General features: G+C 33.8%; 1 protein-coding gene and 1 non-coding gene across 3 annotated transcripts; both read right to left on the bottom strand.

Annotated features, from left to right (window-relative positions):
• Nucleotides 1-24735: 24735 nt before the first annotated feature.
• On the bottom strand, nt 24736-140954 carry Jak2 (Janus kinase 2). Of its 2 annotated transcripts, none has more exons than XM_077797025.1 (25): nt 138998-140954; nt 138559-138685; nt 127639-127889; nt 109635-109758; nt 76286-76403; nt 67692-67837; nt 63472-63793; nt 62399-62518; nt 56055-56212; nt 53975-54086; nt 51682-51868; nt 50879-51006; nt 48574-48708; nt 47714-47801; nt 46824-46951; nt 45935-46073; nt 44123-44274; nt 43833-43983; nt 42855-42991; nt 36115-36304; nt 35390-35514; nt 35054-35226; nt 29355-29472; nt 26368-26481; nt 24736-26128 (listed from the first exon to the last, which is right to left on the bottom strand). In XM_077797025.1, the coding sequence occupies exons 3-25, from the start codon at nt 127862-127864 to the stop codon at nt 26021-26023; spliced, it is 3399 nt and encodes a 1132-aa protein (XP_077653151.1). In that variant the 5' UTR covers nt 127865-127889; nt 138559-138685; nt 138998-140954; the 3' UTR covers nt 24736-26020. The 2 variants fall into 2 exon arrangements, with proteins under 2 accessions (XP_077653151.1, XP_077653152.1); XM_077797026.1 differs by having other exon boundaries at nt 139467-140954.
• Nucleotides 50746-50819, bottom strand: Trnav-cac (transfer RNA valine (anticodon CAC)). Its single transcript has one exon. It is a non-coding gene; the product is annotated as a tRNA-Val (tRNA).
• Nucleotides 140955-144179: the final 3225 nt, after the last annotated feature.

Below are 144179 nucleotides of genomic sequence, written 5' to 3'. Positions count from 1 at the left end.
TATTGCCACTTCATCCATCATTTAACGAAGTTTTACATTAAGTCACTATCCATCATGTAGCCATAGAATATCTTACACTAATTTACATGAGGTTTTAATATTAGACTCTTGCTTTTTGAATCACTATTTTCTGACTGTTTTCATTAAGTCCTTATATTTCACAAATTTATAAATACGCCCACTGTGGTACAAACATTTCTCAGGTTTTGCTAGGGTTTAGATGAGTATCCCCCAAAGGTCCATATTTATTTATTTATTTATTTATTTATTTATTTATTTATTTATTTATTTTTTAAAGAGAGAGAGAGAGAGAGAGAGAGAATTTTTTTTTTAATATTTACTTTTTAGTTTTTCGGCGGGCACAATATCTTTGTTTGTATGTGGTGCTGAGGATCAAACCCCGGCTGCACACATGCCAGGCAAGCGCACTACCGCTTGAGCCACATCCCCAACCCCCAAAGGTCCATATTAAAAGGCTTGAAGCTTAACATAGTATTGGGAGGCATTGTGGATCTTTAAGAGGTGAGGCCTGATGGGAAGTCCTTAGATCATAGGAGAATGTCCTTAAAGGGGATTATGGGATACTGGTTTCTCTGTCTCTATCTTGCTCCCTCTCTCTGTTTTTCTGTTGGAGATGTGACCATTTACTCCTACATATGCTCCCACCATGATATTCCACCATCTGTCACCCTCACTAGAAGCCAAACCTATAGGACAACCCTATTTTAGACTTTAAACTTCCAAACATGTGAGCTAAATAAATCTATTCTCTTTATTTAGTTGCTTCAAGTATATCTTTGTAACACAAAGCCAATAGTCTGTTTCATTAAAGTCATCTGAGCCTCATACTTGCTTCTAATAATTTATTTCATCATGCCTTGTAAAGGTATCTATGGATTTTAATACATGTTATCTTGTTTGTTCATCTGATTATTCAATAATTTCTATTTGCTTGGAGGAAGCAAAATAGGATCCACTCTACTTGGCTGTTTGCCATCACAATCATTTTAGCTCTGTGCAGAGTATTATATACATTTTATTAACACTATTCAAGTTTTCTGAATCTATCAGCTGAAGTACTTTCAGAAAACCAATGTCCATCAATGGCATCTATTTTTTTTCTGTAAAAATGATGCATAGCATGACTTGTAGCATAAACATTTCTCTGAGCAAATGAGCACTTTCACCCATGAATTTATCTACAATAGAAATTATTCTACATTAAAGAATTTATTCTACATTAAAGAAATCGAGGAATTTCAAGATGGCAGAATAGAGAAAGTTGCTTCCCTGGCTGCTCTGCAGCATGAAACAAAGAGAGATTGCAGCTTCGCAGAAAGATGAGTGAACAAAAAAAGAGGGGTGGGGGGACTTTACTGGAATTTAATATTGGAAGTTCAAAGCAGATTAAGAACTCAGGAATTTGGATATACTAAAATAAAGAAGACATCTCCAGTGTCATGGTTGCTGCCATGGATAGAGGCACCAATCAGAGCAGTCCATCTATGAGGAAAGGGGAGGAATAAGGAAATTAAAGGAACCCACATTTGAGGAGGCCTGATGTGTGTCTGCTTATGAAGAGTTTAGAAATCAAAGACACTGCCCAAATAAACTGAAAGTCATGGTATACAATATCCATGTGCAGGAAAGAAGCCCCATCATGCTGGATTTGTCTGGAAGATAGAGGAAGGAACCATTTTACAGTCATGTTGGAGGCCAGTAGCTGAGGGAGCCAATTCCTGGCAAACCCAAAATACAGGCCTAGCAAACACATATAAGTGAGTCTAAGTGACCAGGAGAAAAATCAAATGTGGAGAGAGGTTTACACAGGAGAATACTTGTCAGGGAAACCCACTCAGCTCTCCCTCTCCCCCTCCAAACTGGCTGCTTGCAGGAACAGCTGGGAGAAATTCCCCGGGCCAGGAATTCCAAAGGTGAGGGAGGAAAAGTTTGAGTTTGGAGACTGAACCCAAGACCAAGAAATATGGGGCCCACAGGTGATGTAGTGGACTCAGAATTGGCTCCTCTACCACATGAGAGGAACTCAGGGTAGATCCCTGGGGTGCAGTCTTCCAAAATAAAATTGGTAATTGCTGACCTAGGGAGTACACTGATTTAAAAAACTCCAGATAAATTGGTATTAAGTGAAGAACCTGGATCCTACCTAAACCCAAACGTTGCCTCCAGGAGTTCCACCTACAAGATTAACTATCTCACTCTAGCAACCCCACCTGAAGGTGGAGCTTCACATGCCAGACAACCTACCTAACACTGTAGAAAAGGGGGAACTGAGAAGCTTTTGAAATTCAAGGGAAATAATTCTTTAACTTTTCATCAATAACTTCTTTTCCCTTTTCCCCCCTCTAATTGTGACCTTAATGATTCATGGACATTAACACCTGCTTTGAACTTATTTATTTATTTTTTTCATTTCTAGCATTTTTGAAGCCAGTAATTTTTCATGTATCAGTTCTTTCTTTCTCTTTCTTTCTTTCTTTCTTTCTTTCTGGTCTCTCTCTCTCTTTCTTTTTATTGATTTTTTAAAAATGTCAGCAGAATGCATTGCAATTCTTACTACACATATATACCACAATTTTTCATTTCTGTTTGTATATAAAGTATGTTGACACCCAATTCAAGTCTTCATACATGTACTTTGGATAATGATGTCCATCACATTCCACCATCCTTGCTAATCCCCTGCCCCCTTCCTTTTCCCTCTCACCCCTCTTCTCCATCTAGAATTCATCTATTCCTCCCATGTTCCCCCTCCCTACCCCATTATGAGTCAGTCTCCTTATATCAGAAAAAACATTCGGCATTTGTTTTTTTTAGGATTGGCTAACTTCACTTAGCATTATCTTCTCCAATGCCATCCATTTACCTGCAAATGCCATAATTTTATTCTCTTTTATTGCTGAATAAAATTCCATTGTGTATATATGCCACATTTTTAATCCATTCATCCACTGAAAGGCATCTAGGTTGGCCCCACAGTTTAGCTATTGTGAATTGTGCTGCTATAAACATTGATGTGGCTGTGTCCCTGCTTTTAAGTCCTTTGGATAAAGAGCAAGGAGAGGGATAGCTGGGTCAAATGGTGGTTCTATTCCCAGATCTAAAAACTGGAACAAGACAGGAATGCCCTCTTTCACCATTTTTATTCAACATGGTTCTTGAAACACTGGCCAGAGCAATTAGATAGACAAAAGAAATTAAAGGGATATGTATTGGAAAAGAAGAACTTAAATTAGCACTATTTGCTAACAATATGACTCAATACCTAGAAGACCCAAAAAACTCCACCAGAAAACTTCTAGAGCTAGTAAATGAATTCAGCAAAGTAGCAGGATATAAAATTAACACCCATAAATCAAAGGCATTTTTGTATATCAGTAACAAATACTCTGAGAAGGAAATGAGGAAAACTACCCCATTCACAATAACCTAAAAAAAAAAAAAAAAAAGATACTTGGGAATCCACTTAACGAAAGAGGTAAAAGATCTATACAATGAAAACTACAGAACCCTAAAGGGAGAAATCAAAGAAGACATTAGAAGATGGAAAGATCTACCTTGCTCTTGGATAGGCATACTACCAAAAACAATATACAGATTTAATGCAATTCTGATCAATATCCCAGTGGCATTCCTCATAGAAATAGAAAAGCAATCATGAAATTCATCCTCCTCAGTTTCAACTGTTTATCAGAATAGTTCACAGTACTCAGAAAAACATGTATTAATGTTTAATAATTTATTATAAAGGTATTTCAAAGGACATAGATGAACACTCTGAAAAAGAGGTAAATAGAATGTTGTCAAGAGGGTCCCACGTGCAGGACCTTTTGTCTTTAAGAAGTTGAAGTTGGCACCCTCCTGGCATGTGGATGTGTTCAGCAACTAGGATACTCTCTGACACTATAGTTTAGGAATTTTTATGGAGGCTTCATCGTATAGGCTTGATTGTTTATTAACTAAATATCCATTACCTCTTTCCTTTTTGAAGAATGGGGGATAAGGCTAACCATTCCAAGTTTTTGGTTGTGGAATGGTCTTTCGGTCTCACCTCCCCATTTAGGAACTCACCAAGAATTTTTTCATTAGAACAAAAGACATTCCAGCACCCAGAAACTCCTAGGGGATTTAAGAGCTCTGTATCAGGAATCAAGTTCAAAGATCACATATTAGAACAAAAGATATTCCTAGCACCAGTGTTTCTTAGGAAAGTATGAGGTTTTAGGGTTTCCATGTCAGGAAACAGAGGCAGAGACCAAATATACATTTCTTATTATGACACATTATCACAATTTGAAATTATCTTAATTGTTTGAGTACTTATTCATTGTCTTTCTCCCCTAACTACAATGTAAATCTCTGTGGCTGTAGGGACCTTATTAGATTGTTTCTTGTCTCCCCAGCACCCAATAATCATACCTAGTATTGGTTTAGTATTAGGAATTCAGTACATATTAGTTTCTCTTCTCATGAAAATCCAAGAATTTATATTTTCTTTCTTACTATTATAACAATTGAAGTTTATATATGGGGAAGATAGGGGACCACTGTGATCTGTAAATGGCAGAAAAATAGAGGAACCTGTTTAGTTTGGCACAGGACTGCTCAGCTGAAGATTGTATTTTCCTGCTTCTTGTGGGCTAGGTTAGTAGGGCTATGGGATTGAGTGGAGAGGTGTGTGCAATTTGGGGGGAGTGACTTTAGAAAAAGAGTATAGGTGCTGTTTATTTTCCATTCTGTCTTCCCACAGGGCAGTGTGTGATGCTATTGGGAGAAGTTGTTTCATACCACAAGTTGGAAGCTGCATTATTATAATTAAAGAGAAAGAAGATAGAAAGATGGAGCCACCCAACTGGGCAGTTTGCTGCAGTAACAACCAATTACAAATTTCTAGAGGATTATAGAAAGAATTTTTTTTTCATTTATAGAACATGTAAGGTGACTGCTGCTGTGGGTTGGGCATGGATGTTTTCTATGTATCTCCATTTTAGAATGCTGGAGAAGCATTTCCCAATCTGGACATAGTCTCACTGTAGTAGGAAAAAGAAAAGGAAGTTGGTGGAAGCACACAAAACTCTTAAGAGTTCTGTGTTATCAATCAAACAAGTCACATGCTATCAAACAAGTCACATGGCAAAGCCCAGTACTAATAAGGGAGGGAGATATATATATATAACATGGTGAGAATATATGTTTTAGCTTTGGAATACTAATTGGGAACAATAATATAATATACTACATCTGCATAGCAACTCTAGATTGCTTATGCTTGAACCACTGTTATTTTGACTTTAATATGGCAGTCAAAACTATTAAAATTTATGTTGCAATGGAATTCTCCACAAATAAATTTAGACAAAGGAGGAATAGTTTTTAAAATATAGAATATAGATGGTATCAAAGTGTTTTGTAACTTTTTTAAAACATAAGGCCTTCTGAGGACAGAGGTGCATGCCTATAATCTCAGGGACTCGGAAAGTTCAAGGAACCCAGGTTCAAAGCCAACCTCAGCAATTTAGCACAATCCTGTCTCAAAATAAAATAAAATAAAACGGACAGGGGAAATATCTCCGTGTTAAAGCACTTTCCTGGCATATACAAGGCCCTGAATTTCCTCCCTAGTACTATAGACAAGAACAACAACAGCAGCAGCAATATCCCTAAGGACAATAAGTAAATAGAAGAAGGGATTGCTAAAGGAAAGGAGTTATCCACTTCCTTAGTTTAATTCTTTTGTCATTTTTAAACTAAAAAAAAAAATCAGTTGTAGATGGACATAATACCTTTATTTTATTTATTTATTTTTATGTGGTGCTTAGGATTAAACCCAGTACTTTGCTTGTACAAGGCAAATGCTCTACCACTGAGCTACAACCCCAGCCCCTTTATTTATTTTACTACATATTTTTTACATTTTCTTAGTGGTTGCCCTTGGGATTGACATCTTAATTTATAATAATGCAGTTCAAATTAATCCCATCTTAGGGCTGGGGTTGTGGCTCAGTGGCAGAGCACTTGTCTGGCACGTGTGAGGCACTGGGTTCGATCCTCAGCACCACATAAAAACAAATAAAATAAAGATATTGTGTCTATCTACAACTAATAAATATTCAAAAAATTAATCCCATTTTAGTTTCAGTAGTACATAAAAGTTTTACTCCTATATAGCTCCTTCTCTCTCCCCTGTGCTGTTGTTAGAAACTACACCTTTATTTATTATATGTCAATCAACATAGATTCATAAGTGCTGTTTTATGCAGCTGTCTTTGAAAGAAGATAGGAAAATAGGTTGTGTACAAAAATGCATTGAAATGGTCATATATATTTACCTACATCCTTACCTTTGCAGGTGTTCTTTTTTCATGTAGTTTGAATAACTGGTGTCATTTTATTTTAGCCTGAAGGACCCTCTTTGGCTTTTTTTTTTCTTGTAGCTTAAGTCTACTAGAAACAAATTCTCCTGTTATTGTGCTCTTAGTTCTGGTAATTTTGTTAGATATAGAATTTTGGTGACAGCTTTTTTTTTTTTTTTAATCTCTTAGTACTTTGACTATCTCTTCCCACTTCCTTTTGTCCTCCATGCTTCCCAATGAGAAATCAGCTGTTGATCTATTTTTTAGTCTCTCTTATATGCAATAAATGGCTTCTCTCTTGCTGCTTTCAGTATTCTTTTTCTTTCAACAGTTTGCTTATGTCATATCTTGGTGTGGATCTTTTTATCTTCCTTGAAATTTCTTGAGCTTCTTAGATGTGTAAACTCATGAATTTAATCAAAATTAGAGATATTTTGCTCTCAGTATTTTTTCAGATATTTCTTCCTCCTCTTATCTCTCTCCTTTCTCAGGACTCCCATTATTTTTATGTTGGTACACTTAAAGGTATATCATAGGTCCTTTTTTTCTAAACTTTTAAAAAACTTCTCAAAATGTGGTCCTTAGGCCAGAAGCATCAATATCTCCCAGGAAACCATTAGAAATGTAAATTCTCAAAGCTCTACCACATATTCAAAAACTTTCTGGATAGGAGACCCAGCAATCTGTGTTTTAACAAGCCACCTAGGAATTTTGATGCATGCTAAAGTTTGAGAATCTAGAATGTTGACACATTGACTTTACTGATTTAGCCTAGCTATTCTTTTCACATTTTTAAAAATTCCTACTTGGTGCTAAGCACTAGGGATATAATGATAAGATACTACTTCTTCTCTAAACAACAGGACACAGGTTTGTCCTCACTGGATTACAGAATGTTGTTCAAGAGGCTACTACATATATTATACAAGATTATGTGTGCAGTTGTGAATAGTTATTATGGGATCTCAAAGGAGGAGCATTGGACATAAACATTTATCCTGAAACTAGAGAAGTGTTAGTATTAGTTCCAGGCTGATGTGGAAAAAAGCTCACAGATTCATGATGATTAAAACAAAGGACATAATGAAATAGCAGAGTGGGTATAAGTGTGGTCTTGAGCAAGTTCTCTGTGAACGGGGAGGAGCTAACTTCTACCCTGGCCCTTACATCTGAGGGCCTGTGGTTGAGCCAAGTAGACTTTTATCCTTATGAACATGGAAGTGTGGAAGCAAGTACAAAGCAAGGAATATGTCATTTATCATTTAGTATGAAAGAAGAATATATGAACAGATGTAAAAAATTGTAATAGATAATTTCAAATATAAGCAAAGATCAACAGAGTTGTATCATTAACCTGTATTTATCTTTTAAAAAATTATTTATTTGTTCTAGTCAGTTATACATGATAGCAGAATGCTCTTTGACTCATTGTACACAATGGAGTTGTGCTAGCACAACTTTTGACTTCTCTTGTTGTACCCAAAGTAGGATCACACCATTCATGCAATCATACATGTACCTAGGGTAATGATGTCTGTCTCATTTCATCATCTTTCCTACCCCCAAAACCTCTATTTATCTTTAATATAACATTTGAACTAATTGGTATGAGGATAAATAAGATTACCTTGGTGAAACCTTTAGCATAGAGCTTCACTCCCAGTGGGCCTTCAATAATCTTATCCAAGATATTTCTTGTGGCTTGCTGAGATAGAACTATGTTATGGTTTGGATGTGAGGTGTTTGTTCCTCAAAACTCATATGTAAGACAATGCAAGAATGTTCAGAAGTAAAATGAGTATCAGAGTTGTAACCTAATCAGTGGATTAATCCACTGATATAGATTAATTGGGCAGCAACTATAGGCAACTGGGGTGTGGCTGGAGTAAGTAGGTCACTGGGGGTACTCCTTTGTGATTTATATTTTATCTCTGGTGAGCAGAGTCCTGTTTCCTAGTTGCCATGTCCTAAGCTGCTTTCCTGTACTGCACTCTTGGCCATTGACCTGTCTCACCTTGGACCTAGAGCTATGGAGTCAGCTGACCATAGACCTTACTTCTGAAACTGTGAGCTAAAATAAACTTCTCCTCCTCTGTATTGTTCAGGTCAGGTGTTTAGGTCACAGCCACAAAAAAAAAAAAAAAAAAAAAAAAAAAAAAAAAAAAAACCCTAACTAAATCAAGAGTATATAGTTATACTGAATCAAAACTGAAACAATACAAATGTGCCACAGTGAATCTTTTTCAATTATTTATTACTGTATAAAAAACCACTCCTAAACCATATTTTAATATGGTAACAATAATCGGTTTAGTTTATGGATATGCAATTTGGATGGGGCCCATAAGGAATAGCTCATCTGTGCTCCAGATGGCCTCAGCTAGGATGGCTGCAAAGGCTGGTCAGAAGCTGGCTGGGGAATGGCATCATCTGAGGGCTTGCTTATTACCCTGTCTGGCAGTTGATGCTGGGTGTCTACAGGAGCAGTGTGCTCTCTCTCCCTCTCTCTTTCTGTCTGGTTCCTCTAACATTACAACTTCATCACCATCAGACTTACGCCAGGCTTTTTATTAAGTATTCAGAACTTAGATGGTATTTTATTCTGATTTTACCATTTACTGGTACCACTTTAAATAAATCATGTTTTTTTTTTCTGAATCTCAGTTCACAAATTTAAAGCCAGGATTTATTTTGGGGTTGCCCAGAAGAAGACCCCACGGAAAGAATTTGAGTGAAATTAATTTATTGGTGATTTAATTCTAGGAAATATCATAAGGGTGTTGGTAAGTGATACAGGGAAGGAAAGATTCTCAACCAAGCAAATTACCACTGTGGGCATGTGAAGCTTAAATTCATTGGGGAATCCTGGGGAAACACTGCAGAATCTATTATCTCAGAGCTGTCTCACCTAAGGGTTAAGGAGCTGAGGTATTTATGTATCAATTCCAGTTAGTCATAGGTTGAAGACTCTGGAGGGCATTAACTCTCTTTTACTATTGACCAGGTAAGTTGCTTGCAGGTGGAAAAACCCCTCAAGCAGAGATGAAGCTGATGGTGGAAGAAAACTGAGTAGGTTTGTGCTGAAAATAGTAAGGATATGAACAGGGCAGCTATAGAGGATAATAGTTTTTCCTTGAGGTTGTTGTGTAATTAAATGAGATGACATATATTAAAAAAAAAAAACCCACACCTGGTGTGAGTTCCGTCCCTCCTTTTAGCATTCTCTACTGAATAGCAGTCAGGACACTCAGGGGTCCTGGAGCTTTTCCATGGCTCCCTTCCTAACCACTGTCAGCTCCATAAAAGGCAATCTAAAGGAGGGAGGATGGGAGGCAACGGGAAAGTACTGGGGAATATGATTGATCAAATTACATTCGTGTACAAATGACATAATGAATTACACTATTATGCAAAATTATAATGCACCAATAAAAAAGGCAATCTCCAGAATCTGTATTAATGGGTTACCCACTTTTCTCAGTGAACATCTGGGCTGATTCTATTAAATTCTATCTACACCTCTACTATCCTGTCGCAGTTTAGAAATTCATACCTTTCAGGTGGTTCGTCATAACCGACCTACCCACTTAAGTCTGGTTATATCTCTTATTCTTACTCCAGCTCCCATCCCTTTCAGACACTCCCTTCCCCCACTCCCATACCCCAATGTGTGTTCTGAAACTCAAGTTCTGTCCAAGGAATGGCTGCCTAATTCTAGGACATATATAAGGGTATTGGTAAGAGTTACAAGGAAAGGAAAGGTACCTAACCAAGTAAGTTACCTCTGTGGGCATGTAAAGCTTAAACTCATTGGGAAATTCTGGGGAAACACTGCAGAATCTATTATCTCAGAGCTGTCTCCTAAGTTTGAAGTTATTTGATAGTCGACTTCGCATCTTTGAAGGTTTTTAGGAAAGAGAGTGAAAAACTCCAAGATTCAGTAAGATTTTGGTGTGCAGGATTGGAGGACAAAAAAGCAGCATTGAAGTTATTACAACTATCCATTATGAAGTATGTGAGGTGAAGGGCTAATTTTGACATAAAACGCACGGTGAATATAAAGAACAAATAATTAAGGGCCACAACGAGCTATCTCAAAATAATAACTTGGTGTCGAAGGGCATATCCTAATACAGGCTACCAAGTCTAGCTTCGTAGTTTTCCTGTAGTAAGTCGGAAGGCACTACCTTCCAGGGTGACAGTGGAACAAAAGAACTTCGCGGATAGCAGGAGAGGCCCACCAATCTTGGTTTTCTCTTCTATTAGGAAAAAAGCAATAACTGATCATATCATTTATGTTTAATACTACAATTAACATTTTGGACTTCATAACAGGAACTATTTGGTTCAATGCTGTAAATTATTTGCATTTTTTGTTCTTATTTGTCTCCCCCTAACCAGTGAGGTACTGTAAACCTTCAGGGACAGTGTAAGTCCACAGGGTAGAAGCTCAACTGCTTCTAATCCATAGTGTTAGATGGGTAGACAAACAAACAACGTCAAAAAGCAAGGGAACAAATTTCCCCAAACAAGCCAAAGCCAAGATACTCTGGTGATAGAATTCATTGACACCAGTGGAAGAAATGTCAGAGAAGGAGTTTAGATTGTATCTAGATAAACTAATCTGTGGAGGAAGGGGTAGGGTGGATCAGGCCCTCATGCTGGACTCTGAGGGCAGGCAGTAAGGCTCTTTGCTAGGTGAGGTAGTTCTGGTGGTAAAACTGTGTACGGGGGCCCAGTCATGTCACATGGCCCAGCCAGCCTGCTCCAGGTGTGTCAGGCTAAGGCACCAGATGGGTCAGGGTCAGGGTCAGGTACCACAGGCCAGCCACAAAGCTGTGTGCTGGGGGGGGCTGGTCTGGCAATGTACAGCAACCTAGCATGCAGGGCTGTAGGCTGGCAGCTATGGTGCAGGCCTAATTGGCAGAGAGGTGAGTCAGGTCATGGGGTTGGGAGACTGGGAATTAGGAAGCCAGAGGGTTCTGGTGGGTGCCAGACTGATGATGGACCAGGGAACAGTGGATGCTGGACTGGGGAGGAAGCTGGGGCCTGGAGAGTGCCAACCCAGGGGAGGCCCAGGAAATCGGTGGGTGCCAGATTGAACCAGCTAAGAGCTAAAAGCCCTCACACCCTCTTTTCCAACCTTCCAACCTGCTAGAGCCAGCCCCGTCAGTCCCCACTAATCGCAGGTCTCATGAAGCTAAGTAGAGCCTCTCTGGAGCCTCTTTAACCTGTGTGTCCCATACCCTGCCCCCTACTGCCCTGGGTGAAATATACTGACTTTTCTCATATTTTCTAGGCTCAGACAGGTCCACAGAGAGCTAACTGCAAACTCATGGATCTGGGTTTTCAGTATCTGTGGGCTCCACCATACTGGAATCCCAAGATGGCTCCTGGTTGGACTCTCCATGGATAATTGATAAGCTCAGGTAAACAGTTTTTTCCTTCAGATCTGTTTAATGAGTCAAACAGTCTCTGATTCAGCTACGACAGACTGCTTACTCCTCCAGTCTCAGGATTTTTCACTCTAAACCTGCTAAATACTTGCTAAGAATTGTTTTGTGGCCCAAGATATGGTCTATTTTAGAGAAGGATCCATGTGCTGCTGAGAAGAAAGTGTATTCAGTCCTTGATGGATGAAATATTCTATATGTCTGTTAAGTCTAATTTATTAATTGCTTCATTAGTTCCATTGCTTCTTTATTTAGTTTTTGTTTGGAGTGTCTAACCAGTGGTGAGAAAGTTTATGCTAAAGTTACCCAGTATTATTGTGTTGTGGTCTATTAGATTTTTGAAATTGAGAAGGGTTTACTGGATATACATAAATGTTCCATTGTTTGGGGCATAAATATTTATGATTATTATATCATCTTGATATATATAACTCCATTAAGCAGTATGAAATGACCTTCATAGTCCCTTATAATTAACTTTTTGGCTTGAAGTCATTTTATCTGAGAATAGAAACCCCTGCTTGTTTATTATGTCCATGTTAATGTTATGTTTTTTCCCATTCTTTTATCTTCAGTCTGTGGATGTCTTTGCTTATGAGGTGAGTCTCTTGGAGACAGCATATTTTTGGGTCTTGCTTTTTTATCCAATCTGCCAGTCTGTATCTTTTGATTGATGAGTTTAGGTCATTTACATCTAATGTTATTATTGATAAATGATTTTTTATTCCCTATCATTTTGATTTATTTCTGATTTTTAATTTGAATTAGTTTCCCCTATGATTGTCTATTCTTCTAGCATAGTTCCTTCCTTTACTTGTTTTCATTTTGATTTTTCATTTCTTCTTCATGAAATATTTTAATGGGAATATTTTATAGTGCAAGGTTTCTAGTTGTGAATTCTTTTAACTTTTGTTTATCATGGAAGGTTTTTATTTCATCATAAATTCTGAGGCTTAATTTTGTTGGCTATAGTATTCTTAGCTGTCATCCATTTTCTTTCAGAGATTGATATATATTATTCTACGACCTCCCAGCTTTGAGGGTCTGGGTTGAGAAATCAGCTGAGATCCAGATTATCTAAATGTGATATTTCGTTTTTCTCTGGCAGCCTTTAAAATTCTGTCATTGCTGTGTACGTTAGTCATTTTCATAATAATGTGCCTTGGTGTGGGTCTGTTGTAATTTTGTATATTTGGGGTCCTGCAAGCCTCCTGTATTTGGTATTCCATTTTATTCTTAAGATTTGGGAAATTTTCTGATATTATTTCATTTAAAATGTTGTGCATTCTTTTGGTTTGAATCTCTGAGCCTTCATCTATTCTGATAAATCTTAAGTTTGGTCTTTTCATGTTATCCCATATTTCTTGAAATTTCTGTTCATGGACTCTTTACATTTTTCCCATGGTCAACCTTATTTCTAGATTATATATTTTGTCTTCATTGCCTGAAACAAGGTCTTCCAAGTGTTCTAGTATATTGGTGATGCTTTCCATCATGAAATTCATTTGGAGGCACAGAATAGCCAAAAAAAAAATCCTTAGTGAGAAAAGTGAAGCAGGAGGCATCACAATATCAGACCTTAAATTATATTGCAGAGCTGTAGTCACAACAACAACAAGGTATTGGCACAAAGACAGACATGAAGACCAATGGTTCAAAATAGAAGACACAGAGATAAACCCACATATAGTTATCTCACACTAGACAAAAACCATAAACATATATTGGACAAAAGATAGCCTCTTTAACAAATGATGCTAGGAAAACTGAAAATCCATATGTAGTAGGTTGAAATTGAACTCCTGTATCTTTCCCTGCACAAAACTCAACTCAAAGTGAATCAAGGACCTTGGCATTAGAACAGGGACCCTGTACCTACTAGAAGAAAATGTAGGCCCAAATCTCCATCATGTTGACTTGGAAACTAATTTCCTCAATAAGACTCCTAAGGCACAACAAATAAAATCAAGAATCAATAAATGAGATGGCATCAAACTAAAAAGCTTCTTCATAGCAAAGAAAACAATCAAGAGAGTGAACATACAGCCTACAGAATGGGAAAAAATCTTTGCCACCTGCACCTCAGTTAGAGCATTAATCTCCAGAATATAAAAATAACTCAAAAAACTTAACACCAAAAAACCCAATAACCCAATAAATAAATGAGCAAAGAAACTGCGCCAGCACTTCATAAAAGAAGAAATATGAATAGTTGGCAAATATATCAAAAACTGTTCAATATCTCTAGCAATTAGAGAAATACAAACTAAAAGAAGAAGATTCCTCAGAAAACTTGAAATGGAAGATTCCTCAGAAAACTTGAAATGGAACCACCATTTGACCCAGTTATCCCACTCCTCAGCTTATACCCAAAGGACTTAAAATCAGCATACTAGAGTGAAACAGCCACATCAATGTTTAGCAGCTCAATTCATAATAGCCAATCTATAGAACCAACCTCAGTGCCCTTCAACAGATAATGGATAATGAAAATATAGTGTGTATATATATATATATATATATATATATATATATATATATATATACACACACACACACACACACAACGGAATATTACTCAGACATAAAAAAGAATGAAATGGTTCATCCTTTGTGTTCCCAAACCATTTTTTGATAGCCTTGAAACTTGCTGTCTTTAGAGTATGCTTTGATGAAATACCATATTTATGGGGGATGCTGAGAATGACTATGGTTACTGGGGTGGGTAAAGAGGTAAAAATGAGAGGAGAGCAGTACTGGAACAAAGAGTATGAATGGTCCTGCCCATCCCAATATCTCTTAAGGAAATCAAAAAGAAAACATTTTTTGTTAGGGCTGAGATTGTGGCTCAGCAGTAGAGTACTCACCTAGCATGTGCAAGGTGCTGGTTTTGATTCTCAGCACCACATAGAAGTAAATAAATAGAATGAAAGTATTATGTGCAACTACAACTAAAAAATAAATTAAAAAAAAACATTTTATGTTTACCTTTATATTCACCATTTCTTGATCTTTTCATTTCTTTATTGTGGAATCAAGCTTCTAGGTAATATAATTTTCTTATTGTCTGAAGATCTTCCTTATTTATTTATTGTAGTAAGTAAGGTAATAATGAATCTCTCAGCTTTTGATTTTCTGAGAAGTCTTTGTTTTTGATAATAAACTTTATGTAAGTCTTTATTTTGGAAAATATTCTTGTTTTGGAGGATATTGTATAAATTTTAAGTTAATAGTTGATTTTGTCCCTTCACATAGCTTTATTTTTTATTTTTATTCTGCTGAGGATTCATGATCTTCTTGAACCCCTAGTTTTATTGTTTGAAATTTAAAACATTTTCAGTCATTAACTCTTTGAATAATTTCTACTTCTTTAAAATTTAATTATTTGTTTATTTATTTATTGTGTGTGTGTGTGTGTGGTGCTGAGGATTGAACCCAGGGCCTTGTGCATTTGATGCAAGCCCTCTATCAAGTAAGCTATACCCCCAGCCCCACTTCTACTTTTTTATTCCATGTCTTCAATATGAACACAAGTTATAATTCTTGAGGGTATTCCACAGGTCAGTGAAGTTCTGTTTGAGTTTTTGACTTGTTTAAATCTTTTCTTCTTTGTGCTTCAATTTAAGATAGTTTCTATTCCCACTCACATCCTGCATGGGCGAGAGAAAGGATTCTGTCAGAGGGATAGGCTGGCTGAGAAATAAAAGCTAAGAAAATAGTACTACAAAATAAACACAAAGCACCACAAATATGTTTTCAGAATGGAGGCAGCAACAGGCCAAGCCGACCAGAGGGATGCAGCTTCTAACTAAGAGCCTGCACACACTTTATTTATGCCAGAACAGATCAAAAGGATTCGATAGCAACTTCTTCACAAAAACAGGATAGGGGTGGGGACAGGTAGACTATTCGGTTCTTAATGGGTCATGCTCATCTCCGGTGTTTTGTGAAAACTTTGGCAGAGCTGAAGAGGAGTCACATGTATCACAGGCAGTCTCAAACCAGCAGGGTTGCCACTGGGAGTTCCCAGATACCAGATACTTTCCTACCCAATGGCTTCTATCCCAATTTGGTTCACACACATTTCATGGATGGCTTCCCACATTCTATATTGGAATTATCATACAGTACACCTCACTTGTTTCTCTTCTCTAATGGAGCACAATCTTGCCTACCATCCAGTGTCTGAATTGAGGTGTTTTTTATGTTTTATCCAGTTCTCTATTTGTTTTAATTATAATTTCCTTTAATCCTTCTATAGTTATAACAAATGTCTCTGAATTTTCTGTAAATGGTCAAATTCCTTCTTAATCCTGAGTAACCTGACCTAATGTAAGCTGAGTCAAAAATTCCAAAAACACCCTTTGAGAGATAGCTGTAATTTACACAATGTATTATTTGGCTTTTGTGAGCCATTCTACCAAAGGGCAGTGAAATATCATTCTGAGAATATCTCAAATATCAAAGAAGGGAAAGGGAGGCCTAGGTGACTTTTTATCCTCTTAAGTAGGTAAAGGCAAGAAGAACTATTAGGATTGCTCCACACACACTGTAGAGCCCTGTTAAAGGGAGGAGCATCTGCCCAGTTGATGCACAGGGCCTAAATTCCTAGACACCATGTAGGTTTAAGTTCCGTGAGGCCCTGAAGTATGTATCCTTCCAGGTGTACTTCTGATAATATCTTGTTGTCCTTTGCTCTAGAAAGTTTCAGTAAATTTTTGTCCTTGCTTCTTGCCCATGGTTGTACAACCAGCAAGTGGTAGAGTAGCTTTCAGACCTAAGTCTGGCTGTCTCCAAAATCCTCATTCTTTGTTATACTCCTCATCATCAGGGGGTCAGAATACTCCTCTATCCATCAAAACCTTCCTTACAGTTTCAGGAGTCTCAGTTCACAGACAGCTGGCTCTATTTCTCAGGGCACAAAGTGAGGCAGAACATCATGGCAGAGAGTGTGGCAGAGGGAAGCAGCTCACATGATGATTGGCAAGCAGAGAGCAGTTCTCTATTTGTATATGGGGGGAATCAAGTCTGGTTACAATGACTCCATCATGGCCCAAAGCAAAAGACTCTGCTTCATGTTTTAGGAAATAGTAACGACACTAGATATGGGTGAACCATCAAATTGACAGTGTCAGCTGGTAATTTCACTTCAAGCTTCAATGAGATAAGTTTATTAAAAGAAAATATTCTCATGTTTCTATTATCAAATTTATAAATCTACCCATATTACCCTCCATTTTACTGTCTTTCCTCTAAATACAACTATAGAAGTATCCACATCTATTCAAGACTGATTTCTTTTCTTGTGCTCTGGATTCCATTCAGGAAATCACTCCTTTTGTAATTTTCTTCCTCATATCATTCCCTCACTCTATTGTTCACCCCATCAGTATATAAATTTGGTATAATATCTCACAACTAAAAAACAAGAGTTCTCTTCACCCCATTAAACTGTCATGTTATTGTTTTGTTTCCCTTCATGGCAAAATTCTCAAGAGGATCTGCTTTCACAATTACCACTTCCTTGCCAACCTCATCACCTCTTCAACCTGATCCAGTCTGGAAGTTTTCCTTCCACTATAATGAGTTTACTCATCTGTTCAATGTGGCTAGTTTTGGTGGTCAATTCATGGTACCCCTATTACTTGATTCTTCCTATAACTCAATTGCTCTCTACAATTAAAACAATTGTTTTCTATAATTTTTGTCTCTTGCCATAAGACCGCATTATCTTTTTTTTTCCCTTTTAGTTCAAATGACCATTCATTGCCTTTCCTTGCTGACTGTTCTTCATCAGTCTAACTTGCAAATGTCAGACTGTCTGGGTCTTGCCTCTAGTTGCTTCATTTCTCTAACACTTCTTTAAGTTACCATTACATGTGTTATTTTAAATGCCAATCATCACCACTTGAAATCTATTAGCCATCTCAAATTTAATATATCCAAAAGAGAATTCTGTCTAAACTCACTTCTCCCCTACTAGTAAACAGCTCATACCAACCAAAACTTGAGACATCCCATGATCCTGCTCTCTCATCCTTTTAATCCAATATACCAATAATATGGTTTTCTACTCTTCATTTCTATCACCACCTCCCTAGTCCAAGGTACAAGAAGCATTCAAGAAATACACGGTGAATAAACCAGTTGAGATGAGTTGAAAAATTACTGTTTGAGAGTAGTGGGAGATAAATATAAGAAAGTTTAAGGTGTGTTTTGAAGGTCTTGGAATGACAGAAGCCTAGTTTAAAAGGGTAGCAGCACCAGGTGTAGTGGCACACACCTGTAATACCAGGACACTAAGGAAGGAGGACTGTTTAAGCTCAAGAGTTTAAGACCAGCCTGTGCAACATACCTCAAAATCAAACTAAACAAATATAATAACATGGGGTGGGGAACAGAGGGAAGTATTCTTTTTGTGCATGAGTCTCCTGGAAAATAATACTTTTTCATAATTTAAAATGTTGCCATAACAGTTGTTAAAATTATGATGAAAAACAGCTAATGGAAGTAATACTAAGACACAGTTAGAAAGGTAGTCAAATTAAAAGAAAGAAAGAGAGAGAAAGAGAGAGAGAGAGAGAGAAGAAAGAAAGAAAGAAAGAAAGAAAGAAAGAAAGAAAGAAAGAAAGAAAGAAAGAAAGAAAGAAAGAAAGAAAGAAAGAAAGAGAAAGCAAGCCACCAAGATAGACCTTACCCCAGGGGTCCCTTTTTTTTTAATTTGTTTTAGTTATACATGACAGTAGAGTCTATTTTGACATATTTATAGAAACATGGAGTGTATCTTATTCTAGGATCCCAGTCTTGTGGATATACATTATAATGAGATTCACTGTGGTATATTCATATATCTATGTTGGAATAATTCCACTGCCTTTCCTACTCTTATCTCTCCTCCTGTCCCTTTATTCCCCTTTGTTTAATCCAATGAACTTCTATTCTTCCCCACCCTACCTCCTTATTGTGTGTTAGTATCCACATATCAGAGAGAAACATTCAACTTTTGTGTTTTAGGGGATTGGCTTATTTTACTTATCACAATTGTCTCCAGATCCATCCATTTACCAGCAAATGTCATAAAATCATTCTTTTTGAAGTTAAATTTTGGTTCTGTCTCTGGTGAGTCTGGGATCATGGATTTTTTCCTCTAGGAAATGGGAAGAAACAGAAAACTTTTGAGAAGAGTGACACGTTTAAAATTGTGTTACAGGAAGAATGGCCTGTGATATGAAAGACATTATAATGAGAAAAGGTAGGAAGATTAATTAGGAGTTTATTACAATAGTCCATACAAAAAAAATTATAAGGGAGTATAAGAGAAGAGGTGACAGAAACACTAAGAAATAGGAGAAAGTGCATATGGTTAAAAATAAAAGTCAAAGGGGTGGAGGTGTATCTCAGTGGCAGAGCACTTGCTTAGCATGTGCAAGGCCCTAGGTTCAATCCTCTAACAACAAAAAATAAAAACAAAAATAAAATACATGAAAACAAAAGTCAAAGGCTTTTACTCATATTTTGAGTTGTGATGACTAATAGAGTTGTGATGCCATTATTATGACCAAGCATATTAAGAATGGAAGCTGTTTTGCAGTGAAAATATGAGTTCTGCCTAAGTTCTGACATCTGTGAATGAGAGTTCTCAAGTGTGATTTTACTTGGTAGAATTGGTGTAGTTCTCTGGATCATTCACCATCATACAAATAGTTTTCCAATCTTGGTTCTAGGTTAACATTCCCAAGGTAATTGATTTAATTTAAATACAATGTCTATTTGCTATATACATAACTGAAACTGCTCAAATTCTCTTTATCACTCATTTTCTTCTACAGCAAATTCATCAGAAGTTACTTCATTTTAGTAACATGTTATCGAATGTTCTGTTGTTTTCTTAGGTATTTGCAAGCTGTTTTTATGATGCTTTCTAAAGATACAACTTGGCCACATCTCACTAAAACAACCCCTTGACAAACGTGAACATCTTTTTTCACCAACATTTAGCACAGTGTCTTTTTCAGTGAAGTCTCTCAAAATAAATTGTGATAAATAATTATGATTTGCTTACAACCTAAGCTTACTAAAAATAATTTAGCATGCTGTAGTAGAAAGAGCATTTATCAGTGCCAGAAGACAGCCTGGCTTTGCTCTTGACCAGATCTGTGATATGGGCACATTAAGGAAACTGTTTTGGACTTAGTTTGCTCAGCTGTAACACGAATGGTTTCAAATAAATTTGATTCTTTTCTAGTACTTCAGTACTCTTTAATGTAGCAAATATTTTGGTGACTTTTGGAAAGTAGGGTTCAGTTCCTCAAGCAACTAGACAGATGTCTAGACTTGAATCCAATTTAAATCCTTATATTTTGACCTTGTATTCTGAGGAGCAAAGATCATCCAGTCCAAATTTTTTAAAATTTCAACTTTCTCTTGTCATCTTACAAAATATGGTATTATTCCCTAGATACAAAGACTTCCTTTAAAATTGTTTAACAACTAAATTCTTTTGTTTGGAAAATAGGATGTAGTGATTCAACTAGAAATACATTCAAAAAATTTCCACTAGGAACTGAAATGCTTTGGTCACCTTGCTTCCAGGGCAATATAACCACAGATCACTGCAGGCTATCTAGTTGATTTCTGCTTAGTATGTATTGCTGCCAAAGTTATGAAAGGCAGCCCAGACAAATGGGGGTTACAAATTCTGACATTGGAGTCAGACTGCCTGAGTTCAAATTCTAGTATTCTTTCTTTCTACATGTAGGTCTTGAGAATTTACTATGTCTTGCTAAACTCCAGTTTCTACATACTTAAATATGAGAAAATGGTTCCTATTCATATAGTTATAAAATGAGATAATCCACATAGGAGGATATTATCCTATCCCAAAGTAATCTCTACATTCAGTGTAACCTCTATCAAAATCTGAATGACTTTTTATTTTTTTTTGTAAAAGTAGAAAACACATTCTAAAATTCATGTGAAATCTCAGGGGACCCTAAAAGTAGCCAAACCAATCTTTAAAAAAACTTTCTACAAAGTTACAGTGAGGCAATGACATAAGTATAGTCATTTAAGACTATATTTAAGTCCTTTAGTGCAATAGAGAAATGAACTGTTGAGTGTTTGGTCAAAAAATTCTCAAGAAGGGTGCCAAGATCAATTAGTCAGGAAAGGAGTTTTATCAATAAGTGGTGCTAAGACAACTCAATATGTATATGTAAAGGAATGAAACTGAAACATTATTTTATGTCACCTAGAAAAATTAACTCCAAATGGATTATAGACCCCTGAAAAAAAAATCAAATACTTAGAAGAAAATTTAAGAGCAAAAGCTTCATGAAATTGAATTCGGATTGATATTTTGGTTATGACATCAAAAGCAAATGCAACAAATGTTTAATCCCTTGGTTTTATTGGAATATTTATTTAACAAGGAATTCTTAATTGATACCATCAGGATTTACCCTCAAAGAAAATAATCCAGGATTTCTTTGCTATGTCAATAAATGGTTTATCTATCTATTCTTTATTTTCAATATGTGAACAAGATTTAGGACATTATGAAAATACTTAAGAGGTCATGATTTCACTATTACACCATTAACATGAGTTACCTGATGCAACTTGAAAGTTGTAGATACTTAGCATTGTGGTATTTTAATGACTGGGTGCATATGCTAAAAGATCTGCAGCAAATATAACGTGGATACAGTCCTCAGAAAACTCGGAATGAAACCATTAATTGACCCACATATCTCACTCCTCGGTCTATACCCAAAGGTCTTAAAATCAGCATATTACAGTGACACAGCCCACAACAATCTTTATAGCAGCACAATTCACAATAGCTAAACTATGGAACCAACCTAGATGCCCTTCAATAGATGAATGGATAAAGAAACTGTGGTATATGTACACAATGGAATATTATTCAGCATTAAAAGAAAAAAATTATGGCATCTGCAGGTAAATGGATGGAACTGGAGAATATCATGCCAAGCAAAATAAGCAAATCCCCCCAAATCAAAGGCTGAATGTTTTCTTCTCTGGTAAGCAGATACTAATTCACAATAAGTGGGGGGGGGCACTAGGGAAGAATAGTTACCATAGATTAGGTAGAGGGAAGTGAAAGAAGGGAAGGAAAAGGAGAGGATATGGTGATAGGAAGGATAGTAGAATGAAACAGACATTATTACCTTATATATATGACGGCAAAACTGATGTGATTCTACAACATGTACATTCAGAAAAATGAAAAATTATACCCCATCTATGTATGACACATCAAAGTACATAAGTGAATTATACTGTTATATATAACTAATTAAAACAAATTTTAAAAATTAACAAAAAAGAAAGAATGGGGAAGGACTCTACCAAGAATTTAAGCATTAAAATGTAGCTGAACTATTTGAGCAAGTATAATAATGACCTACACAATGATTAGAGCCAAAATTTTGGCATTTGATTGAGTTTTCCCTACACTAAGCTTCCACATTAAGTACAATAATCATAAAATAGTAAAAGTTCAAGATATTGGGGAAAAAATTTCTGTTAAGACACAAATAATCTCAGATTTGTCCTTTTCCCACCTCTTACTCATTTCTCTTTAGGTCACAATTTCCAATCTCTTTTTAGGAAAAAGGTTGTCTTCTCCAATAAAGTCTCAATTTTTAGAATCATCTTCCTCTGAAATAATAGTTTTGAAATTAATGATGGCTCCTTAGGAACTGTAATGGTATGCTCAATGTCCTAGTGTTCAACTTCAACATTTTTTCAAAGTCTTTCAACAAAAAAGTTAAAACTTGGTTCCAATTTTCTTTGTAAACAATATCTCACTCCTATTGTCAAGAATTTCCATTCAACAAACTGCAATGCACTATTATATGACTACTAAAGGAAAACGTGGTTATTAGGAGATTTGTGCTACCTTCAAAATTACTGATAGAAATAAATAAGTATTCAAAAAAGCTCCTAAAAATGAAAGAAAAGAAAGTCCTGGGAGAATGGGGGGGGGGAATAGTGTGTGACCATTATTTTGTAAATGATTTCTGAACATCAGTCAAAGAATGCTGTCAATCAACACAAAGCAATTCTTACTTGTCCTTTAGCTCTGGGCCACCTGCAGTTTATATTTATATCTCAGGGCCTTTTCTAAGAAGATTGAAAGTATTTTCATTGGTGCTTTTCTAATGAAGTATCTGACAAATTTCAAACAAATTCTCAAATTTCAAACAAATTTCAAACAAAGTCTCAAACAAATTTCCTTTTTGCTTTTTCTCCAATTAAAAATTGAGGAATCTTAAATGTTACTCGGGACATAAAAATAATAATGTCTAATGTAAGACACTACACATTTAGGATACACATAAAGGTTCATTGTTACAGAAACCTTCAACTATCTGCAGAAAAAGAAAGTATCATGTATATATTTGAGTAGTCTTCCACTGTGTTCACATTTGAATACCATGAATGTCAGGTTTATCTTTCTCATTTGTTTCTATTTACTTTAGTATCTTTGACTTCTTTAGTTAACTTCAGTAGGTAAGCTCCAACAAATCATGTAGTAACATGCTACCAGAAAATTCAGTCTCTGAGATTTGTATCTGCTCAAAGCATTTGAAGGATTCTAAACCTTTTCAGTAAAAATACCATCTACTTACATCTACTTATCTTTTTTGGTGAAAAAATAACTAAACATTTTCATCTATGTACATAATTGTGATTTGTTAGGTGACATTACAAAAGAAAAACAAAATCTGAACATCTATTACTTTGGTCTTTCAATTTTGTTGGAACATGCTAAAAGTAAAAAGACATTAACATCATCTCAATAAATTGAGCATATAAGCCACCCCATGGAGAATGGCTCCCTAGATAGAGAAATGTAGACATTTTCTAATGTTTATTGCACAATAAAGCTGTTTAAATAAAATTCAAGTATCAGAATTTACACCTGTGATAAAAATTTCACTTAACTTTAAAGCAGAACTATTGTATTATAAGAAAGTGCTGTTCCACAACAAATGGTAGTACCCCAGCTGCACACACAAATAGCATAAAAAAGTGATCATTTTCTAAAGCAAGTGCCCAGGGAAGTAGAGAATTACTTATATTAATATTACATAATATACTGAAATACGTACAGAACTCTAAGTAAACATTTTTCCCTCATTTCTGAAGAATGTGAAGAAACATTTGGCATTAACTGATAGATACTATAATTACTTACCTGTTTCTTTTATAGAACCAAATTAACATGGATACAGGGTTAACTTCTTATGTAGAGCCAAAATAAAAATTTAAAATATTCCAAACTCTCATTGTAAAAGAAATCTACTGAAAACTTGAAATTTTACAATAAAGTAGTCATTTCTCTTTAGAAACTTAAGGATATTATGATTTGTTAGGTGACATTAAGAATATATATGTGGGATACTTTAAAACTAAAAAAAAATGAAACATTAAAACAAAGATACTTTTTTAAAGAAAACAAACAAAATGCTACAGAAATTTGAGAAGAAACTTTAAGTACTTAAGTTTTAGTACAAAGTTTGAAATTAAGCATATTATATTTGCTGCTTTCATATGAAAAGTAATAGAATCTCTATCTTACTTGAAAGTCTACATAAATACCTATTATACTCAATTTTAATCAAAATATCTATCAGAAATCTTTTTTAAAAAATTGAATACACTCTCTTTTTAGATGACATCTGTATCTGGTATCTACTAAAATATCTTATAGACAAAGAATGCAAGAAGCATTTCTTTACTTTCCTTCCCTTCAACCCAAAATCAGAAATCTTAAGTATATGTTTTACAAAATGGCATACACTACTGAAAATAAAGAAGTCATTTCCTTCTTAACTATTATTAAACTTTGTATAATTAATACACATACACACACGTGCACACACACAAACCCACCATATTTTATTTTAGGTATGGGATCTAAATGGAGTCACAGTAAAATGAATGAAGACAACAAATTCTTTACACTTGTATGAAAATATGTATGTTCTCTCTCCTTTTCCTTAAAGCTATACATCATGAATTTTCTACTAGAATTTTTGAATCAAATTATTATAAGCATATTTTTTCACCAATTTACCTCTTTTGTGTAGGAGACACTCTAAAAAAATCTATGACTGCAATAGAAAGTTTGGAAACCACTCAAATACATACTCTTTAGAAAAATAATTCTTAATCCAATATGCATCTTAATGAGCTTGTACATTTTAGAAATTATTTTATGGCTTATGTTTAAATGTAATGCATTACCACAGGTCCCAGGGATTGAAGAATCTTATTGGCAGTCAACAGCTCAAGGGATGACAATATTTCCAGCATTCTTAATCTCAAAAATTTTAAAGAATACTATTCATTATAGTCTTAGAAAAGTCTGAAGATACTTCTATTTAAAAAAAAAAAAAACATACTTACCACAAACAGATACAAGGGAAACAAATAAGAAAATAGATTGTGTTATGTCTTTGTAAGCTTGTTCCATTTCAAAATGTGTTCCTTAGAAGGTCAGGGAAATTCCCTATACAAATAAAACTAGACTTTTGTTCCCTCTGCTTTGAAAAATATTTACAGTACATGAAACTACAAGTCAAAAGTATAAGCCTGCTTAATATTGCCAGACAGTGACACAGATGAACAAGAACACAAAGTTGCTTATTCAATTTCTTAAGCATCTTAATTTGTTTGCATAATGAAGTTATTTAAATCAATTATGGAAAAATTAGAAAACATTACTAATAAACATCAGCCCTTGTGTATCTCACACAAGATGCCAAAGTATAATACATTCACTGTGGTAAAAACTGTACATATATATTCTATGTATCTTTAACATTGAAAAATTTACATTATAATATTTCATCTCTCAAAAAGCTGAGTTGAAAAAAAGTCTATTTTTTCTTTTGCTAGAGGAGGAGATGTAACTGACAAAATTCATGATACTTTTCACAAACTTTCTTGCTCAAGACTCTTCATTAGTATCCTCTACAGATGGCTGAATGAAGAAAAATTCACAAAAGTTTGAAGTTTTGAGCAGGTATTTTCACATCTTTGCCAGCGGGCATCATGGTTTATATAAGAATGATATGTGTAAATATAGTCCACAGCACTGTGAAATATAAAACTTTCTTTTCTAAGTGTACTTTGGTCTCAGTTTAAACACGATTTCTTTCAGCCAGACATGCTGTCCCTTATTTGATCCACTCGAAGTGCTAGGTCCCTGAAGGTGGGGCGTTGATTTACATTATTGTTCCAGCACTCTGTCATGATCATATAAATCTGTAAAAGAAAAAAAAATATATAATAAATCCAAAATATCATCTTTTTAATTGATGGAAAATGAATTTGGAATTTCTATTTAATTTTCCTATAGATTACATATTTCATAGCTATGCCTCGATTCACAGTCATCTATTTCTGCTATTTGTGTAAAAGCTCAGCAATTTCAGTGACCTAAAATCGTAGAGTAAAAACAAAAAGAAAACACATGATTACTGTGAATTAAAAAAAGATGCTACCTCATCTGGGCATCCATCTGGCCTTGGTAATCTTCCATTACTCTTCAGGAGTTCTATCAAATGGAACACAATCATCTGTCCTTGCTTGTCATTGCCAATCATACGCATAAATTCCTGAAATACAAATTCATATTTTAATGATGCTTTTGTAGTTTTAATTTGAAGAATTCTTTCTCAACTTATAGTAAATGGGGAAAATTCAGTTTATGTATTATTTTAAACTTTTTCAAAAAACAGACTATATTAAGAATCAAAAACTTCCTTTTCAGTCATATTTTAGAAAAGACTTAAATGGTATGGAACCTCTTTAATTCCATTTCCACAACTTTTCTTGAGAAAGGCCAGAAACACATAAACTAAAAATGTATTACTTAAAGTTTTTTTTCATTGTTGTTTTTAACACATCTTATTATATTTTAGCTGAAATGAAAAGTTGAATGTAAAAGAGGACATGAAAAAAGAAAATGCAGGATGAATATTTAAGCATAAATGAAATGCAGAGGAAGTTTTCATATGCTAAAAATCCATAAAATTCTGAATTAAAAGTTGGAAAATATTTACAATAAACATATCATGTTTATTTTAAATACAGAGAGCTATTATAAATTGGTAAGAAACATTACCAATGCAAAAATAGGCAAAGCATAGAAAAGACAATTTATACACACACATACTTTAAATATTCAATAAATACATACTGAACACACTAATAAGAAAAATGCAAAAACAAATGCCAAATGTCTTCTTTGATATAATGAGAGCAACTAAGAACAGGGCAGGGAGGAATAGCAGGAGGAAAAGATTAACATTAAACAGAGACATGAGGTGGGAGGGAAAGGGAGAGAAAAGGGAAATTGCATGGAAATGGAAGGAGACCCTCAATGTTATATAAAATTACATATAAGAGGTTGTGAGGGGAATGGGGAAAAAAACAAAGAGAGAAATGAATTACAGTAGATGGGGTAGAGAGAGAAGATGGGAGGGGAGGGGAGGGGGGATAGTAGAGGATAGGAAAGGTAGCAGAATACAACAGTTACTAATATGGCATTATGTAAAAATGTGGGTGTGCAACCAATGTGATTCTACAATCTTTGTAATGTTTTGAACAACCAATAAAATAAAAAAAAAGATGGACATCATTATCCAAAGTATATGTATGAAGACACGAATTGGTGTGAATATATTTTGTATACAACCAGAGATATGAAAAATTGTGCTCTGTCTGTGTAATATGAATTGAAATGCATTCTGCTGCTGTCATATATAACAAATTAGAATTAAAAAGTTAAAAAAATTAAAGAAGATTTAAAAAATGCAAGTAAAATAAAAAGATAACTCCTCTCATATCGATTTCACAAAATTACATAAAAACAATTACCAGTATTGGCAAATAATAAAATGTATGCCCCTGAGCATTGCTGTTAAAATATAATCTTGTACAATTTTTCTTAATTATTTTGAAATAATTTAGAACCTTTACAAAAAGAAAGCTTTTACTAGCTCATGACCTTTCACCTATAATTATACTTTTATTCTAATAAACATAGATAAACAAATATTTATATAGGACTGTTCATTATGTTCACTTAAGTATTATATTGAAATGTTACATAAATAAGTGAAGATTGGAAAGCATCCAGAAATATATACCCTTATGATAGAATTCTACTTAGAAATTAGTAATGATATTTTTAGTAAATATTTCTTAATATAGTAAAATACCAAAAATGTAATAATGAAATAGCAGAATAGCAAACTGTACATTATAACCTTAGTTTTATAAACCAATACATACTTCTTCATAAAATTTAACATTTATATATAAAATAAAAGGAGGCAAAGAAGAAAATATGTCACAATATTAAAGTGGTTGTTTCTGAGTAATTGCATTAGAGATAACTTTTATTTTTCATATTTTCCTATATTGAAAACAAATCTGAAATGAACAGAAAAAAATTACTTTGAAAGATTTAACTGGAATGATTGAGATTATTGAGTTTACTTAATATTAAGAGATGTTTTGGTCTGGATGTAATTTGTCCTCTAAAGGGTCCTAGGTTAAGAAAATCGGTCCCCAGTGTGGAAGCATTAAGATGGTAGAATCTTTAAAAAGTGGGGCCTAGTGGAAAGTAATTAAGTCATGGAGGTCATAGCCTTCTGAATGGGATTAACCCTACAAAGGGGTTAAGGCTGGTTTTATAGAGTGTTACTTTTCCTGAAAGCAAGTCATTTTATAAAAAGAGCAAGACTGTCCCCTCCTGACTCTCTGGCTTCAAGTCCTGCCATATGATCCTTCAGCTCATAGCTAGTTCCCTTTCTACCAACCTGTCATGTTGTGACACAGCCAAGGACTCTCTCACTAGAGGCTGAAGATATGGGGCATCTTGATATTAAATGGGACTTTTGTCCTCCAAAACTATGAGCTAAATAAACTAACTTATTTTATTTTCTCCTTTCTTTCTTCTTTTCTCTTTCTCTATTTTTCTTTCTTTCTTTCTTTCTTTTTTTTATTTTGATACTACAGAATTAAAATCCCAGGTACTTTAACACTAAGCTACATTCCAGTCTTTATGTTTTTAAATTTTGAGACAGGGTCTCACTAATTTTCTTAGGGCCTTGCTAAACTGCCATCACTGGCCTAGAAATTGTAATTTTCCTGCCTCAGTTTCCCAAGTTGCTGGGATTATAGGATTGTACCAGTGATCCCAGCAAAACCTTTTTCTTTATAAAGTACTCAGGTATTTTGCTACAGTAACAGAAAACAGACTAAGAAAGAGATTATACTAAAAAGTGTTCTAAAACATCCTTTGACAAATTTTAAGTTAATTTAATGAATAAATTTAGGGTTATTTTGTTGACAGCACCTTACAAGTTAGCAATTAAAGGCTCTAAAATGAGCCCTAGGCTTATTATTATTCTTTAGGTAATACCTTTCTCATGTTAGAGGAAAAAGAAAGAAAGAAAAATACATTAAAAAGCAAACTGACCGCTGGCGGACTTTTACTCTTTTCAATGTATGTGAAAAGTTCATACAAAACCACTCCAAAGCTCCAAACATCTGAGGCCACAGAAAACTTGCTCTCCGTTAGAGATTCTGGAGCATACCTGTTCATGGAAAACATTTAAAAAGACAGTTATTTATGTGTCAATTCTAGATTTTACCAACAAAATATTACTTGTTTGTTTGTTTTAAATTTTATAGAAAATCGTCAACATAGCAGGCCTGAGACTGACATCTTTAGAAGGACCTCCTTGCAATGTTGATCCTTGACTGGCACCTGGGAACTTAAGATTTCAGGAAGGTTTCTACAATTCCCTAAATGATGAGCACCTTACTTGTGTTTGAAGTATTTAAGCAAAAAATGTGGTTTATGTTCACATCTGCTTTTCTTATGGGACTCTGGAATTTTGGTATGTGCCAGGCATAGAGTGCCATGTAACCATTCCTAATAAAAAAAATCTTGCATTCTAATGAGCTTCTCTGATAGACAATATCTCACATGTGTTGTGGTCATTTATTGGTGGAAGAATTAAGTTATGTTCTATATAACTTTACTGGGACAGAAGATGGAAATTTGTGCCTGCTTTCCTCCAAGCTTTGTGCCACGCACCTTTTCCCCCTTTGTTGATTTTGCTGTGTTATTCTTCCTGTAATGAATCTTGCTGTGAACAGGACTACATGCTGAGTACTGTGAACGTTCCCATCAAACCATAGAGCCTGAGAGTGGTCTTGAGAACCTCTGACATACACAGACAAGGAAAATCTAAAGAAATTTATTTCTGTCTCTATGATCAGCTCCAAGGTCAAATGCAAAGTACCTTTTAAAAACTTAAAAATAAGTGTTTATGCAAAATTTGGGATGAGAGGGGAAAAGAAATATAAATTTAAGAATAAAAGAATGATATAAAGTTTCCATCAAAAAGAAAAAGTGTTTCTGTACCTTTTTAAATGTTGTGACACTGGTATTAAATTTGAGTGCATTTAAAAGATTACTATAGTTGTTATTTAGATGTCAATATTTACCATAGTCAAGAAAATAATTACTCATAACTATCTAAAATTTACAAAGAAAAATTTAGCTATTCATTTAAAAATATCCTTGAGAGGGCTGGGAAATATAGCTCAGTTGGTAAAGTGCTTGCCTCACATGTACAAGGCCCTGGGGTTCAATCCCTAGCACCACACACACACACACACACACACACACACACAAATTTATATATATATATATATATATATATATATATATAATATACATATATATGTATATATATATCGGTTTAAGATTTCTTTTAATAAGTATATACACACAAAACGTTTAAAAACCAATTATTTAGGTTTCTGAAAAAAATCTACCTATGTAGCTGCTTCTCTGCTTTTTGCCTCTTCTTAATGTATGTCCTCTCTATAGTATCAGTCTTTTGGTCTCAGGATCCCCCATATGCTCTTAAAAATTATTGAGATTACCCCCCAAAAAATTTTGTTAATGTGGATTATATCTACTGATATTAACTAATATTAAATATTGATATTAAGTATTAAAACTAAGAAAATACAAAACTATTAATTCATCTAGAGTAAAAAAGAAACCCATTACATCTTAAATAAATATGTGAGAAAAATAGGATTTTTAAGCATTTTTTCAAATCTCTTTCATGTTTGGGAAATAGAAACATGTCCTGTAGCCTCTGGAAAGTTCTACTACATATTCATGAAAAAAATGAGTGTGAAAAATTCCAATTAAATTTTCATATTATTATGACTTGGAGTTCTACAGCACAAGTAGAGCTTTATACCTAAAATATGAATTTCACCATGTTGTTCATCTGTATAAATTTCACACCTTACACACTTGTCTACTATGTAAGGTCTGAACTCTACATGATATATGAGGCTTCTCTTAGGCCATTTATGCTGCTCTAACACAATACCTGACACTATAATTTATAAAAAACAGAAATTTATTGGGAAGTCAAAGATCACAGTATAGACAGGCCCAGTTGTTGCAATTGATACATCCTTCAGAGGAAAGAATCATCTTGTCCTTAGATGGAAGAAGCCGGAAGTTCCACAAGAGGAACCAAATGCTGGGCAAAACCTCCTTCCTAAGAGCCTTAATCCCATTCCCAAAAGAGCCTCGTGTCTTAATCATCTCTTAAAGGTTTCCCTCAATCTTAATACTATTCACATTGGCAACACCTAAATTTTGGAGAGCACATACAAGCCATACCAATGCTCAATCTCTTTCTAGCCCCAATTACATCCTGTTTGTTCTGTGATTATGCCTGTCACCTGCAAGCCCTTGATTCTTTTGCTCTTATCAACTTCCTCATTGTCTAAGTGGTAAATTCCTCCTAATCAATATTTGAAATATCATTTCTTAGTTGTCATCTTTTTTACGCTTTACTTAAACTCTCAGCAGAATTATTTGCACCCTTGTGTTTTACCATTATCTTCATTGTTGCACTTCCATACTGCAAGAGAGTGATTTGATTATATATTTGTGTTATGGTTTGGATGTGAGGTGTCCCCCAAAAGCTCATGTGTGAGACAATGCAAGAAGGTTCAGAGGAGAAATGATTGGATATAAGAGTCTTAACCCAATCAGTGATTTAATCCCCTGATAGGGATTAACTGAGTGGTAACTGATGTGGTGGAGTGTGGCTGGAGGTGGCGGGAATTGGGGTATAGCTTTTAATTGCCAATTAATTCCATTTAACTTCTTAATCTACCACCCTAGAAAATGAAAAATGAAGAAAAAAAAAGAATGAAGTAAAAAATAAATTAAATTCTGATATCACTTGGACATGACCAAAAGAAATGATCATGTATATGAGTCTTCTAGTTTCATACATACTCTAAAAATTAGATGAAAGTATTGCTAAAAATTATCATGAAGATACTCCTTAAAAATTGTTTAAAATTATGAAACAATTTAACTATATATAAATTAGAACATTAAACTACCATGTACTTCTCACTCTGCTAAACTCATCATCTCTTATTTCATGTATTACTCTCCATGTTCCCTGCTACTGAATTTATAAGAAGTGAATCCCAATATGACAATATTTCAATTTCAAGATACATTTCCACATCTCTAAAAGATAAGAATTCTTCTTTAAAAAAATTCATAATACCATTATAAATTACACTTCTGTGGAAATAATCAATTTGTTCTAAATCATTGGTGTCTTTTTACCTGACTTTTCCAGAATAACAATTTGTAATAGATGGTATCAACTGTAAAATTTACAATTACAAACAAAATGAACATAAGTAGCACATATGGATAATCTATGAACTTAGCAGTAACAAACCAAACCATTAATATCTTTCTACTTATAAACACTATTGTTTGCATTAGCACTTCTAATTTTTTTATTTCTTACATACATGAGAATAGTGGAATGCATTACAATCATAATTATCCATTCACAACACAATTTTTGTAACTCTGTATATAAAGTATGTTCATGCCAAATTATGCCATTATACATGAGCTCTCTTATTATTATTTTTGCATTACAATTCTTAATACACCTTTATACCACAATTTATCATATCTCTGATTGTACATAAGGTATGTTGACACCAAATTCACATCTTCATACATGTATTTTGTATAATGATGAGGGTCTCCTTCCACCATCCATGCTATTCCCCTTCTCCCTCCTTTTCCCTCCCACCCCTATTCCCTATCTAGAGGTAATCTTCCTCCCTTGCTCTCCCTTCCAACCCCATTTTGAATCACCCCCCTTATATCAGAGAAGACATTTGGCATTTGTTATTTTTTTGAGGGGGGGATTGGCTAACTTCACTTAGCATAATCTTCTCTAATGCCATCCATATCCCTGCAAATGCCATGATCTTATTCTTTTAAGTCATATATAAAAGACTAAATAAAGCATACTTAACTAAAATAAATAAAACCCCTCCTTTAACATTGATATCTGACTCAAATGACACTATCTTAATAGTATTATTTTAGCAGATAAATAAAACAGAATTAAAGTCTACTTTTGGAATGCATACAAAACCAAAACAAATGATTTCAAAGTTATCCCTAGAAAAATGAAACATACCATAAAAGAATGAAGGCATAAAGTAAAAATGTTTCATCAAAGCATCTATCAACAGAACATTTTTTAATGTGTACATAGCACATTAAAAAATGAGGGTTTAATGTTCCTCAAAATAATTCACAATTTTCAGACCAATAATTATCTTCAGCTTCAAACTGTTATAACCTATAAAAATAATCAGTTAATGCCAGACTGTACACTACCCTAGTTAGGAAAGCTTAAGAGCTCAAACTCTAGAATCAGACTATCTGGTTTAAATCCTAGTTCTACTCTGTACCAGTCACATACTAGTGGGCAAACTACTTAACTTATCTACACTTCAGTTCTTTCATGATTAAAAGGGAGATGCAGGCTGGGCACAATGGCACATGCCTGTAATCCCACCGGTTCAGGAGGCTGAAACAGGAAAATTGCGAGTTCAAATCCAGCCTCAGCAACAGTGAGGCACTCAGTGAGACTCTATCTCTAATAAAATACAAAATAGGGCTAGGTATGTGGATCAGTGATCAAGTACCCTTGAGTTCAATCCCCAATACAAAAAAAAAAAAAAAAAAAGGAGTTGCAGATGGAGGAACCCTTATCTAAAATGCTTGGGAACAGAAGTGTTTCAGATTTCAGAATTTTTCAGATTTTGGAATGCTTATATAAAGTATACCAGTTAAGCATCCTTATTCTAAAAATCCATATTTTAAAGTGCTCCAAAATTTGAAACTTTTCAAGTGTCTTGTGAGGGCTAAAAGATTTTGGATTTCAGAATTTTGTAGTAGGACTCATTTTTTTTTTCTCTTTTGGCAGTGCTGGGGTGTCAGTAGCCATCTGTGAGCTGTGTGTGGACAGTTGTGCAACACAGCAAATAGGGAAATCTGATGTCTGGGAACTTCCAGTGGACATTTCCTCTGGTTGACTGCTCAGATACATTGTGAGCCTTATTCAAGCTCTGCCAGGTCCCACACAGCACCGGAGATGGGGTGACTTGCTACAGTCACACATCCCCTCTGAGATGGATGTGACTTATTAAGATGTCAATCAACCTGCTGACTACAAGATATCATAAAGCCAGACTCCCCTCCTAAAACCTTCCGCCTGCCTTTTATGTACCCCCTTAAATAAACCACAGGAGCCATTTTCTATTTGTCTATCTCCAGCTCATGTGTGGACTGCATCTATCAGGGCTCCATCTTTAAAACTGTCTTTTCTGACACTATCTTTTGTTCTTTACTAATTATTCTAGACTTTAATTTCTCAGGAGGCTTATCCCTCCAAGCAGGCAAGAATTCCCTGGTGAGATGCAAGACACCCCACCTGGTGCATGCTGGATGAGTGTTCTATCATTGTACTACACCCTCAATTCTTTTTCATAGCATTTTAGATTTTCAAGTTTGGGATACTCAGTCTGTATTCTCCAAGGGCTGTTATGAGGATTAAGTGAGATGATCCATGAAATGCATTTAACCCAATGTAACACATATGATAAATGATTGCTACTATAATAAGCAATATGAAACATTATTATATGTTATATAATAATAATAGTAACAAGAATGTTTGAAGTTTGTGCTTTAAAAATTCATTTTATAATACTGAAATAGACTGTACTCACCAGAATATGGGACTTTCACCAGGTTCTTTCACTTTATAGTATTCTTTGTCTTGTGGCAAGACTTTAGTTAATCCAAAATCTCCAATTTTAACTCTGTTCTCATTCTCCACTAATATATTTCTTGTTGCTAGATCTCTATGAATATACCTTTTTGTACCAAGATACTCCATGCCCTATGAATAAAATAACATTTTCCTTTCAGCCGATTGAATAGACCTAATTTAAATGACTTCATCCTTATAAATTCCCTTTGTTAGCTAATAAAAAGTCTAGAAGATTTCTTAATTACTTCAATATGCTCTTCATCTACAAAAAAATAACAAGGATATTAGGTACCTTGCATATCTGAGATGTGTACTGCAGAAGTTTCTTGTGATCTATCCGTTCTTTATGTTTTTGGAGGTAGTCTCGTAAACTTCCATATGGTAAATATTCCATAATTAATCTTAGATTACGCCGTCCTTTTAATGTACAAACAGAACATAATATTTTACTTTGCTTTATTTTACTTACTACTAGAAAAAATATATAAATAACTTAAATAAATGTAAAATTATGTCTATGATGATAACACTTCATTATAACTTAAAGGTAATGTAGTAGTTAAGAATTACTTAGTTAAAAACTACACAGGGTTTTTTTTTAAATCCAAAAGTTTTGGGAACAATAATTAAAAATATGTTTTAGTCTTCTATGTTTATGTTTTAGTTTTCTTCTAAAATAAGTTGATAAGACAACTTTGATTTTCCTCATTTGTATTGAACAAAATCATATAATTTAATAATCTTTTGATAGAAAATATAAGGAAAGATTTTTTTTAAAAAAGAAATTCTTGTTAAATTTAAGCAAGTGGTGAGGAGAATGATTAATCAAGCCAAAGACTTCCTGTACTTATAGCCCATGACTACCATGCACAATCTCTAGTCATAGAGTATGCATCTGTCTATGGGCATTGTCATTGTCATATGCTAAGTCCAGATCTTAAAACATTAAGTGTTTTGATTACCTAGGATGTCAAAGACAAATCTTCAGTTTAAAATAGGTTTCAATGTGCAACATACCAGCACTGTAGCATACTCCTTTGTACTTTACAATGTTGTCATGCTGCAGAGATTTCAGGATTTCAATTTCCCTTTCAAAATCTCTGAGATGCTCCTCAGTACTGTGTTGGAGTTTTTTTACAGCCACCACTTCCCCAGTGTTGTCCTGTAGAGGATCATATCGGCACATCTCCACACTCCCAAAATTACCCTAAACAACACACTCCATTAAGATAGAAATCTCAAGCTTTTCAGACAAATTACTAATGAATTCTAATTATACAGGGAAAATCCTAGTAGCTGGAATTAGTAGACATATCTCTAAGCTAACATTAAGCAGATTGCAGAGCAAGAAAAGGAAATACTATCTCAACAAGTGGGTAGGAAACCTATATATTTAATTTTTTCAAAAGAAATTATATAGGCTAAAATGCAAACTATTTCAAAAAGGCATTTTTAAAAAGGATAAACATTAATTACTAATTAATTAATAAATTTAAGCCAAAGGACATGCCAGAGAGTTCTTATATTTCTGTAACTTTCAGAAAGAACTTCTTGAGAATGTATCCGTGATATCATTCTAAGTGATCTGGATGAAATAAGGGTCTGTTACAAACTGAATGCCTTTACTGTCTCAAAGTTTATACCAGGAACCCTAATCCACAATGTGACTGTATTTGGAGATAAGGCCTTGTGAGGAAGTAATGAAATTTAAATGAAGTCATTAGAGTGGGTCCTAATGTAAATAGGTTAGTGCCCTAAAAAGAGCTGAAAGAAACACTAGAGCTTTCTATCCCATGGGAGGACACACTAAGCAGGTGCCTTTGAAAGCTAGCAAAAGACACTTCACCAGAAAACAAACTCTGCTGGAAGTTTTATCTTGGACTTTCTACCCTTCAGAAATGTGAGAAATAAACTGTTGTTTAAACTACCCAATCCATATTATTCTGCTATAGCAACCCAAGCACTAAATACAGAATCTTATCTATTTAAGAAAATAAATTTTTAACTTATGGGGATGTTCTTACATTTTTTTTAAAAGAGATCACCTTTAAGAAATTCATTCTCCTTTTACTTAGACTCAAGTTATTTATGTAGAATCTGTATGTCAACATATAAAATATAAAGTATATAATTTGTATATTAATCAAATCCGTGTATTTTAAATATTACTGTATTCTTAAAGAATGTAGTTAGTTCTTGAGCTACAAGACTATATGAGTGACTAAATTTTCAGTTATATACTTGATGTCAATTTTTAAAAACCAAGACTATATGTAGGCTCAAAGTTAGATCTCTATTTTAGAGAAGGAGCCATGTGCTGCTGAGGAGAAAGTATATTCACTTGTTGATGGATGGAATATTCTATATATATATGTCTGTTATGTCTAAATTATTTAGTTCTATAGTTTCTTTATATAGGTTTTGTTTGGAAGATCTGTCTAGTAGTGAGAGAGGTGTGTTAAAGTTGTCCAGTATTATTGTATTGTGGTCTATTTGATTCTTGAGAAGGGTTTGTTAGATGTACACTGATGCTCCATTGGTTGGAACATAAATATTTATAATTGTTATGTCTTGCTGATATATACTTTCCTTAAGTAGAATGAAATGTCCTTCTTTGTCCCTTCTGATTAACTTTGGCTTGAAGTCCACTTTATCTGAAATGAGGATGAAAAACCCTGCTTGTTTTCACAATCCATATGAGTGATATGTTTTTTCCCATCCTTTCCCCTTCAGTCTGTGGATGTCTTTGCTCATGAAGTGAGTCTCTTGGAGACAGCATATTGTTGGGTCTTGCTTTTTAATCCAATCTGCCAGTCTCTGTCTTTTGATTAATGAATTTAGGCCGTTTACATTCAAGGTTATTATTGAGATATGATTTGTATTCCCAGTCATTTTGATTTATTTCTAGTTTTTAATTTGACTTAGTTTCTCCTTTGGTTAAATATTCCTTTAGTGTAGTCCCTCCCTTTGCTGGTTTTCATTTTTTTTCACTTCATCCTTATGGAATACTGTATTGAGAATTTTCTATAAGTAGAGATTTTTTAGTTGTAAATTCTTTTAATTTTTGTTTATTATGGAAGGTTTTAATTTCATCTTCAAATCTGAAGCTTAACTTGCTAGATATAAAATTTTTGGATGACATTCATTTTCTTTCAGAACTTGAAATATATTATTCCAGAACCTCCTATATCTGAGGGTCTGGGTTGAGGAATCAGTTGAGATCTGAATTGTTTTCCTCTTAAACATAATTTGATTTTTTTCTCTCACGGCCTTTAAGATTTTATACTTATTCTTTGGGTTAGTTATTCTCATTATAATGTGTCTTGGTGTAGGTCTGTTATAATTTTGTACATATAGACCATATTTTATGCCACAAAGCAACTCTTAGTAAATACAAAAAAATGGAGATAATACCCTGCATTCTAACAGATTACAATGGGATGAAATTAGAAGTCAACAATAAAATAAAAAATAGAAGCTACTCCAACAAATGAAACTAAATAATACACTATTGAATAACAAATGGATAGTAGAAGAAATCATGGATGAAATTTTAAAAAATTCTTAGAGGTAAATGACAACACCAGAACAACATATCAAAATCTCTGGGATACTATGAAGGCAGTACTAAGAGGCAAGTTTACTGCATTGAGCTCATTCACTAAAAGAATAAAAAGTCAACAAATAAATGATCTAACACTACATCTCAAAGCCCTGGAAAAAGAGGAACAAATCAATACCCAAAGCAGAAGGAGATAGAAAATAATTATGATCAGAGATAAAATTCAATGAAATTGAAACAAAAGAAATAATAATTGGGAAAAAATGACAAAACAAAAAGTTGGCTCTTTGAAAAAATAAATAAAAAGATAAACCCCTAACAATGGTAACAAAGAGAAAAAGAGAGAAAACTCAAATTACTAAAATACAAGAGGAAGAAGGAAATATCACAACATACACATCTGAAATTCAGAAGATAATTAGAAACTATTTTGAAAAATTATACTCCAATAAAATAGAAAATATCAAAGACATCAACAAATTTTTAGAGACATATGACCTACCCAAACTGAATGAGGAGGTCATACACAATTTAAGCAGATCAATTTCAAGTAATGAAACAGAAAACGCCATCAAAACCCTACCAACCAAAAAAAGCTCAGGATCAGAAAAACCTTCCAAACTCATTCTATGAGGCGAATATACCCTCATACCAAAACCAGAAAAAGATACATCAAGGAAAGATCAATATCCTTGATGAACATAGATGCAAAAATTCTCAATGAAATTCTGTCAAATCACATATAAAAACATTTTAAAAAGATAGTGCACCATGATCAAGTGATGCAGGGTTGGTTCAACATATGGAAGTCAATGTTATACATCATATTAATAGACTTAAAAACAAAAATTATATGATCATCTCAACAGATGCAGAAGAAGTATTTGACAAAATACAGTATCCATTCACCTTCAAAACACTAGAAAAAAAAAAAAAACGAGGGCTAATAGGAACATACCTCAACATTGTAAAAGCTATATATGCTAAACCCAAGGGCAGCATCATTTTAAATGGAGGAAAATTGAAAGCATTCCCTCTAAAAACTGGAAAAAGACAAAGATGTTCTCTTTCTCCATTTCTATTCAACATCATGCTTGAAACTCTAGCCAGAGCAATTAGAAGAAAGAAATTAAAGGGATACAAATAGGTAAAGAAGAACTCAAACTATGACTATTTGCTGATGACATGATTCGATATCTAGAAGATCCAAAAAGTTCCACCTGGAAACTTTTATTTATTTATTTATTTTAAGAGAGAGAGAATTTTTTAATATTTATTTTTCAGTTTTTGGCGGACACAACATCTTTGTTTGTATGTGGTGCTGAGGATTGAACCCGGGCAGCACGCATGCCAGGCGAGCACGCTACCGCTTGAGCCACATCCCCAGCCCCACCTGGAAACTTTTAAAACTAACAAATGAATTCAGCAAAGTAGAAGAATATAAAATTAATATCCATAAATCAAACATATCCCTGTATATCAACGATGAATCCACTGAAAGAGAAATAAGGAAAACTACCCCATTCACAATAGTTGAGATTGTTAATTACAAATATGAGATTGTAAGGAACATTTACAAAATGGAAATTTTCTAAAAACAGAAACATACCCTAATAATACCAGAAAATATTCCTAAAAATAATTTTATAATATTTTGATACAAACAGGTATATCACAATTTACTACAGGCCTGTTTCACTTAGGAATATTTTCTGGGTAATTCTAAACCAATTCTCACTAAGTACTAAATAATAACACAGTGTTGCATTCTTTTCCATAAATTTTTATTTTTTATTTTTGGGGCCTCATGCATCCTAGGCAAATACTCTACCACTGAACTACATCACTAGTCTTGCATCCTATTTTTTAAAAATATCATTCAAATTATGACCAAAAGTATGTAAGAGCCATCTATGTATGACCAAAAGTATGTAAGGGCCATGTTAATGGAATTTTATGTGAAAAGCAACTTGCATTAAGGAAGCTATGAACTATCTCAAAATTAAACAACAATCAAGCATATCACAAATATGTATAAAATAAGTAATGTTGACATTTTTTCCAATCACATCTTAAGAAAATCTTAGAAACTGTGATCAGCATGGAATTTAAAACGAATACATTCTTATCATACTTTCTTCCAAGGCTGTCTAGTTCCTAGAGTGCTCTTTAGATTGAAAAAGTTCTGATTCTAATAGCAACCATGATTTTTCACTTTAGATTATGGAATTTGAAATACTGAATTTTTTCCTAGAAAGTCAAAAAAGGTCTTTTGTTGTTGTTGCTATTGTTTTGTCTTCAGTTTTATTAAGGTAAAACTGGCAAATAAAAATTGTGTATATTTAAGTTATATAACATGATGATTAAATATATATGTATACATTGTGAAATGATTACTTTAATCAAGCTAATTGATATAGAAAGGGTCTTAATCATACAAATGTTCACATATTCATGTTCATATTAAGAAGAGGTATAAGAAGAAAATTAAAAAGCTAATTGAAAATATCACTTTCAACTGAGTACAATGAAATTTCACTAGATTTCTTCCCTTTACTTCAAATAAATTAAACTTTTATTTCTAAAACTTTCTTTGTACTCTACCAAAACAAAAATTTCTAAGAGAGATAATAATACCCATTAAAGGCTATATCTAGGGACTAGAGAAATTAAATTGTTCAGAATCATAGGTAAAATAATTTTAAGGCTCTTAGGATTTTGACACCAAAAATTATGATCAAATGTTCCAATGACTAGTGTTTATGGACATGAAAATATCTGAATACAACTAACAACAAATTGAGATGTATTCAACAATAAATCCATGAATAAGTCATACTGTATTAATTTCTGCCTTTTACATTAATCATTTATACTTTTGCCATGTGATCAAAATAAAACCTTTGAGTGGAAAAAATAATAATTTTATGTCTTAATGGCACAATATATGATTTGCCACAGAAAGACACTAGAAGATGCCAATATAACTGAAGCATATTTACACCCAAAAAAATAAAAATCAAAGAAGAAATGGACAGAAGAAATAGCATGGAATTAGAAGTAGGGAAACAAAGGCTCTCATCACATCTGCTACTATCTTGCTGTATAACCACTGGCCAATTATTTAACTTCTCTATACCTCAATTTTTCTTGTCAAAAAATAAAGAGATTTATTATTGTATCTAAGGAATCATTCCCCAAATTGTCCTAGAAAACACTTTCAATAAAATGACAATAAATAATTGAGAGGGACATTGAAAAGTCTTCCATGGTCTAATTAAGTTTAGATACACTACATACTACCAAGAAATTGATTCTAGTGACATATAATGAGGCTAAAGTCAGCTAGTTTGTTGGAGGACTCTAAGATATTTCTCAATGATCCTCACCTTCCAGTATTCATGTTCTTACATAAATCTCTTCCTTTAGCATGTGAACTAGATTTCTTGACTCACTTGTGAAGAAGAAAATATTGCAAGAGTGTGATGATGTGCTTTCTGATACTATGTTGTAAAAAGACCATGGCTCCCACCTTGGGTTCTGCTCTCAGCTGCTCTATTATGAAGCATCCCTGTGGAGAGGTCCTTGTAAGGAACCAAGAAATAAGATCTGAGGCTTTCAATGGCCATGTGACTGAGTTTGGAAGTAGTTCTTCCCCTAGTAGAGCCTTCAGATGAGACTGTGAGGCCTGATACCTTGAATAGCTAAATTGTTGCCAGGTTCCTGACTCACAGAAACTGGAGATAATAAATATTTGTCTGCAGCTGCTCTGCTTCAGGGTAATTTGTTATACAGCAATAGATAACCAATATAACCCAATACCTAGACTTGTATGTGTTTTTTTATTGCTATATCCCTTCAAATGTTCTCAAGAGTATTTTACAAATAAGGAACAAACAGAAAAGTATTAATGTAGTTAAGTCAAGCAAGAGTCCCACAATCAAATAAATTTGGGAATTACTGCTCAATTTAATATCCTCTTGAAGATGTTCATTGCATATTACACAATAAAGGCTCTGAGAAGTTCTTCATTTCTTTCCTTCAGTTCTTTATTTCACAGAACATGTCAGACCACTAAGCCTTTATTCTAAAAACACCCCTTAAAATATTTATGTAAAGTGAACTTTAGAGACTCTTAAAAGCCTTTTTTATTCTCACATAAAATGCTATACTCTATTTGAAAAACTTAAGATACCTTGCCAAGTTGCTGTAGAAATTTCAAATGTCTCTCTTCAAATTGTGTAGGGTCTCTGTCTTCAAATGCACCAGAAAACCCTAGGGCACCAATCCTCATGTTTGGTAGCATGTCATTTTCTGTTAATAGTTCATAATCTAGAGAAATACAGAAAAATACCATCTAAAGTTGGCAAATCCATTCTTTGCATTGAACTGATATACATTCAAGCTGACAAAATAATAAGAGTGAGTTAGAAATACTAAATGATATAAGAAAATGTAAATGGTTAGATTATCTTAATAGAGCCTTTATTTATTACTCATATCTGATTCACTTTCAAGAAAAATTTTACAAAGAATGAATGATAATTTTACAAAGAATGAATGATTATTTTACAAAATAGGTAATTTTAATATTTAAAAAATAAGGTATATATTCTGATTTTTGTGGTGAGAATGGTGAGTAGGACTGAAGCAGGAAGTACCCATGGGGAAAATACATGTGTATTTAGCTCAATATTTTAAAGCAGATAATAACAACCAAAACCAAATTCACTTCATGTTTAGAAAATCAATCATTAATAAAATATACAGAAACCAGTTGAAAACCTAAAGAACTAGTATTAAAAAAAAAGCAATGTAGTCAAATAAATATTTGTACCCAAATAAACATGCTTCTCATTACCTGGCAAACTAAAATTAAGTTGGAGTCTAATACTCCCATGTTGTGGGCATGTAATAAATTCTGTTTCTTTTTCCTTTTCAAATGAGCAAACAAACAAAAAATGAAGTTACTGAAGAATAAAAGGCATTTTTTAAAATAAAAGACTACCCAATCAAGGAGATCAAAATATGTATAAAGCATGAGAAATCATATAAATTAAGAATGCCTAGAAGATATCATAAAACTTTTTGATAGGGATTGCAGAATTAATAAAGTTTATTAAATACAGCAAAGAAAGATAGTGATCAGTATGATGACTTAATCAATACATACCTGGAGTAAATAAACTGTTAAGATCTCGTATAATGGCTCTGAAAGAAGGCCTAAAATCTGGTTCATAATCCATGCAATTATTTATAAGGTTTGCTAATTCTGTCCACTTTGGTGCAGGAAGCTGATGCCTATCTTCATAAAACTGTAGCTTCTACAATTAAAAAACAAAATGCTGAAAATAAATTGTATAATGATATACAACATTCTTATTAAAATTAATGTGTTAAGAAATATCAAATCATCTGGAAGAAACATGAAGGATCATTCTAGAGTCAGTCTGTACAACTTACTCTTTGAGAATCTAGAGCATTCAGAGGCTTATCTCCTCCACTGCAGATTTCCCATAAAGTGGTGCCAAAACTCCACTTGTCTGTTGCCAAATTTAGATTTTTAGGATTTTCAATGCATTCAGGTGGTACCCACGGTATTCTCTCCTGAAGAACTTTTAAATGATAGGGACAAAGTATAATAGTTAATAATCCCCAGAAATAAACCAGTGTTTTACATGCAAATAGTTTTCAAATTTATTTGAATAACTGAGTCTTATTTTGTTGGAGGGGGAATACTCATGCTCACAGTTGCATAAGCTTGGAAAGTACATTTGAGATAATGTAATTCAATATTGCAGCTTTTACAATGACAATATTGAGATGAACAAAAACTGACTAATTTGTCAAAAAGTTACACAATTTGTTAGCAGAATGGACAGCATCAAAATCCTATACAAGGAATTCCTTATCACTTAAACTTCTTTGCTTTAAACCTTAGCATCTCAAATGGCATACTGCTTTCTCTATCTCTTCCCATTAGTTCACCTTTCAAAAAAATTTTTTTAAAAAAACTACAAAATTTGCCCTAAATACTTCCTGATATTTAAAATTTTTCTTTATAATGTGAAAATAGTAAATGTGTTGTTAAATGACTGAAAGTGCTTAATGATTTATTAGCAGTGGCCATCCTGACTTTCAGATAAACAAGGATCAACAGACATTTACCATAACATGAAGTGAATGACTAAATTATACTAAAATATTCTAGGTATTGATAAATTGTTTTCTGCTCGGATCATGGAAGTTCCAAAGTAAAGTTTCTGTGGTCCATGACTGCAACAGAAAGATGATATTCAAAGAAAGAAGAAGCAATATAATTCTATCCTCTGATATTCTAGCACAGCTAGACGAATAGATTGTATATACATAATAATACACTATTATATTTTTCAGTATATTTTGGTAAAGCAATGTGAATATTTTTGCTGTATAATCAAGATTAAAGAGGACATCAATTCCCCTCCTCTTCATCATATGAATATATTTTTTCTCTCTTTATCTCCCATGGGAAAGGGTAAAACTTCCTTGAGTGCCAGATCTAAGACCCTATAAGATTTTCTGCCCTATAGTATTATTATTGTCTGTTATTGTCTATACTATTATTGCTGTCTTCACTTTTGGATAAGCCATCAAGTTTAAGTACTATTGGATCAAGTAAGATACTGTACATCAATTCCAAAAAAATTGATCATTTTAGATTCTAAATTAGAACATTTCATTAGAAAATTTAGCTAAGATAGTGAAATACAATTATAATATTATTTGGACACTACCACGGCCAAAAAAAAAAAAAAAATCTCTCAACTCTTTGAAACTTTTACTATTAACTTACTGTGTAAACAGAAGATTAACAGGCACACAATAAAAGGCTTTTTTAAGAAGAGTTATTAATTGTCAGAATTAGCCAAATAATTAAATGAGATCTCAAGCTGGATAATATCTCTTTTCAAACAAAAAGTTTTTTAAAAGTAACCAGAGAAAGGGAAATTTTAAACATTTACCCTGGCTCAAAGAATAATATTAGAAAATTTCAAATTAAAATGAAATAAAATCTCATTTTCCATAAAATAATTATGGACCAAAATTCCATAACATAATTAGAGACCAAAACTGTTTTTTTAAAAATTATCTCACAGTCCACAGTGGCATGCTTATCATGAAGAAGAAATGGACAAAGACAAGATTGTAACTGTAACTTAACTGAAACTGTTAAAAGGGATAGCTTAATATTGTTATTTAATCAATGTTAAATGCAATCCCTATTGAACTTACTGTCCTTTGGTAAAACTGTAATACTAATGCCAGGGTCACTAAGTTTGATGAAAGGAGGATTTCCTGTTTTCCTGTCTTCTTCTCTGATAAGCAGAATATTTTTGGCACATACATTCCCATGAACAAGGGATTTTTCTTCCTATTAAAGTTAAAAGGACATACATTGAAATATCAATCCACAAGTATTTGAGCATTTAATTTGGTCCAGACCCCAAAGTAGATTTAAAGAAGAAAGAAAGATATGTAAGATAGCATAATAAATATTAACATGGTAGCATGCTTTGAGACAGTAAAAGTTTTTATGACAGTACAGTTTTCATTTGCACTTTATATAACACAGTAATTTATACCCAGGATGAATAAATAAAAGCTACCCAGTATTACTTCACTTTCCAAAGCTGAGATTCTAAACAGTATATATTTCTAGATGGGAGGAAGTATTGTTTTCAGTTCAACAATAGGACATAGGTACATTCTGAGGGGTCTGAAAACTGGGTTGACTCTCTAATATTCTGCTTCTCTGTCAACACTGCTTTCTACTGGTCATAAGGTTCAACTGTCCCCAAACACTGTAACAAGGTATTTTCTGCTATCCACAGCAACACAACATATTTCAGCATAATTTTTGGTTAAATTTTCTAACCCAACTGACACACTACAGATTGTCCAACAGTAGTTCTATGAGACCAATGGGATGAAAAAACTGTTTCTTTCCAAAGGCATTTTATTTAAAATGTATATATAAAATAATCCCTTTCATCACCTAACACAGATTTTTTTAATGACTCAGCATCTTACAAATTTATTTCTTTTTGCCAGATCAACATAATTTTACAGTGCTTCATAAAATAAAACAATAAGTTGTGATAAAAAAATGCTAATTACTTACTAGAAAATGCATGGCCCATGCCAACTGTTTAGCCACTTCAAGTTTCCATAATATATTTATAGAATTTTTATTCTTTTTCAGATATGTATCTAGTGATCCATATTTTACAAACTCCTGAACCAGAATATCTGCATTAAAATATAGGTAATAATAATAGGGCTCAAGTATAAACATAATTAAAAATGTATGTTTTAAACTTTTATAAATATATTTATAGTTATCTTTGGATATCATAGATAAATTAAAACTAAGCAAAATTCATTAATATAAATGAAATATAATGAATATACAGAATTTTTAGTTTTTAGTTTATTCACAAGAGTAAGATATAGCAATATAAACAATTATATATAATATTTTAAATAATCACATGTAATATATATTATACAATATTATATATGCTATTACTCTAGTACAGATAAAGACTATTTCTGATATCAATATCTAATAATTCCAGTCAGTTCCATTAATAATTCAGTCTTATTTATATACTTTGTCTTTATGATTCTAAATAAGGAATTATTTGGAATTATTTGAAAGGGCCAATTGTTTCAATGTTGTACTGAACCAGCCAAAATCTGTATTGCCATGGTAAACATAAAAGGTTGTAAGATGTTTGTTTACAATAATATTCTATTGTTTAGTCATTGTAACAAAAGGTGTATTAACTGTCTTCTGCATTTTAACTTCATTCATTGGGTTCCTTTTCAACAAGGCATAACTGCACAGTCCTAAAATGTTTTCTGGTTCAACAATATTTAATACCTACTAAATTATAGTTTACACTGATACCTAACTGCAATCATGAAATTGAATTTTCTATATAAGCAAGAATGGATTCTCTGGGAGAGGCATGACACTAGCATAAGAAAGCAAATGGTTTTACTTACTCTCGTCTCCACAGACACATACTCCATAATTTAAAACCAAATGCTTATGAGAAAGCTGGCTCATCATGCTTGCTGCTTCAAAGAAAGACTGGGGAAAGAAAAATAACAAGACATGCAAAAAATTATTGTGTGACTTTTATTCGTTAGTATCCATAGTTCAGAAAGATACTCTCTGCCATTGAAGAAATGCACTTTCTCCTATACTCAGCAGGCTACAGTGTGTTTTGGTACCCTTATATGGACTTGCAACTGACATCAACCTTAATTTTCATGGTGAGGAAACCCTTAAGTAAGTCTGGAATACGGAGATAGCAATGAAATAAAGCAACAGTGGTAAAGAGTACTATGAACAATGCAAGTCAAACAGGCTTAGACCTAGAACTCCTGGAATACAGAGAGACACCAGACATGTGATATGGAACTAAAGTAGGAGGATGTAAACTTTAAACAATGGTTCCTAAATAATTAAGAATGGTCTCTGTGCAAATAAATAACACCTATCTTGGGATACTGGTATAGTATTGATATCACTCTAACAACCAAACTTTGACAAGAATTTCTAATTCTATGAAACCCATAAGGCTCTGGAGAGCCAAGTTTAAAAGCCACTAATTCAGGATATGAAGAGATGTAATAATACCCATAACACAATGCTAAAAGTAATTAATTTGGAAATCAGCTATTATTTTAAAAATTCCTATAATTTTCAATAGCCCCATCAGAATGCATTCTCAGAAAATTCCTTGACACACTTTTTAAAATTACAATTTTGAAAATCTGTATACATAAATCTTGTGTGCATATGAAATCACATCTCTACATAGTATAAACTACATGAACTGCCCAAAGAACATACATACCTCTGAATAATTTCTATGTGCTTTATCCAGAACTTTTAAAAGAACTTCCGTTTCATGCAGTTGACCATAGTCTCCTACTTCTCTTCTTATACCTTTAAAAATTTTTGTAAAAGTGCCTTGACCAAGGCTTTCATTCTTTAAAAGAAAAAAGAGATTAAAAAAATTAGTAAAATGAAGAAAGATGTGGGAAATAGGAAATATAACCAATGATGAAGACAAAAAATACAAGGCCATTGTAAATATTTCCTTTAAAAACTAAACCTAGATTTGAGATTCTAAATTAATTCTTTTATTCTTCTTTAAAAGTAATTAAAGACAGAAAACAAGGATTAATGAATAAAGTACATTTTGGTTCTAGCCTTTTAAAAAATATTCTGCATTGGCTGTAATTATCACTTTTTAGAGTCAAGGTTTACCTACATTTATAGATGAGTCTCTTTTTCTGTTTGCCTTTCCTACTAATGCAAGAAAAAAGTAAATCAGTATGGTCTGGGAAGGCAGAATATCTGACTTGTTCCTTATCATTAAGTAGCTATTTGACTTTATATGGACTATTTTCTCTCTTTGTGCTGCACTTGTCTTGGTTTCTTCATCTGAGGAATAAGGAAAATAACAATCTTTCCCATAGAATTTTTTTAACAATAAGTGAATGAATACATGAAAGCACTATGGTACAGACCATGACACATAATAAATTCACATTAAATAATAGCTACAACTAGTAATAACAGTACCAGTATTTCTTGTGTATCTTCATTGACTGTTGAAAGCCTACACTCTGAAGCAGGATTATCGGTGTCCATATCCAAGCTCTACTCCTTATTAGTTCTGTAATGTTAGTTAAATTTCTTGGCCATGAGATATCATGCCTTTACAGTCTGGGCAATTCTAACATCTCTTCATGGAATTTTAACATCAATTAGTCTTCAAATTTCCCTTCCCTTAATTTCTTTTTCATTTCTTTCTATTTGCTGCACCCTGGATAATTTCTTCAGGTCTATCTTTTAATTCAATAATACTCTTCAGTTATGAGTTATCTGCTTTCTGATCTGTCCATTTCATTTAAATGTCAATGAACATATATTTGATTTCTGTGTCTCCCTCCAACCAGAGTTCTTTATCCTTTAAAATAATGTCTTATTAAACTGGGCACAGTGGCATACACCTATAATCCCTGTGACTCAGAAGGCTTAGGCAGGGAGATTGCAAGTTCAAACCAGCCTCAATAATGTAGGGAGGCCCTAAGTAACTTAGTGAGACAATGTCTCAAAATAGAAAATTAAAAAATGGCTAGAGATGTGGCTCAATGGCTAAACTGATCGATTAGCTTAACCCATGGATTCAATCTCCAGTACCAAATAGTAGTAGTAACAACAACAGAAACAATAATGTCTTATTTTAAGTTGTTTTCATTTTCCCATGTTTTCCACTCCTTTGTTTATCTTTAAATACACGTTTTGCAGATCACACTAGTAGCATAAACTAAAATTCAAAAGCTTATGACTTAAGTTCTTAGAAGAGTCTCTTTTTCCTAAGAGCCCAATTAAAATAGACAATGTTCCTTTTCCTCTCCTTTTGCAAGTGGGTCAATCTTTCTTTTTCCATATATATTTTTTGAATTGAGGATAAATATTCTTGAGGGATATGACTCAGAGATGGTCTCACTTTTAACTCCTATCCTTGCACAGGCCTAACAAATGGCCCTGTTCTTTGTACTGCTTTGAATTTTAAACTCCATGATAAATGAAACTAATCTCCATTCTCCCAACACCAACAGACAGTCAACAGACAGTCAAATCATCAGCTCTTATATACTGTTTTGCTTTCAGTTATTTCCTTACTTTTAATCCCTTGAATTTCCTTTAATTTCTTGAGAACTTGAGATTTAAGATATGTCTTTTATAGATTTTTAAATTTTTATGATTTGTAGAGGAATATTTTTAAATTTCTGGAAAAAAGGCTTTCATTCTTAAAATAATTAATTTTGCTAATTTCTCACATAAGATTGGTATATTCTTTATAAGAAATAAAAATATTTAAATTGCAAGTAAATTTTAACAATATGGTTTGTAACAAAATAGTTCCAAATGTCACATGAATATACGTAGGATAGTAAATCAAGAAAATAGTTATTGTTTTAACACTTGTTTTTTTTTTTTTTTTTTTTTTTTTTTGAGGTGCTGGGGATTGAACCCAGGGCCTTGTGCATGTGAGGCAAGCACTCTACCAACTGAGCTATATCCCCAGCCCACTGTTATTGTTTCAAGAGGATAAAAAAGACAATAATAAGTATCTAATGACTTACGAATATTAAATCTTCATTTCTGATTTTGTGAAACACCATTTGGTTCACATTATTATGCCTCTGTAATGTTGGTGAGGTTGGTACATCAGAAATGCCATTGGTTCTGAAGACCAGAAGATTTGATTTATCTAGGAGAAAAACAATAAAAATATATTTTTGTATATATATATGTGTGTGTTTATAACTATATATATCATCAAAACACACTGAAAATACGAATTGCTCCAAAGATGAATAAAATGAAATGTGTTCTATATGTAAAAAAGTCTTAATAACTCATTATTGTTAATCTTTTTTCCTAGAAAATTACTTTAGGGATATATTCATTGAACTTTTAAGTACTCTTACTAATTATTTCATACATTCAAAATCATAATCTCTTCCTTAACAAATATAATTTTTTCAGCATTTCAATAATTTTAATAAGACTTCTTAACTCAATAAATTACCAATCTATTTTTTTAATATAGAAAGTAAAATCCTAAAAGCATCTTTAAGTTTATATTTAAAAACACCTGAGAATTTGGTAGTGAGAACTTCCAGTTCAATAAGTAAGCAACTGATTTATACCAAGTAATTATTATCTTTAAAATGTCATTTTTACAAACACAGAAATTCAAGTCACTTATATACAACTCAAACCAAACTATACAATCCTATTTGATGATGTTTGCATGATAAAATGAGACAAATTTAATTTGGTTTTGGACTACTGCTTTAATATTTCTTTTGAAATCCATGTATTTAAGTTACATCCCACCACATGCAAGACCAGTAATTTTTTTAAATAACTAGAAAATTACCTTTTGGCTTTGGGGGACAGCATTTAGTAAACTGGAAAATTATATTGTCTGAGCGAACAGTTTCCATCTGGTAGCAATTCAAAAGATCTTTAAGATTACTGAAATTCTTCTTAGTTCCACTGAGATTATATTCTCTATTTTCATTTTTAGTAATCAAACAGTGTTTATATTCAATGACACTTTCTTGCTACAAAGTTTAATTATAAAGACAGAGAGGAAAAATCACAATAAACATCATAGTGATTATTCTGTCAAAAAAAATCGCAAAACAATCAACAGAATATTCAGACATTTGAACTGTGAATCCTAAAATAAGTGCTGGTATAGTGATATAATCAAGAATTTCCTCAAAAAAAGCATAATTATAATGTCATATAGCCTCTTACTAAAAGTAAGAAAAATTAATAGTAATTTATTAGATGAATAATATATAAAATCTAAACCTAGTGTTATCGTGGTCCTTCATAAGTTTGCTTCTCCCTCTATGTTCAACCTCAGTTCCTGCCCCTTCCAACATGCAATCTATTTTATAGCCAAATTAAATGACTTAAATAATTTCAAGTACCTACCACACTGTTCATACCTTGGTAACTGTATTTGCCATTCCTCTACTATGATTGTACACCCTCCCTGAAATGAACAGTTACTCATTCCTTAAAAATCAAATCAAGCTCTACTTTTTCTGTAAGGTCCTAGCAACAGTTATCCATTTCACAGAAAAGTTACTGAATACTTATTCCATTGCACCACTATTGTATTTGTTATAATTATCTCTAATATGGCACTTCTAATATTTGGCAGTTTTAAAATATTAGTATTATGTGCTATACTATGAATTTGTTCTTCCATCTATTTTGGGGGTGGTAGTAGGGATTGAATCCTATTAAATGCCCTAGTAAGGGCAATTAACCACTGAGCCATATCCCCAACCCTTGTTTATTTTTTATTTTGAGACAGAGTCTCACTATGCTACTTAGGGCCTTGTTAAGTTGCTGAGGTTGGTTTTGAACTTGTGATCTTCCTGTCTCAGTCACCCAAGTTGCTGAGTTATCTTACTGTTTTTAAGCTGCTTTTTATAAGCATATTCATTCCACTTAGAACCATTTACAAAACATCTACCAGACTCTCAATTTCAATTTCAAATGTTTCCTACTCCAAAAGACCTTTCTTAAAAATTGCAATCCTTTTTGTTATTGTCTATATTTGTCAATGCTAAGTTCAATGTTGTATTTTTTCTTATTTTTAAATTTTTTACTTTCAAAAGATAAGTTTCTCAAATATAGGGTTATATTGTATGTTCCCTAATGCCTATCATTCACATTGTAGTGGGCACATGTAGTAAACTATATATACATTTTGAATTTATAACTCAGTGTAATGAATTGTTAAATGTATAATAAAAAGATACTCTAAAATTAGAATATATTATCAACTTTATACAATAGTAAATGATGAGAGGAAACATCCAACCCTTTGTAACTATAATGTTCTAATTTTTAAAAAAGAAAAACTAAAAAATGGTAAATGATGGAGTAATCTACTTTCTATACTGATAATTAATCCATTCTCTACTTTTACTAAATATAAGATGGTTGCTTTTATAATAATTTTATTACCTTACTTTCTCTATTTGTAAAAAGTAAAGTGTATCTAGATGTTGTTATAAAGGCTCTCAGAGTTTAAACAATGAAATTGCCTTATAAATGGTATTATCTTTTAAGATAATTTCAGGTACTAAGTAAATCTTAAATAAGGTTGAAAATTATATTAACAATGAGGTTTCACTGCAGTTTTTCACTTAAAACAAATTACAAATCATTATTCTTAAAATTGGAAAATCACTAGTTAAAAGTGCTATGATGATTCTATTTCTTTATTATTGTTCTGTTTTGCTCTAATTAGTAACTGCTGCTAGTAAACAACAAATTTACTTCTAATTTATTTTATTCTACCTGGGAGGGTACAGATTTCCATTTTTGTGAAGAGACCACCAGAAATCTGATGAAATGCCATTTGACACAGTGATAACACCCAAACATCAAACAACAAAAAAAGAAATGCCAAATAAAACCATAGAAGAACATTATATATCATTTTATACTTTAATGAAAACACTAGGAATTATATATTTATTTATGCAGAATTCCTGAGGTAAATGACACATTATCACGACAGTTATATCCAGAGCTGTAAATCTGCATATTAAAAATAAATACTGTATGGTAGATAAATATGAAGAGGAAAGCACATGGACTAAACAACATGCTACTATTAATAAATGTGATATACTAACCTCAACAGCAAAAGTCAGAAAATACTTATTAAAGTCCTTAGGACTACATCGAAGTACATACAGCCCAGTCTGATTACCTGCTTTTTTCAGTTTACTGATGGCAAAATCCATTCTAAAAGGTAAAGAAGAAAGAATTTGAAGGCTAGAAAGCACCATGACGTTATGATCAAATGTTATCCAAAAATTCAGAAATAAAAATCTAAAACCCTCAGAATTTTTAGAAGACTTCTCTACTTTAAACGTTTACAATAATCTTTCAAGAAAAAAATTAAAGTACCAAGCTATTTTACAATAAGTTCAAAATAATTCAAGGCAATTATATTACTTTAAAAACACAGAAAAGATATTATGAGATAAAAATCACAAAAAATTTCACTCAAATATTTTGCCTCTGATCACGGATTTAATATTTGAAAAATCATACTCACTCTCATAAGATTTCATTCAACTATGCAGACAACATATCAGAAATACTCCTCATGTCTCTTGTATCATAATTTAAGTTACTAATACCAACAATTATGTGCACTACTTTAACATTTAGTACAATATCAAAGTCTAACAGAAGGCTTGTGAGTAGCTGGAGACTAATGAGTTTTAAATTTTTCTACATTTTTGAAGCTACACATCTTAAAAGAAAAGCAAAATATAATCTGCATGAAAGCAAGAACCATTTCTATTTCAGGTGTCACCATATTTCTCATGCACAGACCAGTGCTTACATTTAGTAGGTACTCAGTAAACATTCTATAAATAAATAATGGAGATAAGGGTCAGGGAAAGGATGACTGAAAGGAGTTTTTACACTGTTGAACATATAAATTACAAAGATAAATTTCAAGAAGTTCAACCTTGTAGTAACAACTATATTTATTACTAAGTAAACACTGAGCACAGCAGCAAGTCTTAAATATTATTCAAGATACATTTTCTCAAACATTTAAGTGTAGGTTAAGTTCAAGACACATGCTCAGAATACCAAATCTTTTTTTGTATTCAGGTTCTTCAAATATGATACCAATCATAAAGAACACCCTATCTGAAAAATAACTAGAACTTACATTAAATAAATTTTATACATCACAGCTAGCTTTACCCAGTGTTAAAGCCAGGTTCTATAATTGTGTAGGTCGATATAGAAGTTATTAGCCATACATAGGTATTTAAATGTAAAGAAATTAAAATTGAATTAAATATAAAATTCAATTTATCAGTTGCAGTAGCCACATTTAAAATGCTAAATAGCCACATATACCTAGTGCCTACTGGATTAAATATCCTATACAAAGAATATTTTCATCACTGATGAAAGTTCTATTGCACAGTCATAATCTAGAAATATGGACATCATATATACATCTTGCACTTGAGACATTGTTGCATTATTCAAAAATAGTAACAATTTTCAAATTTTGACTTGTGGTTCCTTTGCAGTATTTCAAAATTAGTGTAATATAAATTGGAAGTGTTCTTTAAAAAAGAACATCTATGAGTTAACTAAGTATGCAAAAACAACTAAATGTCAAACTTGTATAACAAGTTGTGAGTATTGTAGATTGGGACACAGATGGTAAACTATGTCCAAAATAATTGTTATGTAATCTGACTTATGCAAACAGACTTTATGTCAAAAAAGAAAACATAAATTATAATAATATTTTTCAAGAACTTCTAAACCTACATCTATTTATAAAATTTTCTTTAAATACAGTCATCCCTTGGCATCCATAGAGGCTTGGTTCCAGAATCAAACTCTGAGGTTTTGCTCAAATCCCTTATATAAAATGGCATAATTTTCACATGTAAATATATACATCCTCCTCTATACATTAAATCGTCTCTAGATTATTAATAAAACCTAATAGAATGTAAATTCTATGTAAATAGCTAGTATACTGTGTTGTTTTGGAAATAATGAAAAATAAGGTTGGTACATGTTTAGTACAGACACAAAATTTTTAAAATATATATTTTCAACTATAATTGACTGTATCCATGTATGTGGAATCTAAAGATAAGGGACTGTGCAACACTTGCTTTAAATTTTTTTTTTTTAACTTTTAAAGTTGGTATTACTCACGAAATTGGGCCATGACAGTTGCTCTGTATATTTTCAAGCATTGTTGGAGGTGCTACTTCTTTACAGAGATAATGATGCGCATCTGCAGTTAATCTGTAATACCCATCAATTAATGACACAAAAGACAAGGCTTCTCTCAATGAGCTAAGTTCAATTTCCTAAGCAGAAAAAAAGAAAAATAAGCTGTTAAGTATCATTTAAAAAGTAAATTGAATGCTAAATAATAAAAATTCACTACACTCCATATAATATCATTTCTTCTAATTTTATTTTTTTAAATTGCTTAAAAGTCTTCTGTGATTCCCAGTTACTTTATCATGTACTTCCACTTGTAGTTCACCCTATATCATAATTTTACTGTATTTTCCAATACCCCTATTAGACTAATATGAGTCTTCTCAATTAGAAATTCATTTAATCTGATATAAAAGTTGGTATTGAGAGGTCATAAGCAGTTGTTTTTACATATCTACTGCACACTGCTAAGTATTCATGATATAAATTAAAATGTTAGGATATGTAGCTATGTTTTGATTGTATCATTATGTATGTATGTATATATATATATATATATATATATATATATATATATATAAAACATATACTCAGCCTAAAGTACAGTATTTATATAATGGGAAAACATACATACATACATATATAAAATTACATGTGTATGTGTGTATATATACACACACATATTCAATTTTATTATGTCATGAAAAAATAAAGCCCTATTTAAAACAATAAAAATATGTAGTAGTGAGGACTAAAGTTAACAAAAAAAAATGTGCAAAATGATTATTAGAAAAATTTCAAAACACTTGTGCAACACTTTTTATTTGAATATACAGAAGATTACCTATGTTCCTGCATGGGAAAATTCACCATCATCAAATGTAAAAATCTTCCCTAAGTTAATTTTCCATTTTGTCAAATCCTAAAAATACCAATGAATACTAGAGGACAAGGCAAATATGGGATTCAGAGAACCAGGGATCCAACACAAGAGAGATAAGATGGTAATTCCCAGGATGATAAAAAAGGAATGCTGAAAGATAACAACTGTATCTAGAGAGCTTCCAGGTGAGATTAGGAAAGCCACTAATTAGTGATCAAGGCAGAGCTTCTCTGGAAGAAAGAGACATTATATAATATTTGACGGGTTTGACTATATGAAATTTTATACTGAGAAATGAGCTACTTTACAAAGTCTTTGCAGGGAATGGAAAGACAACTATAAATACAAAGGGGAAAAGCAATAATTAACTACTGGAAAAACAAAAGATTACAAAAGAATGGAAATGTGATCTGAGTATGTTTCTTGGCTCTTCAATAAATAATATTTACATAATCATAGTGGGAACATAGAATAGGGAGTTAGAACAAAAAGTTTAATAAGAAGTATGTGATATGTTTGAATATTTACTTAATAAAATAAAGCCATAAAAATAGTTACTGTAGCTGGGTGTGTTGGTGCACACTTGTACTCCCAGTGGCTCAGTAGACTGAGACACAAGGATTGCAAATTCAAAGCCAACCTCAGCAACTTAAGCAAGTCAGCAAGACACTGTCTCTAAATAAAATATAAAAAGGGTTGGGGTTGTGGCTCAGTGGTTAAACACCCCTGGATTCAGTCCCTGATACAAACATACTCTGTGTGTGCGTGTGTGTGGGGGGGGTTACTGTAAAAGATTCTAGAAGCAAAGTTAAAAGTCTTTGAGAAAAGTTAAAAGCCAGTACAACAAATGATTGATACTCAATATGTATTGGGGGAAAATCCTATAAGTCAACTAAAATTAAAAAGGAAAACTAGTCAAAGGATATGAAAAGGGAATCCATAGAGAAGAAATAAATATAACTACCCTATATAAGCACATAAGACCTGCTCAATCTCAGGTTCCAATTAAATAAATAAAATATAACAAAAGGAATGCATTTTTACTCATCAGTTTTGCAGAAAAATTAAGACTGATAATATCCAGTGTTGGCACAGGTTACAGGGACATGGGGATATACACACATTGGAAACAATGTTGAGACGCACTTTAAAAGTCTATCAAATTATAAGCATTTATATCCTTGACCTAGCAATTTCACTTACTGGTATATCTCTTAATGAGATATTGACATATGTATATAGAAAGCATATTCAAATGCCTTCTTTTAGCATTTTTTGTAGTGACAAAAAAATAGCCAAAATTAAGTGTCTAACAATACAATTATTATTAATTCTAAATTAAAGATATATACAGTATATGATATGTAAAAGTTAATTATAAATTATAGGTTAAGGTATATATACAATATGGAGAAACATGCAATAGTTTTTTTTTAATTAGATCTATATGTACACAGAATGACAAGTCTTTATTTTTTTTAAATCAAGTTCAAGAACGATACATAAAGCATGGCTATATTTTTGTAAATAAAACATTTGTTTTAAATGACAATGAAAACATTTATTTTAATGAAAATGCCATATATGTTGATATGTGTAAAAATACAAAGGCTAGAAAAATACATACACACAGATGGTCACCTATGGAAAGGGGGATAAGACTGAATGAATGTTGATGATAAAGAATAACCTACTTGTTCTTACATTAGAAAACAAAGAAAAGGGACACACATAAGTAAATATAAAACAATACTGACTTAAAACATAAGAGGGGATAAAATGGAATAAAAGTATTTTAACAATCAAAATAAGTCAGAACTAAAACCAAAACAAAATTCATAGGACAATCAGAAGGCAAATAGCAAAATGGCAGACTTAAAACCCAGCTGTGTTAGTAATTATGCCAAATTTAAATGGACAAAATACTATATTAAAATTAAAGATTTTTATTCATAAAAATAACTATTAAAAGTAAGAAGGCAACCCACTAACTAGAAAATAGTACATATTTTAACAGATATCCTACAAAAGACGTGTAACCAGAATTTTTAAGAACTCTACAAATTGACAAGAAAAAAAACAAACAAGTGAATGAAAATGAACAAAAGACTTGTACAAGAACTTCATAAGCAGGCTATTCAAAAGAATAATAAGTATATTAAAAAGTGTTCAACATCATTAATCATCAGGGCAATGAAATAAAAACCACAGTGAGCTTCCAGTATGTATTCACCAAGATCACCTTTTTAGGCACAAAATTATAGCTTGGTGACCATATGGGGCAATTGAAAATTTCATACACTGATGAAAAAAGGTGCATTAGTATAACAACTTTGGAAAACTGTTTATCAGTATCACCATGACTCAATATTATCTCACTCCCAATGTCTACCAACAGAAGAATGAATTTTAAAATGCAATACTGATTGTGGATACTAACACACAACAAGGGTATTGAAGAATAGAAGTTCAGTAGATTGGGCAGAGGGAAGTGAGGGGAAGACAGAGGAAGGGAGAGGGATAAGAATGGGAAAAACAGTGGAGTGAATCTGATACAGGTTTCCTATATACATGAACACACCAAAATAAATCTCCACCATGTACAACCACAAGACTGGGATCCTAATTAGAATAAGATATACTCCATGTTTGTATAAATATGTCAAAATATACTCTCATTTATATCTAAAAAGAATAAGTGTTTTTAAAAATGCAGTACTACCCAGGAATAAAAAAGGTATGAAAATGTAAAATCATGAGTTTTCAGATATGCTAAGAATAAGACCTAGATTTTTAAAAATACATACAATATTATTCCATTTATATAACAGAGCAGAGATAATTGAAGGTAAAAGTCAGAATGATGGGTACCTTAAATTGGAGGCAAGGGTGGGAAGAAGCATGTGGAAATCTTCTGAGAATACTGGAAACAGTCTATACCTTAAACCAGGTATGGCTACACAGGTATGTGCATATGTAAAAATATATTGAGCTATACACCTAAAATTAATGTATTTTACTGTGTTCAAGTTATGTCTCAACAAAAGTAAAAGAAAGAAAAAAATAAAAGAAACAAAAGTAAAAGCTATATTGAACTACCTCGAAATTTAAAACGTCTAGGCATCAAAGGACACAAACAACAAAATAGCAAAGCATACTATGAATAGAAGACAATATTTGCAAACCTATGTCTGATAACGGGTTAATGTCCAGAATATAAATAACTATTACAATTCAACAACAAAAAATGGCAGCAAGTACATGAAAAGATGACCAACACCACTAACCATTGGGAAAATGCAAATTAAAACCATAGTGAGATACCACTTCATTCCCATCAGTAGGGCTATTATTCAGAAAACAGAAAACAAAAAGTGTTGGTGAGAATGTGGAAAACCTAGAATGCTTGTGCACTGCTAGTAGGAATGTAAAATGGTACAGCTACAACAGAAAATAGCAGGATGGTTCCTCAAACAATCACATACAGAATACCATATGATCTATCAACTTTATTTCTTGGTTTATCTCCAAAGAAATTGAAAGCAGGGTCTTGAAAAGATATTTGAACATACACATTTACAGCAATGTTATCTACAATAGCCAAAAGGAGTGGAAACAACCCAAAAGAGTATTGATAGATGAATAAACAAATATGACTATATATATATATATATATATATATATATATATATATATATATATATATATACATACATACATACAATGCTATATACATATCTATTTTAAAGGAAGGAAATTCTGATACATGTTTTAACATGGATATATCACATGCTAAGTGAAATAATACAATCACAAAAAGATAGTATTGTGTGATGCCACTTATAAGAGGTTTCTAGAGTAATCAAATTTATAGAGACAGAAAATAGAATGAGGTTGCAATAGTTTTTAATGAGTACAGAGTTTCAGTGTTGCAAAAATAAAAAGTTCTAGAGATTGGATGCACACCAATGTGAATATAGTAAACATTATTGAACTGCATGCTTAAAATGTTTATGAGTCTAAGTTTTATTTTGTATATATTTTACTAAAATTTTAAAACAATAAAAAGACAAAAAATGCCAGAGTAAAGAGAAAAATGGTAATAAAAACATAAAACTAACATATAATAGACAAGGAAAATGTAAGAATAAACAAAAATTAGTCACTTTCTTATATCCAGCAACAATTTATTCGACAAATAAACTGAGAAAAGTTCTTACTTCTAATAAATAATAGAAAAGCATAATACATCATTAATAAAATTCAGCAAGAAACATGATACATCAAAATGAAGAAAACTATCAAGTTACTGAAAAACAATATAATACATGGATACAAGAGAAATATGAGGTATTCCTAAAATATATGTTATATGGGAAAGAAACATCAACTCTCCCAAAATTAATCTTTGGTGCAATTACAACAAAATGTCAATGTAATATTTTTAAGAAGCTTTAGGAATACTCACAATTAAGAACTTAGGTTATCAAATAATGGATTCAAATTTAAATAGCCTTAACATTTTACCAATACTGTGACCTCGGAAAGATATTTAACTTCTCTGTATTGCAGACTTCATAAATTAAGCCAACAAGTCCACACACCTTTCCATAAGGAATATTACTAAAGAATATTCACATTAGCATCAACATACTTTTCCAGAAATATTTATTATAGATGTAGAAGGGGGTTGATAATTATTAAACACCCTTTCATCCATCCATGAAATTTAATCATACTCCTAAACTAGCTCCTAGAACACTGTGCAAAATGCAGGAAGTACAAACACACATGAAAATATAACTCTTGCCTTCAAGAAGTTCAGAGCCTACTAGATAGTAGGTATACTTTATCGTGTTTTTATCTAAGAATGGGAAAATGTGCTGAATAAAGTGAATTATAAGTCAGTTATTTTTTTAGTAATCTTTTAGAATCAATCATGTCTTACAGATTGAGTGAAGCTGACCTGGGATTGGTTTGTATTTTGTCATAAAAATTCCATATAATATTGCTTTATTTTTGTCATTTAATTAGGCAGAATGGTTGGCATTATGCACATCCCTCTTGATTAAAAAAAAATAGCCAAGAATGAGTATTACAACAGGCAACTAGCACAACCCAGAGTCAGAGGGAGTGGGGAAAAGAACTGGTGCTTTGTTAATCACAAAAAAGTACAAAAAACTGTGGGAAGAGTTTTTGGTAAAAAGTGAGGTGAAAGTTTTAAAAAAGTTCACTGAACTGATAATTATGTTTAGAGCTATATTAATAACTATAATTTAAAAAGTAACTTTAATGTTGTCATGTATAACTAATTAGAAATAATAAAAAAGATTTTTAAAAAGTAACTTTGGTATTTTAAAAAAGTAAATTTGGCTTTTGGATTCTGAAATATTTATTTCTGATAGATGTTTAATGTAACCACTATTTAGCCATAAAACAAACTTACCAAATTTTTACCATCTTGTTTATGGATAGTTACAATTCTACTTTCATTTGAGCCTTCCTGGTTTGCTTGCTTAATACTGACATCAATAACTTCAGGAAAATCACAATATAATTGTAAATTCTGTAATTAAAAGCATTTAAAATTTAACAGTTATGGAACCATTTTTAAATAAAACTTATAAAAGAGACAACATTGGTTCAAAATTCTTTAAGAAATACAAATTTTATTGATAACAATAGATAAGCATTATGTGATTCCTTCTTCCAAAATTCTAATCCCAAGACTATACTGTATAAATTGACTTATAAATGAGAACATTAAAGGACGCAAGAATCAGGGCTGGGGTTGTAGCTCAGTGGTAGAGCACTCGCCTAGCATGTGCGAGGCGCTGGGTTCAATCCTCAGTACCACATAAAAATAAATAAATAAAATAAAGATATTGTGTCCAACTACAACTAAAAAATATTTTTTTTAAAAAAAGGAAGCAAGGAATCTAAAGTGTGTTATCATACTCTCCAACCCAATTAACATTAATAAGAACTGCTGCCAGAAAACTGAAAATCTAACTACCAAAAAAAATTAAAAATAAGAACAAAATCATCTTAAATCTCTAAAACAATCTAAGAACAATACAAACATGAACAAATTTAAAACTTGCAATGCAAACCTTAAAAAGTAAATTAATTATTTAACAGATAAATAGTATAATAAAAATTAATTTAAGTGAATATTTTCCATTTTATTTTATGATTGTGCCTAATCAATAATAATGAATGTAAAAAGGAGACAAGACTACCTTAAAAATCACTTACAGAATCCAACTCTTTCTGAAACTATAAGAAAGTCATTAGAAATTATTTTGTCTTAAAAAGATTAAATAAAAATCCATTTAAGAACAATGAGAGAAGAACTATAGATACAATCTTGATAGTGTCACATGCTACTAGAAACTTCCACTTCTAACAGTGGAAGAAGTGCAAGACCAGGTTTGAAATAATTAAAACTACTTTGCTTATATTGTCATTCTACTTAAAATTTAAAACAAAGAATGAGAACATATCATTAAGGATTACCTGTTCTGTCAGTGTCTCACTTTCTTTATGTTTCCCTCTTGACCACTGAATTCCACCGTTTCCAGTTATTATAATGGTTGCAAAAATCTCCTCACCTGAAGGACCTCTTCCAGGTTCTTTTACTTCAAATTGCTCTGTGTAGAAGGCAGACTGAAGAGTTTCCAGATTTATAAGATACTTAAGTTTCAAGTTTCTGGCAGTGGCTTTGCATTGACTGAACTGCTGAATAAATTTGCGAAATCTGTACCTTATTCGCTTCCTTGTCAAAATATGATAGTCTTGAATCTTTGCTCGAACACATTTTGGTAAGAATGTCTTATAGCTAGGAATACACAGAAAGAGCATACACAGAAAAGGAAAACAAAGAAAACAAAAATTGGAAAATAAACCGAAAACAAAAGTGAAAGACAATTTCTTATCTTTTTCCATGATAGGTAGGTGCTACAACACGGTAGTAAGTTGGAGTAAGTTGATATAACCATCCACAGAGGAGAAAACCTCAATGTTTCATTTGATGGTACACATACTCTAAGTTACCATAAAGCTCAGAATAGAAGATTTTAATTTTCTTCTCTTCATGAAATGCACTCTCAGTCTAGAAAAAGAGTCTCTAAAAATTCATTTTTTCTGATTATCTTATAACTCTGGGATGGTGATTTATAAGGTTTTTGTTTTTGCACTGTGCTGAAAATATTTCCTAAAATATGGAAATTTGAATTTGAATTTTAACCAGATTTTATCTGAATTTTGGAAATGGTTGATTTTTGTTGGTGCTGTTTGTTGTTCATTATGCAAACATACTTTTTTGTGTAAGTTATTTTGTTAGGTTAACTTCTTAAATCCTAATAATTCCTCTGATTGAAATAATTCTTTCTAGAAATTCTCTGACCTTTCTGTACTTTTATCTCTATGTATTAAATAGCCTAAAAAGGGGGAATAAATTAATATTTCTGCTTCTAGTGAACACAGACATACAGAGTAACCTCTTATATGTAGTTTTTAATATTTCTTTTTTAGGTGTAGATGGACACAACATAATGCCTTTATTTTTTATGTGGTGCTGAGGATCAAACCCAGATCCCACCCATGCTAGGCGAGCGCTCTTCTGCTGAGCCACAATCCCAGCCCTTATATGCATTTTTTTAAATCTACTAAAGTATTTAGACTATTCAAAGATCTATATCCTACTGGATATTTCCAGAAACAAGCACCTTATTTCATTCTGCAAGGCCTAATTTCTCATCTGTTCTCCCATCAATTCTAAGTATCTTAACAATAATTAGAGTTCCTTGTTTATTTTTCAGAAATTACCATCAAATAAGAATTCAGAAAACATCAGTGAATTAAATATGTTTTTAACTATTAAGAATAGCAGGCATGTTTTGCCACAGGGCAGGAATAAATTATTTATCCACTCCTAAAATGCCATGGCACAGTAGATAAAAGAAAAATAGGTTAAGTGGGGGTATTTCAAATTTAAAACTTTTATTCTCCAAATGATAACTTCAAGAAAGTAAAAAAAATACACAGAATGGGAGAAATTATTTGCAAATATTATATGATAACTTGTATTTGGAGACATATCCAGAATATAAAAAGAACACTTACACCTCAATAATAAAAAGACAACTCAATTTTAAAATAAGCAGAGAATTTCAAGAGACATTTTTCCAAAGGAGACATACATATGGCCAATAAGCACATGACAAGATGCTAACCATCAGTAGTCATTAAGGAAATTAAAATCAAAACCAGAATGGGATAACACTTTTACTTGGTAAGGTGAGTAAAATAAAGACAGAGAAGTGTGGAAAAAGTTAGAATTTTCATGTACTGCCAGTGAATCTATTATGGTATAGCTGCTTGGGAAAAGTTTGGTAGTTTGTCAATAAGTTAAACTGAGTTATTGAATGAAATAGGAATTCTACTCCTAAGCATGTACACTGGAGAAATAGATATATACATCCACAAAATAACTCATATTCAACCCTTCATACCATCATTATTCACAGCAGCCAAGAAGCAGAAACAAGACAAATTTTCATCAAGTGATGAACAGGTAAGCAAAATGTGGTATGTTCATACAATGGAATAATAAAACTCAAAAGGAATGAAATATTGATATATGCTACAACATGGAAGAACCTTAAAAACATTATGCTAAGTTAAAGAAGCCAGACAGAAAATGATACCACATATTGTCTGATTCCAATTATATGAAACGCCCAGAATAGGCAATCCATTGAGACAAGAATTAGATAAGTGATTGCCAGAGACTGGGGGGGAAAGAGGATGAGGGCTGAATGCTAATGAATATGGGATTTCTTTTAGGAAAGATAAAAATGTTCTAAAATCACATTGTTATTATCTTTTACAACACTTTGAACACAACAAAAAATAATTAATTGTTTACTTTAAATAGGTGAACTTCATGATATGTGAATTTCAATAAGTTGTTTTAAAGTATCATCAAATTTTATAAGGAATGTGTAATATTCATGCAATTTAAAAAGTAAAGCAAAAATAACGATGCAGAATTTTAAAGATATGTTTTATACTGGTTCAGAGTATGGGTTAAGAGAATCAGAGAAATACAATTATAAACAAGAATAATAGATGATATATATTTCAACCTATGTGAAAATATTCTATTTAACTTTGGATATGATCTAGTCTCAAATGCAGAATTATCCCACCACAGTAGAAGCCTAAAGATGGCTTCATATTTACAACATTCGCCTTTAGTGGCTCAAAGCTTCTATTCTTCAACTATGTTTCTTCAATTTTCATCAACAACTTTTAAGATACTTTTTCTCTAATTCTGTTCTACTGTAACCTGGCATATACCAAGTATTTAATAAATAGCTGTTTGAATGAATGAATGGATAAATGGATGGGTGAATACACTAACATATAAGACATATCTGTCTGCATCTTAATAAAGACCAAGGAATTAGTAGAAAATAGAAATGTTTTTGGTGTTCCTTTGAATCTAGTCTTCTAGATTCCTGAGTGAGTTCACGAAATCATAACTACGGCCTGTTCCATTTGAGTTAAGGCCTAACAGACATCTGCAAGCAAAATAAAAACACTTAAAACCAAAGAGAGAAACATAGAAACTGATCTAAAAATTGGGTATTGAACTACTTTGAGAAACTTAGTGACAAAACAATGTCAAAAAAAAAGGAAGTCAACCACATTGACTTTTAATCTCGTAAGTATGTTACTTGTAAAATATTTCATCTTCAAAACTTAAGGAAAATCAAAGTATTCTTATGTAGAAGTTCTCGGGGGGTGGGTACTAGAGATTGAACCCAGGGGTGCTCTATCACTGAACTACAGCCCCAACTCCCACCTCTTTTTATTTTTGATTTTCAGAAAGGGTCTCATGAAGTTCTCCAGGCTGGCCTCAAACTTGCCATCCTCCTGCCTCAGCTTCCCGAGTTATGGGGATTATAGGCATGCACAACCATGCCCAGTTATATAAAACTTCTTTAAAAGTGGAAATTTTGTAGACATTAAACCTAGACAGTAGAAGTAGTGTTTCAAAGAAGTGTAATTTAAAATTGTCATGATTGTCAAAATCCAACATGCAGAATAATAATTTGGGGAATGCTGAGTTTGGATAACTTATATAAACAGAATCCCTTAAGTACTTGTAAAATTTCTTATTTGTGGGCTTCATCTTAGAATCTTCTCTTTTTCTATTTTTTGGGAGGAGGGGGCACAGAGTGCTTAACTACTGAGCCACACTCCCAGCTCTTTTTTAAAAATATGTTATTTAGAAACAGGGTCTTTCTATTGTTTAGGGAAGAATCTTCAATTTTAACAGGCCCCTCAGGTGATTTTAATGCAAATAAAATACAGACCACAATTTGAGAAATACTGATTCAGATAATTTATACAAAAATTTTGATGATCTACTACCAAAAATTATTCCTGCAGATGTTCTTTCCATTCATCTCATCTTACCTACCCTTTTCAGAATAAATGAATCAAACAATAAATTGATACTGATCATCTATGACACTTTCTGTAGCACTACAACTTTTTCAATAATTTCATCTTACAAAGTATGTGTCATACACAAGAAAAATAGTTAACCATGTGATTTTTTATTATAAAATCAAAAGGTGGGGACAAACAAAAAAACACAAGTAAATTCTATAAAATCTCTAATTGTTGACATTTATGCATATGCATATGCAGCAGGAAATTACCTGATAGAGTTATAAATGGCGAGTGGAGTTTGATCATTTTCTTTGGCTATTCTCATCATATCTAACACTGCCATCCCAAGACATTCTTCCTGTGTTTCATGAGTCACAGGCACTTTTATCCATCCATGCACAAAATCATGCCGCCACTAAAAGAAACAAAAATATCTAAGGAAATATCTCAGCATAAATTTTAATCTACTATCATATTTTAACCAATAACATAATTTCCAGAAAATATGTTTTCAAAAGGCATAAGTCAAAAAACAGCATTAGAAACATAAACTATAGCCCATGTATTCATATAATCCTATCTTCTCAGATCCTTGTTAGAATTCTGTAGTAATCATGAAATAATTTGTCCAAAATGGTCCTATTTCAAAGATATTTGGACAATGAAAGCTTATTGTTGTCTTCACTGGAATATAAGTATTTATTTTAAGGCTATGCAAGAAAAATGCTCACCATTGGAAATGTCTCATTTTCCTAATTCTTTTTTTTTTTGATACCAGGGACACTATACATCCCCAGCCCTACTTTGTATTTTATTTAGAGACATGGTCTCACTGAGTTGCTTAGCACTTTGCTTTTGCTAAAGCTGGCTTTGAACTCATGATTCTCCTGCCTCAGCCTCCTGAGCCACTGGGATTACAGGCATGTGCCAACGTGCCCAGCCTAATTCATTTCCATCTTGTAGATCAGAAAGCACTAGAATTCTTCCTAGCTTTGTTGAAATGGATCCATACTAATAAATTGATGACCATACAGTTTTATTTAACAAAAGAAATGCAAACATGATTTTTTTCTGTAACGATCATATATTAAAATCAATTTTCAATGATAAAAAGGCATAGGTCAACTCCTTCCTTGATTTAATTTTGCCATAAAATTTTAGTAAAAAAATAATTTGCAAATGAAAACCAATTTAAATTGGGTTTGCAGCTATATAACACACATGCTGTCAAACTATTTCACTGCATGTGTTTTCAAACTGTATCTCCTACATAAAAATTACCTAAATTAAAATAGTAACCAATTATGTCCTGAATTCCATTTAAGTTAAAAGCATTATAATAGAGATTGTGTTGCATACAAAGAAACACATAATACAGGCTTAGCCATCAAAAGGACTAAAATGTAATTTAGAAGCTAAACATGAAAACAATAATTTTAATGCCAGATACTTAAGAAGTGCCACAAAATTGCTGATTGAGGATATTTGAGAAAGGTGAAATTGTATCCACTTAGGGTAAACAGGAAAGGTTTCATGGTTGATTTAAAATGTTATGTAAACTTAAATGATGAAGAAATTTTTGATGAGTAAAAAATCAGTAAGAAAATAGAAAAAACGACAAAAACAAAGCAAAAGACATGTACAGAGATTCAAACCAGTCTGGTTGGGAGTAGAATATAGGTAATCTTGAATGAATTGACTCTATAAACAATAAAGATCTGGTTTTTAAAGCATCAGTTTCACCATATCTCTTTCAGTGCTAGAACAGTAGCAGTCACAAATGTGCTTTAAGAAAATTAAATGTGCTCAGAGAAGTTCTAAGAGGCTGTCGTATGGCTCAGATAGAAGATAATAAGTATATGAGGGGCTGGGGATGTGGCTCAAGCGGTAGCGCGCTCGCCTGGCATGCGTGCGGCCTGGGTTCGATCCTCAGCACCACATACAAAACAAAGATGTTGTGTCCGCCGAGAACTAAAAAAAATAAATATTAAAAAATTCTCTCTCTCTCTCCTCTCTCACTCTCTCTTTAAAAAAAAATAAGTATATGATATAGAAAACAGAAGATATTAAAATTATCTCACAACTAGATAGAGTCTCCAAACAAAAACTAAATAAAGAAGCTATAGAACTAAAAATATAATTAATAATTTAGACTTAACAGACATATATAGAATCTTTCATTCATCAACAAATGAATACACTTTCTTCTCAGCAGCATACAGATCCTTCTCTAAAATCAACCATAGCTTAGGCCACAAAGCAACTCTTAGCAAATACAAAAAAGTAAAGATAATATCGTGAATTCTATCAGATTATAATGAAATCAAATTAGAAATCAACAATAGAATAAAAAATACAAGCTACTCTAACAAATGGAGACTCAATAATATGCTATTGAATGACAAATTGATAGCAGAAGAAATCAGGGATGAAATTTAAAAAAATACTTAAGAGGTAAATGAGAATTGCAATACAATATATCAAAATCTCTGGGACACTATGAAGGCAGTGCTAAGAGAAAAGTTCATTACATTAAGCCCATTCATTAAAAGAATAGAAAGACAACAAATAAATAACATAATATCACATCTCAAAGCTCCAGAAAAAAAAACAACAAATCAACACCAAAAGCAGTAGGAGACAGGAAATAAAAACTAAATCAGAGCTGACATCAATGAAACCGAAACAAAAAAAAAATCAACAAAACAAAAAGTTGGTTCTTTGAAAAAGTTAATCAAATTAACAAATCCTTTGCCAAGCTAACAAAGAGAAAGAGAAAACTCAAAAGCCTAAAATTTGTAATGAAAAAGGAAATATCAAAATGGACATCACTGAAAGACAGATGATACTCAAATTATTTTGAAAATTTATACTCAAATAAAATAGAAATTCTTGAAGACATCAACAAATTTTTTGAGACATATGACCTACGTAAATAGAATCAGGAGGACACAGGAAATTTAAACAGATAGATCTCAAGAAATGAAATTGAAGATGCAATCAAAAGCCTAACAACAAAGAAAAGCCCAAGACTAGACATATTCTCATCCAACTTCTACAAGACATTCAAAGAAGAACTAACACCATTTCTCCTCAAATTATTCCATGAAATAGAAAAGGAAGGAAACCCTCCAAACTCATTCTATTAAACTAGTATCACTCAGATACCAAAACTAGAAAAAGACACATCAAAGATAGGAAATTTCAGACCAATACCCTTGATGAACATAGATGCAAAAATTCTTAACAAAATACTTGAAAATCACATACAAAACCATGTTTAAAAGATATGCATTCTACTGTCATATATAATTTTTTTTTTAAAAAAAAGATAGTGCACCATGATCAAGTGGGGTTCAACCCAGGGATGTAAGGTTGGTTAAACATATGAAAATCAATAAATGCATCACATCAATACACTTACAACAGGAATCATATGATCATCTCAATAGATGCAGAAAAAAAGCATTTGACAAAATAGAGCATCCACTCACCTTTAAAATACTAGAAAAACTAGGGGAAATATGAACATACCTCAACACTGTAAAGTCTATATATGCTAAATCCAAGCCAACATCATTCTAAATGGAGAAAAACTGAAACCATTCCCTCTAAAAACTGGAACAAGACAGGGATGCCCTCTTTCACCACTTCTATTCAACGTAGTCCTAGAAACTCTAGCCAGATCAATTAGATACAAATAGGAAAAGAACAACTCAAACTATCCCTACAATGGTACAGAACAGAAGACACAGAGACAAACCCACATAAATACAATTATCTCAGACTAGACAAAGGCACCATAAACATACATTGAAGAAAAGATAGCTTCTTCAACAAATGGTGCTAGGAAAATTAGAAATCCATATATGAAGAAAAATGAAATCCTCTTACCTACACAAAACTCAACTGAAGTGGATCCAGAATATAGGCATTAGATCAGAGACCCCACACCTACTAGAAAAAAAAGTAGTCCCAAACCTCCATTATGTTGGCTTAGGAACCTACTTCCTCAACCAGATTACTAAAGCATGAGAAGTGAAATCAAACATCAATAAATGGAATAGCAATCCCACTAAAAGCTTCTTCACAACAAAGGAAACAATCAAGACTATGAACAGAAAGCCTACAGAATGGGGGAATATCTTTGCCACCTGCACCTCAGACAGAGTACTGATCTCTAGGATATGTGAAGAACTCAAAAAACTTAACACATACAAAAAATAATAATAACCCAGTCAATAAATAGGCAAAAGAACTGAACAGACACTTTACAGAAGAAGAAAAAATGTTCAACATCTCTAGCAATTAGAGAAATGCAAATTAAAACTACGCTGAGATTCCATCTCACACTATTCAGAATGGCAATTACTAAGAATACAAGTAATAATGACTGTTGGCAAAGACGTGGGGGAAAGGGTTCACTCATACATTAGTGGTGGGACGGCAAACTAGTGCAACCACTCTGGAAAGCAGTATGGAGATTCCTCAGAAAACTTGGAATGGAACCACCATTTAACCCAGTTATCCCACTCCTTGGCTTATATCCAAAGAACTTAAAATTAGCAGACTACAGTGATATAGCTACATCAATGTTCACAGCAGCTCAATTCAAAATATCAAGCTTTAGAACCAACCTGGTTACCCTTCAACAGATGAATGGATAAAGAAAATGTGATATATGTATACACAATGGACTATTACTCAATCATAAAGAAGAACAAAATTATGGAATTTTCCAGTAAGTGGAGAATATCATGCTAAGTGAAATAAGCAAGTCTCAGAAAACCAAAGGTCAAATGTTCTCTCTAATATGTGGATACTAACCCATGATAAATGAGGGTAAGGAGAGGAAGTTTAGATATTCGTTGGATTAGATAAAGGAGAATGAAAGGAAGGGAGAGGAGGTGGGAATAGTAAAGACACTAGAATGAATCAGACATAATTTTCTTAAGCTCATAAATACACGAACAGTATAACTTCACATCATGTTCAACTACAAGAATGAAATCAAAACTGTAATGGGTTGTATCCCATATGTCAAAATACACCCTACTGTCATATTTATCTAAAAACAACAAACTAAAAAAATAAAACTTACAAAATATAAAAATAAATAAATAAATAAATAAAGACTGGATGGAACCTAAAAAAAAAAAATACAGGTACAAATAAATGTTGACAAAGATGTAGGGAAATAGATACTCTCATACATTCCTGTTGGGACTGCAAACTTGTGCAACCACTCTGGAAAGCAGTATGGAAATTCCTTAGTAAACTTGGAATGAAACCACCATTTGACCCAGCTAACCCAATCCTTGGCTTATACCCAAAGGACTTCAAATCAGCATACTAAAGTAACACAGCCCATCACTGTTTATAGTAGCTCAATTCACAACAGCTAAGCTAAAGAACTAAACTATATGCCCTTCAACAAATGAATGGATAAACAAAATGTGGTATACATAAACAATGGAATATTACTCAGCCATAAAAAATAATGAAATTATGGCACTGGACATCAATGGATGGAACTGCAGACTATTATGTTAAGTGACATAAGCCAATCCCCAAAAAAGAAAGGCTGAATGTTCTCCTTGATATGCAGAAGCTCACTAATAGGCTAAGATGGAGAGGGGAGAGGAGTGGAGGGAAGTTTACTGGATTGGACAGGGGGAAATGGGGGAAAGGGAGGGGAAATGGAAATGGGAAACACATTAGAATGAATTGGACATAACTTTCCTATGTTCATATATGAATACACAACCAGTATAACTCCACATCATGTACAACCACAAAAATGGGAAGTTATACTCCATGTATGTATGATATTTCAAAATATATTCTACTGTCATATAAAAGTAAAAAGAAGAAAAAATTTTAAAGTTTTATAGAAACTTTTTAAGAACTTAGAAGATAAATAATTTGATTAAAAATGATAAATATACATTTTAAAGTGGTATTTGACTTTCTATTAATAAAATATAAATGATATTTCACTAAACAAAAATAAACTACATTTTTTAAAAAGTACAAACCAAAAAATAATCATTATTAACTGAACCAAAGACCTAAATGTTAGTAATACAAAACTTATTTAATAAGTTAGATTTCTCTCCGCTCAATTTTAAACACTTATTTCCTCACACGTTTGAAAATGGGCAAGTTATACTGTTTAAATAGGATGATCAATAACTAGATAGATTATTTCTAATAGCATGCTTTTTGTTCTATATGGCATACAAAACTAGCAGATAATAAGTTCTGCTTATCAGAAATTCTATTGAACTCATGATCAAAAGACAGTAAATATGTAAAAAATCAGTGAGGGCAAATATTGTATATAATATTTGTATACAAGTATTTCTTAAGTCCTGGATTTCAGTTCTGTTTGTAATTTTTTTTGAGGAGCTACTATGCTGTTTTCCAAAGAGGCTGCACCATTTATCATTTCTATAAGCAGTGTATAAGTGTTCCAATTTCTCCACATCCTTAGCAATACTTAGTTTTTTGATAATAACTGTCCTTATATGTGTGCAATGGTATCTCACTGTGATTTGAATTTTCATTTCTCTAGTGGTTACTGCTGCTATGGATCTTTTCATATGTTTGTTGGCCATATGTATATTTTTTTTGGAGAAATGTCTATCTGTGTGCACATGAATGCAGCCGGACCTTTCCCTAACAGCATAAACAAAAATTAACTCAAAATTGATTGAAGGCTTAAATGGAAGAGTTAAAATATAAAACTCTTAGAAGAAAACATGGAGTAAAGGCTCATGCACTGGATTTGGCAATGATTTCTTGGGTATGACACCAAAAGTATAAGCAACAAAACAAAAAATAAAAATTGGAATACATCAAAATATAAAAGTTTTGTCCATCAAAAACAACCAACAGAGTGAAAGGGCAACATATGTAATAGGAAAATATATGTAAAAACATACACCTGATAAGGGATTAATGTCCAGAATACAGAAAGAACTCCTACAATTCAACAAGAAAAACAAACAACATGAACAAAAAATGGGCAAAGGACTTGCATAGACATTACTCCAAAAAAGGATACAAAAATGATGAACACACATATGAAAAGATACTTAAAACATCACTAGCCACGAGAGAAATGCAAATAAAAACCTTAATAAGAAACCATTTCATATCCATCAGGACAGCTATTATCAGAAAAACAAAGTATTGTCAAATATGTAGAAAAATTGCAACACTTGTACACTGCATGTAGGAATGAAAAATGGTGCAGCCACATTGAAAAACAGTATAGTAGCTCTCCAAAAAATTGCAAACAAAATTACCATATGATCCAGGAATTCAAATTGTCGATATACGTACAAAAAAAATTGAAAGCAGGGACTCAAATATATAATGAATGAATACATAAAATATAGTATAAGACATACAATGGAATAATATTATTCAGCTCTAAAAGGAAGGAAATTCTCACACTTGCTACATTGCTTTTTCTTAGCATTTTATCACTCAAGTCTGGCCCCAAATCCTAAATTAGCTGGTTTCTGACCAAACAGGGATGAACCTTTAAGACATTATGCTAAGTAAAATAAGCCAGCCACAAAAAAAAAGACAAAAGATGTTATAATTCCATTTGTATGAGGTATTTAAGACAGGCAAATATGTACAGATAGAAAGTAGAATGGTGATTGACAAGGCCCAGGAAAGGAAGAAATGGAGAATTACTTTTTAATGGGTATGAAGCTTTAGTTTGGAAAGATGAAAAGTGTTCTAGAGATGGAGGGTTGGTGATCTTTGTAAAATAATGTGAATATACTTAATTAATGTGAATGAACTATACACTTAATAATGGTTAAAATGGTCAATTTTTATGTATTTTTACCATAATAACAACAAATTGGTTGACCCTGTCTCTAAATAAAAATACAAAAAGGGCTGTGGCTGTGACTCAGTGGTCAAGTGCCCCTGAGTTCAATCCCTGGTAACCAAAAACAAAAACAAAGACCAAATTGGTTGACCTCACACCCCAATAAGGTAAATATTTTCTGATTTATTGCTCATAAACTTAACAAGTCTTACTCGGGCTTTTTGGAAATGTGAGGCATGAGGACCTATAGGGTTATTTCCTATGACATTGGCAAATTTTATTTAGAACTCCTTAATTTAATAATACCTTATGAATATCTTTACCCAAGAGCACTAACTGTCTTTTCTTTCTTTGGTTTCTATTCATTTGACTCCAACAACACATGAAAACAAAAGTTATTTAATAATAAAATATTTCAATTAAGATGAAAGAGAAGAAAGTATTATGAAACATTCAAACACAATACAAAAATTTAGTATAACAGTATTAGTGAACAAATGGCTAAAGCACAGCTCTTAGAATATCAATATCCAGTAACATTCCTATGAGGACTTAAAATATCAATATCTAGTAACCTTCCTATGAGGACCTATTCAAGCTATCAAAATAGATCATTTTTTGTATTGCTTTCTTTACTTTTCAATACCCACTGTTTAAGTCCAAAATTAACCAGAAAAAAGAAAACACTCAAGAAATTGTACTGTCTAGGCCACATAGGTCCATATGACTCATAGTGTAAAACTCAGTGTACACTTTGTGAAATCCTTAAAATGATCTAAAGCCCTAAAAGAAAATTTAAAAAGATCAATTCAACAAATCCATTTAAAATAAATTCTATTATTCATAAATCATGAGATTAAAACTTACTGTTAAAAAGACTATCTCTACACCGGCCATGCAACACAGAATTCAATTTTCCCAGATGAAGATTCCCCTGATTAAGATATATACTATATGAAAATATATTTATCACTTACTGCACATACAAATAAGATAATATAATCATACCTGAGCAAAAAGATAAGACATGACGAAGTCATCAAGAAGAGGAGCTTCCGCACCTCGAGATATCCCATGCCGATAAGTTCTGTTGCTGCCACTGCAATACCAGTGAGGAAAGTAAAATCTAAAAGACAGTTAAAACAGTCCATTAGCCTCTAAAGAGATCAAAATATAAACATTTTATATAAAGAACCACTTTCAGCACAATTAAAGGTGTCTTTTCTTATCAGAAAACCTATAGATAAGACCTTGATAATAATGTAGACAGAAAATACAAGAAACACAAGGGTAAAATCAATATATTGCTTACTTTGATGCAATATAGAATGTAGAATATAGAAATAATCATAGGTAAGAGAATTGTAGAAATAAAATGTTAAAAATGCTTAATTCCTTGATGCAATATAGAATGTAGAATATAGAAATAATCATAGTAACAGAATTGTAGAAATAAAATGTTAAAAATGCTTAATTCATTAACATCAGTAAAGGAATCAAAATGTTAAATTAGGGTGAAAAAATAATTGTTTCTTCTTTTAGAGAAATGGAAATTAAAACTATCCTTCAAATAATAAACAAGTACTCTCTATTGATTCAGTTGATAGTATTCAATTTAATGTTCTGTAAAATATCCACAGAGTTGTATCAACATCACTGTAATGTATTTTGCTGAAGATTTTTATAACTATATTTATAAAGTATACTGATCTGTATCTTTCTTTTCTTCTATGTATCTTTGAATTAGTTACCATAGAATACAGCTGGAAGGTATTCACACATTTTCTACTTCATGTGAATAACTGGTAATAATTCTTTAAATGTTTGATAGAATTAACCAGTTAAACCATTTTGGCCTGAACTTTTCTTCATGGGGAGTTTTCTTGAGTTATGAGTTCATTCTCTTTACTAGTTATAGATCTACTTCGACTTTCTATTACTTCTTTTGTTAGTTACTATAATTTTAATCTTTCTAGGCATTTATGCATTTCATCTTGGTTGCCGAATTTGTTAGCAGAAAATTGTTTCTGATAATCCTTTTTATTTCTATAGTCATAATGATGTTCCCTTTCCCATTCCCAATTTTAATAATTTTTTTCTCTCATTTTCAGTCTAGTCAAAAGCAGGTCAAGTTCGTTGATCTTTTCAAAGAACTTTCTCTATTGTATTTCTAAATTTCATTTATTTCTACTCTGACCTTTAATATTTCCTTCCTTCTACTTGCTTTAATTTACTGTTCTCTTTCTATATTTTCTTTTCTCTTTTATTTTTTTTAATACCAGAGATTGAACCCAAGAGCACTTAGCCACTGAGTTATATGTCCAACCCACTCCTTTTTAAATATTTTATTTAGAGAAAGGGACTCTAAGTCATGTGGAATCTAAGTTACTAATCCTCCTGCCTCCACTTCTGGAGCCACTAGGATTACAGGCATGTGCCACCATGCCTAGCTTCTTAATGGGAAAGTTACAGATTTGGAATGTTTTCATTTTTAACATAGGTGCTTATAAATAAAAACCCCCCTTCTAAATACCACTTTAGTTGCATAGGGCAAATCTGACAATTTGGGTTTTCATTTTCAGTCACATCAAAGTATTTTCTGTTTTTCCCTCCTTTGACTCTTTGGCTATTTAGAAGTGTGTTGGTAATAACCATATGTTTGCAAATTTTCCAGTTTTCCTTCTGTTACTAATTTTTAATGTAATTCCACTGTGGTAAGAGAACATACATAGTATGGTTTCATCTTTCTTGTTTTTAGTGAGACTTGTTTTACAGCTTAACATATGGTCTATACTGGAGAATGGTCAATGTGTACTTTAAAATAAGGTATATCATGTGTTGTTGAATGGAATGTTCTATATAAGTCTGTGTATCTACCCATTTTATAGTGTTGTTCAAGTCTTTAATTTCCTGGATTATATTTAATATAATTGTCCCCTCTGTTACTGAAAGTGGGATACTGAAGTCTCCAAATATTGTTGTTCAATTGTCCATTTTTTCCTCATTCTCTTTGTTTTTGATTCATATATTGTGGGGCACTACTGTTACAATTCATTTTTGTCTGCAATTGTTATGTCTTCCTAATGAATTGGCCCACATCCTTATAAAATGGTTCCTTTTATGTCTAGCAATGATTTTTGTCTGAAAGTTTATTTTGTCTGATATTATAGTATAATTATTATAGGTGTCTTTTGTTCACTGTATACCTAGTAAATCTTTTTTATTACTTGTTTATCACTTTTTGTCATATCACAATAGGTATCTTTTAACTGTGATTGCAATATTGCAATCTTGCTGCCTCAGCCTTGTAAGCAGCTGCAATTACAAGTATGCACTATCACACCAGGTTTTACTGTATTTTCTCTACCCATTCATCTGTTGATGGGCACCTACACTGATTCCATACCTTGGATTTTAAGCACAGTGCTACAATAAACATGGAACTGCAAGTTCTTTTATTTTCTTTTTAAAATTTTATTATTTCTAGTTAAATACAATACCAGGATACACTCTGACATTATCGCAAAGGTATAGAACTCAACCCACTCCAATTCAACACCAGCACTTTCCCCCCACACCGGTGCCTGCTCCCCTTCGCTCCATTTTGTTTTGTTTTGTTTTCTTTTGTTTAATTAGTGTCCTATAAGTACCCATAATGCCAGGACCCATTATGCCACATCCATGCATGCACATACAAAAGTTTAGTGAGATTCATTCATTGGTCTACTATTTTCCTATTCCTTCTTCCTCCTGCTCAATACCCTTCATCTATTCCACTAATTTTTCCTGTTTTGATGAAATTCCCTCATCCCCTTCTTTTTTCCTTTCCATTTTTTTATTTCCCCTTCTTATATTATGGATTAGCTTCCATATCAGAGAAAACATTCATCATTTGATTTTTTTTTGGATTGTCTTATTTCACTCTCTAGTTCACTCTCTTATTTCAGTCTCCAATTCCATTCATTTACCAGAAAATACCTAATTTCATTCTCTTTTATGGTTGAGTACTATTTAACTTTGTATGTATACCATATTTTCTTCATCCATTCATCTGTTGATTCCATAGCTTGGCTATCGTGAGTTGAGCTAATATAAACATGGATGTGGCTGCATCACTTTACTATGCTGATTTAAAATATTTTTAATATATTCCAAGGAGGGAATAGTTGGGTCATATGATGGTTCCATTCCTAGTTTTTTGAGGAATCTCCATAATGTTTTCCAGATTAATTTGTAGTCCCACCAACAACATATGATTGTTTCTTGATAATTGCCATTCTGACTAGAATGAGATGAAATCTCAATGTAGTTTTGATTTGCATTTCCCTAATTGCTAGAGATGCTAAATATTTTTTCATATATTTGTTGAACATTTGTATTTCTTCTTTTGAAAAGTGTCTGTTTAGTTTTTTGCCCATTTATTGACTGGGTTTTTTCTCTTTTTTTGGCGTGAAGTTTTTTGAGTTCTTTGGATATTAATATCTTATCTGAGGAAGAGGTGGCAAAGATCTCCACCCATTCCATAGGCTCTTTCTTTATAGTCTTACTTATTTCCTTTGCTGTTAAGAAGCTTTTTAATTTGGTGCCACACCATGTATTGATTTTTATTTTATTTCTTGTGTTCTAGGAGTCTTGTTAAGGAAGTTGGTTCCTGTGCTGACATGTTGGAGAGTTGGGCCTACATTTTCTTCTAGCAATTGCAGGATCTCTGGTCTAATTCCCAGGTCTTTCAGTCAGCTTTGGTACAGGGTAAGAGACGGGTTAAATTTCATTCCATTACATATGGATTTCTAGTTTTTCCAGCACCATTTGTTTAAAAAACTGTCTTTTTTCCACTGTATGTTTTTGGCACCTTCATCTAATATCAGATAACTGTATTTATGTGATTTTTATCTCTGTGCTTTCTATTCTATTCCATTGTTTTTTGTGCCTGTTCTGTTATCATGCTGGTTCTGTTACAATAGATCTGTAGTATAATTTGAGGTCTGATATTGCATCACTTTTCTCATTAAGGATTACTTTAGCTATTCTGAGTCTCTTATTTCTCCAAATGAATTTCCTAAATGCTTTTTCTAGTTCTGAGAAGAATGTCATTATAATTTTGATGGGGATTGCATTGAATCTGTATAGCACTTTTGGTAGTACGGCAATTTTGACAGTATTAATTCTGTCTATCCAAGAACACATGGTAGGTCTTTCTAAATTCTAATGTGTCTTGAATTTCTTTATTTAGTGTTCTGTAGTTTTAATTTTAAAGTCTTTCACCTCTTGTTAGTTTGATTCCCAAGTATTTTATTTTATTTTTTGATGCTATTGTTAATGGGATAGTTTTCCTAATTTCTATTTCAGCAGATTCATCATTTGAGTATAGGAAAAGGAATGATTTATGGGTGTTGACTTTATATCCTGCTACTTTGCTGAATTTATTTATGAGCTCTAGAAGTCTTCTGGTGGAGTTTTTTTTTTATCTTCTAAATATAGAATCATGTCATCAGCAAAGAGATAAGCTCTTGAGCTCTTCTTTTCTTATTTGTATCCCTTTAATTTCCTTTTCAATTGCTCTGACCAGAGTTTTAAGGTAATGTTGAATAGGAATAGTGAAAGTGGGTGTCCTTCTCTTGTTTCTATTTGTAGAGGAAATGCTTTAGTTTTTCTCCATTCAGTATAAAGTTGGCCTTAGGTTTGTCATACACAACCTTTAAGTTCCTTCTATCCCTAGTTTTTCAAGTGTTTTTAAACATGAATGAGTGCTGTGCTTTTTCATATGCTTTTTCTCCATCTATTAAGATAATTATGTGATTCTTGACCTTGACTCTATTTACATACTTACATAAATTACATTTATGATTTCCATATGTTAAGCCAACCTTACATCCCTAGGATGAAACCATTTGATCATGGTGCACTATCTTTTAAACATATTTTTATATAAAGTTTGCCTATATGTTATTACAAATTTTTGCATTTATGTTCATCAAGAATATTGGCCTGAAGTTTTCCTTCCTTGATATGTCTCTGCTTTCGGTATCAGCATGATACTGGCTTCACAGATTGAGTTCGACAGTGTTCCCTCCTTTTCTAATTCATGAAATAATTTGAGAAAAATCGGTATTAGTTCTTTAAAGGTCTGATAGAACTCAGTTGAGAATCCATCAAGTCCTGGGCTTTTCTTTGTTGAAAGGTTTTTGATAGCTGCTTCAATTTCATTATTCAATACTGATCTGTTTAAGTTTACTATATCCTTAAGGTTCAATTTGCATAGGTCATAGGTCTCTAGGAATTTATCAATATCTTCAAGGTTTTCTAGCTTATTGGAGTATAAATTTTCAAAACGGTTTCTGATGACCCTCTGGATTTCACTAGTGTCTGTGGTGATACTTCCTTTTCATGTCAGATTTTTTTTTAGTGTTTTCTCTTTTTCTTCTGTTTACTTTGGCTAAGGGTTTATTAATCTTATTTATCTTAAAATAATAAAATAAAATTTTATTTATCAAAAAATAAATCTTGCTGTGCCCCGAGGTCTTTTCTCTGAGCACAGCCTCAGACCTAAATTCTGACGCTATCTGCATGGTTGCTGCAGCTGAACCAGAATTAACCTGTCAATCAACCACTATCACAATTGATGCTGGCTCTGATTCCACTGCTGCCAGCCTAAGATCACCTGGAGTCTTCTTTCTGGATGCTGCAGCCACAGTAGAAATCACTGCCCGGGATGCAACTGAAGCCAACATTGCTGCTGATCCCTGGAGATCGCCTGGTGATGCTAGCCCCACAGCTGCAGTTGCAGCTGCCACTGCAGCCACCGCTACTACTGACCCTTTGCCTATTGCCAACAACAACCTCCACTACTGCAGCTTCAGGGGAGACTTCAGGTTTGGTTGCAGATGCTGTACCCTTTTTTGGGACACCAGTCAGGGCCTGGAGCTGGGGTGCCAGCAGTTTTACCATCACAAGAGCCTCTGTCTGGGGACTCCATCTGGGACCAGTGTGGGAGTCTCTGCAGGTTTGAAGGAGCCTGGGATCTTCCTGCTGCATTTCGGGGTTGCTCCTTTGCTTGAGTATATCCCTGGTGATCTCTCTGCAAGTAGGAGCAGCACTGAGATCTTGGGACTGCACTGTGGCTGAGCCTGAAGTACCTGAAGCCAAATCAGTGGGACTGATATGGTTTTGGTGATCCAGAGAGACGTCAAAGAAAGGACTGAGAAACTGACAGAGACAATTCAACTTTCCAGCAAGATTTATTTTATTTTATTTTATTTTTGGATATACAAATGTCTCTTATTATATTTGGAACAGAATATTTTTTATGCATCAGCATGTAGAGGACAATGATATATGAATGGTGTTTTGCAGTTTTGTTGTATTCTTATGTCTTTAATTTTTTTCTCTATTCGTATTCTTTCTCTCGTCTATTTTCTTGGATTTTCTTTCCAACTTTTCTCCAGTCAACAGCCAAACATAGAATAATGTGATTTTATATTTAGAAGATCCAAAAAAGACATAGACTGGCAGATAGGATTAAAAAGCAAGATGCAACAATATGCTGTCTCCAAGAGACTCACCTCATGGGCAAAGACATCCACAGGCTGGTGAAAGGGTAGAAAAAAAACTTATCACTCATATGGACTGCATAAACAAGCAGGGGTTTCCATTCTAATTTCAGATAAGGTAGACTTCAAACCAAAGTTAATCAGAATACACAAAGAAGGACATTTCATACTTCTTAAGGGAAGTATATATAAGCAGGATGTAACAATTATAAATATTTATGCCCCAAACAATGGAGCATCTATGTACATCAAACAAATCCTTCTCAATTTCAAGAGTCAAATAGACCGCAATATAATACTGGGTGACTTCAGTACCTCTCTCACTAATGGGCACATCTTCCAAACAAAAACTAAATAGGGAAACTAAAGAACTAAATAATACAATCAATAATTTAGATATAACAGACATATATAGAATATTTCATCCATCAATGAGCAAATATACTTTCTTCTCAGTAGCACATGGATCCTTCTCTAAAATAGACCATATCTTATGCCACAAAGCAACTCTTAGTAAATACGGAGAGAGAGAGAGAGAGAGAGAGAGAGAGAGAGAGAGAGAGAGAGAAGACCCTGCATTTTATCAGACCACAATGGAATGAAATTAGAAATCAATGATAAAATAAAAAATAGAAGCTACTGTAAAAAATGGAAACTAAATAATACACAATTACCTCCGACAGATTGCAACAATAAAACAGGTGTGTGCCCGCCCCGCGGCTACAAATGGGCGGGGCGCCGCTGAGAAGCAGCCAGCAAGCAGAGAGAAACATTGTTGCGGAATCTGTGGAATCCTGCCAGCTGAGCCCTCACTGAGCCCTGGGCTGAGTTCGGGATTTCAGACGGGGAAGGAAGCGGTACAGTTCTATCCCCCACAACGGAAACTCCACCAAGGAAACCAGTGGCCACCATCTTGGAGAGCTGAAGTAACCACCACCACTCTCCGACAGATTGCAACAATAAAACAGGTGCGTGTTACTCAGCTCATCTCCCATATGGCAGAGAATTCCCATAAAATCTCTCCTAGGCTTTCCGGGGGAGGGATTATCAGAGCAAACCTGCATAAAGACACGGGGAAAACTAGAGACACCTGACCTTCAACTCCCCCTCCCATCAGAGGCAAAAACGAAACCTGTCTTGCCAGCGCTGGCGGAGGCGCAAGCAGAAAAAATCAAAACAATAGAGTGCCGGGGTACCCAATAGCCACACTCCACACCCAACAAACGGCAGGCCCAGAGAACAGTTTGAACTGCCGAGAGCCATCACTCAGGGGAAATCTGGTCTAGCAGGAGAAATCAGGACTAACAGGAGAAACCAGGGGACTAGAGGCCAGGCCCTCGAGACTGGGCGGATGGAGACCGCCCGCCCACCGGCGACCGAACGCCTGTCGGCTGCCCGTGCAACTGGCGGCTGGAGTCCAACCCCATCCCCCACCCCCCACCCGCGACCGACCGCGCGATGGGGCGGCTACAGATCGCCCGCCCGCCGGAGACAGCCCACCCGCTGCCCATGCAACTGGGCGGCTGGAGACCGCCAGCCTGCCAGCAAACGATCGCCCACTGCCCGCGCAACTGGGCGGCTGGAGACTGCCCGCCCGCCAGCGACCGACCGCACGACTGGGTGGCTGGAGACCGCCCGCCCGCCGGCAACAGCCGGCCCGCTGCCCATGCGACTCAGCAGCTGAAGACTGCACGCCGGCCGGCAACCGATCACCAGCCCGCTGCCTTCGCGACTGGGTGGGCGACCGGGAGCTGAAACCAACCAGAGACAGTCCAGTCCCACCCCCCCATTCGGACACCCCGGCAAGGAGCCTGGGGCCCGCCATAGCAGAGAGGTGACGTCACTGGAGCTCTGCCATCGGAATTCCTTCCCAGCGGAATCCACTTTAGCAGGCATAGTCTACCAACACAAAGGAGAGACAACAGAGATATACAAAACCAAAACAAATCTATAGAAGAGAGCAGAAACATAGCAATCAAATAGAGCTGGAAAGTAACGTGAACATCATGAAAAAACAAGGGATAAAAGGAGTACAAACAACACAGGACAACTTATATCTACAAGAGGACCTAGCAGCATCAGAAACATGGATAGGGAAAGAACTCAAGGCATACCTAACTCAGATGGAAAGGAATATTAGAGAAGACATGAGACAGCAAGTCCAAGCAATAAAAGTATATTTTGAAAATGAATTAAACAAACAAATTCAAATGGCAAAGAACAAGTTTTAACAGGAGATAAAGATCTTTAAAAAAATCAAACAGTAATCCTAGAAATGCAGGAAACTATAAACCAAATTAAAAACTCAAACGAGAATATTACAAATAGACTAGATCAAGTAGAAGTCAGAACATCAGATAATGAAGACAAAGTTTATCAACTTGAAAAGAATATAGTCAACACAGAAAAGATGCTTAAATCCCATGAGAAATCTATTCAAGAGATATGGGATGTCATAAAAAAAACCAAATTTGAGAGTCATCGGGATAGAAGAAGGCATAGAGAATCAAACCAAAGGAATGGACAACATATTAAATGAGCTAATTCTAGAAAACTTGCCAGAGATGAAAGATGGAATGGATTGCCAAATCCTGGAAGCCTACAGGACCCCAAACATTCAAAACCGTAATAGACCAACTCCAAGACATATAATTATGAAGATAGCCAACATACAGAACAAGGAGAGAATATTAAAAACTACGAGAGAAAGGAGGCAGATTACATTCAGGGGTAAACCAATTAGGATAACGACTGATTTTTCATCACAGACTTTGAAAGCGAGAAGATCCTGGAACAATGTATTTCAAACGCTGAAAAATAATGGATTCCGACCAAGAATACTGTATTCAGAAAAATTAAGCTTCAGATTTGACAATGAAATTAAAATCTTCCACGATAAACAAAAGCTAAAAGAATTCAAGCCAGAAAACCAGCACTGCAAAGCATTTTGAGCAAAATACTACAAGAAGAGGAATTGAAAAATAGTGCCCAAAACTAATAGCAGGAGGTATCTCAGTAAAGGGGGAGGAAAATAACCAAAAAGTAAAAATTAGCCAAACCAAAATAAATAAATAAATAAACATGATGGGAAGTACAGATCATATTTCAATTGTAACCTTAAATGTTAATGGCCTAAACTCACCAATCAAGAGACATAGGCTAGTAACCTGGATCAAAAAAACAAATCCAACAATATGCTGCCTTCAGGAGACTCATATGATAGGAAAAGACATACACAGGCTGAAGGTAAAAGGTTGGGAAAAATCATACCACTCACATGGCCCTCGGAAGCAAGCAGGAGTGGCCATACTCATTGAATAAAATCAACTTCAAACCTAAGTTAATCAAAAGGGACAAAGAAGAACACTATATACTGTTAAAAGGAACCATCCACCAACAAGACATAACAATTATCAATTTGTATGCACCAAACAATGGTGCTGCAACATTCATAAAACAAACTCTCCTCAAGTTCAAGAGTCAAATAGACTACAACACAATAATTATGGGTGACTTCAACACACCGCTCTCACCATTAGACAGATCCTCTAGACAAAAGCTAAATAAAGAAACTATAGAACTCAATAGCACAATCAATAACCTAGACTTAACAGACATATATAGAATATAACAACCATCATCAAGTGGATACACGTTCTTCTCAGCAGCACATTGATCCTACTCAAAGATATATCATATATAATGCCATAGGGCAACTCTTAGTAAATATAAAGGCATGGAGATAATACCATGCACCATATCTGATCATAATGGAATGAAACTAGAAATCGATGATAAAAGAAGGAAGGAAAAATCCTACATCACATGGAAAATGAACAATATGTTACTGAATGATCAATGGGTTACAGAAGACATAAAGGAGGAGATAAAAAAATTCTTAGAGACAAATGACAATACAGACACAACATACCGGAATCTATGGGACAGAATGAAAGCAGTTTTAAGAGGGAAATTCATTTCTTGGAGTTCTTTCCTCAAAAAAAGAAAAAACCAACAAATAAATGAACTCACACTACACCTCAAAAACCTAGAAAAGGAAGAGCAAAACAACAGCAAATGTAGAAGACAATAAATAATTAAAATTAGAGCAGAAATCAACAAAATTGAAACACAAAAAAACATTGAAAAATTGAAAAAACTAAAAGTTGGTTCTTTGAAAAAATAAATAAGATCGACAGGCCCTTAGCCATGCTAACGAAGAGAAGAAGAGAGAGAACTCCAATTACTAACATACGGGATGAAAAAGGCAATATCACAATAGTATGGAGATTCCTGGGACAGCTGGGAATGGATCCACCATTTGACCCAGCTATCGCCCTTCTCGGACTATTCCCTGAGGAACTTAAAAGAGGGTACTATAGGGATACTGCCACATCAATGATCATAGCGGCACAATTCACAATAGCTAGATTGTGGAAACAACTTAGATGTCCTTTAATAGACGAATGGATAAAAAAAAATGTGGCATCTATACACAATGGAGTATTATGCAGCACTAAAAAATGATAAAATCATAGAATTTGCAGGGAAATGGATGGCATTAGAACAGAATATGCTAAGCGAAGCTAGCCAACCCTTAAAAAACAAATGCCAAATGTCTTCTTTGATATAAAGAGAGCAACTAAGAACAGAACAGGGAGGAAGAGCATGAGGAAAAGATTAACATTAGACAGAGACGAGTGGGAGGAGAGAAAGGGAGAGAGAAGGGAAAGCATATGGAAATGGTAGGAGACCCTCGATGTTATACAAAATTACATATAAGAGGTTGTGAGGGGAAAGGGGGGGAAAACAAGGGAGAGAATTGAACAACAGCAAATGAGGTAGAGAGGGAAGATGGGAAGGGAGGGGAGGGGGGATAGTAGGGGATAGGAAAGGTAGCAGAATACAACAGTCACTAATATGGAAATATGTAAAAATGTGAATGTGTAACTGATGTGATTCTGCAATTTGTATTTGGGGTAAAAATGGGAGTTCATAACCCAATTGAGTCAAATGTATGATAGATGATATATCATGAGCTTTGTAATGTTTTGAACAACCAATAAAAAATGAAAAATAAAATTTAAAAAAAAGTTAAATAAAAAAAATAATAATTCACAATTAAATGATGAATGAAGAGTAGAGGAAAACAAAGATGAAATAAAATAATTCTTAAAGGTACATGAGAACAGTGATATAACATATCAAAATCTCTGGGACACTATGAAGTCAGTATTAAGAGGCAAGTTTATTGCATTGACCTCATTCATTAAAAGAATAAAGTCAAAAAATAAATGACTAACACTACATCTCAAAGCCCTAAAAAAAGAACAAATCAATGCCAAAAGCAGTAGAAGACAGAAAATTAAAATCAGAGCTGAAATTAATGAAATCTAAGCAAAAGAAACAATTGAAAAAATTGACAAAACAAAAAGTTGGTTCTCTGAAAAAATAAATAAAATAGATAAACCCCTGGCCATGCTAATGAAGAGAACAAGAGAGAAAACTCAAATTACTGAAATATAAGATGAAGAAGGAAATATCACAATGGATACATCTGAAATACCGAAGATAATTAGAAACTTTTTGAAAATTTATACTCTAATAAAATAGAAAATATCAAAGGTGTTGACAAATTTCTAGAGGCATATGATCTTACCCAAACTGAATGAGGAGGTCATACATGATTTAAACAGATCAATTTCAAGTAATAAAATAGAAAATACCATCAAAAGTCTACCAACCAAGAAAAGCTCAGGACCAGATGGGTTCTCAGCCAAGTTCTACAAGACTTTCGAAGAAGAAGTAACACCAATACACCTCAAAGAATTCCATGAAATAGAAAAGGAGGGAATCCTTCCAAACTCATTCTATGAAGCTAATATCACCTTGATACCAAAACCAGACAAAGACCCATCAAGTAAAGAAAACTTCAGTTAATATCCCTGATGAATATAGATGCAAAAATTCTCAATAAAATTCTGCCAGATCGCATACAAACACATATTAAAAAGATAGTGTTCCACAATCAAGTGGGATTCATCCCAGGGATGCAGAGTTGGTTCAACATACAGAAATCAATAAACTTAATTCAACATATTAACATACTTAAAAACAAAAATCATATGATTATCTCAATAGATGCAGAAAAAGCATTTGACAAAATACAGCCCACCTTCATGTTCAAAACACTAGAAAAACTAGGGATAGTAGGAACATATACCTCAACATTGTAAAAGCTATATATGCTAAACCCAGGGCCAGCATCATTCTAAATAGAAAAAAAAATTGAAAACATTCCTGCTAAAAACTGGAACAACACAAGAAATATCCTCTCTCATCATTTCTATTTAACATCATCACCCTTGAAACTCTAGCCAAAGCAATTAGACAGAAGAAAGAAATTAAAGGGATGCAAATAGATAAAGAAGAACTCAAACTATCACTCTTTGCTTATGACATGATTTTATATCTAGAAAATCCACAAAATTCCACCAGGAAACTTCTTGAACTAACAAATGAATTCAGCAAAGTGGCAAGATATAAAATCAACACCCATAAATCAAATGTATCCCTATACATCAGCAATGAATCCACTGAAAAAGAAATTAGGAAAACTACTCCATTCACAATAGCCTCAAAAAAACAAAATTCCTGGGAATCAATCCAACAAGAGGTGACAGGCCTCTACAATGAAAACTATAGAGCTCTAAAGAAAAAAATTTAAGAAAATCTCAAAAGATGGAAAGATCTTCCATGCTCTTAGATAGGCAGAATTAATATTGTCAAAATAGCCATACTACCAAAAGTGTTATACAGAATTGATGCAATTCCTATCAAAATCACAATGACATTCTTCATAGAAATAGAAGAAGCAACATGAAATTTATTTGGAAAAATAAAAGACCCAGAATAGCTAAAGCAATGCATAGCAAGAAATGTGAGACAGGAGGCGCCATACTAGCAGATCTTAAACTATACTACAGAGCTACGGTAACAAAAACGGCATGGTATTGGTGCCAAAATAGACTTGTAGACCAATGATACAAAATAGAGGACACTGAGATAAACCCATATAAATATGATTATTTTGTACTAGACAAGGAGGCCAAAAACATTCACTGCATAAAAGATAGTCTATTCAACAAATGGTGCCGGCAAAACTGGAAATCCATATGCAGCAAAATGAAATTAAACCTTTACCTCTCACCCTGCACAAAAATCAACTCAAAGTAGATCAAATACTTAGGCACTAGAACAGAGACCCTGTGCCTAATAGAAGAAAAAATAGGCCCAGATCTTCACCACATTGGCCTAGGATCTGACTTCCTTAACAAGACTCCTAAAGCACAAGAAGTAAAATCAAGAATCAATAAATGTGATACATTCAAATTAAAAAGTTTCTTATCAGCCAAAGTAACAATTAATAACATGAGAGAGCCAGCATATTCAGAGAAAATCTTTACCACATGCACCTCTGACAAAGCATTAATCCCTAGGACATACAAAGAACTCAAAAAAGTTAGCACAAAAAAAAAATAACCCAATCAATAAATGGGCTAAGGAACTGAAAAGACTTCACAGAAGAAGAAATTCAATCAATCAACAAATATATGAAAAAGTTTTCAATATCTCTAGCATTCAGATAAATGCAAACAAAACTTCTCTAAGATTTCATCTTACTCCTGTCAGAATGGAAATTATCAAGAATACAAGCAACAATAAATGTTGGCAAGGATGTGGTGAAAAAGGTATACTCATACATTGCTGGTGGGGCTGAAAATTGGTGCAACCACTATGGAAAGCAGTACGCAGATTACTCAAAAAACTGGGAATGAAAGCACCATTTGACCCAGCTATCCCACTACTTGCTTTATACCCAAACGACTTAGAATCAACGTACTACAGTAACACAGCCACCTCAATGCTTATGGCAGCTCAATGCACAATAGCTAGATTATGGAACCAACCTAGGTGTCCCTCAATAGAAGAATGGATAAAGAAAATATGGTACACATACTCAATGGAATATTAATATTACTCAGCTTTAAAGAAGAGTGAAAGTATGGTATTTGCCAGTGAATGCTCAGAGTTGGAAAATATCATGCTAAGCAAAATAAGGCAATCCCACAAAACCAAAGGCCAAATGTTTTCTCTAATATTCTGATGCAATTCACAATAAGGCAGAGAGCACTAGGGAAGAACAGAGTTACCTTAGATTAAGTAGAGGGAAGTGATGGGAGGGGGGTATGGGGACGTGAAGATAGGAAAAATGGTGGAATGAAACTGACATTATTACTGTATGTATAATATATATGACTACATGACCAATGATTCTGTAACATGTGTACTCAGAAAAAGAGAAATCATATCCCATCTATATATGATCCCCCACAGTACATAAATGCATTCTACTGTCATATATAACTAATTAAATCGAGTAAAAAAACTAAAAATAAGTAAATCTTAGTTGTTGATCTTTTGTATTTTTTTATTCTTAAGGTCATTGATTTTGATTCTGATTTTAATTATTTCATGTCTTCTACTGATTTTCGTATGGATTTGTTCTTATTGCTCTAGGGACTTGAGATATAATGTTAGATTTATTTGTTATCTTTCTACTATTTAGATGTATGAACTCAATGTTATAAATTTTTCTCTTAGAACTGCCTTCATACTGTCCCAGAGATTTTGATATATCACTATTCTCATTTACTTCAGAGAATTTTTTTTATTTCTCCCTCAATTTCTTCTGCTATCCATTTGTCATTCAAATGTGTATTAGATTGGTTTCTGGAGTTTTTTTTTAATTTTATCTAGATTTCTAATTTGATTCTATTATGATCTAAAAGAATACAAAGTATTATCTCTATTTTTTTGTATTTGCTAAGATTTGCTTTGTGACCTAAAATATGGTCTATTTTAGAAAATGTTCCATGTGCTGCTGAGAAAAAAAGCAATACAGTTGTTCATTAATGAACAAAATATTCTATAGATGTCTTTTAGGTCCATATTATTAATTGTATTTTTTAGTTCTATAGAATCTTTATTAGTTTATGTCTGGATGATCTATCCAGTAGTAAGAAAGGTGTATTAGAGTAACCCTGTATTATTGGACTGTGGTCTATTTGATTCTTAATATTGAGAAGGGTTTGTTTTGTATATGTAGAAGCATCATTATTAGGGTATAAATACTTACAATCATTATATCTTGTAGTTTTATGATTTCCTTAACCAGTATGAAGTTACCTTTGTCTCGTTTGATTAATTTTGGCTTGAAGTCCACTTTGTCCAATATGAGATAGCTACCCCTGCTTGTTTATGAGTACCATTTGAATGATATGTCTTTTCCCATCCTTCCACCTTCAGTCTGTAGATGTCTTTGCCTGTGTGGTGAGTCTCTTAATGCGAGCATATTTTTGGATCTTCTTTTTAATCCAATCTACAACCTATGTCTTTTAAGAATTTAGATCATTTACATTCTGTTATTATAGAGAAATGATTTTTATTTTCTGTAATTTTAATTTATTTCTAATGTTAGAATATGACTTTACTCTCCCCTAATGGACTATTCTTCTCGTATAATTTATCCCCATACTGGTTTTCATTTCTTCAAAAATATTTCATTGAGTATATTTTATAGGAAAGGCTTTCTGGTTATTCTTTTATCTTCTGTTTAACATTGAGATTTTTATTTCATCTTTAATTCTGAAGCTTAATTTTGCTGAGTATAGGATTCCTGGTTGGCATCCATTTGCTTTTGGAGCTTAATATATTATCCCAAACCCTCCTGGGCCTTTAGGGTCTAGGTTGAGAAATAAGTTGAAATCCAGATTGGTTTACGTCTAAATGTGACAGGTCATTTTTCTCTTGCAGCTTTTAAAAGTCTATCATTCTGTATGTGAGGCATTTTTATTTTAATGTGGATGTAATAATAATGGAGTGGATCTATTGAGACTTTTTATATTTTGAGTCCTATATGCCTCTTGTATTTGTATTTCAATTTCATTCTTAATATTTGGAATTTTTTTTGATTAGTTCATTGAAAAGACTATACATCCCTTTAGCTTGTATTTCAAGCTAAAACTATCCCCCAATAATTCTTAAATTTCACCTCTTGATGTTATTCCATATTTTTTGAATATTCTACTCATGGACTCTTCACATCTTTTCTTTACGGTCAACTTTATTTTCAAGATCATATACTTTATCTTTCAGGCCTAAAAATCTACCTTCAGAGTGATCTAATCTATTAGTGATGCTTTTAACTGGATTTTTTATTTGGTTTAATGAGTTTTTCATTTCTAGGATTTCCATTTGGTTCCTTTTCAGAATCTCTTTATTGAAGTGATCTTTCACTTCCTGTATTTTCTCTCTAATTTCATTTTTTACATCTATTTTAGCTTAAAGAATATTTTGACTATGAACTCTCTAAACTTTTTCTGATATTTCCTCCCCTTTGTGTTGATGGAGTCAGTTGTTGAAGAATTTTGAGTTATTAGAAATGGTTTATTGTTTGTATGTCCACCTATCAGGATAGTCACTTCTTTTAAGTAACAGACTACTTTGTGACCTTCTTTCTTGTAAAAGCCCTATGTTAGGTGAATATCCAACTATTGATACTTTAAGTCAATGTGTAACGTATGCTGATCCCAGTATCAGCACCACTTTGAAAGATGCCTTTGAACCCTATTTACTACAGAGCCAAGCCTCAATTCAACCTTATGAGAACAAAAACTTGCTGCTATTATTCTCCACAATTCCTCAAATCCAGGGATATACTTGTAGTAAAGTTCTGGAATAGGTCAAAAAATTACTTCCTAATCTACTAAAATTGCTATAACTTTAAATGAGGGCTAAAGCAGGGATAAGAAAGATTGGGCAAAAAGGAAAGAGAAGGAAAGAGGAAAAAAGGAAAGATAGAAAGAATAATCTATAGCAAGGTAAAAAGGAAGAATAGAATGGGTGGTAAGTATTTGAGGTAGTAGCAGATAATGCAAGAGGATGAACAGCAGGAAAGAGAAGCAAGTATAAATTAGAATTAGGAAAACAAACATAGATTCTAATAATGCTTTAAACCATTAGATGAAATACATTCAAGTGGCTTGAAAGTACAATCTTAGCTAATATGGTAACCAGTATTGTTCAAGTTATTTATATGTTCAAAGTTGATTTTAGATAAAGAATGGAATTATAGCATTTATTGGTGAATGGATAGAACTGGAGAATATTATGCTAAGTGAAATAAACTAGTCCCCAAAACCCAAAGACAGAATGTTCTCTCTGATATAACCCACAACAAGGGAGGGAATATTGGAAGTTCAGTGGGCTAGAAAAAGGGGACTAAAAGGAAGGGAGAAGGAATGGGAATAGAAAAGACAGTAGAATTAATTGGAATATCTTTACTATCCTTGTATATGAATACACAATCAATGTAACTCCATATCATATACAACCACAATAATGGAATCCTAACTGGAACAGGTTATACTTATTCTATATATGTATAATATGTAACATACACTCTACTTCCATGTATATCTTGAAAGAATAAATATTTATAATTTTTTTAAAAACATACTCTTATTGAAATGGTGAGAAATTTGAAATTGTATTATTTTTATTGGTTTATATTGTTCTTGATGATTTGGATGTGTCATTTACTTCTGAAATAAGTAATAAAAGTTGGAATTAAAAGTGGAAAAAAACAAAGTTGATATTAGAGTTACTTATAGTAAAACCATGCCAAGGTGAAGAAAATTCTTTTTAAATCTTGGTTTGAATTTTATTGGGGTTCAGACATTTAGCAGATGTCCATCATTCTTTGGCTGTGGATCTCTCCAAAATTTTCAGGAGCACAGGAGTCAATTCCCTAGGTGCTGTTTTGTCAGCTAAGGATCCTGAAGTTGACTGCTTGGAGGATAGAGTGTTGTGACTTGGTTTTTTCTATTATGTGTAGGAATTCAGGATGCAGGCTCTGGAGTATCCCTGTGATTACTGTGAATCATCATGAACCTGCTCCCCTCTACAGGAGCCTTTTCATGGTGGTGTAAATCCTGGTAGCTCTCTGTGAACATACGATCTCTGGCTGTGAATTTTCCACAGGTGTTCTGTGGTCCAGAAGTATTCCCCTGGCCAACACCAGTCTCTGGAGTACTGTAGTATAGGAATTCAGTTAGTTCAATTGGGTCCTAATTTCCATTGCTCCATATTGTGAACAGCAGGAATTGATTACCTCTGTTGACTAGGACTGATGCAAGATCCAGCCAACATCCAAACAATGCCCTTTCACTCACTAGTTGTGATGCCAGGTGAGGCTGGAAGCCAGTTAGGGCTGGGAACAGCCACTTCCTATTGCCTTGGATCAGGCAATTTTTCACTTTAACTGATCTCCCTCTAGCTATGATTACAGATGCCTATCCTGGGATATTCAGGGAACTACTCCTAGCAGCCTTCTACTCAGGCTGCCACCATCCAGGAACTGGATCTCTATGTCACTAAATATTCTGGCAGCTTCCCTCTGGTATGGTCCCATGATTGAGAGGACAGTCCCTAGGATTCCCACAATGCCTCCCCACATTGTCAATGGTTGGGGCTGGGGCTGCCCTGGTGGATCCACTTTCCTCTGCTGTGGCCAAAGATGTTTTGCTGCTCTGTCTCTGGGTCACAGAGGATACACACTTCCCCCATACAGGTCTGCTCTACCCTACTCCCCTTGTTCATGGTGAAGGGGAAGAGGGATGAGTTTCTGTGATTTTCAGCCCAGTATTTGTTCCTTTTAAAGTTCCTTCTGGTTGGATTCTTAAGAAGTCTCACTACAGGGGACTTCCCTCTGATTTAATTTGCAGCTCTGTGGACTTGGAAAGATGCCATAATGATTTAAGAGAGCGACTAGTTGTTGGCTAAGGGCTCCACAAGATGGCTGTAGACTCCAAGCATAGCTTTCTTTTCACAAGCTGCTTGCTCTGTTTTAAGGACCCTACCATTCCCATTGCACTTTAAATTTTGTCTGCCTTGCCAAGTATTTTTATATGGATGAAAATAAAATATTTTCCACTCCATCTCGCTCTCTCTGTTGACTCTCCCCCACCCTCACCGGGATTTAGGTTCAGATTAGGGAACTCTGAGGTTATTTTTTTAATATCTTTATTTATTTATTTTTGTGAGTGTGTGGTGCTGAGGATCAAACCCAGCATGCCATATATGCTAGGCGAGCACTCTACCGCTGAGCCACAACCCCAACTCCTATTTACTTATTTTTATGTGGTGCTGAGGATCGAACCCAGTGCCTCATATGTGCTAGGCAAGTGCTCTACCACTAAGCAACAACCCCAGACCTCTGAGCTTATTTTCAGCTCTAGTAACCAATCTTCAAGTTTCTCCAGGTCTCAGATTTTGTAATATCCACTCAGGTTATTTATTTTGTCATCTACCTCTCAATTCCGTTTTTCCTTCAAGGCCTCCTTTCTGCACTGCCCTTTTGTTTGGGTTACTCTTTTTTTGTTGTTTTTGAGTTCTTTATATATTCTGAAAGTCAATCCTTTGTAAAATGAATAACTGGGAAAAAAATTTTTTTCCCATTCTGTGGGTTGTCTCTTCAGTCTGCTGATTGTTTCCTTTAGTGGGCAGATTTTTAATTTGATGTGATCACATTTGATCATTTTTGTTTCCTGAGCTACTGGAGTCCTATTTGGGAAATCATTGCCTGTGCCAATATCTTGAAATGTTTCTCCTGTGTTTTCTTCTGGTACTTTTAATGCCCTACATTAAGGTTGTTGATCCATTTTGAGCTGATTTTTTTTTAAAATCAGGAGAGAGATAGGTGTCTAGTTCAAATCCTTTACATGTGGATATCCAGTTTTTCCAGGATTATTTGTTGAAGAGGCTATCCTTTCTACAACACATGTTTTGGGCACTTTTGCTAGGAACCAGATGGTTAAAAATGTTCAGGTTTATCTCTGGGTGTCCACTGATATACATGTATGTTATTATGCTAATATTGTGCATATTAGTAACAATTTGTTACTGTTATCTGTAACATGTTTTAAAATCAAGTATTGTGATGTGTCCAGCACTACTCTTTTTACTCAAGATTACTTTAGCTATTCGGGGTCCTTTGTGCTTCCATATGAATTTTAGGATTGTTTTTTCTAGTTCTGTGAAGAATTACATTAGTGTTTTGATGGGGATTGCATCAGTTCTAGGCTTTCTTTGTGAGGAGATTTTTATTATTATCTCAATTTCATTACTTATTATTTATCTATTTGGGTTTTTTATATTCTCTGAGTTCAATTTTGGTAGGTCATATGTGTCCAAAAACTTGCATATTTCTTAAAGTTTTTCCAATTTATGCCATATAGTTTTTCAAAATATTCCCTAATGATCCTTTGAACTTTAGTGATATGTGTTGCAATGTTTCCTTTTTAATATCTAATTCTATCTGTTTCTGTCTTCTCTCTTCTTTTGGCTATTTAGATAAATGTTTGTCAGTTTTTGTTTATTTCCAAAGAACCAACTCTCATTGATTTTCTTAGTCTCTATTTCATCTCTGATATTTATTATCTCTTTTTTTGTTGTTTTTGTTGGTTCTTATTTTTCTAAGGCCTTTAAATGCATCATTAGACTATTTACTTGAGATCATACTATTTTTTTTAATGTTGCTGCTTACAGCTATAAACTTCTCTCTTAGTACTGCTTTCACTGTAGCCCACAAATTCTGCTATGTTGCATTTACATTTTCATTTGAGTCCAGGAATTTTTAAATTTCCTGTCTGATTTCTTCAATGACAATGTTCATTCAATATTACATTGTTCCATCTCCATGTGTTTAATTTTTGCAGTTTCTCTTGCTGTTGATTTCTAGTTTTATTCCATGTGATCATTTAAGATGCAAGAAATTATTTCAATTCTTCTTAATTTTTTAAGGCTTGCTTTGTGGCCTAATATATGGTCTATCTTGGAAAAAGTTCCATATACTGATTATATATATATATATATATATATATATATATATATATATATATATATTTATATTTATTTTTACTTATATATACATATACATACACTACAGCAGTTGGAGGGAATATTATGTAGCTGTCAAGTTCATTTGACTTGCAGTGTAATTTAATTTTGGTGTTTCTACATTGATTTTTGCCTGGATGATCTATCTATTGTAATAGTGGGGTATTGATGCTGCACACTGTTCTTGTATTGGGATCTATCTCTCCCTGTATGTCTAGTAGTATTTATTAATTGGGTGTTCCCATGTTCGGTACATAAATATATTTATAATCATTATATCTTTATAATGAATTGTGTCCTTGTTCTAATTCATTTTATCTTGAAGTCTATTTTGTCAAATGCAAGTATAACTACTTCTGCTTGGTTCTGGATTCCATTTGTTTGAAATAACATTTTCCATGCTTTCAGTTTCCATCTGTGTATGTCACGACAGGTGATCTGACTTCCTTATAGGCATCATATTGTTGGGTCTTGTTATACAACATACATATTTTGACTTAGTGTTTTATCTATTAATAATTTAAAGCAATAATTAAAATTCAAAGGATCATTAGGGAATCTTTTGAAAAACTATATGGAATAAATTGGAAAATCTTATTCACTCACTTATCCAGCCTGCATCTTTTAACTGGAGCATCAAGATCATTTATATTCGGGGATATTATTGACTTGTTCTTGTTATTTTGTTGTTTTTCTTTTCATTGATTTAAATATCATGTATTTATTTCTTTCTTATTCTTAGAAGTTTAATGATTTCTTATATCTTAGAAGTTTAATGATTTACTGTGTTTATAATGTTTGGTTCTTTCCTACTTCTCATTTGTTTGCCTACTCTTCTAATGAAATTTATTCTTGTAATTTTATTGCGAATAAATTATTATTATAATTGTGTTTATATTTCTTTCTCTTCTGGATATAGGATTCCTTTAAATATCTTCCATAAAGCTGGTCTAATGGTCATGAATTCCCTTGGTTTATGCTTACTTGGAAGGTGTTAATTTTATCTTCAATTCTGAAGAATAATTGTGCTGCAATCTTGATTGGCAGTTATTTTCTTTTAGGACTTGAAATATATTATTCCACGCCCTCCTAGCCTTTAGAGCTTCTGATGAGAATTCTGCTAACAGGATTTAGTTTAAATGTGATTTGGTGCTTTTCTTTTGTAGATTTTAATATTCCTTTTCTTGTACTTTTGGCAATTTATACTATGTCATTGAGAGGTTCTTTTCTGTTCATGTCCACTAGAGGTTATAAATGCCTCCTGTATCTAGATATCCACATCTTTCCCAAGATTTGGGAAATTTTCTGACATTACTTCATTGTAGCATGTTAATGAGCTAGCTGGAAATGTGGCAGTCAATAAGCAAAGATTCTCAGGAGCTTTTTGGGCTGGGCACTCCGTAGATGATGTAATATGTCCCCAGATGCCCCACAGGAGGGAGAGGCAATGGAGGTGTTGGAAGTCTCAATCTCTTTAAACCACATATCTTTGAGTGACAAATTCTGTACTTGAGGAGCTTACTGGGACTCTTTCCCTTTCATCTATACCACCCAGGGGATATCTCCTGTCCTCCTGCCATGATGACATGCAATCGATGCTGGGAAGCTCTATTTCACCCACTACTCTGTTATAAAAAATCTCTAGGTTTCTCCACGTTTCTTTCTCTCTACTGTTGAATTCCAGTGCTCTCTCACAGTCACTCACCTCAACAAGCAACTATACACCTGTTGTTTTGGTTCTACCTTGTAAAAAAGTAGGTGAGTTTTGAGTGCCTCTGATTCACCATCTTGAATCCTCCCTGCTTCTTACTTTATATTGTATCTTTTTAAATCCTTTATTTTCACCCTATTGTATCTTTGAATATAAAACATGCCTCTAAAACCATATGTAGTTGGATCATGTTTTTCATCCATTCCTTTAATCTCTGCCTTTTGACTTAGTGTTTTATCTATTAATAATTAAAGCAATTACAATGAAGTAGGACTTATGTCAATCATTGTGCTAGTAATTTCTAAACAGCTTGTCTTTTTTGTTCATCTATTTCCCTATACTGCTTTTGTTTACATTAAAAAGATATTTTCTACTGTATTGTTTTAAGTCTCTTGTTTTTTTCTTTTACTATATACTTTTGAGTTATAAGGAATAGCCGTTAGGATTACAATTAACATCTTAATTTAAAATAATCTTGTTTTTATTAATACCAGCTTAATAATGACACTATATACAAACTTGTTTCTATATCATTTGTGTTATTCTCATATAAATTACATCCTTATTCACCATAAGCTCTTCAACAGTTTTTAACTATTGCTTTTTTATGTTGTCTTGATCTAATTCATACATATTTTATAACAGAAATGAAGAATAACTCTAGGCAAGTAAGATTTTTCCAATTATATAAGATCTCCTCTTCAATAGTATCTGGTCAGACTTTTATTTAAACTTTTGATTATAGGTAGCTATGGATATATGACCCTTTAGTTTAAGAAAAGGAATTTCTATTCTAATGGTAAGAGAAACATTTTTCAATTCTTGAGGAGAGATTAGCAAACTGTAGCTCATAGGTCAAATCTAGCCCACTGCCAGGTCTCAGTAAATAATTTGTTATAATTTTTGACACACAGCTATCCGTACTTATTTACTATTGTCTCTGAATTCTTTTACACAACAGGCTTGGATAGTTAACAAGAGAAATAGTATGACTTACAAAGCCTTAAATATTTAGTATCTATCACTTTCCAAAAGAAATTGCTGATCCAGCCTGCTCTACATGCAGTTTTAAATAAAACGGAACCTTTGTTGATTGCATAAAATGTGGTAAATAAAGAAAATATGGAAAAATTCTTCATAAGAAATTGATATATTGTCAATTTATATAACATTCTAGCAAGCTGCAAATACAAAATTTTAGTCTAAAACCTGAAGGAATGAAATGTCTTATATAATTTTGGATAGATTTAATACTAGATACTTTGCTATTAAATGACCTCATTTCTCTTTGGGACATATAGAAACAAGTGATTTTTGAAAATATTAACCATAGAAATTTAGTGCCCTGCTTAAAGCTTATACCTTATGCCTGTAGGCCTGTTCATATCTTTATAGAATTGATAACAATTCTATCAATTCCAATGACTTTTTGTTTCTTTGTTCTATATTGTTAAACATTTTAGTTATTTTTCTTGTCTTACTATATTAGTTAGAAACTCCTCTAAAATCCTGATGTAGTTGCGATTGTGGACATCTTCGCTTTCTTGTCTTCTTCTTCTTTTTAAATATGTATTTTTTAGTTGTAGTTGGACACAATACCTTCATTTTATTTATTTATATGTGGTGTTGAGGATCAAACCCAGGGCGTCGCACATGCGAGGCAGATGCTCTACCACTGAGTTACAACCCCAGCCCCCTTATTCTTCAAATGAAAGAGAATGCCTCTAACATTTTACCACTAAAAATATTTGCTACATGTTTTTAGTAGATATACTTTATCATTTTAAGTACTTTCATCTTAAATCTTACTTTATATTAAAGTTTTTTTTTCCTTTCTTTTTGTAATTACAAGTGAGTCCATATTCTTTTTAGTATGCCCTACTGTCTGCCTGCAAAGAATTGATATGGTACATGAATAAGGGCCACCTATAATCTAAAAATCCACAGAAAACCATGAGGAATAGCAGGTGACACAAGAACAGCAAATACTGTAAAATTATTTTCCAAAGATGATACAAAATATTAAGTTTTCACTAGTAAAATAATTATGAGAGCTTGCTGGCTTCAAGTATTCATTATTTTTATAACTAATGAGATCAAGCATTTTTTCAAAAGGACATTACTTATTTGTCCTTTTGTGAAATTACATCTCTTTATGTACTTTTAAGTAACTAATTAATATAACAGTATTTTAAATTTAAGTTTAGTAAACTACTAACAACTATCTGATTTGTTGAAACCATCTTTAAAGTTTGCATTTTAATTTTGATAGTTGATTTTAACTTTCAGAAGTTTAAAATTTTTTATACTTAGCAATACTAATCAGGAGACATGCGACCGACCGGCGGAGCAGGCCCAGCAGCCTGCCAGCGTGGTAGACACATCCTCCCAATTGGAGGAGCACAGCCGCCAACCGCCCCTGCAAAGGAGACTTTGCAACTATACAAGAGCAATATAAATATATAGGGGGAAAATTCAATAACACAACAGTTTCACCAAGCAGAAAGAAACGCGAGCAGTATGAAAAGACAAGGAAAGAAAGGACCACAAGCAATGCAGGTCAACTCAACTTTAGAAGAGGTAATAGCTGCAGCAGATGGAATGTCAGATAAAGAATTCAGGATTTACATGCTTCAGATGATCTGGAGTCTTAAGGAAGACATTAGACAGCAAAATCAGACAATGAAAGATTACTTCGACAATGAATTACATAAACAAATCCAAGAAGCAAAAGATCAACTATATAGGGAGATAGAGGTTACAAAAAACAAACAGAAATCCTAGAAATGCAGGAAGCATTAAACCAACTTAAAAACTCAAATGAGAATACTACCAGCAGAGTAGAACACTTAGAAGATAGAACATCAGACAATGAAGACAAAGTATTTCAACTTGAAAAGAACATAGACAGCTCAGCAAGACTGTTAAGAAACCATGAGCAGAACATCCAAGAAATTTGGGATAACATAAAGAGACCAAACTTAAGAGTCATTGGGATACTGGAAGGCATAGAGGTCTAAACCAAAGGAATGAGCAATCTGTTCAACGAAATAATACGAGAAAACTTCCCAGACTTGAAGAATGAGACAGAATCCCAAATCCTAGAAGCCTACAGGACGCCGAATGTGCAAAATCATAAGAGATCCACACCTAGACACATTATGATGAAGATGCCCAACATACAGAATAAGGACAGAATTGTAAAAGCTTCAAGAGAAAGGAAGCAGATTACATATAGTGGTAAACCAATCAGGATAACAGCTGATCTCTCAACACAGACTCTGAAAGCTAGAAGATCCTGGAACAACATATTTCAAACGCTGAAAGAAAATGGGTTCCAACCAAGAATTGTGTATCCAGTGAAATTAAGTTTCAGGATGGAAGATGAAATTAAAACGTTTCATGATAAACAAAAGAATTTGCAGCTAGAAAACCATCTCTTCAAAACATCCTCGGCAAAACATTACAGGAAGATGAAATGGAAAATAATAATGAAAACCAACAGTGGGAGGTAGTACAGTAAAGGGGAAAAATAATCAAAGAGGAAAAACAAACCATGTTAAGTAATATAAATAAACAAATATGGCTGGAAGAACAATCCATATCTCAATAATAACCCTAAATGTTAACGGCTTAAACTCACCAATTAAGAGACACAGGCTAGTAGAATGGATCAGAAACAAAAGATCCAACAATATGCTGCCTACAGGAGACGCATTTGATAGGAAAAGACATACACAGACTGAAGGTGAAAGGTTGGGAAAAATCATATCACTCATATGGACTTTGGAAACAAGCAGGAGTGTCCATACTCATATCAAATAAAATAGATTTCAAGCCAAAGTTAATCAAAGGGGATAAAGAGGGACACTACATACTGCTCAAGGGAACCATACACCAACAAGACATAACAATCATAAATATATATGCTCCAAACAATGGTGCAGCTATGTTCATCAAACAAACTCTTCACAAGTTTAAGAGTCTAATAGAACACCATACAATAATTATGGGAGACTTCAACACACCTCTCTCACCACTGGACAGATCTTCCAAACAAAAGTTGAATAAAGAAACTATAGAACTCAATAATACAATTAATAACCTAGACTTAATTGACATATATAGAATATACCACCCAACATCAAGCAGGTACACTTTTTTCTCAGCAGCACATGGATTCTTCTCAAAAACAGATCATATATTATGTCACAGGACAACTCTTAGACATTATAAAGGAGTAGAGATAATACCATGCATCTTATCTGATCATAAAGGAATGAAACTGGAAATCAATGATAAAAGAAGGAAGGAAAAATCATGCATCACTTGGAGAATGAACAATAGGTTACTCAATGATCAATGGATTATAGAAGACATCAAGGGGGAAATTAAAAAATTCTTAGAGATAAATGAAAACACAGACACAACATATCGGAATCTATGGGACACAATGAAAGCAGTTCTAAGAGGAAAATTCATTGCCTGGAGTTCCTTCCTTAAAAAGAGACAAAAATAACAAATAAATGATCTCACATTTCATCTCAAAATCCTAGAAAAATAAGCGCAAAACAACAGCAAAAGAAGTAGAAGGCAAGAAATAATTAAAATCAGAGCTGAAATTAATGAAATCGAAACAAAAGAAACAATTGAAAAAATTGACAAAACTAAAAGTTGGTTTTTTGAAAAAATAAATAAGATCAACAGACCCTTAGCCATACTAACGAAGAGAAGAAGAGAGAGAACTCAAATTACTAGTATACGGGATGAAAAAGGCAATATCACAACAGACACTTCAGAAATACAGAAGATAATTAGAAATTATTTTGAATCCTTATACTCCAATAAAATAGAAGATAGTGAAGGCATCGATAAATTTCTTAAGTCATATGATCTACCCAGATTGAGTCACGAGGATATAGATAACCTAAACAGACCAATATCAATCGAGGAAATAGAAGAAGCCATCAAAAGACTACCAACTAAGAAAAGCCCAGGACCGGATGGGTATACAGCAGAGTTTTACAAAACCTTTAAAGAAGAAGTAACACCAATACTTTTCAAGCTTTTCCAGGAAATAGAGAAAGAGGGAGAACTTCCAAATTCATTCTATGAGGCCAACATCACCCTGATTCCGAAACCAGACAAAGACACTTCAAAGAAAGAAAACTACAGACCAACATCTCTAATGAACATAGATGCAAAAATCCTCAATAAAATTCTGGCGAATTGGATACAAAAACATATCAAAAAATTGTGCACCATGATCAACTAGGATTCATCCCTGGGATGCAAGGATGGTTCAATATACGGAAATCAATAAATGTTATTCACCACATCAATAGACTTAAAGATAAGAACCATATGATCATCTCGATAGATGCAGAAAAAGCATTTGACAAAGTACAGCATCCATTCATGTTCAAAACTCTAGAAAAACTAGGGATAACAGGAACATACCTCAATATTGTAAAAGCTATCTATGCTAAGCCTCATGCTAGCATCACTCTGAATGGAGAAAAATTGAAGGCATTCCCTCTAAAATCTGGAAAAAGACAGGGATGCCCTCTATCACCACTTCTGTTCAACATAGTTCTCGAAACACTGGCCAGAGCAATTAGACAGACGAAAAAATTAAAGGCATAAAAATAGGAAAAGAAGAAATTAAATTATCACTATTTGCAGATGACATGATCCTATACCTAGCAGACCCAAAAGGGTCTACAAAGAAACTATTAGAGCTAATAAATGAATTCAGCAAAGTGGCAGGATATAAAATCAACACGCATATATCAAAGGCATTCCTGTATATCAGCGACAAATCCTCTGAAATGGAAATGAGGACAACCACTCCATTCATAATATCCTCAAAAAAAATAAAATACTTGGGAATCAACCTAACAAAGAGGTGAAAGACTTATATAATGAAAACTACAGAAGCCTAAAGAGAAGATCTAAGAAGAAGATCTTAGAAGATGAAAAAATATACCCTGTTCATGGATAGGCAGAACCAACATCATCAAAATGGCGATATTACCCAAAGTTCTCTATAGGTTTAACGTAATGCCAATCAAAATCCCAACAGCATTTCTTGTAGAAATAGACAAAGCAATCATGAAATTCATATGGAAAAATAAAAGACCCAGAATAGCAAAATCAATTCTAAGTAGGAAGTGTGAATCAGGCAGTATAGCAATACCAGACTTCAAACTATACTACACAGCAATAGTAACAAAAACAGCATGGTACTGGTACCAAAACAGGCAGGTGGACCAATGGTACAGAATAGAGGACACAGAAACCAATCCACAAAATTACAACTATCTTATATTTGATAAAGGGGCTAAAAGCATGCAATGGAGGAAGGATAGCATCTTCAACAAATGGTGCTGGGAAAACTGGAAATCCATATGCAACAAAATGAAACTGAATCCCTTTCTCTCGCCATGCACAAAAGTTAACTCAAAATGGATCAAGGAGCTTGATATCAAATCAGAGACACGGTGTCTGATACAAGAAAAAGTTGGCTATGATCTACATACTGTGGGGTCGGGCTCCAAATTCCTCAATAGGACACCCATAGCACAAGAGTTAATAACTAGAATCAACAAATGGAACTTACTCAAAATAAAAAGTTTTTTCTCAGCAAAAGAAACAATAAGAGAGGTAAGTAGGGAGCCTACATCCTGGGAACAAATCTTTACTCCTCACACTTCAAATAGAGCCCTAATATCCAGAGTATACAAAGAACTCAAAAAATTAAACAATAAGACAACAAATAACCCAATCAACAAATGGGCCAAGGACCTGAACAGACACTTCTCAGAGGAGGACATACAATCAATCACCAAGTACATGAAAAAATGCTCACCTTCTCTAGCAATCAGAGAAATGCAAATCAAAACCACCCTAAGATACCATCTCACTCCAGTAAGATTGGCAGCCATTATGAAGTCAAACAACAACAAGTGCTGGCGAGGATGTGGGGAAAAGGGTACACTTGTTCATTGCTGGTAGGACTGCAAATTGGTGCGGCCAATTTGGAAAGCAGTATGGAGATTTCTTGGAAAGCTGGGAATGGAACCACCATTTGACCCAGCTATTCTCCTTCTCGATCTATTCCCTAAAGACCTAAAAAGAGCATACTACAGGGACACTGCTACATCGATGTTCATAGCAGCACAATTCACAATAGCAAGACTGTGGAACCAACCTAGATGCCCTTCAATAGACGAATGGATAAAAAAAAAATGTGGCATTTATACACAATGGAGTATTACTCTGCATTAAAAAATGACAAAAATCATAGAATTTGCAGGGAAATGGATGGCATTAGAGCAGATTATGCTAAGTGAAGCTAGCCAATCCCTAAAAAACAAATGCCAAATGTCTTCTTTGATATAAGGAGAGTAACTAAGAATAGAGTAGGGAGGAAGAGCATGAGATGAAAATTAACATTAAACAGTGATGAGAGGTGGGAGGGAAAGGGAAAGAGAAGGGAAACTGCATGGAAATGGAAAGAGACCCTCAGGGTTATACAAAATTACATACAAGAGGAAGTGAGGGGAAAGGGGAAAAAAACAAGGGGGAGAAATGAATTACAGTAGATGGGGTACAGAGAGAAGAGAGGAGGGGAGGGGAGGGAAGGGGGGATAGTAGAGGATAGGAAAGGCAGCAGAATACAACAGACACTAGTATGGCAATATGTAAATCAGTAGATGTGTAACCGATGTGATTCTGCAATCTGTATACAGGGTAAAAATGGGAGTTCATAACCCACTTGAATCAAAGTGTGAAACATGATATGTCAAGAACTATGTAATGTTTTGAACAACCAACAATAAAAAAAAAGAAGTTAGGGAAGTGTGTTATATGCAAATTGATGGTCTACAGGAAGAATCTGACCAGTGAATATTCTTTGTTAAGTCATTAAAAAAAAAATAGTAATCAGTCCTGTATGATTTCTTCTACTGTTTTCAAGCTTAAATTGTATTTTCCAAAGAAATTCATGGTTATTCAATTCCAATTCAGGTATGACTTTATGTTTTTTTACACATTTCTATCCGTATATCAATCTACTCTTAAATCAATCTAAAATTTATTTACATATACATTGTCAAGTAAGAATCCAAAATTTATCCAATCAGGTAACCAACTGTCCTATCCCCATTTATTGACCAACCTTTCCCTTCCCCATTCATATGAAAAGATTTCATCATATATTAAGTTTCCACCCATATGAAGGACTACATATTTTAAGTTATATAAATGTCATCACTCTATGGATGTTATGATTTTGAATTTAATTATGCAGCTTCAATAATAGATACCGCTTTGTAGCTTCATATAATGTGACAATATCTCCTAAAATATTTTATAACAAATAAATCTCCTTTCTTTTGATTATCTTATTTAACTAGTAATTTGAGATTAACTTTGTAATAATGTGGCAAGTTTCTTAAAATTCTTTGTTGAGATTTTACTGGATTAGTGTTAATTCTATATTTTAAGAAAAATCATTATCTTTATAGTATGCCATCTCTCCAGTCCAGTATGGTCAGTAGCCCTCCCTATACATGAGTTCTGCACCTGTAGATTCAATCAACTGCTGATCAAAAATATTTAGGAAAAAAATGAATCTGAATGTATATGCCTTTTTGTTGTTATTTCCTACATAACACAGCATAACAACGATTTACATACCATTTATATTGTATGAGGTATTATAAAGTTCTAGAGATGGTTTAAATTATATTATAGGTTGAGTATAGGTTACATGCTAATATTAGGAATACATGACTTGAGCATTTGTGGATGATGATATCTGGGGGGGGTACCTATAACCAACACCCAATGGATAATGAAGGATGATGAAGGATGGCTGTATTATACTCTTATTATTCATGTTTTCAATGAAGTTTGTAATTTTTCCATCCTATCTGATGTTTTTCTTAATAAGATTATTCCTGAATGCTTAATGTTTTGCAAGTATTTTGAGTGGATCTTCTTCATCTATTTTGTTAAGACTGGCAGTATACAAGAATGACATTTTTGTAAATGACACTTACTGAACACTAATTTTGTCTTTTTGAAAATTCCATCAAAATATGATCTGTTGAATGTAATGTAAATTATATCCTGGAAATCAGAAAATTTAAACACATCAAACTACATATTTTCATATAGAATAGAGTGAAGGAAAGAAGCAATACAACATTAAAATATAGTAAAAGTCAAACAATTGATAGGTACAATGTTAAATAATATTTACACATTATTCTTTAATGAGGTACATATAATATGGTTAAAAGGCAAGCTTAGGAAGAAACTTAGGTTGGATTTGAACCCTGCCATTTCCTAGCTATGAGACCATAAATAAATATAAGAAATACCTCAAAACTATATCTAAAAATAACAAATTTTTGTAAAACTTAAAAAAAGAAATACCTCAAATCATCAGAAAATATTTTTAACATGGAACTTTAATACCTCATGAAGTTATGAAGAAAAATAATACATATAAATCCTTGGAAAACCACAGGTTTGTGTTATTTGCCTCCTGCTTTTGAATAAAAAAATACTTCTGAATTTCTCTAAGTAGGCATTACACATTGCCATACATTATTAAATAAATTAACTTAAAAATTAAGGCTCTAGGGCTGGGATATAGCTCGGTTCACAGAACACTTGCCTTGAATGCATAAGGCCCTGAGTTCAATCCCCCCTCCCAAAAAAAAGACTTTAAGACTGTACATGAACACCAATAAAAATGTATCTTTTTCATTTCAACTTTTCAAAAACGTTATTTATGAAGAAGAAATGTGAGGCCATATTTTAATGCACAAAACATCAAATTTCCTGGGAAATCAGCAATATTCCAAACGTTTTGAATTTTACTAATAAAGGCCAATCCCACCCCTTTTTATTAAATTTCATTTCACTAATTATAATCTAAAGGGGTTAAGTGGCATCTCACCAAAAAAATTATAATTATCAAATTATATAGCTGGAACTCTCTCACACTTTGCCCTTTTTCCAAAAAGTAAGTCACTGTACATCATAAACAATAAAGTACCTTATTCTGTAGAGTACATTATGCCTTGTTGATTCATCTATATGGAAGACGTGGTTTGGGGGATACCAGATCCTGTCTGTTTCACTCATTAAAGCAAACATATTATGATACACAGGTGTGATACCTAGAAAAGAAGCAGAAATAAAAATGGTGACCGATAGTTTAAAAAAAACTTGTTAGAAATCAGGAGAAAATGCAGTAGCAATTGAAAACTTCTGGTACAACAACATTTAAAACTGAACTTTTAATCAGACACCTTTTATGCTCCATATTTTTAAAATATGACTGTTGATTGGGCGTGGTGACATACACCTGTAATCCCAGGTATTTAGGAAACTGAAGCTGGAAGATCTCAGGTTCAGGGCCATCTTCAGCAGCCTTGGCAAATTAGCAAGACCCTGTCTCGAAAAAATACAAGAGCTAGGGATGCAGGCCAATGGTAGAGTACTCCTAGGTTTAATCACCAGTACTGCCTAGTGATTAAATATATATAAAAACAAAAAACAAACAACAACAAAATATCCCAATAATCATCTCACACACAGATTCAAACACACACACACACACACACACACACACACACACACATACTCACACCCATCCTTCATGCAGTTTTTTTTAAATCCAGTTTTAATTGTCTTCTGTAGAAAGGTTAATTCATACGTTCAAGTTTCCTTTAATTGAAGGGAAGCCTATTTGTGTATGTACATATGTGTGTGTGTTTTTATTGATATGGAGAGTATCAAATCATTAAAATATTTAGAAATCATCCAACACTTTTAAAAGAATGATGGAATGATGAAATGATTTCATTTTAAACTGAAAAGTTTTATACAATCCACTAGTAATTACATCCCTTTCACCTTTATTTTTTTATTTTTTTTCTTATAAAGACTTTAAGATCAGCATCTTTACTGTCAACTTAAAATGTACAAGACTACATGATTTTATCAGATATTTTAGGCAACAGATAAATGGTTGAAGGGCACTGAGTTAAAAAACATAGAAAACCTAAGCTTCACAAATACTACATATTATTTTCAAACACATATAAAACATTCACATACATGCATACAAGCACACAAATGCACACAAAAATCATCTGAACTCAAAATTAGGTCTCCACAAATGTCAAAGAAAACCAAATATTCATGTTTTCCTAGTGATGCTTCAATTAAATCAGAAATTAATATGTAAAAATGATTTTAAATCCTTTATATATGAAATATAAACTTCACAAAAACAAAGAGTATTTTTATTCTAGTAATATTTTCATTCTTTTCAATTGCAGACAAAAACAATATCAACCCTACACTGTCAACAAAGATTTAAATTCTGAATTTAAACTGTTAACATAACTATCTATAGATGTATAATAATTTCAGCAGGTATTAAAAAAACATTATTCAGTAGCAACTTTTAAACTGTATCCCTGCATTCATTCTTTTATTTACAAATATTTCTAAATATCTCAGATTTTAATTTATTTAATATTTTAATTTCTTAAAATTTAATTTTAATTTAAAAATTAAATTAAAATGCATAAATTAAAATGCATTTATAGTGAATGATTACCAAATACCACACATTATAAATTTGTGAACTACAACTAGAAAGACTCAGAAGGAAAATTATAGCTACAATCTGCTGACATTAGAAAATAGCAAAAAAGATCTAAGTATCTGGGCTGGGATTGTGGCTCAGTGGTAGAGCGCTTGCCTAGCATGCACGGGGGGCCCTGGATTCGATCCTCAGCACCGCAAAAAATAAATGAATGAAATAAAGGTATTGTGTCCAACTACAACTAAAAAAAAAATAAATATTAAAAAAAAGATCTGAGTATCTAACCCATTACATTAGAGAACAAAAATGAAGGAAGCACAGATAAAAAGAAGTTAACAGAGGATACTCAATAGAGAATTGACAAAGGATAATTCTTTGGAATTATTTACAAAATAAACATGTCTTTGTTAAGTCTAAAAAAGAATAAAAGGCATAAACACTATGAATTTTTAAAAAAACATAATTATAGGTTGTGAAGGCCAAAATATAGTACTGCAACTACAAATAAATTTGAAAATAGTGGACAATTTTGAGAAAAATACAATTTTAGAAACTAAGTTCAAGAAATAAAAAAACTCCAATGGAACTATAATCATGAAAGACATAGAATCAACCCACTTTAAAATGGAGAAGACAGAAAAAGAGGAAGGAAAATAACAAAGAAGAAAGGAAAAACCATCAGATCTGAATGGAATTGATATGTGAATTCAACCAAACAAGAAAGACAATTCCGTCTTAAACATACTATTACAGAAAACAGAAAAGAAGCAAACAGAGAGTTGAAATTGGCCATGAAACCCAAACCAGACAGAGATCATAAAAGAGTAATCTCACTTACCAAAATAAATGTAAAAAATCCTAAACTAAGGGAGATCCAAGATGGTGGGCTACAAGAAGGCTGAATTCTGTGTCACTCTGTGACCTGGGATTCAAGTAGTGGGAATATTGTTTCTCTGCGAGTGATTAGTGGACTCCCAACAGCTACTCCTACACAGGTCTCCAGGCCTTAGCATTAACACAAATGTCCCAGCCACATGCCGAGGCAGGACCCCTAGGTGCCCAAGCAGGACCACCAGCATCAGCATCCATGCATGACTCTCAGCTGCCCACCCAAGAAAGAATCCTGGCCACTATCCACGCTCAGGAATTCTGGCTGCCACTCCCATGTGGACCACCATCTACCAACGTGGGGCACCCCCAGATGCCTCCATCTTGGGACACTGATATCACCGCCATAGTCCCCTACAGGCAATAGCCTACACCTGGGGACACCTCACAGGGTCTGGAGACAGCTGCCAGCCACAACACAGAACACCACAGAGCTGCATCTCTGAACACGCCACCCACAACTACTTCCCATCTCCATATGGCCTGACACCCCATTGCTGAAAGCAGCTGTCTCCATCTTGGGACACCTTCGTGGCCATCTTTAATTAGGGCAACCTCCAGCTTAGAACACCAACTGGGGCTCAGAAGCAATATCAAGATACCTTTAGTCCCCAACTGTCCCCATCTGCCTGGCAGCCACAAACCCAGCACAGTGCTTGTAGCTATGTGGACAATGGATAGCACGCAAAACCTGGTTCTAAACTGCCCAATACAAAACACCTCTCCGTAACAGGTGCAAAGCTCCCGGAGCACAGCCCACAAGACCTTCAGAGAAAAAGGTTCCTGATTGGGAAGCAGAAAGGGAGTGGGTGAGTGAGATACAGCTTAGAGACTAAATTAGAGACCAGGAATTGTGAGGTTTACAGGTAATATAAGAATGTAAGAGCAGGCGCTCACATCATAGGCTCTCCCAGAGGAGATCCTTGGGGTACAGTCTCCCATCTGGAACCAGCAAGTGCTATACCCCACATCTAGGAGCTCTGACCAAAGACTGACACTCCCACCATCCTGAGGGTGGAGATACCAGTGAATAATAGACAACCCTACCTGTTGGACAAGAAGGGAGGCAGGAAAGATACTGATCTCCAACCGAAACATTAGAGCAGATTATGCTAAGTGAAGCTAGTCAATCTTTAAAAAAAAATACCAAATGACTCCTTTGATATAAGGGGAGGGAAACAAGGACAGGGTAGGGACGAAGAGCTTGAGAAGAAGATTTACATTAACAGGGTTGAGAGGTGGGAGGGAAAGGTAGTGAGAAGGGAAATCGCATGGAAATGGAAGGCGATCCTCAGGGTTATACAAAATGACATATAAGAGGAAAGGAGGGGTAAGACAAGATAATACAAATGGAAGAAATGATTTACAGTAGAAGGGGTAGAGAGAGAAAAGGGGAGGGGAGGGGAGGGGAGGGGAGGGGAGGGGAGGGGAGGGGAGGGGAGGGGAGGGGGGATAGTAGAGAATAAGACAGACAGCAGAATACATCAGACAATAAAAAAAAATTTAAAAAAAAAATGACAAAATCATGGAATTTGCAGGGAAATGGATGGCACTAGAGCAGATTATGCTTAGTGAAGCTAGCCAATCCCTAAAAAACAAATACCAAATGTCTTCTTTGATATAATGAGAGAAACTAAGAATAGAGCAGGGAGGAAGAGCAGGAAGAAAAGATTGACATTAAACAGAGGCACGAGATGGGAGGGAAAGAGAGAGAAAAGGGGAATTGCATGGAAATGGAAAGAGACCCTCATTGTTATAAAAAACTACATAAAAGAGGTTGTGAGGGGAATTGGAAGAAAAAACAAGGAGAGAAATGAATTACAGTAGATGGGATAGAAAGAGAAGATGGGGGGAGGGGGATAGTAGAGGATAGGAAAGGTAGCAGAATACAACAGTTACTAGTATGGCATTATGTAAAAATGTGGATGTGTAACCGATGTGATTCTGCAATCTGTATTTGGGGTAAAAATGGGAGTTCATAACTCACTTGAAACTAATGTTTGAAATATGATATGTCAAGAGCTTTGTAAGGTTTTGAACAACCAATAAAAAAAAAGAGTAAAACAAAACAAAAAACTAAACAACCAAAAGCCCTAATCCTAAAAGGGGGGGGCCAAGAAAAAATAACTACATTTTATTAAATTCTAAAAATGAGAAAAAAAGAAAAAAAAAGGTACACTCATACATTGCTGGTGGGACTGAAAATTGGTGCAGCCAATATGGAAAGCAGTATGGAGATTCCTTGAAAAACTGGGAATGGAACCACCAAAGAGAAGGGTCAGGGGGTTAGCAAGGATGGTGGAATGTGATAGACATCATTATCCAAAGTACATGTATGAAGACACGAATTGGTGTCAACACACTTTATATACAACCAGAGATATGAAAAATTGTGCTGTATATGTATAATAAGAATTATAATGCATTCTGCTGTCATTTATTTTTTAAATACAATTTTTAAAAATATTTAAAAATAAATACATAATGTCCATATGTCCAAACACAAATCAACACAAGAATACCAAAAACAAATAAATAAAAACAGAAGAAAATATTCTTAATGAAAAATTAAGGAACTGTCTCCAGTGAGGTGATCAAAATAGTTGATGATAATGGATGCCTTCACATAACTATCTTTATTTCTATTTCTTCTTGAGATATTTACTGAGAAAAAGGGTGTGGGGGAATGTTTTATGATGTTCACTGAGCTGATAATTAGAGTGGCCTAACCCTGAAGCTGGTTGAAATAGCTCTCATCTTCCCTTCTCATGAATATAAGGCAGAATGGAGTTGGATGTACTTTCAATTAGAGTTTTGTCTGCACAGACCAGATGAATGCACTCTCTGGGCAGGGTTGCTACAGAGTTCTATGAGAGAAGTTCTTGTGGTTGGGGATTAAGTCTAATCAGTAATCAGGCCTTAGAGGCTTTGTTGGATGTTATTTGGTCTGGAGAGATTAGATCAACACACCTCTACGGCCTGTCGGGGGTCTGGATCTCAGAAGCCTCCAAAGAACTGTACTCATGCCAGGTGCAGTGGCACATGCCTGTAATCCCAGCAGCTAGGGAGGCTGAGACAGGAGGATCCCAAGTTCAAAGCCAGCCTCAGCAAATAGTGAGGTGCTAAGCAACTCAGTGAGAGCCTGTCTCTAATAAAATACAAAAAATAGGGCTAGAGATGTGGCTCAGTGGTTGAGTGCCCCGGTTCAGTCCCTGTTCTTCAAACACACACACACATACACACACACACACACACACACACAAAGAATTATACTCAACCACAGGGAGCCAAACCTCCACATGCTCTGCTGCCCAGGAACACAACCTTCCGAGGCTTAATAATTGAGTGTGTTCACATCTACCTGTTTAAATTTCACAACCCTCTTCAGCTGGTCAGGTGAACCATCAGATTTAAAGGAAAAGCAGTTGGCTTCCCTTAATTTTTTCGGACTTGAATCCCCCTGGATACAATCTTCTCTATGCCTGTTTCACTCATATACTGCCAGTTATCCCTAAGCTGAATGGTAGGTGCTTGCCAGGACAGTATGGCAATGTTTGTTATGATCTCCCTTACTCCTGCAGCAGCAAGCTGCAGTGTGGCCTCCTCAAGAGATGGCTGCTACCACAGCTCTCCACTTTCTAGTTGAGAAACAGAGCACTTTTCAACATCCAGTTCACAGTAAAGCCTCTGGATCAGCTATATTTAGGCTGCTTTTCTGGGCTACAAATTTTTCCATACCAGATCTATCCATTGTATTTCTTTCTCTGTGTTATCCCTCCCCTATATGGTGAACCAGTGCCACTGTCTTTGCCCCTGCCTCAACAAGCTTGGTTCCAAAGTACTTTTTTTTTTGTTCAATACACCCGAATTTCTGAGTCTCTAAGATACTCTGATTGTCCAATACTGAATTTTAGTGAAATCCCTTCTACCCACCTGGCTGAGAAGCAGTATTCCCAATGTTTAAATCCTGAGACATGGAGCAACTATGTATGCATTCTTCCTCTAACCTACCATCTTGAACCTCTCCTCCACAGCATAATTATTAATAACATTTCAAAAGGGTTACAGTTTGAAATGTGGCAACATAGTTATTCAGTGTACGCTCAAAATCAGATATGGTTAAGTCCAAATTCTGCCAACTACCAGCTTGACAAACTTGTGATAGTTAATTTCTCTAAGCCTGTTTCATCATCTATGGAATTAAGACACACAAAAAAAACCTGAGCTCATAAGAGAGTTGGAACAATATGATGATATGATTAAAGTGCTTAGCAAAGCATATGGCACAAAAGAACAGGTTTCATAGCAAAGATCCCAGGAGCATGTCCTAACTGGGTTATATAAGCTACATAAATACTTTTTAATTGTTTGCTTATTTCTTCTAACTGAATCAATTAGACCAATACTTTTCTAACTTAATGTGTCTAAGAGTAACTTAGGGACTGTGTTAAATATACATCATTTTTCAGTAAATCTAAAAGGGGCCTCAATTCTGTGACCTTGGAAAAAAATTTTAATAAACAGAATAATCAGAAAATCCCCCAAACAAATCAGTATCCAGAGTTACTGTATTATTTAAATATCCAGTTTTTAACAAAAAGACTATAAGACATGAAAAGAAACAGAAAAGTGTAATCCATACACAGGAAAAAAGAAAGCAGCAGATACTGTTTATAAAAGGATGTCAGATTTAACAAATAATTCAAAGCAGCCATTGTAAATATGTTGAAATAATTAAAGGAAACCATGATTACAGAAGTAAGGGAAGACAGATAGCTGTGAAAATAGTAGAATACATTGCTCCAAGTTTCTACTCTTCCAAAGAAATTTAAAAAAAAAAGAAAGAAAAGAAAAACTGAGTAAAAATTGTCACAGTGAACTCCATAAGAACTCTGAAAAATAGTCAAAGATATGCAGTAATCAAATAATGCTGAATTAAGAAAATAATGACTTAAATATGGTAGGAAAATTTTGCAGCATTTTTACTTTCCCTCGAACCATCCCTTCCCTGTTCAGTAAGGTGTTGAGGATGGTAAAAGGTGGTCTCAGTGTGGAATTCTGTTCCCTGGCTCTAGAATGTTCAGAGTCAACCTTAGTCTCAGTGGACTGTTTTTCTCTCTATTGATATTACTAGAGGCTGACCAAAAAACTGATGTAAGAAACTCACCTATGTTTCACTTAATTCAGAACTTTCTTGGGGCAGAAAAGTGATACAAGAAGATTCTTGACAACACTGTAAAGCAAATTAACAATTAATGAAATGTGTGGGCAAAGGTCTAAATCTGGGTCGAACAACAGACACAGTGAAAGCCAAACAGGAAATACAGGGAGAAAGTTTATTTGGGAAATTAGGGCACTGAAATGCACTCACATATATTGGAAAATAGAAAGGTTACTTCCATGCTAATGGAAGGGCATTGAGAGAAGACTGTAAACTTTCACTTTATAATGGTCCAACTATATACTATCTACAAGAAACTCATTTTAAATATAAAGGCACAAATAGGTTGAAAGAAAAAAGATAGAAAAAGATCATACATGAAAATAGTAAGCAAAGGCAGGCAAGCATAAATACAATAACATCAGACCAAACAGACTTTAAGGCAAAAAGTGTTATAAAAGATAAAAAGAACATTATGTAATCTTTCAAGAAGTATCAATCTTTCAAAAAGATATAATGATTATAAAGATATATGTAACTAACAAAATAGCTCCAAAACCCATAAACCAAAAATTGAGAACTCAAGGGAAAAATAGATAATTCAACAATAATAGAGAATTCAATACCCCATCCTCAATAATGGAAAAAAAACTACACAGAAGAACAATAAAGCACACAGTACTTAAATAGAAACTATAAATTCACTAGATTTAACAGACATTAGGAAAAAAACACTACTCTAAAACAATACACTTTTCAAGTACATATGGAATAGTCTCCGGGATTGGCCATGCTAGGTCACAACATTAATCTCAATAAATTGTTAAAGATTAAAATCATCCAAAGTTTTCTTCTTTGACCACAATGTAATGAAGAAAATTAGAAATAATAAAGGAAGAAAAATAAGAAATTTTACAAATATGTGGAAATTAACCCACTGTGAAATAATCAGTGGGTCAAAGAAGAAACCACAAGATATTATAAAATACATTGAGATAAATGAAAACAAAAACACATCAAAAATTATGGGATACAAAGAAACCAACAGATAGAGGGAAAGCTATGGTTATAAACATCTACATTAAAAACAAAGCCAGTCAAGGTGGAACACACCTATAATGCCAGAGACTTAGGAGGCTAAAACTAAAGGCTCACAAGTTCAAAATCAGCCTTGGCAACTTAGTGAGTCCGTGTCTCAAAATTAAAAGTGCTGGGGATATAGACCAGTGGTAAAGCTTACCTGGGTTTAATCCCCAATAATGCAAAAAAAAAGAAAAGAAAGCGTGAAGGCATCAAGTCAATAACCCAACTAACTCTATACACCCTAAGGAACTAGAGGGAAAAATAAAACTAAACTCAAAGCAAATAGAAAGAAGAAAATAACAAATACTAGAGCAGAGACAAAAAGAATAGCAAATATAAAAATAGGGGGAAAAATCAATGAAACCATAAGTTAGTTCTATGAAATGATAAATAAAAGACAAACTTTTAGCTAGATTGAATAAGAAAAAAGAAAAAGATTCAAACTGCCAAAATTAGATATGAATGTGGGTACAATACTATTGACATTACAGAAATAAAAGGGATTATAAAAAATACCATAACAAATTATTCCCAACAATTATATAATCCAAATGAGACACCAAAATTTCTAAAAAAAGAACTCTTTACAAATTGACTTAACAAGAAATAGAAAATATAAACAGATCTTTTTAAAAGAAATAAAAAGATTGATTACTGTAATCAAAAACTTCTCAAGAAATACAAGTTCAGGACCAGATGGCTTTATTTATGATTTCAATCAATCATTTAAAGGAAAATAACAACAAGGCCCACTCAAAAATCTTTCAAAAAATAGAAAAGGCAATACTTTCTAAATTATTCCCTGAGATCAGCATTTTTTTCCAAAATCAGAAAAAGACACTAGGAGAAAAGAAACTACAAACCAATACACTTGATGAATACAGATGCAAATTTCCTTAGCAATAGTAAAAAATTACACACAGAAATAAAGAATTAAAAAGATTATTCACCATAACCAAGTAGAATTTATCCCAGAAATATAAGGTGGTTCAACTTATGAAAATAATATAATGAAGGGACAAAATATCATCTTAATTTATGCAAAAAAAGTATGTAATGAAAATCACACTTAAACTATGAATAGTAGGGAACTTCCTCAACTTGACAAAGGGTATTTATAAAAATAACAAGTAATATCCTAATAACTAATGAAAGATTGAAAGCCCACCCCTAAGATCAGAAATAAGACAAAGATTCTCCCATTCACTACTTTGATTCAACACCGTAATGGAAGTTCTAGTCACAGCAATTAGGCATAGGTAAATAGATAAATGGCATCCAAACTGGAAAAGAAGTATTTAAACCATCCCATTTTACAAATGACTTTATATACAAAAAATAATAATCCCCCCAAATGATTAGACATCATAAATGAATTCAGCAAAATTTCAGAATACAATATCAACACACAAAAATCAGTTGTACTTTATTTCTTTAATACTGGGGATTAAAACCAAGGCTTCATGCATGCTGTGAAAGTGCTCTACCACTGTGCTACATCCCAAGGCCTAAAAATCTGTGTATTCCTATATACTAGCAATGAACAATCAAAAAAGAATAATAGGAAATAATTTCATTTATCCTAATATCCAAGTGATTAAAATAAATTTCAAAGATAAAAAATTGAAAACCATAAAATATTGCTAGAAAAAAATAGATATTTAAATTAGTAAAATGATATTCCAGGTTCACAGACTGGACTGAAAGTCTTAACATTGTTAAGATGACAATACTCTCCAAATTAACCTGTATATACAATGCAATCTCTCCTGAAATCTCAAGTGTCTTTTTTGCAGAAATTGATAATCATAAAATTCATGTCAAAATTAAAGGGACTGGAATCACCAAAATAATCTTATAAAATAATAAAAAAGTTAAAACACTCACATTTCTTAATTTCCAATAGTAGAGTATCTGCCTATCACATGCAAGGCCCTGGGTTTGATTCCCAGCACCACAAAAAAAAAAAAAAAGAGAGAGAGAGAGAGTGATTCAAACTCTATGCTAACAGCATGAAGACCACTAACATCTAGCTACACTATACTTCTGGTTTTTAAAACAAAGCAAAATAAAAACTTTTTTGGTTTCAAGCATTATTTCTAGACAGTAATTTTTAAATTAAAACAATTGAACATTAAAAGAATTTTTCTGCCATTACATAGTTGTTATATCCATATTTTTAAACAGTTATATATCAGTAACTCTCAGTAGCTGGATGTGTCTCAAACATAAAAAAGGGAGGCAACTCACTCTTCCTAAAACAAACTATGAGAAAAGTACAGAGCAGTCTATTAAGCTTACCTTTAAATTTATTCAAGTGAGAAAGAAAAAAAAAAATTAAAGGATTCAGCAAAACCAAAGACAAAAGGGGACTTAATGTCTAAAAATGTCTCTGTAAACTGTTTTTATGCCTTCAATCAGCTTTTGTTTTTCTTTTCCCATTGTTTCATCTTTCCCAGCATCCCATTCATTATTTAATGGAATTACATCTACAGCACTACTGAAAAGAAAAAACAATTAGAACAGCAGGTTTTGCTCCAAACCTTATCCCTTTTCATTGGCTTCTCAAATTAAATATATAGTATAAGTGAAATGAGATTTTTAAAAAATGATTAAGGCTCACATGCTCTATGTCTTGACACTTAAACTTCCTGTATCTCATATGTAACAAATTATAAAAGCTACTCAATGGGTCAATCAACCATTTAATCAGCATTTTAACATGGTCTGAGTTGAAACTGTCATTCAAGTAAAACAAATTTTGCAGGGTTTTTTAAAAAAAAAACTTTTGAACTACTATTAAAAGTATCAGGAATACATTTATTTTGAAATTCCTACCACAAAACTTTTAGAGGCTTTTTTTTTAGGATTTGTAGTTTCTTTAAACTACATTTTATTAGGATATTTTCAAATGCAACTAGAACTTTATTTAGAGTAGAAGAAATTATGATTGCATTCAGTACTTTTATACTTTTTATAGAAAATCTAAAAGAAACAAATGTAAGAGAGATGGCAGATACTTTAGGAACTCCATAAATTTGAAGTTATTTTAAAATAACAATGTACATTTTATTAGTAACTCAAAGAGACACTCATAGGAGAATGTATGATTTCAAGATGTTAATAAAAGCAAACTGAAGATATAATAAACATTGTATAAGTAATTAACCTAAATTATTCATCAACTAATCTTTTTTTTTTAAAGAGAGAGTGATGGAAAGAGAGAGAGAAAATTTTTTTTTAATATTTATTTTTTAGTTTTCAGCGGACACAACATCGTTGTTTGTATGTGGTGCTGAGGATCGAACCCGGGCTGCACGCACGCCAGACGAGCGCGCTACCGCTTGAGCCACATCCCCAGCCCCTCATCAACTAATCTTAAGAAAATAACCACTATAGATTTGGGACAAATAGCTACTGCTACTTATAAATAGATCATTTTGATTTATGAAATGCCCTCTTTGGAACCATTGCTTTAAAAACTACACTTAATAAATTTATGTCAATGAATGCATACTGTTTACAAATTTAAACTGTTCATCTTCCAATTAGTATTAGTGTGCTTTACTTTTATATTCTAGTTCAAAACTAAATATATGAAAATCATTTCTCCAACTCACATTAAATGATTATTCTGACTTATACTGATCAGATAACCTCATCTGCATTGTTAAATAAGACAGATAAATTCATGTTACAGCATATTCTTATATCAGACATTTAATTTACCTCTAGAATTAAAATCATAACTAGTCTTCAAAACAAACATAAACATCAATTGGTCCTTCTAGTAAAAGAACAATTAAAAATTAGATCCCATTATATAAGCTCTTTAGTAATTTCAGTGGTCCAGTAAAATATGTCACCTCTACAGAAAGAGTTCTATGGTCCATAGCTTTAAATAGACTATAAAGACAAAAAATAATCAGATCTCAAGAGTAAAAATTATTTTAAGATACACCAAAGAAATAAGTAAACTGCATTTAAGGGGAGAGACTGATAGAGATCTTCAACAACTAACTACAAAAAATGATGATCTTCAACCTTGAATGTAAAATGTTTCATCAATATTTTAAATTGAATACATAGTCCAACACTTTGTTTTTATGCTGTACTCAGGATGTAGCTTTAAGATTGAGTTATGAGAGTAGAAAGAAGAGGCAGATTAGAGAGGAAGGATGCACTTCACAGAAGTTCCTAAGCTACATATGGAAAGAGCCAGACGACTGCTCCTCAGCAAAGCAGGTAACTAAGGGAACTTACTCAAATTCAATACAGTAAAAGAAACCATACAGACAAAAAAAATCAGAATCTTCAAATATAATATAAGAAATAATGTTTCAGATGTGAAACCCTTCCTGTCAGCAGCAGGCACAGCTGCTGAGGGGAGGGAAGCACAGATAGAAAGAGTTTCTCTAGACTCTAAAATTATAATTCATGGGAGGGACCCAAAACCCAGATGTCCTACAGAGATTGGCATCTCCCCAGCAACAGAGGGTGTGAATCAAATCTCAAATACCTACAAAATCCCAACTACTGGAACTTCCAATTTAGAACTCTGTACCACCCCCACTACAGAAGTACACAATTTGTCGGCACTCCCAATTCTATCCCACCCTATACGGGGAGACGGGAAGCTGAGAGCTACTATACCCAGCTTTGGCTCCTAGCCACAGTGCCTGGCAGCTGGCAGCTAGATAAGGAACAAAAAGATGGAACTCCTATCCCTTAAGCCAAGGGTTAGACAGCCCAAAAATAAATTCAAAAAATGAAAATTCATTCATGCCAATAATTCTGATAACCTCAGTGGAAACAAGCCCTTTATTTCTCATGAAGAATTTTTAATTTTTTTAATATTTCACCATTTTAAATTTTTTGCAATTAAATGTTTTGTCTTTATTTTAATTTTGAAAGATTTATTAAAGGCTCAAGTAACGAGATCCTGCTACCAAGCAATACAACTCAGTCAAGTAACAGCGAATCTCGTTTCATTTATAACTTAACTCCACCCGAGCTTCGGTGATACTTCAACACATAAAATAGGGGAGACAAAAAAATCAAAACATTAACCAGGCCCCAGGAAGGAACGACCAGGCAGGAACCTCAAGTCCTACTTCCAAACATCTACTCATGCATCAAAAAACAGACAGAAGTCCCAGAACAAAGAAGATAGGGAAGGGGACTTCATCTCAATTGATGGATGAAAACATGAGGGAACAGGCAAATAAGTCTCTCCACTCAAAAAATTTTTTTCACAATACCCCAACAATATGCAAGTAAATGAAATTCCAGAAAAGATTACAAAAAAATTATTTATAAAATGTCCAATGAACTAAAAGAAGGTATAAGGAACAAATTATGAGAATATAGAAATGAAAGACTATTTCAATAAAAAAATAGAGATAATGAAAAAAATCAGAATTCCTAAAAATGAAAGTCAAAATGAATCAAATTTAAAATTCTCTTAAATGCATCACCAACAGATTAGATTTCATATAAAACAGAACATCAGACCTTGAAGACAGAACTTCAGCCCTTGAACACATGGTATATGAACTTGAATACTCAGTATGCAATAAAAGACCATGATCAGAATATACAAGAACTCTGGGACAGCATCAAGAGAACAAACCTGAGAGTCTTTGAAATAGAAGAGAATGTGGAGATATAGACTAAAGGCATTAAGAATATCTTCAATGAGATAATAACAGAAAATATTTCCCGTACTGGAAATGAGACATTCACATAAAGGACACATATAGTTCCCAAATAGACAAGATCAAAACAGAATCTCTCCAAGACACATCATAATCAAAATGCTTAACACAGAAATTAAGGAAAGAATATTAAAAGCTGCAGAAATAAAATGTCAGTTCACATTTAGAGGCAAGCCAACAAAGCTCACTTTCAACTACTTAACTCAGACCCTAAAATCAAAGAGGGCCTGGAATGAGATATTCTAAGCTTTAAGAAAAAAACAAATTGCCAGTCAAGATTGCTATATTCAACAAAGCTCTCTTTTTAAATCTATGAGTAAATAAAAACTTTTCATGATTAAGAATAAAAGAACTAATGACCAATAAGCCAGACTACAAAGAATATTCAAAGATAGACTGTATCCAGAGAAACCCAAAAACAAACCCCAAAGCTCCCAAATAAATGAAGATCTCTAGAATAGCAACCAACTAAATGAAAATCAAGTCAGAATTAAATATAGAAAAAAAATGGCAGGAACAAGCATCTATAATAACACTGAATGCAAATGGTCTCAAGTCCCTAATTTAAAGACATAGATTAGCAGAATGGTCTAAAACAAAGATCCAACTGTTTGAAAGAGACTCATCTCATAGGCTGACAATAAAAGTATGGAAAAAGATATTTCACACAAATATAGTACAAATGCTACCAGGAATAGCTAGTCTCATATCTCATAAAGCAGAAATCAATCAGAAATTAATAAGAAGAGACAAATAAGGCTACTACATACTAGCAAAGGGAACAATACAACAAAGATACAAATATTATAAATATACATGCCCCTAAAGGTCAGTGCACCTAATTACCAAAAAAAAAAAACATTACTTCTTGACATGAAATCCTGGATAGACTACAATACAATAACATTGGATTATATTATTTATAACAAACATCTGCAGAATATTTCACTACAAAAGAGTTCAATTTATTTTCTTCTTAGAAGCGCATAGAACCTTTTCCAAAATAGACCATATTCTAGGTCACAATGTTAAGTCTTAGCGAATTTAAAAAAAACATGTATAATATCATGCATCCTATCAGACCATAATAAAATGAAAATAGAAATCAACAGCAAAAAAAATAGAAAACACATAAATACATGGAGATTGAATAATACTCTTTTAAATGATCACAAAAGAAATGAAGAGAAATCAAAACCTTCTTAGAAATAAATGAGAACAGAGATATAACATCAAAATTTCTGTGACAAAATAAAAGCAGTACTAAGAAGAAAATTTATTGAGTGCCTACATTAAAAACTAGATTCCAAATAAACTTACACTCTACCTTAGGAAAAAAAAACTAACTCCAAAATCAAAAGGCAAGAAATGATAAATATCAGAGTCAAAATTGGTGAAATAGAGAATAAAAAAAAAAATACACAGGGTCAATGCAACAAAGAGTTGGTTCTTCTAAAAGATGAGTAAAACTAATAAACTCTTACCCAAACTAACCAAGAAAAAAAGAGAGATAAAACCTAAATCAACAAAATTAGAGATGAAACAGGAGATATCATCTCCTGTATCTGGATCTGTATCCATCTGAAATGTAAGGATCATGAGAAACTGTTCTGAAAATCTAACCTCCACTATACTGGAAAATATAGAAGACACTGATAAATTTCTAGACACATATGACCTGCCCAACTTGAACCAGGAAGATAAAGAAAACCTAAATAGACCAATAACAAGTAATGAAATTGAAACAGCAATTAAAAGTCTTCAACAAAAACAAAAAAAAACAGGATTAGATGGATTCTCAGCAGAGTTCTAGCAGACCTTTAAAGAAAAATTAACGCCACTCTTTCTCAATTAATCCATAAAATTGAAAGGAAAGAAACACTCCCAAATACATTCTATGAAATCAGAAAAACCCTGATACCAAAATCAGACAAATATACACTGAGAAAAGAAAACTATAGATCAATATCCCTGATGAATATAGATGCAAAAATTCCTAATATTAGCAAATTGCATTCTGAAACACATCAAAAAGATAATATATAATGATCAAGTCAGTTTCATCTTAGAAATGCAAGGTTTGTTCAACATATGCAAATCAATGACTGCAAATCACCATGTAAATAGAATTAAGGATAAGAATCATATGAGCATCTTCAATAGATGCAGAAAAGGGTTTTGATAAAATCCAGCCCCATTCATGTTAAAAATACTGAAGGAACTAGGGATAGAAGGAACTAACCTCAACATTACAAAGGCTATCTATGACAAACCCAAACCAAACATCATACTAAATGGAGGAAAAACTAGGGGCTGGGGATGTGGCTCAAGCGGTAGCGTGCTCGCCTGGCATGCGTGCGGCCCAGGTTTGATCCTCAGCACCACATACAAACAAAGATGTTGTGTCTGCCGGTAACTGAAAAATAATATTTAAAAATTCTCTCTCTCTCTCTCTCTCTCTCTCTCTCTCTCTCTCTCTCTCAAAAAAAAAAAAATTTTAAAAAGTGGAGAAAAACTAAAAGCATTTACTCTAAAATCAGGAACAAAACATGATGTTCACTCTCATCACTTCTTTTCAATATACTTCTTGAAACTCCAGCCAGAACAATCAGGCAAGAGAAGGAAATTAAGGGATACAAATAGGAAAAGAAGTCAAATTATCTCTCTTTGCTAATAACATAATCCAAAAAACTCCACCAGAAGACTTCTAGAACTGATAAATGAATTCAGTAAAGTAGCATAATACAAGATCAACATTCATAAGTCAAAAGCTTTATACACACATACACATACACACACACACACACACACACACACAATGGAGTTTTACTCAGCCATAAAAAAGAATGAAATTATGGCATCTGTCATGCTAAGTGAAATACACCAGACTCAGAAAATCAAGGGTCAAATGTTTTCTCTCATATGTGGAAACTAAAGTAAATAAGAGAAACAAGGGGGTGGGGGGGCCAGGGATCAGATATTATAAAGATATAGGGAAGATCAGTGGAGTGGAAGAAAGAGAGAGGAAGGGAGGAGGGATGGGAGAGATAGGGAAATGTGGGATGAATTTAACAAAATCATGCTATGTGCATATATAAATATACTATAGTGAATTCCACCTTTAGGCACATGTATAAAGTGCCCAATAAATAAATAAATAAATAATAGATAGATAGATAGATAGATAGATAAATGCTCTGTAGAGGAAAGAGAGTAGGAGGAAGGAGGAGAAGAGGGAAAGGAAGGGCACCAGGGACTAAAACAGAGTAAATCAACATTCATTCATGTATGATTTTGTCAAAATTAACTCAATTACTATGTACAATTAAAATACTCTAATAAAAAATAGATTAAGTTATGAGATATTTCATAATAGGATTTTTTAGTCACCTTATATGGCCTTTAAAATATGCCCAGTAAATATTTATAAGCAGCCTAAGGAAAAGTCACCTTAAATTCTCTTCTAGTACTGTTATCCTTTTTTATGCATGTTAAAACACACCTGCATTATCCATATGCACTTAACTGGAGTAGCATAATCAAAGCAATGATCTATCAGTACAAAGAAAAAATGCTGATTTTTAATACTTACCACAAGCTTTAGAAGCAGCAACACATATTTCCTCTGCAATGTACTCTCCACTTGGAAACTTCAGATAATCTCCCTCAGCTTTCCCAAGGGAATGGTAAAGATACACTTGAAGAATTGGATCTATATGCTTTAGAGAATTAGTGTTTCCAGGAATATCACCATTCTGATGTACAGGAGATGTGGATGTTGTTTCCATTTCTGTCATCATAAGGCAAGCCATTCCCATGCAGAGTCTTTCTCAGAACATTGCCCTATTAGAGAAAAAAAAATTACAAATCAAAGTGATATTAATAAATTATCCCTCATACACAAAGAAGTCTTCTTGACAGCAGTGACCCTCAAAGCCCTTAGCACAGTGCAAGAAATCAGATCATAATCATAATATAAATATGCAATACTAACAAAAAAAAACATTAAAATCAATTATAGACAGCGGAAGAAACATGACTACACAACAACTGAATTACTCTGACAATTGCTTAGTGGTGTCTACAGGAGAACACCAACATTCAAGCTGGAATCACCAATGAGTTTCATTAAAAAGATTTAAAACTGACCTTGAAAAATGGATTGTATTTAGATGAATGGAAGAAGAAACATATTCTAAGAGACTAAATGTGCTAAAGAGTAAGAAGCTACAAGACATGTGCAGTAATTTATTGGGGTGAATTGCAATGTATGAGAAGTTATACCACCAGGGAAAGGATTAAAAACACAAATGCATACTTGTGGCAAGACTGTTTGTGACCTACTCAATCAATATTCTTTTTCCTTGATACAGAATCTCAGTTTTATTGGAGATACCTAGGTGCCTCCCCAAAATTGTACTTACCCACAAATGGACAGTTACATGAACATGTTTCATCAAATGAGATTTTAGTGGAAGTTATTGGATGGTTCTTTGAGGACCATCTTTGAGGCTGACCTAGCTGGCATGATCTTTTTTGCTTTTTTCTCTGCACCTTCTTTCTACCTGAATCTGACCATAATTTAGGATAGAGCAGTCACCACAACACCATGAGGCAGACATGAAGGAAAGGCCAATATAAAACACCTAGCAGGCCTAAGCAGCTGAATCTGTGCCAGAAATCACATACCTACTGTCAGACATCTTGTTACTTGCAAATTAATGCAATCCTAACTTATAAGTACAAAATTAAAGAAAGGAAGGTTTAAATGGCAGGCCAAAGAATTAAAACTTGATTCCACAGACAACAAATTAGAAAGGTGATATAATTAACATTTTAAAAAAATTATTGCAGCAGTTCAAACAGGAGCAAGAATCTTAACTGAAATAGCTGAATTAGAAGTACTATAAAAACAAGACTTGATGCTACAACATATGGAGGGAGCTAAGGGAGTAAAAGATGATGTTCAGAGTTCAAACTTAGGACATATGTAAAACCATAAACTGAAATAAGAAAGTGAGAAGGACAATGCCCCTTGACTTTGGAAGGTGAAAAGTATAAGGACTACTGTTTTGCACGTTTTCATTTAGAAATTTAACTGGGTAATTATACCAGAATTGAGCTGGCAGCCAAAAGATGAGATTGGTATTTAGAAGAGTCATGAAGAGAAATGAAAACCTTTCCCACAGATATAATCATAGGCAGGAGGGAAGGGATATGAAAAATATCAAACAAACTCAAAGTATTTTCTATGTGCGGAGCAATGCTCTAAGTCATACAGATACAAAGAAAATACTGAATAAGTACATTGCAACTTACTCAATTTATTCTATGTTCATATCGAGAATATTACTCTATTGGAGAAAATATTAGAGTTAATGCTTAGTTATTCAAATACCACCCCATGAAACTTGCAGTGGGCAAAATAAAACAAAAACCTAACAGTTGTTGGAACAGATATAAAACCACAAGATTTTTGAAGTCCATCTGCAACTGAATGTGCAAAATTTTAAAGAATTTTAATTTGTTCAAAAATATATAATTTAAAAACCATTTCTTGTAATCTATTAACTCTTGTTAACTGTAGAAATTCAATTAAATACAGCCCAAGCAGTTCTAAGACGGAAGTTAACAGCAATAAACACATCAAAAAAGATCTCAAATAACCTAACATTATAGATCAAGGAACTAGAAAAACAAAAACAAAAAACTAAGCCCAAAGTTATAAGTAAAGAAATAATAAGACCAGAGCAGAAATAAATGAATAAGAACTAGAAAAACAGAAAAGATCAACAAAACTAGTTCAATTTTTTAAAAGTCAATTAAAATAAATTATTAGTATTATAGAGCAAATTTGCTAGAATTATATCACTTTGTGCTCACCACTGTTTTAGACTTCTAAATCTTCCTTCTGGGCTTACCTCTTCCTGTGTAAATATCTCTTTTGGTAGATCTTTCAGTAAGTTTCAGTGGGTTTTTAAGTTGTAGTCATTAAAAAATATTTTGCCCTCACTCTCAAAATTCTATAGTTCTTTTCCCCAGCACAGTAAAATATTGCTATATTGTTTTATGGCATCTGTTGATATAAAGTCCGCTATCATATTAGAATCATATTTTTCTATCTAGTCATTTTAATATTTTTTTGTTTAACAGCAATGTTTATAATTTCTTTGCAATCATATTGGTGTAGATTTATTTTTATTTATCTTAATCAAAATTTACTATATACTTTTAACCTTAAGCCTTGAGGATTTTGTTTTTTTCCCCCCATTCCAGATAAATTCTCAGCAACCACGCATTCAAAAGTCACCTTTTTATCTTACCCTCTAATTTTTCTTAGCAGAGTTATTCATTAACCCTGGAGCCTCTCAAGTTCTCTTGCACATCCCTTAATTGTTTGTGCCCATGGTGACAAAAGTTAGGACTATGTTCACCTTGGAAGGACAAGGAGACTGACTGGTAGGAGGTGCAAGAAGCACACAAGACCACTGGGGTGCTGGTAATAATCTATTATGGTCAGAATGGTTAACACAAATGTGTTCATCTTATGAAAACTCTTCAAGCTATACACTTATGTCACACTTCAATTAAAGGCTTACTTTAAAAAATTTTATAAGTAAATTCATGTTTCAGTCTTTTTTTATATAGTTTTGTAATACTGGGGATCAAACCCAAAGCCTTGTGCATGTAACACAAGCACTCCATCACTGAGCTATATCCCCATCCCTTTTTATTTTATTTTGAGACAGGGCCTCACAAAGTTTCCCAGGCTGGTTTTGAACCTGTGATCCAGAAATGCCAGAAAACATCGTGATCCTCCTGCCTCAGTCTCCCAAGTAGCTGGGACAACAGTAGTGCACTACAATATTCAGCTTGTGTTTCAATTTTCAATTTTGTTGACTATCTTTCTTTGCATTAGAATTCTTTATGTATTTTGAAATTTGGTTTGCAAGCTCATTGCACTGTTTCCTTACCCCTGAAACACATGTGTAGTCTGTGATCACCCCTTCTTGTTTGTGGTCAACCTAGCTATCCATATATAACATGAAGTCTCACAACAACAAGTTAAAATTTCTGACAGGAAGAGACATCATATACAATGTAAATTCAATCACAAAGCAGGGATGCTTGGCTCCATTTTGGTGTTTTAAACTCTGCATCATCTAGAATTCCTAAGCCTGCAACTCATCCAAAACTATAGCACCAGGCAGCATATGGCAGAAGGATCCCTTTTCAATAGCCCATATAGAAGAAAGCAATGGCTGTCAGTAAAACTTATCATTCTGGACCCCAGCACCTGCTTCTACACAAGGAAACCACAGGCTTTAACCTACTCTGTTTTGTATTTATATTCTATAGGTATGTTCAGCTTGATGTGTTTTTATCTAGAATATGTGTTTTTGTTGTTGTTGTTATAACTTTTTACATTTTAGAATGACTCAAACGATTTAGAACAGAAAGGATGTCAAATGAATATCACACCACATCAAACATAACCTAGAACTCTACAGGCATTCAATAAATGTTTGCCTAATTTAAAAAAAAAATCAGGATTTTAGAAAACATATGTATACACTATAGAATACAGTTCTCAATTTTTAAAATAAATGACTATAGCTTTATACAGCATAGATAAATCTTAGAAATACAATGCAGTGAAAACAGTAGATTGTAGACTTGTAAGCTATAAAATAACCATTTTTGTAAAGCTCAAAACAAGCAAAAATGAAAAGTGCATGGTCAAGATATACATTAAAACAAGTCAAGGGGCTGGGTAGAGTGCTTGCCTATCATGCCGTAGGCACTGGGTTCGATCTCCAGCACCACATAAAAATAAAATAAAGATATTGTGTCCACCTGTAACTAAAAATAAATATTTTTTAAGAAGTCAAAAAATAAAAAAGCAAAAAACAATGTCAAACCAATTCAATAAATGAATGTTTCATTCATTACTGTACTCCAGTGCCTAGAACAGTGCCTTACACATGGAAGTTGTTGAATAAATAAAGATTAGGGGCTGGGGATGTGGCTCAAGCGGTAGAGCACTCGCCTGGCGTGCATGCGGCCCGGGTTCAATCCTCAGCACCACACACAAAGATGTTGTGTCCACCGAAAAAAACTAAAAAACAAATATTAAAATTCTCTTTTCTCTCTCTAAAAAAAAAAAAAAAAAGTTAAAAAAATAAAGATTAAGTAAGAGTTGTAATGAATTTTAATACAAAATAATTGGTGATAAGCAGAGGAATAACTAGAGAGAATCACATATGTAAGTGCAAATAAACGATAATATTCTAGTTCCTAGAATGAATGTGGTTTAATGGATATTTAACATATTATTCTTTAGAACTCACATGTAAGTTATATTTATTCTATTTTTACATGATTTTCCCTTTTATGTACAATGAAATGTACAAATCTCAAGTGTATTCAATGAGTCTGGACAATGTACATACCTGTGTAGCCCAAAGCCTACAGAAATTATCATTATCCCAGAAAGTTATTTTATGCTCCTTCTCCACCAATCCCTGCTCCAAGCAGGCACTACTTTTCTGATTTTTTTTCCACTATAGGCTAGATTATTCTTTTGCTCACTGATTGTTTTATATCACTAGAATAAAAATTTGCAAAAAGTGCTAATAAACTAGATGTCTCATTCACTACTGCATTCTTATTGCCTAGAATAGGGCTGGACACAAGGAAGTTGTGAAATTAATGAAGAGTAAATAAGCATTATAATGAATTTTAATCAACCTATACATATACAATGGAAACACAGAATCTCAAATGTGAAACTTTTAGAAGTTAATATTATCAAAATTTCCTCATATACTTTATAACTCTAAGAGACACTGACTTCTCAGATCAATAATACCCATGAGCAAATAATGAAATAGACTAAAACACTACTAAGCTGTGAACTAAAAGATCTAAAAATAGGGGCTGGGGTTGTGGCTCAGCGGTAGAGGGCTCACCTCGCATGTGCGAGACCCTGGGTTCGATCCTCAGCACCATATACAAAAAAAAAACAAATAAATAAATAAACAACTGAAAAAAATCATTAAAAAAAAACTTATATTTAAAAAAAGATCTAAAAATAATTTTAATCCACTATTATTACAAAGTAATGACAAGTGAATTACACCTTCCTGGCTTCAATAATAAAATTAATAAATTAAATTACAAATGTTTTTCTCTATTCTTAAAAATCTATGATTTCCAGTCAGTTAACACATAGCTTAAGTACCAAATAAATAATTTAAGTGCTGTAAAACTGCCAAGGAGAAAATGATTGTGATTACTAAAAAGAAAGAAAAGTTTTAGAAGTTTCACAGAACAATTACAACATGGGCTAGAGCTTAAAAGAAAAAAGAATTTAAAGAATGAGAAACAGAACATTATTTTCAGGGAGAAAGGAATTAAAAACGTGAAAAGAAGAATATGCAAAGCATATTCCTGAAAGATACAGGTCCCAAAAAAAGAAGAACTAAGGGAAAATTAAATTTATAATGAGTCGGGAAAGGTGGTGCATGCCTGTAATCCCAACTACTAGAGAGGTAGAGGCAGGATGATCACGAGTTTGAGGCCAACCTGAGAAACTTAGAGAGATCCTGTCTCAAAATTAAAAAAGGATGAATATGTACTACAGTGGTAGAACACCCTTGGTTTCAACTCAAGTACTGCTAAATAAATAAAATATCATGAGTCTAATCTTCATGTTTCAAATTAGCAAAGACCAAGTCATCTGAAAACATTCTGTTAATAAAGGTGTAGAAAATCATGTCTATATTAATTTGGCAACATGTGTTAAAATTGAGAACACTTTCCAGTTATAGACAATTCCCAAGACTAAATACCAGATCCACACTCAGTTCTGAGTACTAGAGTGTCAGCCTTCATTTCTTTACCAAGTTCTAGTCATATGTCCCAATGTCTGGCTATAGATTTTCACTTGCCTATCAAGTGTCACCTCAAACTCAATATATAAAAAATAGACTCCACTATAGATAGAACTTCAAATCACTACTATGTATACAATTTTGTCAGTACTATCATAATCAAATTCTAGTTCTTTCTTTGTCATTAACTAATTGAGTAACATCAAACACATTTTTATATTTCTCTGGGTCTCAACATTTCTTATGCACAAAATGTATGAACTGGCTCAAATGTTCCAAGATGTCTGATAGTTCCAAAACCCTCTGATTTCCTGCCACTGAGGATCAAAACTTCAAAGTCATTTTAAACTACTCTTCTCCCCATATCCTCTTTTTTTATCCAGTCCAAGACACAGTCTTGTGACATCTCTCCACTCTGACTTATTTCCACTAAGTCCAATTCTGCATTATTTCAGGCAGAGAATATTTTCCTACCTCTATCCCTTCATTTTCAATTTCATACTACATTAGTACTGGCACCACTTTAATTTTCCTAAAATATTTATTTTAGAAAGCTCTTTCCCAATCTAAAACTTTTAAAACTTCTTCTTTACCTATGGGGAAAAATACATTCTTCTCATCCTAATCCTTAAAGTCTCCATAAACCAACTCCAATCTACATTTAACCTGATTTCTTACTACTTTCTCACACAAACGTTCATTTCTGTCAAATTTTCTGTTCTCTATAAATGTCATATATATTCATCTTTGACTACTTCCTACACAAGTTCCTTTCTCTTACACAAAATCAGATCCTGACTAGTTTGAGTCTTTCTCCTCTCTAAACCTTCTCTGCTCACTTCAACCCTAAGTGGTCTCGAATATTTACAACTTTTATTATTTATCTTATATCCCCAATTATACCATAAGTCTCCAGAAAAAAGAACCTATTTTATATTTTCTGTATCTCCTTCAGATGTAGCAAAATACTATTTATGGTGCAGCTATTAGTAAATATTTGGTGATTAAAGCCCTTTTTAATTTACAACGAATATGTATTTATTGAATATTGCCCTTATGTTCTGCACTGTGTGTTTTTTAAACCTAAGGTACTATGCCTCAAAAAATCCACAATAAAACTGAAAAGATATAAGACAAGGAAAATAACTATCAAACAACCAAAACATAGCATATAATTAAACTATGTGAAAATGTGCTTAGACTATGAAGTTATGTGAATACAGAGACCAAAAAAAAACACATTTACTGAGAAACCATTTCACAAATTAGATAGAATTTCATTATTATAACAGTAGCATTAATTAATAATAACAATAATTAACACTTAAGGAGATCTTAAGGTGCTAGGCTTAAGAGCTTTTAATGTATTAATTCATTTAATTCTTACTATAATCCTGTTGAAAAAGTACCATAATTCTTCCCATTTTCCAGATTAGGGGACTGACACACTGATCAGTTGTTCCATAACAAGTGGCTGTGAAATAGGGTGTAGAATTAAGATGGAGAACATAAGCAAAAGTTAAACTATAGACCAAGCATAGCTTGTTATCAGAAAATGGAGACATTAACTTGCCAATCTACGGCAGAGAATACGTGCTGAGAATCCTTAGACAAAAGACTGAACAGAGAAGACACTAATAGAATGTCATAAAAGCCAGGAAAACAAAGTTAAATTTAATGGGCGAAAACAAAAAGCCACTTAAAACATGGGAATAAGAGAATGCCACAATAAGGAGTATTATAATGATAACTTTACCTAGGACAAGCTGGAGGAAGAAACAAGATTTTGAGAAGCTTATACAATGTTCAATGTTTTAAGCATTGAAACAAGTCTTGGGATTCAAGTGGGGAAAGGGAGAAAGTAGAATTGTGATATACAAAAAAAATTAATAGCTATACTGAATGGATTAATATAAAAGGTAAATGGAAGAGGCAATTTAGAGATAATGCCTAATTTAAAGCCTACATGACCAGAAAAAGGAAATTTTTAGCTTTGTGTTAATCAGTTTTCAGAATACTTGACATAATTAACTTAAAACCAGTAAAGGTTTATTTGGGTTTATGGTTTCATTCCTTGGATGCTTGGGCCCATTGCTTTGGGCCTACCGTGACAGAACTTGTGATGCTAAGCATGTGGAAGAGAAGCCCTGTTCACCTTATGACAGCAAGGAAGTAAAGAGAAAGAAGGGGCCTGGGTTCTAAACCACCCCCTAAAGAGAGGTGTCCCCAATAACTTAACTTCCTTCCACTAAGCACTACCTCCCAAAGGTTCCACAACCTCCCAGTAGTGCTACAAGCTGGTGACCAAACTTTTAACTCAAGGGCCTTTGGAGGATATTCAAGATCCAAAGTAAGACAGGTGTATAAGATGATGATTTTTATTTGGATCATATTCAGCTTAAGGAGATGATCAGAAATAAGACCAGTACTGAAAAAACTAGTAAGTGACTGTAATGACAAGTAAGCAACAGAATTAGTTTTAAATTGAAAGAACTGAGCAGAAATTATAATGATATAAAAGGAGAGGAAATATATTAAGCCATGATCAACTGGCCCTGGCTTTTTGTATCAATAATTGTATCAGAAAAGCCAACTAAATATTAACACAGAGGTTCCAAAATTGTCTCCAATCAAGGAGCTCTTAGAATCTCAGTAATTTTTTCATGACATCCTTGCACTAAAAGAAATACTTCAGCATGTTCAAACAACTTAATAAGTATTATTATCCTTACAATTTAATGTTTGTTAGGCACTGTACAACTTCTCAAACCTCAGGATCCAATTAAACACTACCAATAATTTCCTGTTCCACACCAACTTTCAAATAATTAGTAGTTGATTTTCAGCAGAGCATCCTTTGAAAACACAGCTTTACAAAGATAGAATGTTATAGAAAGGGATATAGGTATCTGACATTGAAACTGTGAAGGAGCTCAAATTAATAGTTCAAGCCTGAGTTCACTGATGCTCCAGGCACCTTAGCACACAGTTTGGGAAACTGGAGACTAAAGAAAAAGGCTCCAAAAAAGGAAAAATAACATAATGGGGGAAGAACAACAAAAAAAAATTCTTAGTATAGTGAACCACAGGAGGGCAGCACACAAGCTACAAGGGGCAGGACAATCGGGCTCAAAAAGAGAGATAATAGTAAAAGGCTACAAGACCTCTTAGCCAGTTCAAGATCTAAAAGTCTTTTTGCTCCTCAAACTAAAGAGCAAGAAACACTGGTCACTGGCAGATCACTGTATGTGAAGTCATCTTATCTTTCTTTGATTCCCCTTTGCCTGCCCAATTGCAACAGCAGTCAAGACTTTTTTTTTTCCCTGCCTTCCCCAGTCAGGGTTTCATTATATTGCCCAGGCTGGTCTCAAACTTCTGGACTAAAGTGATCCTCCCACCTCAACCCTGGGAGAAGCACCAGGCACAGTCTGGCTTAACCAAGACTTCTTTGGCAGTCAGGCAATTTACTACTTTACATGCATCTTATTTAAGCCTATAACAATCTTATAAGAAAAATGTGGTTCAAAGGCATTTTAAATAATACAAGTGTTTAGAAGCAAGAATATCATGATTCAAACATAGATCTGACTCTAAAGCCAAATTTCTTTCCTATTTGCCTAAAATTCTTTCTTTCAGGAATACCAGGTCAGGAAGAGAAAGATATTACATTTGTCTCCCATACCTGAGACACCTGTCTCAAATCACTAAGGAAAAGATACTAAAAGAAACTATTTCCTAACCAGTCCCTTCAAATATGCTATAAACTCCAAACAGAATACTCACTTGGAGCAAAAATAAGCATTATGTGCTCATCTAGCCAACAAGTACTGCAGCTTTCCTGTACAAGTAAACACATGCACTATTATGGCAAGTGCTGGACACATTTAATTTACATACGTTACACTACAAAAGATAACTACACATACAAGCAAGTGAATCTCACACTTGATGAAGTAAAAGATGAAGCAGATGGGAGGAAAGAGGCCAAAAAACTGATTATTCATTTTCAAATCTGCTGGGTGTTATTATCAGAATATATGCAGTAGCCCAACAATTCACTTGTATAAACCTATTATGAAACCAAAAGCAATCAACATCTCCCTATTTCCACTTCTGTTTTCTTTTTCCACATTTCTCCTCCTTTCTATGACATACTCAGCTGTTCCTATCCTTTCATTGAGAGAAAGGAGTTTCCCTTGACAGATTAATAACCACCGGAAAGTAAACTGGGTAAATTCAACCGACACAGCAAGATCAGACAGATAAAACTACCCAGGAAGAATTCAATGTGGTAGCAGAAAGAGCAGCAAGAACAGCTCAATAGGTATTCCTTACTATCTGGAAATATCCCTCTGAAAGTTTAAGAATTTCTGGCCGTTTGAAGATAAAGAGAAAGCAATGCTTTGCTTTTTTCTGCAAAGCCATGTTACTTTTAAGACCAACAAGAAATGTTTCTTGAAATATCTAAGAGCAACAATAAACATCTCAAAATTATTGTCCCAAGCCAACATTAAAAGTTCAGCTCTGCCATTTTCAGAGTAAGCAAGAGGAGCCCTGCCTGTCTACACAGGCATCCAACCTTCCTACGCACACACAGCTCGCCTTTACACCCTCACCTTACTGCAGCAATAGAGGACAGCAGCCAGGATATCATAACCACTGTCGCGGGAGGAGGAGGAAGGGCCTCTTTTTCTGCAGAAGAGAAACAGTTCACATCTTGTTCCCGTTGCCTGCTTCTGAAACCTAAAAATAGAAGCAGCTGTTACTACCGCAGAAATCCAGGGGAAATAGATGCTCTTTTCTAGGATGTTTAGATGTCTCAAAAATGTTAAAGAGGGACAAGTAAGGAGGGAGAGACTATGAGGGACACACGGATGCAAATATCAACAGCAAGGCATTCCGTCCTCGGTTTTGTCTTAAAGAGGAAGATTTTCTGGCAAAGTTCACTGCCACTGGCCGGAGTGGGGTGGGGGGGAGTCGGGGATCGCGAGGTGGTAAGGGGTTGGAGAGACAACTGCTGCCCTCATCTAGACGCCAGGCAGCGACAACACCCACCGGCTGCGCGGATCGGGCGACAAGGGACTGTCCTCAAGCCCTAAAGAGTTGCTCCTTCACGGTGCCTCCGGTGGGCCAAGGTCTGCGAAGCCCGGGACCCAACACGGGTCCGAGCGTCCGCCAGGCTGGGCCCTCGCGGGCCCTCCCGTGCGGGCTCGGCTCCCACTCACATCCCTCGGCGGCGAGGACCCGGCCTGTCCCCGCGCCGCGGCAGCCCTCCGCCCCGACGGGTGCCGCAAGACCAGGCTCAGGGGCCCACGGGCCTGAGGTGGCTGACACGGCGGCGCGAACTCCGGAGAGCGCCGGGCGCCCGCCTAGCCTGTCAGCGCCGCGGGAGGCCGTTAGCGGCGGCCGCTGCTGCCCCCTTCGGCTCTTCTTCCTCTCTCCTTCCTGCAGCCCACACCACTCCCACTTTGGGCAGCCGGGAAGCCCGTCACAGACGTTGTCTCCACCCTTTCCCGAGCCACACCGTCTTCTCAGCGCCGTAGGCGACACTGCTTAGGACGCCCTGTTTGCGTCGGACTCAGCCTCCGCGTTGGCCTCGAGTCGAACCGCCAGTTGGCGGCGGACTAAGGCAGGCTCCTGGCAGGGCCGAGGAGGCAGCGGGACTCTCTCCTGACTGCGCGTGCGCCGCTCGGCGGGCTGCGCTTTTCCTGGCGCTCGCCGGGGTTTGGAAAGGGTGGGCCACGCAGGACCGAGGCCTCTCGGGAAGCTGGTGTGCGCGCGTGGAGATTCCCGGGGCAACCCCCGGCGTGAGCGCGCGAGGAAGTTAAGGTAGCGGCGGCTCGCTGAGCGCCGGGGCCTGGCAGGGGCTCGGTGTCAGCACTGGTCCCGGCACTCCCCAGATGGGCGTGTATGTGGCCGCCGCCCGCCGTGAAGGCGGCTGGGAATGAGTCAGCCGGGCTGGGAAGGCCCCACTGCACGCAGGCTGGCACCAAAGGAGGAAGGGCTGCCTCCGCACGGAGAGTTTCCCCTCCAGTGCACGTTGTCCCCTTCTGCTTTCGCTTTCACGTTCCGGGGACTGCAGACCCGTCCTTACCCAGGCTCTGGGCCTCAAGGGTCGGAACAACTGGATCACAGGCGCTGTTTGGTGGCAATACAATCCCGAATGAACCCCTGACTCCAGTGAGCCACCTCTGCTGAAAAAGGGAGAGGGTAGAATTAGGCTCACAGCGAAAGAAGAGAAAACTTCTGTTAAGAGCCTTATTCATTCATTGAAACATTTACCTGTTGCCTACTGGGTCCTAGATAAAGGCAACCCGCATTTCCTTGTCAGGTTGGAGCCTGTCGTTTCACACAAGTGACAAAGTATGCTTTGAATGTGTAATGTACTGGGTGTGTAATTGCCCCTAAGAAAAATAATACTAAAGGAGTAAAAAGTGAGGGGGACTTATTTTATGGAGGCCAAAAAAGACTTGTTAGAGTTAACAACATTTCAGCAAAGTTCTGTAGAATGAGAATGTGACATTCCACGAAGAGTTTAAGGTAGAGGGACTAGCAAAAACAAAGACCCTAAGAAGGGAGTGTGTTTGGCAAGTTGAAAGACCAGGAAATAAGTCATTGTGACTGGATGACAGTGAAGGAGGGGACAGTGGTAAGAGGTGAGGCAAAAGGCTTTGTTGAGTACCAGAGTGTATTTTGTCCACCTGAATGAAGTGATGCACTTATGGTTTCTGTTTCCCCTTACATAAACGATGTTGCCATTCAGATCTATCTTGTATGTGTTCCTTTAAATAAACTTCATCAGTGCAACCCCTGCATTTCTTCCTACATACGACCCATTGCAGAAGATCTCTGAGCAAATGATAGCAGGATATGAAATGACTTGAATTCACACTGACTCCTTTAAATAATGAACTAGAGCCATTGTTTTCTCATAAGATGTGAGGTGGGAAAATTTACAGGGATATTGCATACCTGTGGGTAGTGTCTTATAAGCAAAATATGCTGGAGCTCCTTTTTTTTTGTTAGAAACTGGAGTATTTACTCAATAGCAAAACTAAAATCTGCCTAAAATATTAAGGCTGAAATTACAAACAACAACCACCATGAGATTTCCCTTTTCTATAAACAAAAACTCTTGCTGAGGTAAAGGCTGGAACACAAACCCACACAAAGAAGTGCTGAAGATGGCCATAAAGTCATTGTTAAAATTAGAAACAACAGAACTGTGGGAAAAGATTATCTTTCCTGAAGAAAAAAATAAGTTTAGAACTCTGAAACTATGTGCATGTATCATGGTAATAAATGATGTTCCTATATTTTGCAATGATGTGTTATTCAATTTGGAAATGTCTGTTACTGTCTCCCACCCTGTTTTCCAGGAAAAGAGGTTTGGAACTAGTGAATATTCAGGAATTTTTTTTTGGGGGGGGGACTTTTTTTTTTGTACTGGGGATAGAATCCAGAGGCACTTTACCACTGAGACACATCCTCAGTCCATTTCTTTTCTTTCTTTTTTGAGACAGGATCTCACCAAGTTGCTTGGGGCCTTGCTAAATTGCTTCAGCTACCTTTGAACTTAAAATCCTCCTGCCTTAGCCTCCCAAGTCACTGGGATTACAAGCATGTGCCACCATGCCCAGCAGGAATTTCTTTTTTATATTAGAAATTTGGGTATGGAAGATAAGGTGGACAAGCAAAATATATTATCCATAAACTTACAAAACGAGAAATTGAGAAATTCTCTACCTACCCACACTGATAGATGAAGTAACTTGCTTAGTGTTATTCAGAGAGAAAAAGTCTCTCTCCTCCCTACTATATGATTTTAAGCCAATGCTATGCTGGAATGTTGATCTCTTTTTACTCTGTGTATTAGGGGATTTTGGAGCTCTTTAGATAGTTCCTAGTAATATATCTCGAAATTTGCAAACATTTAGAAATCTACCCTTGTTCTTTAATAATGAAAAAGGAGAATTCTAAAGAATTTGATCAAGTCTTTGAAGTCATTCACTCAATATGGAGATAAGAAATGTTAACTAGATGGTTAACACATTTGGATTCAAAACTGATTATATAGCCACATTTACAGTTTAAAACAAGCAGCTAGTTGTCAATTATGGCACCCTGTATGGATTCACGTGGCAAGATTCTGTCTTTCCACTATGGGAGAGCATGGCAGCAGAGGATCTTACATGCTTCATCCAAGCCCATACCTGCAACAAAACTTGACTTAGTCAAGTGGGAGATGGGGTCTTGGCTTCTATATTTTCTTTTAAGTTCTTGGGTAGTTTTGATATAAAACCATGGTTGAAAATCCATGACCAATTGTTTAAGAAATTACACTTGACAGTCCAAACAACGCAGGTTTTAATCAAAGCTTCTCTTTCCTCATTAGTCAGGATAATAACATTTCTCTTGCTTGAAGAGACTTGTTTTAGTTTCTTTTCCACATTTTTCTATTGTTGCATTACAGTTGTAATTATTGATGGGGTTTGTTATTGCATACTTGTATATACACACATTGAAGAGATACTTTTAAGATTAAACAGTATTTTTAAACCCTTAAGCATAACTATTAAGTGCCTGTATGATACTTAAGGAAAAGGGGGACAGTAAGAGACCATGTCCGTGAATGCCCCTTTCTTTTTCCAAAAACCCTGCCAAGTTATGAGAACAAGCCTGGGCCAGAATGTCCAGATACATATTATCTTGAAGGACACTGGCTTTCTCTTATGCAAATGGGAGATAGGGAAAATTAATGTTATTTGTAAAAAATTCCTTTTTGCAACTACACCAGTACAGTTGCTCCTTGGGGTACTAGTCATACAATAAACTAAGCAAGCTAATGTTGATGATGAGATTGCAAGAAGAGATGAAGGATACCCCTTAGAGGATTCAGAGGGCCCATGGACCCACCAACACCTTGATTTAGGAAGTCTAGCCTCAGAACTATGAAAGAATAAATATTTATGACTTAGGGATGGAGTTGTGGCTCAGAGGTAGAGCGCTCACCTAGCACGCACGCGTGAGGCACTGGGTTCAATCTTCAGCACTACATAAAGTAAAATAAAGACATTATGTTCACCTATAACTAAAAAAATAGATATTTTTTTTAAATTATGATTTAAGACACCAAATTTGTAGCACTTTACTTCTGCAGTCTACAAAACTAATATGCCATCCTACAAGCCTTGAGAATAATTTTTTTGTTATTATTGCTAACATGCTGGGAATTGAACCCAGGGCCTCACACATACTAGGCAAGTAAGAGCCCTACCACTGAGCTACACCCAGTCATTTTTATCTTTTATCTTGAGACATGGTCTCACTATGTTGCCCAGGCTGGCATCAAACTTATGATCCTCCTTCCTCAGCCTCCTGAGTAGCTGAGATTATAGGCATGCAGAATTTTCTTTTTTGCCAGCCACACCTAACACTGCCTCCCACTGAGCATTGATATAACTGTCCACTTGAAGGAGGAAAAAGTACCTTTTTTGCTTTCTACTTTTGTGTAATGGAGCTTCTGATTAATTGTTCATTGACTGTCACCTTCACTAGTTACAGAACAAGCATAAAATGGTGTAATAGTCCTAAGGCAAACTCTTTTGGCTGAGTACTCAATGCCACAAGAATTTTAGTATCATGTGCTTTCCACTCGGATGCCAATTCGGCTCTTTCACTATTCACAGGAAATGTGCTGGGAATCAACAGCATTACAAGTAATAAAATTTTAGTAAGAGTGATGACTTTGAAAAATTTTAAAAACAACTGTTCATTACTGGAGTAGAGATGTTTTAAGGTCCAAGAAAACTTACTGTTTTTACATTTTAGAACCTATTACCCATATTAAAGGGTTTCTAAAGATATTTGTTGAGCAAGCTACTTTTTCTCCCTTTTAATTCACAAGTAAACATTAATACATACTAATTGTGGAAAATCCAATTTAATTCACAAAGTGGAAATTGCTGTTAATCCTCTTCCTGGCCCTCTTCACTTTCCAGAATTAGCACTGATAATTCTCTGAGGAATAACCTTTCCAACTTTTTTCAAAGCATTTTCCTACTTATTTCCTGTAGATATAGTTTGAGTTCTGTAAACAACATGAATAATTCTACATGTTTCTGATATATTTTTTAGTTTCAATATCTTGTCTTTATATATTCTTTTTAAATTTTTTTATTTATTTTAATGAGTTCTTTGTGACAGTAGAATGTATTTATGCTCTAATATATTCTAC

This window comes from Urocitellus parryii, chromosome 4 (genome assembly GCF_045843805.1).
Source record: "Urocitellus parryii isolate mUroPar1 chromosome 4, mUroPar1.hap1, whole genome shotgun sequence".
NCBI lineage: Eukaryota > Metazoa > Chordata > Mammalia > Rodentia > Sciuridae > Urocitellus > Urocitellus parryii.
Note: the sequence above shows the minus strand (reverse complement) of the source record. Positions and strands in the feature narration are given on the sequence as shown.

What these genes read in the sequence shown, in the direction of transcription:
- Jak2 (XM_077797025.1), bottom strand. Translation starts at nt 127,864, where the DNA reads ATGGGAATGGCTTGCCTTATGATGACAGAAATGGAAACAACATCCACA. An exon ending in GAAATGAAGATTTAATATTC is followed by an intron (nt 48,709 to 50,878) that starts GTAAGTCATTAG and finishes TTTCTTTTAAAG; the next exon opens with AATGAAAGCCTTGGTCAAGG. An exon ending in TTCTACAGCAACTTGGCAAG is followed by an intron (nt 36,305 to 42,854) that starts GTATCTTAAGTT and finishes TGTGTTGTTTAG; the next exon opens with GGTAATTTTGGGAGTGTGGA.